The following is a 144,179-nucleotide window of genomic DNA, read 5'->3' as shown; positions in this document are numbered from 1 at the left end:
GCGGAAAGGGGGTGAAAGAAGTCGAAAATATAGAATAAAAATTTTTTTCTTAATTTTTCCATCGAGACAACGATCTACAGTGAGATCCGTTATAACGAGATAAGATTCAAAGTTGATTTTCTCGAAAACAAAGCCTCGAACGAAAGATTTCTATTCTATATTTTCTTTTTTCGCGTAGAATCACCCCCTTTCCGCTTGTACCACCAGTTACCAACCACCCTGTATATTCGTACGTGAAGCTAGTCTAAAGTCTATTATTATAAATACTAAATGTACAGAAAATCGGTTAGGTGTTCGAACTGTAAGACATATCCAAGTAAAATCATATATCTAAAAAGACGAGATTCTATGTTTTTTGTTTCGAGGAAATAGGAATAATTTCTGAATTTCGCCACTGGTAATTAGTGGTACACAAAGTTGGTAAAAACAAATCAAACAGATGTTATATTCAAATACGATTGCTCACGTGCAGCGGATGCCTGGCAGCCGCAGTAGAGCGTGCCTGTCTATGGTCAGACGCGTGCAAACAGGCGGAAACACAAATTAACAGTAACAGCTTAATCTTAAATCTTCCTACACCTTAACACATTGTTACAATTCCACGTATTTGCCCTTTCGAGTTCTCATTTATTCTATTAAAAAGTTTCTTTAAAATTCTGATCACTGAATTAATTGATTATACATAATCTATAAAATTTAATTTTTTTTTTTTTGTAACCATCAAAAAACACGATGTCTATGTTAAAATACCGTTAGGCAAAAAACAGTTTCTGCGACCATTATCATCGTTATCATGCGAACGCAGTCTCATGGTAATATACCTCTCGCATTTGCATAAAAAGGCATTTTTAATATTTATCTAATATTATAAATATTTATGATGAATTTCTTTTTTTTGCAGTAATCTGCTTCAGAAAACCTTACGTTACTTATTTATCAAAAATTCCTGATTTAAAGACGTGGTACTCCGTTACGAATATTCTTCGTTCACTCGACGAAATCCTTACACTTCCAAAATTATAAATCAGAGAATAAAAATATTTCATCTGTCGGAGATGAAAGAACACCGGAGCCTTTGGAACTTTGGATAACCCCGCAACATTGTAACCTAGAGTCTACTATAGCAGTAATTAAACAATTGTAGTTATTTAATCGGATTGTAATTGTTCGAGATTGGTGATAGTGAGCTCTGGCTCGAGGCGACAGTCTGTCGCCCAACGTAGCCGCGACCAAGGGATGAACGCTTTGTTTAACAAAGGTATGGAGTAATCCTATAGCTCAAAAGCTTAAAATCCTATAGCTTAAAAGAAATATTCGTGGCGACACGTGACAGTAAATATTCCAACGGTTTTTGTCCCGTGGCTCGCCACGCGCAGACCCTATTCCTGGAGTAAGATAATTGCCAGATGTCGATGCGTCTCCACAGTACATGTTCAGCTAGCTCGAGGGCTCGTTATAAATCTTAAGATTTAGTCAACTAAAGTCCATCAAACAGACAAACAATCTTTGTCCCCACTACGGGAAAATAGGGGAGACCAATTTTTCAACGAGCGGCGTCTCCCACTAGCAACTTCCCCTCGAAAACAGCCAGCATCTTTTTCTAACCACCGGTATAGAGATTGACCAATTAGCGGCAACGACAATTTCCCTTACTTTCTGAACGGAGGCTTTTCTCGACGAATCCGATCTCGTGTCCTTAGACACGCCCCAATATAGTTTTCCTCCGTGGTATCATCGGGACGGGAAAGTCATTCTCGCTCGCGATCTCATCGACTAAAGAGTAACATCTTCGCGATCAGTGGTTATTTCACGTTTTAACCAGACTTAGACTTTGTGAGTACGTCCTTTTGTCATCCCGTTGGCCGCGGCTACGTTGGGCGACAGACTGTCGCCTCGAGCCAGAGCTCACTATCACCTATCTCGAACAATTACAATCGGATTGAATAACTACAATTGTTTAATTACTGTTTTAGTAGACTCTAGGTTACAATGTTGCGGGGTTATCCAAAGTTCCAAAGGCTCCGGTGTTCTTTTATCTCCGACAGGTGTTCTTTCATCTCCGACACATCGATTTCCAATCTGTCTTGAATAGATCGATAAAATCGCGAAGGTGAATATTTTTATGGCCCACGAATATAATTCCAATCGAATTGCCATGAATATTTGATCCGTCAATCGCGTGAAGGTACTTGTAACTCACGCTGGGATGATCCGCGTGAGCGAATTCATCATCACGCGAGATTCCCTCGCAACGCGTTTTCATGTAACGCTATATCCATCGCGTAAACGTGGCCACGTGAACAGGGGAAGGCGGCGAGTGTACGTTAAATATTATGCCGTAGTTGGGTTGGTTAATTGGTCAGAGCAAGCCAGTTAGTTTCATTACGTTATCTCCATCTTCGTGGGTTTCGCACAATGGAGGCCTCTTCCAGTATCGGGGCCACTAGGCCTGCGTACGTTCTAGAGCCTCTTTATCCGAACGAGACCGATTCCTCGATCGAATTCTATCGTTCTCCATAGTTTCCTGCTTTCTTTTTCGTATTTTTCATATTTCGATGAGACATGGATTTTACTAAATGATTTTTTTGACGTATTAGTATGACGTATTATGTAAATAATTTGGAATTTCTTATGTAAACTATAACTGGTGCATAAACACGTTGCGTAAACTTGGCTTAATTCCTGGTTTGTGATAATTCATATGTTCTAATTTTACCGATGAAAATTATATCATCCAGAAAATATGACATTCAAACGCTGATTTCAATGACTGCATCTTCCGAGATGACAGACAACCGTCTGTGTAACTTAAGAACATTTTTTTAGATATAGCGCGAGTTTGAGCTAATTCTGACTGCGAACTGAAGCAATTAGTTATACATATCGTAGCAAATATTTATTGTTTAATATCCACTATTACACTACACACTGTACGATGCGAACAATCGGATGAATTTCCAACTCAATAGCAGTATTGTTTAATCTTAAAGCTGATACAAACGTATTACACATATCGCTGACGTAGTCGACTGCATATGTGCATAGATGAAGTATTATGACAGAATTACCGATACGTATTATGCGAGGATAGGGAACACCATTGGAAATGTCATTGCATGTTAAGAATAACATTATATTGCGACAAAGAAAAGGCATCTATAAGAAATGAGCAGAATTACACAAGCAAAAGCTACATAAATCTCAGATGTATCAAATAAATTCCTTAAAACATGTACGATGAATATATTACGAACACTCTTAAAAAAAGTTCTTTTCAATAAGCTTGAACGCATAATTTTTCGATTCTATTTCCCAGTCCCTCTCATATAACCTCTTTTCCAACATACAACTAAACTACTCAATCTTCCATTTCCTAGCCCGACTTGTAAACTGTTTCCCAGCTTCTCTGCAAGCCTCTCTTCCATCGTATAACCCTCTTCAGTCCTCTTTTTCGATCAGACTTTACTCGAATACAAAAATGCTTATCGTGACAACACATCGTTATACTATTCGCGTGAGAATCAAATTTGATCAAGGATATTTATGTAAATTTACACCTTCGTGTATCAAAGACATTATTTAGATGAGAGAAAAAAAGAAAAAATATGTCAAAAGGCAAAGTTTATACTTTAATGAATGATCAACGAAATAGATTGTAAGCAGAAATTTGTTTATTTACCAAATATTCTGGAACATTATAAAGAATACATTTTTGTATATTAGGAGCGTCTTACGGATTTTCTCGTTTCTAAATTTCCTATAGATGGATAAAACTCCACACTAATGTTCTATCTATGCACATTAATGTCTCAATGAAAATTAATATTTTTACATTGGGTAGGTATTAGGAGAGTATTAATTAAAGAAATGTTGAGATTAACAAGAATAAATTATGCAAAAGATCGCTATGAAGAACGACATCTTTTTATGTAGCACCGAATCTATCGAAAAATAGAATATTTTTATGATGCAGTAGTGATTTTTATTCAAAGCTTCTCTAGTTTCTCAAAAATGCATAGAATGTACGTTGCATAACCATCTATCAACCACGCGTAATAAGTATATGGTAGATAGTAGCAACGACAATATGGAACAAGTTTACTATAGAAAATTAGATCTCCTCGTAGAGGATCGTGCGTTTTAAAAATCACAATGCTTTCGACATTCGTTGAATGTTCTCATCGAAAGCCTTTTCAACTGCCCGCGAACGTTTAAAAATCCACACAGTCTAATAATCGACTCGAGTTAGCGAATAACGAAGATCATAACTTTATCTTGCATTTTTCGATCGAAAAAAGAAAAGAAGCAAAGAAGGTGAACGTAACGAAAAAGAATAAAGAGGATAAGAAGCGCGTGCACGAGAATTACGCGAGCTTCGAAAGATCGTGGAGGGCATCGTTAATGACCCACTCTAAGTGGCGAAGAATTACACGCTGGCACGCTCTCCACGTACCCTGATCGAATACAGGGCCTCTAAAATGCTGAACTACGTCCGCAAGTTTTGTTATCGTTGCCAGAGCGAGGTGACAGAGCTTTAGTGCAAGGTTAGTCGGCGATGAGTGAAGTGGCAATCCTCTGCACGGCCATTATTCTTCGGTAGCGGCTAGGACCAGAAAGGATTTCGTTCGAATTCCTGTCGTGAGTACATTGCTTCATCGGTACATTGGATGGAATATTTCTAAAAACCGACGTTCCTACGCGTCGATTTCGGTTCCTTTCTCTCTGATGTGTCTACATCATTTACTCACGTAGCGAGTCTTCTGGATTTACAGTTTGTCCAAACTATTTCTCATTAAGAATCTCTAAGAAAGTGAATATGATATGGTGTCTTTCTCTCAAGACTATCGGTTTTCTTTATCCTCGATCGAGTCGTTAAAAGTTTGTCTTAGATATTTTATGCAAAGATTGTCAAGAGAAATGTTATCACATTTACTTGTAGGATTTTAGTATTCGAATTATGAAGGTTTAATATGTGTAAAAATATATGTACACATTTTAAAAACCTGTTAAGCTATAGCTACATCGAATTACTCCTAGTAATTTTTGTTTTGAAACGATAAATTTGTCAGTGGTAATTTTCTTCAGTTCGATAGAATTCTGATGTAAAAGTTTTCTAACAGAATACAAAGTCCTGAACTGACTTTCTCTTAAATTCTTGAATTTTATTACAAATGTTTGATCAATAGCGTAAATAATTATGATTGAAGCGATATAACGAAAACCGTAACAATTTTGCCAATTGTAATGTACAAACGAAAAATCGGTCTGTGTCATTTTAACAGATTTAGCAATCTTAGTGTTGAGAGGGTGGTTTTTCATTTCTTTGTTTTAGCGGGGTAAATATAAGAGAACTGTAAGTCGTTAGCTTAGTGGAAGCGCGTTTCGCAGAAATAATTAATGCATCTTTCATTCCATTGTATCAAACTGTGATTAATCGCGACGAACGTGCAATTAAGATGTGTACCGGAGAAAAATCTGCTGCATTTAGTTGCGTGAATTCGAGTTAATCCGAGACAGTGGAGAAATAATCTTATCGATAAATAACACGTAATTTTGTCGTATATTTCATGCCAGGAAACCTTGTCGACTGAAAAATTGTGATTTTCGTAAGTGATAACAAATTTACCAAACAATTTGTTTGTTTCTGATTAGAAAACCGATCGACTTTAAATTCTGAGAGAACGTGTTTCACAAATGATGAAGAATTTTCGAAACAATAGTGGCAAAATCTTTAATTTGATTTCTCAATAAAAAAAATCTGTACTCTCATTATGTTCTTAACTTCGATCGGTTCACACGAATTTAATCTAACAAATCGTTACTTGGTACTGAAATAAACCAAATTTAACATGCAATCTTATGATACAATATTTCAATTATTAATTTTTCATAGAGAGTTTTTCAACGTTTCTTAATTTGAAAACCTAAAGGAACAGTGAAGAGATATCTTCAGTCCTATGTAATTCAAATAAAACACTACAAAATACATTGTTATGGACGCTTGGAAAATTCAAAACAAAGTCCTCCGCGTGAATAGAGATATAGCATACATAGGATTAATCTTTCAATAATTTTCTAATAATATTTACGTATATTCAAAAATATTTCTAACAAATATAATATTAGTAAAATTGTCTACAATTCCAAGAATACATATTTCGCTGAAGATGGTCTCGCGTGAAAGAATTACCTGAATTTAAGTACAAAACAGAAACGAAAGAAAAATCCGCGACGGATCAAGTCTATTGTCCCAGCGAATGGAACTTGAAATCGAATTTGGATTGTTCGCCACGGACACGATTTCCAGGTAAATCGATACATTCTAAAAAGCAAGGAAGCCCGTGGGACGGGACAACAAAAATAAATTGAGAAGATTAATTGCAATTACCACATAGGTCGGGTTACACCATTGTTTGACCGACGTCCCTCCTGAACTTCGAAACTGGGTTGCATAATGCGGTCGAGGCACGAGCTTAACCCTGCATTGGGCTAAAATTTCATACATGCTCGTCAAAGAAAGCCTAGACGATGATAATTACCATTTTCAACTATGAAAATTATCACGGAAACTTAGAATTGCACAGCATTTCTGTCCATCTATTAACACGACGTAACATTTCTTCTTCTAGAAAGAAATTCAGAAGAAAAGATGATTGTGTCTAAAAAAAAAAAAAAAAAATGAAAAATGAAAAACACGATATTCAAGTTTACGATCATAGAGAGTTTTCACCGTAACGTTGCGTTTACACAATTTTTATGTATTATTTTGCTACTTGGTTCTTAATAAGTTAATCGATGCCGTGACCAAGGGCACTCGAGAAGCAGAGTCGCGAGAATTCGAGACGTAGAGATCGTGCGAGTCAACGAATTTCTCGAGAGAAAAGTTTATTCGCTCGAGAGGAGATAAACTCTTAAACAACATGTAATTTCTTTTCTCTTGTATTTTCCCAGCGTTTCGTTTACTTTCTCTCCCCTTTGATAAAAAGTTACGATAGTTGACATGGTTCAGCATTTTGAAACATCTGATTTTTAATTGACAAGTTTCTCGATCGAAGAATATTAAATGGAGAACCTTTTAATTGAAAAGACGTTGGGTTTTTAAAATCACTGAGGAGCTTGTTTCAACTTCTGAAACTTTTCGGTCGGGATAGATTTTTGGAAAGTAATTTTAATTGATACGCTTGTACTTCGCTTAGTATACTACACCACCTGGAATATTTTCAATTGGATTTTTTATTGCAAAAATTTATTAATATTGAGAAAACTTTATTCTGCAACTGCATTCTCTTATACAAATATTTCTTCTTCATTTGCTACCCACCTCATTCTACAAATATTTCTCCACGATAATTTTGTAGCTCACTCTCTCTTATAAATTTGTTCAAATAATTAATATACGCGGGCAGTAGTCAAACGAATTTCCATTTAATATTAAGGGGACAAATATTTAATTCGTTATTTTCACGATTTATGCTAAGGATCGCGCTACATCAAAACTTTCAGTTCGTAATGTACGTCAATTTTAATGTCATCTGAAGGTTGGAATTATTCTGTATTCCTATCTCATTTAAAATTTAAACTCCACTCTGTAGCATTAATTTGCAGCAGAGACAGCGAATGTATGTAGTAGTCATCTTATCCGTATGCTACAGCGTTCAACGAATTTGCAACTCGTTAATCTAAGCGACACGCAACAAGTATTTTGTTTTAGCAGCATTGCCATTCGTTTCAACTTCATCTGAGCGAATGGAAAATCCACGTTCGATCAAAGGAAATATGGTGCGCGAGTTATTCAATTAATTGTCGTATTTATTGATAGTTTAATTAGTTTGCACATTTTCTTTATTTTCACCACAAATTCTGACCAGTTACAGCCTCCTGTTCTAATGTATTTGAAAAAATTAGTGGTTTTATATACAATTTATATACAATGATAAAATGAGAATATTTTAACGTTAATCGAACAAGCTTTCCTTTTAATCAGTAAAAATTATATCCTCGCGAAAAGTTATGACCATCGATATATTCTACCAATTCACGATATATTACGAGTCGTTAACGAATTAAAGAGCTCGTTTTCAAACATAAATCGTACAAAAATTGTTCATTAACCGAATTTGACGAATCGCCAGGCAATTTCTTTTAATTGAAAAAAAGAAACGTGAAGTCTTTTAATCCACCGAGAAGATTATTCGTACAGTTGTAAAATGTCGAATAGATAAAGATTGTACGCGTCTTGTCTTAAGCTCTCATTAGCGTAGGTTGATTCGTGCAGTAAAAAAAAAAGGAGGGGAAAATAACTTTACTAAATTCAACCAGGCAGCTTTCGTCGTATTAAAAGTTTTAGGATTGTTTTATAATTATGAGCCGAGGTTTGCGACAACGCGACGCAGTTTACAATAGTTCGTCGCAGTTGACAGTACTTCAGCAACGCGTAGAATAACAGACGATGAAGAATAGTGGTGCAAAAAAACGAATGATATATTATAACGCATGTTGTCATTGATCTGGAAACTCATTAAACGATAGGATTACGGCCATATTCGCGGATTGTATCCGCGACGGATATAAAACGACAAATTCCGTGGATAGGTTCGTTGTAACAACGTCGACCACTTGGACACAATACTCCTTGATTATCCGTGTGATTTTATTCGCGGGCGTGGAATTTCCACGAAAATTCGAAACTGTATGCCACGGTTTCGTAAACCGGTGTTCCATCGCGAAAGTGCTGGATGAAACTGAGTATACAACGTTCAATTCGCGCAATTCTCTTCAATTGACATCATTCCGCCCTATGTTGCATGACGTTTACGTCATGTTTCGAAGAATTTGACATAGGACGGCGCGAACACCATAAATCAATTGTTCGACAGGCGATCGATCGATTTTAAAGTAAGCTTAAACGCCGTTAGATGAACGACGTCAAGTGAGTTGGCCGTCGTGTCGTCTGCCGGAAATCGAGCTGGCGACACCAGTTTCGCGCTTGTCACGCGCAAGTGTTAGATTGTTTTAAATGGCGTGACGCGGATGACACTTCTGTAATTGTTAAAATTGTTGATTCTTGTCTTTGAGATAACTGGCAAAGAATTGTAAAAGATAGCCTATTGTCAAGAGGAATTTCTTAGGAGTTCGATGGTTCGTTAAGAGGTTCAAGTTGTGCGATTTAGTATTGTTAAACACTGTATTGTGCAACTATTTGCACGTTCATAATGTATATCGATAAATCTAAATGGCGTGACGCGAACTATACTAAATGGGGTAATTGCTAAAATTGTTGGTTTTTGCCTTCGCGATAACTTTGAAAGCTTCCGTGAAAGATAGCGTATCGTCGAGGTCCGAAGTTTTTTCAGAAGTTCGCCGGTTTTTTTCAACTCGTATACTTTAGGATTTTTACGCGGCTTTATGCAACTATTTGGACTTTTATAATGTGTATTGATAAATTTAAACGTTGTGACGCGAATGGTATTAAATATTATGATTGTTAAACTTGTTGATTCTTTCCTTTAACATAGCTTTAAAAAGCTTCTATAAAAGCTAGCGTATTGTCAAGGTTTCTCAAAAAATCGGAGTTTTGTTGAAGATTCAAACTGGTTTAGGATTCTAAAACATTGGATATTTCTATTTTGAAACATTTTATAGCCGCGTTTTACGTTTAAGATATACTGAATCTTCATTTATATTACAGATTGTATCATTATGCCGTTATACCTTTAAATTATAAGACCGTATCTTCAAGACTAATTATTAATCATCTTAGAATCTCAGGATTCGATCCTTCGACTTTTAAATTACGTTACGGTATTAAATCATATTACATGGTAATAAATTTTACCAACTTGTTGAAATAGCTTGTACTCTGCGCAAATCAAAATCGTATTATCACTAGATTGATATACAATTAAGTTACTGTATGTCATAGCAACTTTTCAAATCGATCGAAAATCAAAAAAGATGCGGTTCGTATCGCGGCAAATAGTATGCCGTGTGTCACAAACATGAAGATCTTGTAGTAGACATTGAAAACTGTGATAAAATATATATTACGATATTTATATATTATTAATATTATAACATTACGAAGATATTCGTTGTTGCAATTTAATTACATTAGGGTTGAGTAAATTAAGCTCATTAAATGTCAGTATAAGAAGAGACAAAATTACATTTTAAATTAAGAACATCGATTTCAAAAATCTCTCGATATTTTTTATTTCTTTTTTTTTTTTCCTCTTAAACATTATAGATCTTTAACTACAGCGCGTTGCAATGTAATATACTCGCGTTTAATAATTTTGCAGAACGATATCCTACGAATATTAAACCTTAATCGTTTCCTAGAATTAATTCAAATAAATCCAGGAAATCCCTCAGAGCCATTGATAATTGTCTTACCTGGTAGTAAGTACTTTAATTACGAAACATTACATTACATCGACGACTGTTAATGCGTTAACTGAATTATCGTTTATAGACTAGTAAATTAAGTCACCCTACATAGAAATACAAAATTAGATTTTACGTTGAAAGCATTGATTTTGGAATCTGTACTGGTCGATCTTATAATTCTACGCCTGTACGAAATTCTGGCAACACTATATCGGAGAACGGAATGGCATACTCATGGGAATAAGGAAAAATACAGTTTAAATTATTAATATAAGATCTACTTCAAGTAAATTCAGATTTGCTTCTGAATAATCATGGTTTTCCCATGCTGAAAAATGATCGAGCAATATGAATAATAAAGAACCATTTCTTAGAATTAAATGAGTTTCTATATTTCATTTTCCTAATATAAAATTTTACCAAATACCGAAATTAATACACTTGGACCTAATTAACTAGTATGATATAATAAATACAATGTTATACTAAATAAATATATTAATAATTACAATGCTAAGTGTATTTCGAAATTATTTCTTATTCCCTTTAACAAAATCCTTGCACCTATCATGTTTTTGCAACAGCCTGTATATACAAGGTGTCTCGTCTTGATCGAGCCAGGCAAATATCTCTTAAACCGTATATTATTCGAAAGAAGTGTTTCTTCGAAAAATACATAGCTTCGAGATCTCAAGGTGACCTTCGTTTATTCAAATGGATTTCTACATACATTTCTTTCATACGCTATTTGATGGATTTTTTAATTCCCTACAAACCAGTATTAGAGTACTTCAATGGAAAAATGATTAGTTCAAAAGGTATTCCAGCTTCAACCTTGTAAAACTTATCGCATGAAAGACAAGGAAAGATAACACAGCGCACTTACGTTTATATGTTTCTTGTCCTCCACACGCTCAATTTTAATGAAATTAACAATGAGATATCTTTTAAGCTAAGAATTTTCAGATACAACTACCTTGATACTTTTCCGTAGAGAACTAAAAAGTGCATCGGATGGTGTATGAAAGATAAAACGTATAATTCAATTGGAAGAAACAACGGTTATCTTAGAATCTCGTAAACGCTTCCACTTAGACAAATCCAATTGAACGTCGTAAGATGGGCCAATTGAAACCGTACAATTTTATTGTACGCTCTTTCTCGAATTACGTATAGTTTAGGATATATGTTTGCGTGGAACGATCAAAATGAGACACCATGTACATTAATACATTCCACATTCATTATCGCGAAATTGCGTTTCCCTTTGACTTTTTCGAGTTTCCGGGACGCGACAGCACGTTCCATTCAACCGCAATTCGCGTACTCGCTTACAATTAGTCAGGGTCGCGATACTCGCGAGTTCCACTCGCGCGATTAGTCATAATGGCTATTATTTTATTGTGTAACAGCTTTTTCCCTCGTTGCTTGCCAATCGAATTGCCTGTTACCGAGAGGCACTACTCGACACGCCCGCGTCTTTAAACGTTAAATACCTTGAATATTAATGTCAGCGACGTCTGATATAGTGTATTTTACCGATGATGAAATCCACTCGATCACTAGGGAAAAACACGGCGTAACGAGGGCGTGTGTACACGAAACGTGGATCATTTGCTCCGCACGATCGATCATGCTAATGTAACGAATATAACAAATCGTTACGATAGCTTCTACTCTTGGAAGAAAGAATAGAAATACCAGCAGACACTGGGAAAATGACAAATGTACAATCAGTTCCAAGTAATCCGCATGTCTTGAAAACATTGACATTCTTTGTTTAAATAAAGCATGTAGGAGTCAATCTTACAAGCTGAACCGATCGATTTCGATGTTTGAAAAGTTTTTAATTTTACGTATCAAAATACGTAGATAGGGTTCATTTCGCAGAAACGGAACGATTAAATAACCTCGATAGAATTGGTCAGTTTTATTTCTATATCGCAGTTACTTTTTGTTTTATTACGCAAGAATAAAACAGTTATGTTAATCGTTTTGTTACGAAATACGTTAACTCTACGCTGAAATTTTATAAGATTTTACTCGAGTATAAATAGCCTTTCTATTACGAAGACTTTTGTATGGGAATGTAGATGCCGAAAAATGTCAGCTCGAAAATACAGAGGAAAGATTTATATATAAAATTCAGCATAAACCGGAAACGTCACTTCAAGACGCGTAAATGTGGCAATGTATCTTTCATCAAGATAGAAAAAGAGACGTCGAAATTATTAATAGACTAAATTAAGATAAATCTGTTGAATGGTTTAATCGAGACACAATGGAATACACAATAAAATTCTTACAGAAATACATAATAACAGAGTAGTGATACATCAACAGCTGTCATCAATCTCAGGTGTGCCTTATTACGTTGACCCTGGCCACGGATTAGCTAACACCTTGATGGTGACGTTATTAATCGATGTGGTTTTTACTTTCTGAATGATATACAGCATTATGTGACGTTTCCTATTTCAGCAGATTGACTTTAGAAAGAAAGAAACTGTAGAAAGAGAAAGGGAGAAAATGGGGAGTCATAAATTCTCGTATCATTAATAGAAGTCTAAATATCACGTGATAAGTTTTATATTAATTTCACATTTTATATCTCGGAAATATAAATGTCACAAAATCACACAAAACAAAAATGTTGTCAACGCAGACCCAAAACGTAAAATATTCGGCTTACCTTTTCAATTTAGTTTCCATCAAAGATAGATTACGGATTTTTATGCAAATTCATATCTTTACGAATATAACTGAAGGAATGGGACCTCGATGGATAATCATTTTTTCGATAGATATTATAACGAGTACTATAGTTCGAATTTATTCATATATTTTTGCTTATGTTTCGCGTTTAAGTCTCCCATAAGTGCGTAAAAAATTGAAATACTAGTCAAAAATTGAATGGTCACACATTTTGGTCAAACTTGAGTTAAAAGTAAAATATGGTTCTACAGTGTTTGTAAATTATTGCAGATATTGCGATCAAAAGACGATTTAATGTTAAACACAAGAAGCACATTAGGTGCTCGAAACTTGTGGCACAGCGTAGCTTAAAAACCCCTTTATCTCGACATGCGCTAAATGTGTTTCAGATCTTTACTCTCGGTTTCCATTCGATTAAAAACGTAGAATGAGAAACAAAACTCCAGAGAGTACAAACGTCCCTTCCATAGGATTCCACAGGAATCACCCCCATTCAACATACATAACATCCGTACGTACATCGATAAAAGTCCAGTATTTCTTTCCGATCGGAGAAAGCAAGCCATTCTCATGAGACTTAAAATTCGACATACTAAACTGACACACTCTCATAACTTTATCCTATTTGTAGATGATAATCTTCTTAATCGTAGCAACGTTAATGCATGAAAAGTAAATTAAATTAAGAAATAAATTCGCTCTGCCAAACGAGATGCAGCATGTCTAAATCAGAAGCATTGAAGATCTTCTTTATCTTCTCAAAGATATTAATCTGTATCAGCAATTATGATATCGTAAGCTACCTGCTTAATTCTAACATACGCTGTATCGTAGTATAGATACCGTTGTTTCAGTTTCTAACTTGCCTTATTGCATTCTACGCTTTGCTCTTTGTTACGTATTTTATTAATCGCGGTAGCTGCCTAATCCCGGACCATAAAAATCATGAAAACGATAAAGAAATAAATAAATAAGGAAGAACAGAGCATCGACTATTAGTAAAACCTACTCGACGATAGAAGTACGTTTTCTTCGTTTCGCGGTGCCGCGAAAACGAAAGAAAAACCGCGGTCAACAGAGCGAAGGTAAAGAATCGGAAGCCGGCGGCAGAATTAAGAGGAACGCCATTGGCTCTTTACAGTGAATACCGGTCGCGATAAATCCAGCCTCCGGTACACTCGAAATTGCTTTTCGAGGGTCGCCTTGTAGCGGATGCAATTAAACAGGATCACTGTACGCTCGTAATAAAATCTCCAAGTTCCAGTGCGCTTCCGGGATGAAAGAATCGGCTGCCTCCGCGGTGGGACGCTATTCCCGGCCGTGCAAAAAGTTCCCTTGAAAGCGCGCACTCCTCGTAACGAGCTTTTGCTAATTTTTTTAATTAATTCAAGATCGAATAGGTATCGATTAGAATCGCGATCCACATTTCCGCGTTTCGATGAAACACGAATTATTAACACGAAAACACTTTCGTATTGGGTTTGAATAACATATAACGAGGTTTGAAACGAGCAGAATGTTTAATTGAAAAATTTAACTTACATTTTTACGAAGCGTCAAGACATTGTGAGATATATTTCGAAGGATTATATTTTGCTCAAATGTTTGCATTGATTTGCACAAATTATGCAGCTATATTGTTACAATATGGAACGTACTATAATGAAACGTATATTGTTACAATAATGTAAGGTAAAACCAATCCATAAATTACAGTAATGAAATTTCATATTGAATATGTACGATATTGTAACTATACAAATTAATGAACAGTTTAACAGTTTAATTAATGAACATGATAAACAATTTAATAAATCACAACTGAAGACCTTAGTAAAATAGACGTGTAAGTGCAGTTATTCAAGAAGATGATAAAAACGCTCATACAATTCCAGTTTTAATAGCATGAAAGTATAACTGCACTTACACATTTCAGAAATATTAATTATCCTAGTACTATTGCTCTTTTAATATAACGTTTTTGAACACGTAACATTAAAATCACGAAATCTATCATGATGGATCTGCCACATTATGTTCAGTTATGTTTCCTGTACTTCTCACGGAAATTACTTAACGAAATAAGGTTCGACTACGTCTAAATTTAATCTTAATTCTTTTATTTTTTTAAATTTGCTAAAAATCTCGTGTTATTTTTAGCTCATTAAAAAGGTTTCGTATTATATTCATATATTTATACAAATTGGTGGGAGGATTTTAATTAACGATAGCCTGCGTCCATCGAGGCAAGTGGAATTAAATTTGATCTTGTAATGAAAGTTTGCCAGTTGCACTCTGTGTTTAAACGGTTCGAAGGTATTTAGTGTTTTTTGTAGAAAATCGAGAGCCGCAATGTTATACAGATTGTGAAGCTGTTCGCAAGAGATACGAAAAGTTATGAAGATGGCTACTCGAAAGTTCCCATTAGCCTACTTAAACCAAGTGCATCGCCCTCAACGACAACGACACTTATACTCACCAGTCTCCACCAAAATATGCAAACTACCCCTATGAGAGGTATTTTTCTTTTCTTTTGATAAAAACAAAACTGTATAATAAGCGATACAGAACTTTGCAAGTATAATCACATAAAATCAAGCGGCGTTAGGTAAAACTTTGGTAAACTTGTTATGAATATCGTAACTTTGATCTTCAAAATATAGTAAATTATACCATCAACCCTTAACGCATACCAAGATAGGACAAGCGATGTCTTCTTATCAAGAAGGCTATTAACATTCTCGAAAAACTGTACGATCTTTTTAATAGTTCCATCGATTAGCATTAATATATTCTTTTTTAGAAAAATATTATACAATATCGCGGAACATTTCACTCGAAGGATTTTATTAAAGTAAAAAGTACGTCAAAATAAAATTACGCTCTGACCAGAAATTATTAACAGTCACTGTGTACGCTATCATTTCGTAAAAGCGCGTTATAATTAAATTTTATTAAAAGGATAATACCGTTAAACAGCTTCGAGGCAAATACTAAAAGTATCGGATAAGCGTTTTTTCATCCAGCAAAAATTCAACAAGAACGTACTGTAAAATGGTAAGAAACTTCTAAAATCCTTTAATACGTCAAGAAGTTGGCGTTCGAGTCTAAAGTGGAGATAAAAAAATGCTTGTTTTCACCGAAAAGGCGAAAGCTCAAGAGATCGTTTTAAGCGTCTTAAGAAAATTATAGCCCGTAAGCATGGAACGTTGAAAAAGTAAATTCGAAGAACAGAATATTATTTGGAGATTGTTTTATTGGGCATGCGCATAAAGGAGCGCAACCACCTCTCTATGAACGCTTTCTACATACGAAACGGTTGTGTGCTGAACAAACATCGGACCAATCTCGGTTCACTTCTTCCCTCGCGGCCTGCTTTCACGAATCTCCATCCCTGAAACCATCCTTTCATCCCTCGTGGTCGTGGGTTTTTCGACGCTTCTCTCGTGCGATTGAAAGTAAAGGGAGAGAAAAGAATTAGAGCGATGTTCATCGATTAGGGACGAAGGGTGAGAAAGCATACAACAGTGAAATAGCAAACAGAGAACTTTTTAGGCCTTTAGGCTTTTAATCATTTTTGATAACGTTAGAATCCCAAGGAGAAGTGTAACTGGAAGTCCGCTTTACTGCGGAAGGCAGAATTATGAAATGTAAATAAATAAATAAAGTAACTTTAGAATCTTCAATTTTTAATGATTTAAAAATCTCTGATTTTTAATAATTTTAGGATCTTTAAGAGAAGATTAATCTTAATAATTTTGGAATCTCTGGACAATTTTCATAATTTCATTGATCGATTAAAATGATTTTTGATTCCAAAAATTAAAGTTAAAGCGTGAAATTTATTTTTATCAATATCCATAGTTTTTAACAACAAAACACGAGATTCAGTATAAAATAATTTTTGTACCATCGCGCCGGTGTGAAATTTTAAGCATGGACACTGTGTACCTGGAAAATAAGTCGAATACAGAACGTAAAAACGCGTAAAATAGGTTTGAAGTAGAGAAAATGAGGTTTGTAGAATTGTAAAGTGCTGTACCGAGCAGGATTTTTTATTCAAACGAAGTACTTTGTGGTCGAAAGTTTTACGGATTCTAAAGCGATGAGAGCAACAGGTCCCCTACTAAATGTTTCATATTTTTAACTAATTGTTAAGAATTTCAAACGGATGAGATAACCTCGTTAAAGACCGTAGAGAATTTTAAAGTTTGTCGTTTTGTATATAAAATCTGATTATAGACGGTCTCTACTGATACCATCTTTCGGTTTAAATCTTCTTCTTTGCAAATCAATTAAAAATTCTTTCAAATAAAAACTATTTATACTTATGTAAATTATTATGAATTTATAAATATATTTAAATTTGTTGTGGTCAGACACGAAGGCCTAATGTAAAATAAACTGCCTTGCATAACTTACGTGTAATAACAGCTGGACAAATCTTTAATTCTGTGGTTGACGAGGAAAAAAACAAAAAATGTTTATCACGGAAAACGTATAAATATAAACTCGTTGATTCGATAAACGCAACAACGATGAGCCTTTGCGTCATTCTTATGCCAATACTATTGATCGAACTGAAAGAAGCTTTCAACACGTTGAATGCTAGCTTTACAGGGATTACCCGTGGCGCCATAATGAATTTTTTATTATGCGATAAATGTAACGGTGAAATATTATAGGTCTATATTTCATGTATAAATAAATTTATTTTTATATGTTTTATACTGTATTAATTTCGTCACGCCGTTGTAGTAACGATGGCGATAATGAACAATCGACATTTGTTCAAATTTTTTGATTTTATTTTTACCAATCTTGGCACTCCGGTTACCGGTGACCTCCATGGCGGCACCGACAAGTTGAGTGTCGGTGACCGATGACCCCCGTGGCATGTGACATGCTAAAATGAACGCGGTTCCGATCAGTCCTTGAAAAATTGCGTGATTCTCGTTTACAATAACATCACGACAGAAAAGTAATTTCAGATATAAAATATCTCAAGTTTTACAGTTTAGGTGTTAGATGCTGTGAAAAATTGAAATAGAATAAAATTGTCTAAAATATAATAACATAAGTCCAAACGAAACGTTTATGAGTCATTCGCGATTCGATGACGTTAACTAAGCATTACATGCTATTTCCAATGAAATTAAGACAAAGTACTGTATAATTAATTTTATCGTAAATTATGTATCCCATGAAACAATGGAACGAACTGTGAAACGCGAAAACTGGAAAATTTCAATCTTCTCCTTCCATCGTTTTTGAAAGCAGGAAAATCGTAATTCAGAATGGAAACATTGTAAACACGATATTATGTTCATAGAATTATCAATTCGAGTAGGTACATGATTTATTGTAACGTAAAACCGGACACTAACGATGATCGAGCATAATTCCCTTTCGCATAATTACTCGAGTTCTCTAATAAACGTTCACTAAATCAACCAAGGTTGCTCGTTCGATTGAAACGAAAAACCATTCGAATAAATAGTCTGAACGTTTAAAAAGCGGACCGAGAGGCAAGTTATATCAAGGTTTCCACGAAAAGAACCTACAAACGTCGCTAATAATCGCTGAGAACGAATCACCAACCAAAGCTAACGCGTTTGCCGATCGTGTTACGATAATGACGCGCTACGTCAAACCATTTCGATCTTAGATTTAAGCGAAGTTTTTTCTTCCTCATCTTATATTCATCTATCGGTATATTGATTCTGGATAATGGAAAAAGTCACGGAACTGCGACCAATAGAAACTTGTTAACACGTTGCGAGAATTCTTTTTGTTCTTTCGTCCTATTAGAAGTGGATCAGCGAGTATTGATCGATGAAATAAAGTAATAGATGCAGATGGAGTTTCACTGAAAGATCGTATAACACTGTCGTCTAGTTGATACTTCCATGGACCCAGTTTCGATGGATATACTTTGACGTAAAACGCGACTCATTACTTCCATCGAACCACGTTTACCGTATCGTGCAACTATTTCCCTGGAACTGTTCCATTTATCGCCGGTACTCGTTAAGGAAACACTTCCTGTCCTTGGCTAACCCGATCGTAGAATGCCTCCTGAATGCTCCGTGATATTTTCAGAAATTCTAGGGAATTTGAGGTCACTTGTAATCGTTGTTCGTGACGTTACACGTCTAATACGTGATTCTTGTTTAGACACGGATTGATATAATGCAGCGATTTTCAATTTTTGTTCAACCTACCGCGCGCCTAAACTAATTATCCAGCAAAATTCTGCTAAAATTCTATTGAAATTCTGGTACGTTAAAAAATACATTATATTTGATTTAACATATGCCATATGCTGTATAGCTATCGTTATGTTTATTTTCTTGAACGCGTTCAATTTTTATATATTTTGCTTTAAAAGATGGATTGAGATGTACGAGGTAATGTTTATTCTTTGTAATGTGTTATTTTGTATTGGCACTGTTGGAGGAAAACACTCCACTCTTCCAGGAAAATTCTACGTCTGCTCTACTGTTTAGTTTTCCTGATTTTCGAACCTATTAAGCATTATCTATTACTAAATTAATTTGAAGGGCCTTCCAGACCAATAGCCTTTTCTGGAATATGCCTTGTGTAGATGGTGCAGCGAGATGTAAACAAACTGGATTTTTGGAATTATAAATACCATAGGCCCATGGCTTCGGGGCTCTATTGTAATGTCACGCTGCCAGCGTGCAGATCTGGATTAGCATACACTGAACTTATACCGTTATACTCGAATATATTTCTGTTACACATTAACAGAATACAGATAACCCCAACAGGTACAATTTTTCTCCAACGATGTTATTTAAATGGTTCATGTTGTTGACAATTTTTTAATCCGTGAAATTCCTGTTTTAACCATTTTAAAAGATTCAATTTATTTTACCTAGTTGGTCACCGATAACCACCGTGGCAACTAACGTGTTAACGGCGTGAAAAATTAAATTAAAGCAGAATCGTGAAAACACTGTAAATTCCCACCGATAAAAATTCAAAAATAAATGTACCAAACAAATATCGGTCTTTTAAAATCAACGTCTAAAATACATGTACAAATCTCAAAAAGTAGTTTCCACGATTTTCTCCAGGAACTAATAGAAACAGCATCACTACTTCCCTTCCAAAATCCAATGGATTCGAAACTCGTCAACTTTCAAAATCCACCTTAGATTCCCTTGGAAAACAAAAGCAAAAAAAAAAAAATCATTTGTTTGAAGCAATTCAGCAAGGTTAGCCCGCGAAGGGAAACTCAAGATAAAGTGTTTCTCCCTAGTGGGAAGGTAAATTGTGACGACGGGCCTCCGGCCGCGTTAACGATGACACGTTCACATTTCCGGCACGCAACGTTTGCCTCTCACCTGATTACAACAGTTCATCGTTCATCTTTGTTGATGTCTCCAGAAAAAGTTTTAATCGATTAATATTATTGTTATTATTGTTGTTATTATTATTATTGTTGTTATTATTATTGTTGTTGTTATTATTATTGTTGTTGTTATTATTATTATTGTTGTCGTTGTTGTTGTCGTTGTTGTCGTTGTTGTCGTTGTTGTCGTTGTTGCCGTTGTTGCCGTTGTTGCCGTTGTTGCCGTTGTTGCCGTTGTTGCCGTTGTTGCCGTTGTTGCCGTTGTTGCCGTTGTTGCCGTTGTTGCCGTTGTTGCCGTTGTTGCCGTTGTTGTCGTTGTTGCCGTTGTTGTCGTTGTTACTAGTATTGATATAATTTTGTAACGTCTCATGGAGAATCTTTTCGAGTGCCATGAAACATTACAGACGATGCACAGGACCCGAGCCTAAGATTTGTAGCCTTGATAACCGGCCTCATGAATTATTGATGAGACATTTGAATTCATTTGAATGGCACGGCACGAAATCGCGAAGAAATCTCCGAGTATCGACGAGAGGATATCATCGCCTGACCTATCGTCATCCTCGTGCGATTCGTGAACCTGCATCTCATTTTTCTCTGCTTCTTTATGCCAGTTAATGCCACTAAAACTGCCGCGTGATCGATTCTCTGCTAATTTTGGGGAAGAGTTTGCTTTTTCTTTGACTTTGGTCTTCGCTGAACTTGTTAGCGAATCTGTTTCGCTTTTAGTGGGCGTAAGAAATAATTTAAGTATGGAATTATTTGAATAATCCTTCAGTTGGGTATTATTTTAATAATTCTTCAGATAAGATTATTTTAATGATTTTTTCAAGGGTTGGAATAATTTCAATAGTTTCGCAAAAGACATTTTTCTATTTTAAGATCGTTGAACGTTATATAGAATATTTTATACGATCGCTGGCGATTCCTGAACTTGTCAATAGAATGTAATGTCAATAGAATTCTTGTATGAGAGATACCAATACATCCTGTTATTAGACTTTCATTATTTAGAAGAATGAAAAAAGAAAAAATAATGTTAACTCAGAAAGAAGATATATCGATGTCTCAAGTCGTGTCATGTGCGATGATTCGAGAAATGAACAAATGTTATATAAATTACTTGAGCTAAGGAGGGCTGTATAATTCCAAAGATATTAAAAATCGTAATTTTCCTCAAACCGCCCTGCAATTATTATTTCACTTAAAAGCTAATTAAATTATACACGATAGTTATTACTAATACACGCGATCGCCCATGGCAATTATATCTTTCAAGTTACGACGAGATAAAAAATTGCTTCAACCTGATAGACTCTATTTAACCAATCGCAAGTTGATTAAAATATTTCCGCCAGGACTTGTTTACAATATCGATTGCAATAATTCCCCATGATCATGAAAAGGAAAAATCGCGTCTCTGTCTCTCCTCCTGTTCCACGTGCGCGATCGTTTTCTTCACGACGTACCTGGAAAAAATCGTCGATACTACAAATAACTGATTTGTTTCCTCTTTCGTGTAATATCAATCCATGAGCCAGCTGAGCGTGTCCAACTCGATATTTCCAAGGATACCTGGCTGAAAACGCATAGCAGTAGGGAATAAATGGAATTACAGTTATCGAAAATCGTAGAAAACAAGCCCGAAGAGCTATCTGACGTCCATCGATGGGACCCACCGAGGAACGGTCGACAAACTTCGGAAATGTGGTCAGTCGAAGCTTGCTTGATCAACAATAAGGGACAGGGCATGTCCTGAAAATTGATCATGGACGAAGGGGAAATAATTAATGTACAATATATCCAGTCCATATACAATGTATTAAAATTACATACGTCATGATTAACGTCTAACTGTTAAAAATGTGATGGCAATATGGGGGAATATTTTTCGTAATTGACAGAAAAGCTTTAACCATTTAATCATCGTTTATATAGATTTCATAAAAAATTCAAATGTTCTATAATTAAGTAAATAAATTGCGATTAATACACGTTTAACATGATATCAACGTACATTTCGATCGAATAAAAGCAAACTTAATTTTACTAGCTAAAAATGTGCTTAAGGTAAAGTTAGTCACAGATTAAGATCATCGAATTTTATTGCATTCTAAATCAACTTATTTTGACGATTCGATATGCGTACGAAGAAACATGAATATAAACATACATACAAAGAGACATATGCTTATGTGCATGCATGTATGTACGTGTAAGTACCGTACATGTATGCACGTGTACCGTTCAACGGTACAGTCACCTGTTTTTATGCCGCAGATACAAGTAATTAACACCGTATGAGTTGTTATTCGCCTTCAAGACAGATTAATTACAATGCAACTTGTTCAGAACAATTTGAAGCAGTTATAGAATGTTGACATTTCGACCACACATGCACGCTGCTGTACAAGGAATTGCTTCATACGCGAGGAATTGCACTGTCCTCCTCGCGCGCACGGCTTCTCCGAATCTCTTTCATCCACAATAAATTATTTCCTTTTACAAACAAACCATCCATTTTAAAATCGTATTTAGCGTCGATGAAATTTTAATTACTCGCCGTGAAAACGTCGCGATTGTTTTCGACACCCCTCTTTGCCGGGACAAGAAACGATACAATCAAGAATTCCTTCGTATACGGAAAAGAGGGTCATACGCGCACGCCATAGCTGTACATTTCTACGTCTTCCCTTTTTTACCGACGACTCACGTAATTGTTGCGTTCTAACGTTCTAAAATTGGACCAATCAACGATCCTTTAATTACTCGTCACGGAGACTTGGCAATTGTCTTCGACACGTGCCTTTGCCAGGACAAAAATGATTCCATCAGAAATTCCAGATTCTACGGATAAGAAGGACACGCGTAAGAACGTCGTTTCCGTCATCCTGGTAACTAATTACTGATTCTACCTTGTTCGTTAATTGCACGATTTCTCGAGATTCTCGAGAAAAAAAGAAGAAGAAAAAAAGGAACAAGAAGTAAAGGAAAACGATTCATACGCATACTACATAAAACTGATCGAATCATTTGAAAAATCCAAGCTGGCTCGAGGGGATTTTTTATCGAGAACGCCGGTGTAGTATCAACGTAGCGTCGCAGTAACGCAACGTTCAGCCATGCGACAGAAAAATGTATCACCATGAACACGAGCTTCTTTGCGTTTATCGACGAGATTCGTCTGACTGGCATTGAAGATGATCGATGCAACTCAATTACGGACCGAAGATACCTTCGCTTATTATTACTACTCTTGCTTGTTATTACTTCTTACTTCGTAGCAAACGTTTCCTGAATTTGTTTCGCAATTATCAAGTTACCATCGCAGTATGGTGTGCGATGGACAAAGATAGAAATAGTCGCTGTTCGATTTTGATCTCATTACGCCGATATGATATCGTCAGCGCGTAAGTAAGTAATATTATAATTGTAAACAATAATCGTCCGCGGAAGCAATAGAGGATTGGTAAAATGGGAGGATTAGTAAAATCGTTAGCACATCAAAGTCTAATCACTTGAAAATTAGCTCGTTCACTGTACGTTCTTGTTTGTTAGCTCTTGTTAAATAGCGTTTGTTACGACTTAAATATGAAGAATTTGAGCAAAGATACGTGCAATTTTAATTTCTAATTAGAAAATTTCTTCCCCCCTTCAAAGAGCAATTTGAAAAATATCGTTCAAACCACCTTACATTAATTTTGATCGTTCTGTGTCAAGAAGGTATCGTATCACAAAGTTACATGCTATGTAACTTTCGTTACAAACTGCTACATTCGATGTTCATTATTTTTTTAGTTGGATCTTTAGTTAAAATTAAAGTTACACGAAAAGTCTGTTCTTCGCCGAATGTCAGCGCAATATCTGAAGACACGGAAGGGAAGATAAATGATTTCTGCATGACGCTCGCGATAAAGTGGTAGGATTTATTTACTTAAGCAACACTTCTCACACTGATGTGTGGTGATAAACAAAAAAGCAAATATTCAAAATGTTTCGAGTCAGGGAGATACCAACAAAAATTTTATAAACAGGCTTTTACTCGACAGATCTCCTGATATCAAGCTGCAGAGAGACTGCACGTTATATGCGTCTTTTATCTTCGTCGCGAGTGCTCGCCCAAATGCCGTACTGCGATGACATGGCGAATTTTTTTCTCGTTTAACATGTTCAAGTCGGGAGGATTTCTACGATTCCTGCTTTCCGCTCAGGAGAAAAAAGAAAAAGGTGAAAACAATTTCCTCGCTTGATTTTTATTTCACAAATATTAATTCGTTATTGTTGAGAAGTATTGAAAAAAAATTAAATAAATGATGTTGATACGTGCATCGATTTCGCACTGAAACGTGTTGATTTGTCAGTACATATATATTTACTGCTGAAGTTTATTTGTTTTTATATCTTCATAAATATAATTGAAAAACAATATCACAAATTATTTACAAATGTCAATGATCGCGTGGGAAAAACAGAACGTTCGTGATAAAATTGTCACCTGGTAGACCAAATGTATATTCTAGAATTATGGACATTTTTATGAATATGGAATATTTAGCAAAGCGCGAAGATAAATGTTTATCAATGGCAGATAACGCGAGAATAATCCGGGAATAATATGTTAAGAGAGAACACAATACAATTATTGTTAGAGTGGAGTATTTCATTTTATAGTTTCCAGAAGATTGATTTTCTCGGATAGGTGTTCGCGTTCGAATAAAAAATCCAGCAAATGGAGATCGAAAATAGTATTTCTTACGCCATGGTGGTTGCTAACGATGTTCTGGTGTTCTATCGTTCATATCTTTAATTCATGTTTATAACGCTATAAACACTGATCGTTTATATGATAATATCCTAGAAACTGAAACGGAATTATCTTTCTAAGAGACGTAGTTCCTTCCGTCGATTTTATTTATAAATTAGTAATACTGACTAATCAAGATTATGGGAAATATTGCGATTGATTTAAGAACAATATAAGAGAATTGTAGTTTGTATAACATAGGCCATGAAAAGCAACAGGAGATTATGAAACTTGTCTTTAAGGGAGGAAAGTTTCACTTTGTTAAAATGCCATTCTTCAAAGTATGATTTTACTCGACGAATGAAAGAATAATGGTAAATTAGATAATATAGATTTAGAATAATTGAATAAAAGCTGTGTGGCATTTTATATTCTCCAAATAAACGAGAACAGAATTATAAAATAGAAAGGACTAAAAAGAATAGAGAGTCGGGTCCAGGAAAAGTACTACAAATAAAATTAGGGTAGAGAAGTATCAAAATTAATGCAAGAGTGTATTAAAATTTTATCAAAGTAGGATATATTTTCCCCAACGGGAAGCAACATACCTCCGAGCGATTTGATTAAGAAGCCACTAACCAAAGTTCCCTCAACGAAAAGGTGGTGAACATCAAAGGAAAAGTTGGCAAAAACATGATGGCAGTTTCCGGTAAAGCACAATCTCGCAAGATCATTTTTTCGTCACGCACTAGCCCTTTCGTCGAACCCATTAGACTCCCTGTGGCCATGGAGCTAAATGGAAGGTCGAATTATAGAAAAAAAGGTCTCGGTTCCTTGTCGGAAATCGAAGAAAAATATACTGTAACTCGATCGAAAAAAAAAGGAATGTACTTGCTAGAAAATACAAGAGACATGTTTAAAAGAAAATTGCAATTTTCAAATATTTTCCTTTATAAACTGTTGGTACTTTTTTACAGGATTGAAACGATCGATAGGGAAACTGTGTCAATTTGGTGCATAATTTATAAACGATAAAACGGAAGTATCAAGGATATATCGATTCAAGAACTCTGTCTCTTCCTATTATTTCTCTGACGTAGAGAGATGTCCTTAATTAAAATATTCCAAGTCGAACGATTCTGCGCATTGCTTCGTAAATGGACAATATTTATCATTTTTAACGTGCACGCTGCAATGACTTGAAAGGGGAGTTCTGAGCTCTGTTTGCTCTTAACGGTGTATTAATATTCGATTGAAATGAGAATCTAGAAACAAAGGGAGAGAATATTTTTATCGCAATAAATGTAACGATAAACGAAAGGACACGCGTGCATGTGAGAGGAAAGAAAATGGATGAAAGCGTGCTTCAAAGAAACGATAAATCCCCTTGAAAACAAAGCCGATACGGATAAACTAAAAAGTTTTTTGAAAAATTCTATTAATGAAAAGGTCATAATGAATATATAAATATACATAAGTGGCAAGTGTATTCTCCAGTCAAATAATTATTAAAATTGTTAAAATTGTTAGAAATTGAAACAAAGTTCTTTAAAGCCCATTATAATTACCAACTTACACGTAATTTATATTTAAAAAATTAAAACTTCCAATATAATTAACTTGTTTCGACCTTTTGCCTTACACGATTTTTTTCTTTTTTCTAAAAACATTCCACGGTCGGCGCATCAAACATAAAAAGAAGATTAAAAAGGAAACACCAAACAGATTTCACAAAGGACGTAACCTAACATACAAACACTCACCACCCTAAAGAAATAAATCAATCAAATTCGAAGATGGTATCCCACTGGTGGTAGCCATTCACATGCTATATTGCTATATCACTAAACTATAATATTTTACCAAATGTCCTACTGGACAAATTGTAAGATATAAATAAATAAATAATAGAAAAAAAAACATTCCGATTGTTCCCTATTTAGATGATTGAACTATTTAACCATAAGCTATACACGCAATACTGTATAGTTACTAAACAGTATAACTAAAGTGTAATTAAAGGAAGCATAGCTAGCAAAATGACGTTAAATGAAAGTGGCCGTTAAAAAGCAAAAGATACAGAGCGCGAGATAAGTAAAACAACCTAAGGTTTATTACACATCTCGAAATGGAAAAAGTCTGTTGAAAAAATTGTTTAATCAGCTAGTTAAGTAAGAGTTAAGTAAGGAAGTTACTTAAGAAAATGATATACCTGCCAAGTAGGACCGAAGCGAAATTGAAGGACGATTAGATAACATTTAACCGTGTCTTTTCGTCGAACTCGTTCAAGATCGTTTACGCCGGTGAACTTGAACTTAAATGTGTATTCGTAAAAAGCGAATGGAACCAGGCAGCCAGGATGGCCTTGCTTGCGGTCGTTTCATCCATTCATGGGAGTCACTTCTCTCGTCTTTGTATAAAGAAACGATCGTACAAATTGCTTTTCGGCTCTTACCTTGATATACAGTTAACCGTCTCGCATCTAAACCTTCGAGATTGCACGTTTCTTCGCTCCATCCTGGAGAACACGACGTTGAAATAATTCTATGAAAATTTGTCAATATTTTTCGAGTCAAGGAAATCGCTAATATCTTGAAATTTAACAATTCAGAAAGACGAACAAAGAGAAGAAAATTATAAAGTTACTTCGAAAGAGGGAAAGTTACCATTTTTCTATTAATTTACAATTTCTCTCAAGTCACAGTTTTTAGCGTGAGCTCGCGAACCAAAGAGAAATTGTAAATTATCGATTTACGAAAGTCAAGATATTTTATATTTCCCAAATAAGCAAACTCGATATCGTAAAATACTACGAACAAGGAAGATTGAAAAGAATGGAAAGATGTCGTAGAACCGATCGAATAATACTACGTGTAAATGAAGAACGAATGACCAAAAAACAGGAGAAAATATAGAAGCGGCAGGAGAAATCAGATGGATACGAAACTCGAAGGAAGAAGGACACGCTGAGAGGCAAATATTACGCGCAGCTGTAAGAGCTGACACATATTATGCAAGCCAATCGGAATATCTGTTTCGTAGTGACGGTCATGTCTGTTTCAAAAGCGAACAATTCGATAACGACCAGCATAAACATTATCTCTAACATTAACGACAGATTACGAAACCGCAACATAGGAACTGAACGGTGTCCCTCGTATATTTCCTTCTTTTCTGGCCATTCTAAAGGCTGCTACAGCTTCCAGTTTACTAATATGGTATTCTTCTGCTTACGTCTATGCGTTTCTTTAAATATAGAAATCGAGCCTATCATCGTGTAGAGAAGGACATCAGGAAGTAGAACGAATGATCTATCGCGCTGATAATCACCGTCATCGTTACATTTTTGCTTGCTGTCTTTCTTTCTGATTTTTATTTTATTAGCAATCATGCGTAATACCACGATTTGCGTCACAAGAGAAGGGCGAATGACGCGATACAGAAATTTCTCAACCGATAAGCAAAGTAATTGCATTGTGCTTGATTTCCTGCAGATAATCCGAGATCTTGTTTGAAATTGGAACTCCAGACAATTTTAATACCGTTCTTTTATTCGTGCTTCGGGATAATATTAACGCTGTATCGTTTGATCTTCTCCGATGCATTCTACTTCTCATTGATCTTTTAATTCTTCTGATTTTACACGTCGTTCGTTTTTAATTTCTCCAACATTGTTCTCTCGTTAATCTTCAAGCATGAAATTACCCTTTTTTTAATAGATGTCTGTATAGTCTCATCCTCTTCGTTGATGCTGCATCTATTAATTCTTCGTTAGTTGGTCATATTATTCGTATAACTATATAGTTAGTTATTCGCGTTTAACTTTCTCAACATTGTTCTTTCAGCCATGTTCATAGCCACTAATTTTTCTATTTTTAGGCGTTAACCGGTTGAAATTTTGTTTTTTTCAAATTACAGTCAATTCTATTTACGCGCTGTTTCAAATTACTCCAGAAATAACATTTCAGTTCTTATAGCTGACTTATCTAAAATTCCTTAATTGCCGAGAAATGTAACGGAAAAGGTCTTACGTATTTTCGTTGGGTTATTCCAAGGCGTAACAAAAAATTGGAATTTTAAGTAGAAAACATTATCCATACCATTTATCCGTTTATAGAAGAGTGTAAATGGCAGGTAATAACATTATTTTCCTCTAAAGTCAACTGGGAAAGAATGGTCGCTATTTAGGCTATAATTTATTAATAACATACTTTACGCTTACATACGTAAAGCAAATATCTTATTTTTCCTAGAAAGTTCAATTTTCCTTGTCATTAGCCAGAACTCTCTTGTAGTTTACACATGTTTATGTATGTAGTTTACACATGTGTGTTTATTTCTTTGCATGATGTCTGCATTAAGATTCTGATCTATGGAAACATCTATCCACGGAAGATTACCGAATGATGTCCATGTTTCGAAAATTTGTCGCAGATTTTTACACGTGAGTAATGTTTTATGAAATTAAATAATTTTAAATAATTTTTTTTAGTAAGCTTTATCTAGAATGTATTATTATCTACAAAAAAAAAAAACAAATCAAGGAATTTGTCAGGATATCGTTTATATTAGGACTTTCTAATAATCTGCAACAAAAATTGGTCGGCGATATTATCGTGCGATATTACAGCGTGTCGCGTAACACGACGACGAAAAGAAGGATTTATGTTCAGAAATAACGGAAATGCGATAAAAAAAGAGATGAAGTATTTCGAAAATGTAAAGAGACTGCAATTTTTGTAGACATAAAAGATAGATAAATAACAGTGTTGCCTGAAGACATAAAGAAAATGGATAGATAATGGTGTTGCCAGAAAAATCGCTGAAAACTGAACATACCTAAAACTGACAATGAGTAAGTTCTGTGTGTTCAAGTTGAAACATCGAATTATTGAGAACACCTTTAATTTATACACGAACGAATGTTAATTTAATGTTGCTTTTTAAACCTAAAGTCAAGTCGATTCTGCTTTTCCAATAAAATAATGTCTCATATCACGCAATGAGAAAGCATAGCTTCATAGCTATCGGTAATTCGTGGTAATTGTAAAAAATTAATCTGAGAGTTCTAAATATTTAAATAATTTTATAATTGATATGTAAAATGATAGCTATTTCCTTTTAAAATTCTGATTCAACTAATAGTCAAAATTTCATTTTTCGTATTTACCGTGTTGATTATCGAACCCTCGACGCTATATGGTTGCTCTCACAAAACGTTAACACCTAAATTCGCTAACTCAGATGTCAAATAAAACGATTCGCTTTTATTAAACGCAAGTGCCTTAAAAATCTCAAGGTCCTCCGAATTGAACTCCACAATAGATCCAACCTTTCTACTCATTTCGACATTAATGGGCCTTGGTAAATAAAAATTCTGCCACAACTTGGGACGAAAGTTGGACTTTGAAACATTGGTTTGATAGTGGTGCAAGGTTTAGGAAGTTCCGCGTAACATCGATCATTGTAATTGACACTTATTGGACAAGAGAAAAATAGATATTTTCGTAAATAAACTAGATTCATAAAATGAGACACGCAAAGTAAAATCGAGTTCTCAAACACAAGGAATTCGTAGAAATATAAAACATTTTACAAAGTTATTATCTTTCTAATTGCTCATGAAAATGGACAATTAACAACTTCTAATCTATAGATAAAATATAACGATGCTAATAGAGCAACAATTTTCAAAATGCAACGATATCAATAAAATACAAATTTCCAAAATACGACTATGCAAGGATAAACGATATTTACTAGAGTCTAGAAATAGTAAAGAATATAAATTTGAAGAATTTGATTTAAGAATTACAAATAAAATAAAATAAAATGAAATGACATAACAGGAAGAACGTAAAAATGACAAATAAATCGATAATTCGGCAAGGGAAAGTTCGTATCAAGGATAGTTGCGGTTTGTCAATGAAATTTTACCTGAATTTCTTTCATCGGTCGTACACACGGCTTATCTAGTCTCATGTTTTCGCCACTCTTCCATCTTCATTCGTTCTTCCATGAACCGGTTTCAAACTCGTCTTCGTGGCTTCTGGTAATCACTTGGCCGACCTTCTTCGGTCGCTGCTTGCCTGCGAGTTGCTCTTCGATTCGCTGGGAACCACGGACTTTCCCTGGGCGTCCATTGCTTTCAAGGTCATCAGCTTTCCGATGAATAAAACCGAATGTGACAGCACGCAAAAATCGTTTCGGCTCGTTGTGTCTAATCATGATCGATGGTTCGCATGTAACGAAATTCCAGTTACAGGGATGGGAAAACCGAATCTTTCAAGTCGTATCGAGTTTCAAGACAAAAGAATAGGAGTTTACTATGGGCGAGCTTCTATTACAAAATTCACAGCTTCTCGAATTTCGATCAAGCTCACTACTAGATCCAGAACTAGGACACCAGCTCTGGAATTTTGTTACGGAGCTTAGAACGTGAATTCATTGATTATTCGTCTCAGTTTGTTCGTAAATTCATGTTAGGTGTTTTCCATTGAAAATAGAAAAATTTAAAGCTACATGGAGAGAATGATTTATATCTAGCTTTAAAATTTCCTCGATTCCTTGGATTTCTTTGTTTACTTCTTCAATTCTTATTTACTTCTTCAATTCTTATTTTACTTCTTCAATTCTTATTTACTTCTTCAATTCTTATTTTACTTCTTCAATTCTTATTTACTTCTTCAATTCTTATTTACTTCTTTAATTTCTTTCTTGTTTAAAACAGATCTACCAAACTGGATTTTTTGTTCTTGCTTAGCTAAATATTTAGAGCTAAACTTCTCAAAGAAAAAAAAAAAAAAAAAAAAAGAAGAAACGTGTATTTATCGTAAAAAGAAGAAGCTGCAAGTTCCAAGATAGATTACAGAAAATGTTACAATATCGTCACTCGCGTTTCTCTGCTTTTCGATGTACGGAGTTGATCAACGTATATCCAGAAATTCGTGTAATTTTTCGATCTTTTTCTTTTATATTCGTGACTTGTCGATCTTTTGAATTTTTTACTTTTATTTAATTCCTCGACTTTTCATTAACTTTTATGTAACGTCGACACATTTGCATACTTCCAACAGACATTTTTATTATCCAAAATGAAAGAACAATATGCAAAGGTACGTCACGACTTTACAATCGAAGAAATAAATTCGAATGAGCTTCGCTTATGGTATCGCCTTTTCCATTATACGATTGTTTGATTTTCTACTCTTTAAAAACGAACGCCGAATGGTATTTAAACATACGGAATACAAACACGTGTTACAAGCATGTTGCATTCATCCGTGGGAATGTAGTAACGCTTTACGCACTTCCAGATATCTTGCTTCCTTTATTCATAAATTAATTCACGTGGCCGAAGGCCGCCGCGTTTCAGAAGAAATCGATTCAAAATTGCAAAACTTATGTGCACGTGCTATCTTTCGCTCTTTTTCCACAGACGCATGCTGCTGTAGCTTCATCGTAGTCCTTTATTGTGTAGCGCTTAAGCTGTTACCACACATTATTCTCTCATTAATCTCAATGATATTGCTATCCCAAATTTGTGTCTTGCAATTCAATCTCGTCTTCGTATTCGTCTTTGCTTCGATCGATATTGATATTTGAGAAATGATCTCCAACACGTTAGAGGCGAAACTACAATAAAATATATCACACATAGAGAATTATAATTAATTTGAAATTTTAATCTAAATTATAAACGAATAGGCCTACACACAAAAACAGACTTACAAAAAAGTATTCGAATTTTTTTTACGAATATATTATCTGTACTATTGAAGATATTTTGAAATTTCATTAAATTATATCGCTAATGTTTGTGACGTATCTGGAAATGTATCTAAGAGCTGACAGAGAGAGAACAATATTAAATATTGAATATTGAATTATGAAAATTGTTAATATTAGACTATACTGTTGATAACGTTGATATAAGCTGTTTTTTTTTTTTTTTTTTCTTAAAAATCATCGAGTTTCGCTCTTGCATTTATAAAAATCTTCGAAGAAAGAGATCCCGAAATAGAAATTAATACACATGATGAAATAATTTGCAGGAATGGCAAATTGTGCAATCGTCTACACGAAATAGTAATTTCGTGTTTTGCAGGCATAATTGCTTTCCAAACAGCTATTAGACAATAAAACTTTATCTTCCGCAATCAACATCAAACATACATTTTAACGTAGGAAAATTCGCCTAAACTATATTTTATTTACTCGAAGATCATTAAACATTAATCGAATTTAATCTAATTTTAAATATTATCGCTTTTCCTCGAGGTGCTCCTCCTAGCTGGCAAGCAACATGTTCTCTTAATAACTTCTCTATCTAAAATCAATCTTTCATATCATGGATCGTTAATTTATGCATCATCGCGATGTCTAACCAGTTTCTGATTTCCACGAATATTACCTATAAAAATTATAGGGAAAAAGCAGGATAAATTACGTTTTATATTTTTTACGGAGCAGTTTTAAAATTGAATACTGCACAGCAAGACTGTAATAAGCCACAATTTTTGTTTCTTTTTTTTTTTCATTATACACGATAGAAATTATTTGATTTTGGAATTGAATACGTGTTCTTGCCATACTTTTGGATATTTTGAAAATATTAATACGCTTATATTATATAAAATCCATAAAACTAATCTTATCTTTATACCCGCGGTGTTCGATTTAATAACATCACACCAAAGTTGTTGTTTTATTTGATTTTAGGAATCTTTTCGTATATTATTGTAACTTCAAAAATATCAAAGTATTATTCATTTTAACAGATATGCACATTTTACTTCGACAAAATTTCCTCAGTTACACGTATCTTCGTATTTAACAGAATTCTTTCCACTTTTAACTGAAGCGTTTATTTTAAAAGTGATGTAAGTATATTTTTCGACAAAAATTGATAAAACGAGAGACTTACGTGTACTTTAACGTAAAACTTTTATTTATAAACGAATTATAATTTCACTCTTAGAATATTCGTTCGTTTGAATCAATTGAAACATCGTTAATAAATGGAATAGCATAATCGCGTAATCATAATTATTTTGGAAGCGGTATAAGTCTATTTCTTAATGATCTGTAGCTTGTCCAAATAGTCGAGGCAGCAATAATTAAAAAGAAATGATATCGAAATTAAACAGCAGTATTTTACGTGTTTCAATTCTTCAACGACAAGCTTCCGACTTAAACTTTATATTTATCGTGAATCATCAAATCTTCTCTTCGATTTTATTCAGAGGAGCTGATAAGGAAGTTTGCGATATGTGTGAAGCACCGTTTATAGCTGCGATTACGAATGCAAATGTTGTCGTCCTATGTGTGGACGTATGACATGTAGACGAATCCCCGGGCATGTTGCGTTGTCATGTCGCAACGTTATCGGTGCTATCATGCACGCAAATTTTATAAGAACGATCAACGACGATGTATCTTTCCATGATCTTGGCGTGTGCACCTTTTGGATTTTGTTAAATAACAAAACGCACTAGAGTTGCTGAAATAATTTATTCATCGTGCAGCATCAGAACAGAATATTTTTCTTCCGAGTTGGATTAAAATATTTACAAAATAATTATTTATTTACAAAATAATAAATATTTACAAAATTAAATAAAGAATGACTGTACTTCGATAAAAATTTGAAATCAATATCAAGCAATTACAGACGATAATCTGTAGATATGCATAGTAATTATAAACAAACTGTACATAACGAGGAAATAATGAAACGAAAATTGGATACAAATCATAACGAATATAACGAGTAATTGATATCAGAAATACCTATATATTCGCAACGTAGAATTGACGACCCTGAATAACAACATGCTAATAATCACCTTGTCGATCGAGTAATTAAAGGAACGTTATTGTCTTCTGTGAGAATCACAGTGCGTACTTTCATAACGTCTTTATAAAGTCAGGCAAAAGCTATTGTATGCATAAAAATGGATTTATTAAAAGTATTAATTATGCACTATCCTGCAACAGAAAAGAGAAATCTCCTTCCTAAAAAAAAAAAGAAAAAGAAAAAAAAGGCGAAAGAAAAAAGATACTATATGCCTTCTAACGTTAATTTATGATACAGACGAACAAAAATGACAAGATCAATCAGCGCGATATACCGATTGTTCCAATTTTCTATGCTCTACAAGATGACGTAATTTTGAAAAAATGTCAGCAAAAATCGTTATCTGTTTATGGTAATAATAACATCTCGCGACACACGTTGAACAGACCTATCAAACGGAATGATACAGGTATATTACTTATAAGTAATCCCGATGATTTAGCGCTTTTATCGACAAATCTTAGAAACAACATATACTTAGAAGCAACCGAGACAATCTTCGAATTTGCAGAAGATCGTTGTAACCAACGAAAAAGAACGTTTTATGAACGTTGTTCAAACCGCTCGTAGGAAGATACCTCTGTTTTAGATTTCCTCTTAGATCAACGCAAGACGATGACTTATAATTCTTATAAATATCGATAAAACGTCTTTCTTCACGCGTCTATTACGAAATCTATCCTCCACTGCGATAAAATATAATTAATATTTATCAACGAATTCTTTTGGCGAATTTTCAAGGAGGAACCCTTTACTGGAATACGCGCGAAATTCAAACTTCGTTTTCAAACTGTTCCGTTGCGTAAGAAAGATCGTAAGAGCGATCTTGCATCTCGCGTATATAACATGTAATTCTCTTCTTTTTTTTCTTTTTCAAGGGTATCGGGTTTCTGAAGCAAATATCTTTGACGGTTAAGTCCCTGCGTCTCCGTGTTTCGCGAGTAGATTTCATTACTCAGCGAATTTGCCTGAAGCTATCAATGGGGCTATTTTGTTTCGGGAATCAGAAAAACTACCGTGTTCTTTCGTGACAATTGATTTAATTAACTGCGGCTCGAGGAAGATAAAAACGGAAAATATCGCGCTCATTTATTTTCGGTGTCGAAGGTCGCACGAATAGAAAATTTGTAATCCTCGATTGGCATAATCGACACTATCCGATCATAATTTTTTTATCTCTCGGGTAAACATAGAAGGTCAAAAAATTAGAACTCCGGCGATATCGAAGTTTGGAAATTTGGAACTTGAACGATTTGAAGATATTTCAAAATTAGGATATTTGGAACTTGGACGATTTGAAACTTCGAGCGCATCCAAACTGGAATATTTGGAAATTCGGAAATTTAGAAGTTCGACAATTTGAAAATTTGAAAGTTATTATTAGAAAGTTAAAATTGAGTGTTAAAAAATTTGAAAATGTCGATGCGATTAACCTCGATATTCTTCTATATATCTGTTGATTTTTTCGTTCACAATGTAACAAACCGAAGAACCGTAGAATTTCAATTTGAAAATGATATCAAAAAACATTTACCATGTGAAGAAACATAGTGAAACAAAGTATGGTTCACTGAACGGTTGATTCGCTTTTACTCGAGTGCTATGCGAGAAAATGATGGATAAAAAAGAGAATTGCGTAAAACACAGAGAATTGTACAAGTCGAAGATAAGTAAGTGATGTGATGTTGGAACAATAAAATTGCCGATTGAATGATCATTGCGAGTACCGTGTGAATTACGATGAAACTAACTTTATCATGATTCACACACGGTATACGATATACTTTTCAATTAATCCTATTAAATTTAATCACGCAAGACAAGCTGTTAATCAATTCACGTGTCAAGTATCATCGAGAACTAAAGTTTGTCTCTGTTTCTTTGTTTCTAAAGTCCTTTAAATTTAAATTCGTTAAGTCGTTAGTATATTTCCATATAGCTTTTACCCCATCAAATTTATTTTTTCTTAAATAGTAACATTTATTTTGTAAAATCTGTAAAACTAAAGCTACATATTACTCATTTTCCAACGTCTCTTTTCTACCATCGATTAATTAATGGTAAATCAATTTATATCAAATTTGTTAAATCAATTTCTATAACAATTAGTAATTAATATTAAAAGTCGAATAAATTAACGAGCCCCATTAGATAAATTCGTTCATTTCGTCGATAATGGAACGATTATTTCAAATTGTTTCATCGTTCGACTTTGAAAACCACTCAAGGAACTATCAGTTACACGATATCTGACTAACGCTTCGACGGATGGATAATCAACGTTTGATTCACATGATCATTGTTTTTCCAGTTCACATATCATTAGCCGAATTCAATACCACGGTAAACCTGCGATACTAAAAATTACGTAATAATTTCTATTTTATAATCATTCTTTCCTACCTGAAAGAAATCGATCTTTCGTATATCATAAATCCCAATGTACGCAGCAAAGCAACTTAGAATTATACTTTTTTCTTTTCCTTGCTAAACAATTCATACTCAATTAATATTCCTGATCAATTAACCAGCCTAGCTGTCTGCTTATTATTGTATCTCTTCCAATCTGTACTATACTATACAAACAACACTGTAAATTACCATGCGTAACATGGTGAAACACAGGAAATTCACAAATTCTCACTCCAAATACTCCGCAACTTCACCTCGTAATATCACTCAAATTTCCATGAGTCACCAACAGGCGAATTAAGTTAGTTAACCAAACACAGTTTGAGGAAACATATCAAACCATGCAACAACGTCGCAACGTTCTCGGCAGGTACACTCACCTGCGCGTCACCAGTTTCTGTTTCTCGCTTTCCGGTCGCGTATACGTGTCGCGACAAAGCGACGAGGGAGAAGGAAGATTGCGATGGTAGTGAGAAGAGCGAGAAGGGAAAAAAGCGTGCAAACGAGTCACGAGAAAACCCAACGGTCGCGGTGAAGCAGGAGGAGCGGCTCTTTGGAATCGTAAAATCCCCGCAGTTCTCCAGTGACGTCTTCGACTTCGGCGTTGCTGTCGACGGGACGATCCACGGGGACCAAAGTCATCGTCCAATAGCCGCACACACGACGCTGGTGGGGCTCCGCTTTCGTTTGCACACGCTATAAAGCCCCGCTAATTGTCCACGCGGCGAACAGTCGGTGCGTGCCCCCTTTTAAACGACGATGTAGCGCGGCGTCCGAAAAATCGAGGATCCGTGCACCCAAGATCATTGTGACGATCGAGATCGAGCACGTGTCCTGGACTTGGATCACAGGGTCATGAGAGTCGTTGCGATCCGCGATTTTTTTTTGTTATTTTTCCCATTTCCGTTTTATCCTGTTGAAACAGTGAAAAGACATCCGGAAGAAGAAGAAGAAGAAGAAGAAAAGAGTAAAGTTTGTTCGAAATCGACTTATCGAGTCGGACAAAAGTGAAGAAGCTAGATTTCATTTTATTTCTGTGACTTCTGCAGAGAGTTTCTCGTTTTAGAAACAAAACCACGACGAGATTTGTGATACGCCTAGTGAAGTTTCGCGTTGCTCTCGGACGATCGTGGAAAAGGTAAACGTTTGTTTGCACCGATCATTCGTATCGATGTGTCGCGTGAGACTTGAATTTTGGTACAGTGGTTCGTCGTGAAAGTATTTGAACGCTGGTCGTAAAAGGCTTTGGTGTATAATGTATGTTATCTGTTACACGGAACATTATGAAGTATATCGGGAAAAACTTGTTCGATATAACCGTACCTGTGTTATCTTAGCCGTGTCTCATTACGGTGATAATTAAACTTCAAAATGTTTCGCCTAACACACATATTATAATATCTACTATATCCATAAAGGACTTCTATAAGTATTTCAGCATTTAGCATAGATAACTTACGTATCTTTATTGTATGCGTTACATAAAATATTTAAAAATTTCTTTAGTATCGGAATGAGACATGACTATTGTAGGTCAGTCAAATTTTTAGTCAATCTGAAAACTCATATAGGAGCTACTGCGATATTCATTGATCGCGAACATAATACACATGATATATTTACAAAATGTTTGCACAAATATTCAGATATTTTCACGTGAGCTACTGTATATTTGCTATTTTGCGAAGAAGGAAAAAGAATGAAGTTCTTTCATTGCTCCAATCGTGTTTTATCTTTCATTAACACTTGCGTCGATAACCTACTTAGATGACCAAATTTCCCTCGTTGAAGATAACAACTAAAAGTTTGGTATTTGCTTCGATCAAGTTACATACATACCATTTCTTCGTGATTACTCGGTCTCTTTACTTCTTCTCACTTTCACGACGAATTTAATTAAAATCCGAGCCAATGACTGCTATAACACTGCTATAATATAATAATATATGGCTCTTAAGATTGGAAGTTTCGTTAAATATCACGATATAATGGTGGTCCGTTAATTGATCGATATTTTGACTTGTTAAATAAACAATTTTGTCCTTATTAGTTCTTTAAAATGTCTTCGTGATGTGACAGTCAGTGTATTTGTGTTGACCCTTAATATACTGATGTGCAGTGACTTTCACGTCTACATTTATTTAGTTCAGATATTTTACTAATTATTAGAAACATACTGCAGACAATGTAGTAGAGCCTCTCTTTTCTGAAATAATAGGAAGACGAAATTTCATTTATCCAAATACAGTTTAAGAGTAATCGACAGATTCTTTAAATATTTATGAATCCATAATCAGATAATTTTTTCAACGTAAATAACTACACAGAGTTACGTTCTTTATCGTACTTCGAATCATCGGAGTTCTTCTACGAGTGCCACGAGTGCTTCGGCATGAGAAGATATCTTTTTATTAGAGTTTTCGTCTGCTGTTTTCATTTATATAAAATCGCCATTATTATCGTCTACGTGAAACATTTCATTACATCGGAATACTTGCGGCTTTTCTACCGTTGCCAACATCCGAGGAATCTACGTGCTTTGAAGAATTTTCAATTATGTTTTTCTTCCTTTAATGTCTGTGACTCTGGCTTCTCCAATATCGTGTATTTTTGCTAATTTTGTTGCGCTTACATCACTTTCCAGTTTTCTCGTTTACATCGTATTTTCCTGCGATAGTTAGACCGCTTCCTAGTTTCATACCAAATTCGTATAATCACAATTCAATGAATCAAATCAAGGAAAGAGTACATTGTGTATGAACACTGACGACATACGTATGTACATATTTGAAACGGAAAAGGGCATTCGTTACGAAGAAATATTGTGTTTGGATAATAGAACGTTCGGATATTAGGCTATTTGGATAATACCGTGATATACATTTGCTACATCCATTTCGGTGTACCAATTAGGAATAAAAACATTAAAAAAACAAGTTGAAATTATTTGCACAAGAAATAGAAAAATTACCACGGTATCTTAGAATGTTTTAGTATATTACGTACATCATTTTGCTTCTTTTGTTTATTTTTTCAGTAAGTGAAACACAGCGTCTGTGCCAGAATAACTAAGAGTAAGTTAGACGTTTCTGAGAAACTGTGACTAACTCCGGGTACAACATACGATAGAATGGTAATAATAGTGAAACTTATATACTAGGTAAACATTTCTAGTAGGCACTATTATGACAAAAATATAACAGTACAAAGTAACTTAGGAGTAACAGAATCATAAAGTTCTTTAAGGACCCTTTGTGAAGAAACGTCGATGATGGCATAAACATTGGTATGCTGAGAGTTGAAGGATAGACGTCTATAGAATTTTGATAGTATCTGTCAGATATCTGTATCTCGTTGAAGATCAACAGCATCGGAGATTTCCTAGAACTCTGGCTCATTTAACAGCTAATTATTTTAAAGAAGGTTAGACAGAAGAAATATGATAAATCCATTTATGTTGATTTTCTAATTATAGCGTTACTTGATGATTAAGTATAAGGTTGAAGAGGAATAAACTTACTAGATCAAAGTCCTTTAAAGCTTGCTTATTCTTTCGAAGATAACTAACAAATCCGCAAAACTTTGTAGAAAGCTGTTTAATCACAAAGTTAAATAGATCTTTGAAATAGAAAATTTGCCAGCTGTGTATTCAATCTTAACGCTAGAAACTAGCAAATCAGACAAAATCACTGACATCGGATTTGTTGTTTTTGGAATTTCTAAAAATATACGAGTGTTTTCGATAGCATCAGTGTTCACTTTTATTGGAACAGAAACGCGACTATATATACTTATCCATTATCGTGATATTTATCGTGACTATGTATAACATATTTAGATGGGTATCAAAAGGTCGGACGTTTTAATGATAAAATTATGTTTTTCTAAAGAAAGTAAACTTAGAAAACTGCCTTCTTCTCTATGAACTTGGTATGTTTAAATGCCACGATCGACTAACAAAGCACTGTACTACAAAATACCAATCGATGCCGATCAGTGAGAGGTAAACTCACTATTCTAGAACAGGTGGTCAAACACTGCAATTAAGCAACAAGAATAGGACAACCGTGACTCATATAGTCTTTCAGAAGCCAAAATGATTAACTCTTTGTACACTAGTTCTTGCACATTATTCTGGCACACGGCGTTAGCGTTCAATTTTTCTAGAAGAGAAATTACTTCCATAAGCTCAATTTGTCGCAAAAAAGAACGCCGTAAACAATCATAAATTCCAAGATGAATAAGAAAAAAATAATTCCAATGTTGTCGCTGAACCATGGACTTTTATCATATAAAGCGATAATTAATCTAACTTACTCATTGTGTATTACAACAAATTTTTATTTCATTCGTTGCTTATTATGCAAAAGCTTATTCGCGTTAAATATGGTAGAACTCGATTAATTAATCGAACTTTTACCGATTTGAAGCACTCACTTGAACGTGAGCTCGTATCACGCGAACGAAAAATGACGAGTAGCGAAGAAAATTGGTGAACTCTTGTTATATGAATTCCAATCGATCCATATAAATTGTCCGTCAGGAAAATCAGATAATTGGGATTGCAATCTTAAATAAAATTTCTGTTTCTATCGACTACAATAAGTGTTTTAATGTATCATATTAAGAAACAATTAACTCGATAACGCCATTATAAATAAATAAATAGAACGATAATTCCTCGAAAACGATGGTATTCCAATATTAATAACAGATTTCTTTCCTTTCTTTTCTTCGTTTTCCCTTACGACCAAGAAGAACACCAATCAATAGGAAGACTTACGGTTGGAAGTGAAACCAAACGATCGTTCCACTTTGTATTGTTACGAGTCTGTAACAATACAAAGATCGCTCGATCGCGATCACGATCGCTTTCCCTGATCGATTCGAAGGCGAGAAAACTGGCCCCGCAGGGAAAAATCACGTATGCAAACTATATGTATCCATGCTAGCCATGATCGCTCTTATTAATTAGTTCTGGGATGTAATAGTTGTTCAAGGTGCGCACTTTTGTGTAACCGGTTACCGAGAACGTTTGACACACGCTTGTCCTCGTTGTTAAACGTCCAGGCCGGAACGGAAGCGATCGGTCGATAACGATCGTCCTGAGATCGTTAAGTCACTCGAGTTATGACGATCGTTACGAGCCTCCATTTTCATTGGTGCGTCGGTGGACGAGTTATTGCTACTCTGCTATGCGTTTTCAATCGGAAAAGGTCGGTTTTGAAGCTGTGTTCAATACTCACGCGTAGCTTTTGCTGGAGCATACGTTTCTCATTAATTTCACGGATCGATTACTTTGGGGAGGTTTCTTACATTTTTTAATCGTAAAATTATTGGTAATGATATTTTTTTGGTATACCATATTCTAAGGGATCTCGCTTTTCTAATGTTGTAACAATTTTCTAGAAATTGCAATGTAATTATCTTATTCGAATTTTTGAACCAGAATTATTTAAAATCATTATATCTAGCAATGTACGAGAAATATCGCAATACTTGTTTCATATAAGTTATTATATATACACACAGACAAATTATTTACATGCACAAATATCGCTTGCATTTTTTTTGTCAGAATAAGGACGGTACCTGATGGGAAAATTCGTATTAATTTAGGTGGTCCTGGTTTAACGTTAGGGATAAACACGTGTTCGTTTTATTGCACGCTTTACGCACAATCCGGAAATCAATGCTAACTTAGTCGATCGTTGTTCAAAGCGAACAATTTATCACAGCTGACTAGTTGCTACGTAGGAATGTGTTTATTCAGTATTTTTGTTAAGGAAAATGTATTTTTAGTGTTGTATACTTCATGTATATACAGATGCAGCTACGACTCGGATAATTACTGATTAATGATAGCAATCTGCTATAATTGACTAATACTTACTATAATACGTTTACCTATTTTGCATACAATTTCTTTTATCTTTTTTTTTTTTTTTTTTTTTTTTTACTATGAGCAAATGGTGTTGGATCGAACGCATTATGTATCTTTTTCAAATTTTCTTATTTTATATTTTATATTTTTATTTTATAGCTTCCTTGAAAATTCTATGAAAATTAGGATTTTTAATGATTCGAAGATTAGAAAATTCGAAGATCGTGAGATTAGAAGATTCGAAAATTCAGACTGAACAATTTGGAGATTTGCAACCTTGTGAATTAAAAGATCCAGAATTTGTTAGACTTATTAAAAAATGGTGTATTCAAAAATAGCATATTCTCTTTCGAAGACATTTTTCTCAATTTATCCTATTGGAAAGTACAAACTTCATATATCACTTGAATCTTGATTAGAATCTCAATTAAAGTAGTCATCATTCCACACAATCATTATCGCCAAAAATGCCATTCAATTTGTGGCAGAAAAATTCTTTTCTCGTGTCCATCGACATACCGTTGTAACGTAAAGTGCGTTACAGTATACGCGAAATAATTTATGCAAATGTTACCAAGCCCCTAGAAAATAACAGTTATGTCACGGACTGGTCACTTCCGGTTCTCTCGTCATTAATACTCTTTTTTTTATCTAAGTTCGTGGTAATCGCAACGAACATTAATTACACAGAACCGTAATAAATAACCATCTACACTTATGAAACATCTATGTATGGACTGTTTTAAATGTTTTACATATGCGCTACATCGGTGATTAATCGAACGCGATCATCTCGTAGATTTCGTGAAAGATCAAATCTAACCGCAATTATCTTACAAAAAATGTCATTAAATTAATAATATTTTAAACGAACTTAATTCTACGAGAAATTTCATTGAACGCCAGTAAATTAACGATATTTAAATAATAAATAATATTTCATCAAATAAAAAAATAATTAATCAATTAAAACTTGCAGGGACGATTTTATAATCGATTTAATCATCGATCTATTTTCGAAATGATTTGCAAGATTGAGATCTGAATCGTGTAAATTGCACGGTGTAAATATCATATCGTGTTGTACGATGGTTGAAAAAAAGCGAGTTTGTGCAAAAGGGGATTTCTCTTTAGGGTATGAAAGGTTTCTTAGAAGACGAAGGTGGTTGGGAAAGAGTTTAATTGGCGGCAAATTAAAGATTCAATTATCAAAGGGAGCAAAAGCTTTCGCGCGTATATTTTATATTGAAAATGATTGCTCTTGATTCAACGTTTATAACGTTGGCCTTCGTGAAGTAAAAGTAAAATGGCGTTCGCTAACGGTGTCGAATTTTTTCTTAACGATTCTAGTTGAATAATATCACGAATTTGTCGAGATTATTGTAACAATAATTTTACTTACTTGTTTTAATTATCCAGTAATTAACTGTAGTAATCGTTCACTGATAGAATCAAATTTTTATCGAAAATTTTATTTAAACAAGATTCAAAGATTCATACAAATTACTATGGCGCTACAATAATTTCGTTTACTTCTTTCATAAGCACACAATCTTTACGATAAATATCTTCCTTGATAATTTTATTTATGTAATACCTACTTGGATTTTTTAATAATTAACTATAATTGCTTTTTTATTGGTGCTTGTTTCTTAACTAAATAATCTTTAAAAAAAAAAAGGCAACAATCGTGTGACATTCTGCACAGTGTCAAAATAAGCAGGAACCGGAGGTATGGTGCTCTATTATTTAAAAGTTTCATTAATTGTCTTTGGAATTAATTATTATTTACACATTACGCATGATACATTTTGTGTATTTCATGATCATTTCTTCTAAACAAACTCTTCTATTCCAATGACAATTTACATCTGATTACATTACATTTTTATTTAACAATTCTCACGTCCCAAAAATATTATCTTCCTATTTGCAAAAAGGATCTAATAAGAAGCAAATTATTTAAAGGACACTCCAGTTAGAACGTACAAGTGACAGCAATAAGCCTTCGATAGTATCCTCCATTTTGCAATAACCTTGCAAAAATGTTCAAGGATCTTTCCTTTTCTCTTCCTCTCTAGCAAATTCAAATCACTTTTTCCAGTACACTCTGTATCACCTTGAATTAGCTTTTACCTAAGATTATATCGTGTCCAAAAGTAGCATGGCAATATATCTAGACAATACAAACATCTACTTCCTTTCATCTCGACTTTAGATTTCATCTTCTTCATCTTGATTTCAACAATGTGGTTCACCTCACCTTGAACCCGTTTAAGAAAATTTAGCGAAGAAGAGATTTCTCCGCTTAATAAGAGAAACATCATAACACGTTGATAAACATGAGAAATTATCCGGCTAAATGTAACGAAGAGATAGACATAAGAGAACTTGCTACTAAAACAACAGTCGCTCACGTGAAAGTACTCGGGCACTTAAACAAACCTTTGGTGATTTTTATACGAGACACTTTGAGATTTCATTGACACTGAAGTGAGACACGATCTTCGTAATTACATTGAGAAAATTTGAAACAGGTCTAAACGTGTATATAAAAATTTCATATATTTATTGGAAACATATATTATTGTTATTTTATATATAAAAATTACCAGAGTATTTGAGCAGTCAATTACTCGCTAAATTAATAAGAATAATAAGCCACGATGTACGTAGTAAAATCATCATCATGTGTTATATACATATTAATTTTTCATTTAACATATATATTTGCGAAATATATATACATTGTCTCATGTATATATATCTTCAATATACAATCTCAGATTGATTCCAAATTTTACTATTATAATCTCAATAATCGTATCTCGTTAGAGTGCTAACGAAATTATAGAACGTTTCGTGATATGAAAGTGTTCGAGTACTTCCGTGAGCCACTGTATATCATAAGATCGATCACCTTGATCGTTTATCGATCTGTATTCGTAAAACACATAAAAAGGTATGAACGCATTGCAACACGAATTTATTCGACGACCTAATAATACCCCATTCACCTTAAACTTAGTTTCCTCGTAACGTGTAATTCGAGTTAAGTAGGTGATCGAGGATCATTGATTCGCAGATATCGAGATAATGACAGTCATGGTGGAGTCCGTAAAAGCCGAGGAGGGCGAACGTCCGAAGATCGAAACCTTCGACGACATACTACCGTACGTTGGCGAGGCCAGCCGCTACCAATGGTTCCTTTTCATCATGCTCCTGCCCTTCACCTTCGTCTACGCGTTCCTCTACTTCACGCAGTTCTTCATCACGCTATTGCCAGCTGAACACTGGTGTACCGTTCCGGAACTCGAACGATGGAACCTCACAGACAAACAAAAGTAAGTGACACTTTATGTGCAATTTGTCTTATTTGAATTATTGAGTTATACGTAACGAACGATCCTACATAGTTTCTTTATGTTCGAATTTACCCTGTTACGCGATAGACATTTTCAGCTCGGGCAGATCGAAATGGTCAACAATCATGTTGATCGTATAACAAATCAATACATGTTTTCATTAAAGACGTTCCTTTCGATGTCTAGAATTAACCACCTTCTATAGGAGACAATTTATATGCATATGTACATATCTGTTCAAGTCACGTGCACGTAGTTTAAACCAGGCTTCTCGAAAGCCTGTTTGTTTTCCATGCAGGTCGCAATAAATATTCTCGACGACAGAATCTTCCACTTGCACGGAGATTTCCATTTTCTCAGCTGTGATAACGTATCGCATCGCGACAATTTGTTTCTTTAAAACCACAATATAATATCTGATAACTTGCACGAAACAACTGTGTTTATTGAATCAAGAAAACCCAGGTATCGCGTTGTATATGTAAATGCATATGTAAATATCGTGTCGTACGGGAGTGGGGGAGATACCTGTAACCAGTTTGCGACGAGATAAAAATAGTTGGAAATCGCGATTCCATAGTTATACTATTATCAACGTCTTTTTCACGTGTTCTATTTCAAGAACGTAAGGAATTACCGGTGAAAGGATAGCAAGTCTGAATGGCACGATTCCAACGAATCGTGTTACCATTCTTGACGACGCACGCGAGATCTGGTTTTCTACGATGCGTCAACGAGGAAAATCGTTCGTTACGCTTGTTTTCCATTGAATCACCCTGGCCAAGGCGAAACTATCGCTTTGTAGATCGACGATTTCTTAGCGTTCCGGAGGCCCGCCGGAAACCAGTTTGGTCGACGACCTCCGGCAGATTCTAGACGTTCACGTGTTCCGCGAACTGATCGGCTAGGAAATTCTTTTTCGTTTCGCAGAATTTCTCGAATCTCCCCGCGTACCGTTTATTTGTCTGGAAATAGACTCACCGATACGTGCAGCGATCGGTAATTAAATCCCAACACAATTCGAGTGCCTCGGAGTGCAACAGATACGGGACGATCGTCCTTCCAGCTCTTGCCTTTGTTCCTATTTTTACGGTCATTGTCTCTTTTCCTCTTTTGTGCTTTTGTTTTCCTGTTGTTTTATTCTTTCACCTTTCCCATTTTTGATTTTTTTTTTTTTTTTGAAACAGCAAATTTATAAATAATAAGTAGGCCGCGGATTTTTATGCGAACTTTATTTTTACAGAAAATTTTAAAATGCAAAAATGTAAACACTATTAAAGATAATGTGTTATTACTGTTACTGATATCGTCGTTATTCTTTATTAGAGAAATTATTATAGATTTTTATATTGTTATGTATATTACTTTTGTCACTTTTTTTATTTAAACAGGATTCGAATTAAGTTTCAAGGAATTGGACTAATTTAAGATTAGGATTAAAAACTATGCACTTTTGAGTAGAATTTTCATCTTATTTTTCCAATTTCTCTCCCTCTCTCTACCATTTGCTGTCATTTTTCCTTGGTTATTTAAAAAAAGATAAGAAAATCAAACGAAAATTAGTATTCTTAAAAATACTTTTTGCAAATTTCATCACCGTTAATGTAACGTATTCTTGTTTTATGTAGGATTGCACTATCGATCCCTCCAGCGTCGAGTGAGGAATTGCTGGCGGAAGGTGCGACTTCGTTTTCGCGATGTAACATGTACAATGTGAACTATACCGACATATTGGAGAGTGGTATCAGAGAGGCAGACCCATCCTGGCCAATAAAACCATGCCAATATGGATGGACCTTTAATCACACGATGATACCATACAAATCTATAGCTGTCGAGGTAAAATCACAAGAGAAAATTATATTCTTTATATAAAGTAACTTCAAACTTTCGACACCGATTAACAAATTTTTATTTAAATTAAAACTGTTGGAACCGTCGTTCTATAAATATTTACGGTCTTTCGTAAAGCTGCTGACGATAGCATACAATGCAGTCATTATAAAAGAAGCCCTTGTTGGTTGCACGAACTTAGACGTAGGTGTAATTACTTGTTATGCTGTTTGCATCTTAACAGAGCTCGTTTATAGCGGAACATAAAATTAACCTTGTCATCCTTAATTATTTGTACGTCTCGGCGTATTAAATCACGAACATGAATCCGTTTATATAATATCGCATAAATCGGAAAGTGAAAGTTACAACTGTACAATAGACAGATATTTCGAATTGAACGTATAAATACGCATTTGGTAACTTCTTACGACTCAAGAAATTTTTATCGAATATTTATTGTTATTATTATTATTTCTAATTTCTATTTCTGCTATTTTATTACTAAAAAAGTCCTACTTAAATCGGGAGATACTATCTTCTACTTAACAAATTTATATTCCTTCCACTATGACAAATTCTCTAATCATATCCAAGAATTATGCAAACTACCTCTACTATTTTATTACTAAAAATATTACCAAAAGACTACAATTAACTAACCTACGACTCAGGTTCTCAATTCTGATGATATTAAAAAACTACGGAATTTATTACTCGTCCTTTCGTCGTCTTCCTTATTCTCTTCACCTTCTATCGATTTTCCAACCACGCGGTGTTTTTTCATAACTAGCCGCAATCATAAAGCATCCCCCTTTTCTGTTTCAGCTGGAATGGGTATGCGACCACGCATTCCTCGGCTCAGCAGCACAATCGGCCTTCTTCGTCGGCAGCATTCTTGGAGGCTTAATATTCGGTTACATAGCCGACCATTGTGGCAGAATTCCGGCGTTGGTTGCGTGTAACGCGGTTGGTTTCATCGCGTCTGTCGGCACTGCGTTTTGCAACAGCTTCTGGAGCTTCTGTCTGGCGAGATTAGTCGTCGGTACCTCGTTCGATAACTGCTTCAACGTGCTTTTCATTATCGGTGAGTCATCGAGAAAATTATAAGAGAGAAAAAGCTGTTGAGAATAGGAAAACTATAATTTATGACTTAATAATGAGGCACCGGTATCGGTCCCGTTTTACGTAACGATTAACTATTTATGACGTGTTTGAATAAATGTTTATTGCCCTATGTCGGTTTGTTTTTTCTTAAGTCAAATTTTTATTCGAATTTTACGATATCAATTTTAAGATATTTAATGGTAAATGATTTTACTGAAACTTTATATTTTGGAATTATATCTCGTAATTTGAAATTTGTTGTGTAATTGTATATCTAATTTGGTATTAAAATTACATGTGTCTAGGGATACTTTAAGATATTTTATTTTAAACGACAGGATACTTAATTCTGTATACTTTTCTGGTATGAAATTGTATCTTTCGAGTGACCTACTTCCCTATGGAGAATAATCTTCGGTTATACCACGATTACTGAGGCACTCTCCGTTCGATATTGAGATGAAAGCAGTGTTCCTTTTAAAATTCTTTTTAATTCAAAACGATCTTACATTGTCGATGTTAATGATTTATAAAATCTACAAATAAGTCCGAATATTTGAAATTAGATTGGTAAAAAACGAAGGAAGGACAAACCTAAAGGAAATAAGGAAACAATATTATTATATCAAATGAAGAAACGAAATTGACGAAACATTTGGGAAGATTTCTATAACGATGTAATACAATAACGATATCACGAATTATTCTTTCAGTGATCGAATATGTCGGTCCGAAATATCGAACTCTGGTAGCGAACATGTCGTTTGGACTTTATTTCGCGGCAGCCTCGAGTCTTCTGCCTTGGATCGCATATTGGATCTCAAATTGGAGGATCCTCAGCATGGTCACCGCGTGTCCTATGGTGGTTGCGTTTGTAGGACCATGGATTGTTCCTGAAAGTGCACGGTAGTTTAATTCCAATTTCTTTTTCATTATAAAAATATAATACAAAGAAATTTCGTAAGTAAATTAGTATACGATAGTATAGTAGACATTTAATCTTACCTCGTCCTTTGGATTATTTTTGTATCTTCGTATCATCGGAAAATTCTTTAAAAATAATCCTCAAAGAAATATAAGAAATTTCTTTTACGTTAAAGTTTCTCTTAAAAGATCAAAAGTCCTTTGAGACCGGACCATAAAAATTCCAAAATTATAGCTGAATTAAATTGGGTAATATTTTATCCAGCAATACATACTATCTTGGGATCGGTTATTACATCGATTCCTCTGTCTCGTAAATAAAACATAATAAAACATCTCAAGGTCAACATCTTTCTCTCGATAAGCCATCACATTTTTAGCTGTGCAAAATAAATGATTGATGCGTAACTAGACAGCTCTATTCAAATTTGCACAAAAAGTTTGTCGATACAAAAGGTTGGTGAAAGTGATGATTTTGAAAATTTCTTACAGGCTTTTATAACGTTTGCGTATTTCATATACTTCCGTAGTTGGTACATAACCAGTGGCAGGGTGGACAAAGCGATCGAGATGCTGAAAAACTTCGCTAAAGTGAACGGTAAAGAGGTGAAGCAAGAAATATTCGACGAATTTGAGAAAAGTTGCAAGGCGATGAATGAGAAGGATCAATCGCATAATCAATACACTGTCCTACATCTCTTCAAGCTGCCACGACTTGGTCGTATCACTATCATGCTCATCATTTATTGGTAAGTTAACCTTTCCAACATCAATCGAACAAACTACACAGCTAGAACTTTTTACTTGTAAATTCTCAGCAATGATTACAATATTATTTTAGAAAAAACTAAGACACCAGAGAAATTTATAATCATATACGAAAAGATATACAGGGTGGTTGGTAACTGATGGTACAAGCGGAAAGGGGGTGATTCTACGCGAAAAAAGAAGTCGAAGATATAGAATAAAAATTTTTCGTTTGAGGTTTTGTTTTCGAGAAAATCGACTTTGAATTTTCGCTCGGAAAAATTAAAAAAAAATTCTATTCTATATGTCGGGCCTAGCCACGTGTGATGTTGCCTCGGAGGTGTCGATACAATGGGACATGCATTGTATTAATAATCAAACTTCAGGCAGAAACTGCCTAGCAACGGCGTTTGAAACCTTCTCGATGCTTTCAAACGGGTATAGAAAACAAATGCAATCGTACAGCGAGAAAAATTCCACGAGGCTGGCATTCGTGTGATTGCTTTGGAGAGTGATACATCGAGCATTTTCAACAATCGTATTTTGCGCCTAAGATTAGTTTACGTTTAGTGAAGAGTTATCCCGTTGACTGTAGATTCGTTTGAACTCAAAGACATTGTTAATAGTGTTCATTAAACTTATTATTCATACAATTTATTATTCTCTAACATTAGACTTATTATTTGTTAAACTTTGTGATAGTCCTGTATATACGTGTAAATATAATCTCGGCTTTGTGAAACAATGGCTAATTCACGTGAAGAGTTGTTACAAAATTCTAACCATAACCCGACATATATTTTCGACTTCTTTTTTCGCGTACAACACCCGCTTTCCGCTTGTATCACCAGTTACCAACCACCCTGTAGATAGGAAAGGTATTCAATTTTATACTTCCTTTACGTTTCTTATATTTTCTTTGTTTTTAATACTACGATAATTCTGAATCTTCCTGCATTTCCTAAAATAAAATTAACTAAGAATATGTTCTTAACTCTCAGCCTCACGATATTCCAGTTATATTATACCGTTAATTCAACCAAGTTACCAATCAGCCTCGACGCTACTTCCCTGTCTTTATAAAACCAGTATTAAAATAGACACAAATTACCATAAACTACATACAAACTACTCGAATGAACATTAAGAGAGTATATGGGGCATTTTATGTGGGTCATTAAGAACCTGCTTAAGTATATAATTAGCATCGATAAACGTCAAACGCGAGGGAACGAGTATGCGAAGGATTAATAAACGATCTTGAAGTCCAGCGTGATTTATGTATGACTCGGCTGATTTTTTTCTAGGTTGCTGATGGTGTGGGTGTTCGACGGCCACGTTTGGAACATGAAACTTCTGGACCCCGACGTTTTCACGTCGTTCTCTTTAGCGTCCCTCACGGAACTTCCGGCCGCTGTTCTACTCGCCCTTTTCCTCGACAGATGGGGCAGACGATGGATGGGTTTCGCATCGATGTTCCTCTGTGGCATTTTCTCCTTCGTTGCTATCGCTACCCCCTCTGGTAACATTTTTTCTTTTTTTTTCTTTTATTTCTTGATAAATGACTTGTCAATCGATATTATTCAATAAAATAGCAGGAACGTGTGAATAGCAGTGAGAAAGCGGGGTTGAATTTTATAGAAAAAATCCGGTTTTATCGATCGACGGTCGTTTTGAAAAGCGCTTTTCTGAAGCTTCTCCAGCGAAAGCTTTGGGAGATTGAGAAATGAAAGCTCGTGCTTGATGCAAGAATAATGTTTTTGTTAGATAGTAAGGAGATAAGCGGTAGCGTTAGGGGATATCCGCGTTTTCAAGGATATTAAGGAGTGGAAAATAGACACTTTTTAATCCGTATTTAGAATAGAACGTTGTAGTTATAAAACAATTTACTATTTTTATTTCCTCATCTTGCAACAAAACTTTCCTTCGAATTCTCTTTTATCGTTTATAGACAACAGACTTGAACGACATAATAATATAGACCCGTATTATTTAAAATCGTATTATAGAGAATTTACAATTATACAATCCGGTCATTTTACTTAGTATTAATAATAATCAAATCTTATAAAATCTTTTTATACAAATATTCCTCTTCTCTTCTTTTCTTTTTCTTTTTCGCCTTTAAATCCTATTCCATTAACGATTGACATTTATTTCTCAACGTCACATACTCGACAGGGATGACATTTAATTTTTAATTGGACCATGCGCGCATCGGGCGTATGTATCGTGCGTGGAATGCGGCGATCGTGGCATTTACATATTTCTCAACTTATTCAAGGTTCGACAACGGTTGCCATGGCGATTATAGCGCGTCTTGGGGTGAATATCGCCGCGAATATTGGTTTCCAATATGCAGCGGAAATGCTGCCGACTGTGGTGAGAGCTCAGGGCGTGTCTTTGATCCATATCATCGGTTATATCGCCCACATTTTGGGACCTTACATTATTTATCTGGTAAGTGAATCGAAATTTCTGTTAACGACATCGTATTTCTACGATCCGAAAATTACTCAACCTCTTTTTTAATTTACGACTAATATTATCTGTTATTGAAATACGTCTTTTTAAGTTGGTTTAATTTGTAGAAAAATTATGTTCCTTGTCGGCCATGGATTCTTCTTGTGATCTTACGAATCACTGAAACAAGATAGATTTTCGATATATTTTCCTCCGTTTCGTTTTTTTGTGAAGGAAATGTAACTTTTCTATTGTCCGTAATTATTTACAGGTTTGCGATACTGCACTATAGCTTCGTTTTTCTAAATGAAACGAATGTTTACAAAATCTCGTTACACAGGTAACACCAATGATCCTTTGTATATTGACAACTTCTTTAAATTCTGTCTTTAACCAATATTCTTTATTAATATTTAAAAAAATATTAAGTAGACAGAAAATACGAAGAGGAATATTTGCGAGGACACTCTCGATTATTGTGTGAGTTATTCTGTTCTGAATTATAAATTTACCTCAAAGTATACTATTATTTGTGTAATGTTATTACCGAAAATGAACTTATGGAAGTATCCATTTATTTCCCGAAAATCGAAGGGAAATTAAGGAATTAGCGGAAAACAGAATTAATCGCTATTACTTCTAAAAGAGGTATAGAGAGAGACGTATAGAGAGAGACGTATAGAGGGAGACATATAGAGGGAGACGTATAGAGGGAGATGTATAGAGGGAGAAGGGGAAGCATATAAAAGGGAGAATATTTTTCATTTAATTTAGGCTGACATTGATCCATCTTTACCACTGGTTGCCCTCGGTTTGCTGTCTTTTGGACACGCCTTCCTGACCCTTGGCTTGCCAGAAACGTTGAACCAGGAATTACCAGAAACCCTACAGGAGGGTAACGACTTCGGCAAGGAACAAAGTTTCTGGTGGGTTCCGTGTATATCCTCGTAAGTATAGATTCTATAATATTCTTCCTCCGCCTTATGTCAATATAAATTTACTAATAATCGTTTATTTCAATTTGACAGGAGCAAAATGCTGAAAAAATCTTATAGAAAGAAGAAAGGCCTTTCAAATCCAGCATTTACCGGCAGTGTTCAAAAAATCGATTGTACTAGGTTATAGCGGTTAGATTTGGCGACGGCGCGAAATTTGCCAGTGGCGTAGAACTTGCCAGTAGGGTGAAATTTACCAGTGGCATGAAACTTGTCAATGGCGTGAAACTTGTCAGTGACATGAAATTGCCAGTGGCGTGAAACTTGCCAAATTCGTTGTAAATATAGTTATTAAACGTGCGCGTGTGATGTTAGATGTTAAGATATTACGAACGTATTGAGATTGGAGAGCTATTGAGAGAAACTAGGAGGAGAAGAGACAAGAATCGTCAAATTACACAAAGTATACGTTTAAGCAATTAATTGACGCTTCATCGACGAAGCAGCTTTGTTGCACACAAGATAATTTTCTTTAAAGTGTATCTTTTTTTAATTGGAATGACTGTATAAAAATGTGAAGAAATTTAAAGAATTAAGAACGCGGCATTTAAAGTACGTTGCGTTCACATATTGCGATGTAATTATTTCGCGTACTATAACGTCGGTAAAGTGTTGGAAATGAGAAACGATTCAAGTATTTTATGTAAATGTACAATTAAATTCGTATTAAACGTATTAAAGGAAACGATATATAAGGAAATAATATACCATAGTATTTATGCATCTTCCGCTTTAAAAATCGAAAACAAAGATCTATATCTTTTTCTTCTTGCTCTTTTTTTTCTTTTCTCGTTGAAGGAATACTCTAGTTGAATTGATTTAACTATGAAATACCGTGAATAACAAAGGATTGCCACGAGACTCGAAACACAAAAAGAGAGCTGTCTTCGCGCATTGTCAAGCTTTCAACTTGTCTCCTTTATTACGAATCGCCTTTGTATCAATATAGGTGATTCATAAATCGCCGACACTTGAAATGAGAGTTTCGATCGACTTTTAAACCGAAGTGTATTTTGTATAACATCTAATGAAACAACATTTTTTATGATCTTTCAGTATTAATACGAGAAATATCTCTATTTGATATATTTAGATATAATAAGAATATTACTTCTAATAAGTATCCTTGAATCCGTAATTACTGATCATTCATAAAATGGAATGCATTAAAACAATTAATTGCTAAGCGTTCATTAGCTACCATCATACCCAATTGAGATTATAAAATGAAAGTTGTAGGATCTTTTTAAGCAGGAATTTTTTTTAATACAAAGGATATTAACATAATGTTCGACATTCTTCCGAAATTGTTCTGTTTAAATCCAATGGAAAAAGCAGTAAATAATTTATAGAATTATATACAAATTTTAGAAGAAAAATTGATAGATAATGAGTTAATTTTGAAAATGCTCAGGTTTAAATGTTACTTGAAACAGATCGAAACTCCGTCACGTGTTCAATTAGAAATAGTAAAATTCTGATTCGTGAAGAGACGCGAATATTTCCAATCTCGTTCCTTTCGATCCTCCGACCTGTTCGTCTTAAGCGCACAATCTCCGTTATACCATCTTTAAACAATGATTCTAGCAACTAGAATCATTCGATCGTTAGAATCATTCGCGTACTTATGAGACTAGCCCCTGCTTTCAGTTACCGATTAAAAAGACATACTATTGTTCGTTGCAAATATCAGCTATCGTTCCTCAAAACCTGAGATTCTTTGAAATATTCCTACGCTAGGGATTCAACTGTACATAATTGTTCAAGGCTACAAGTTAGTTCGATCCTCGTGATGCAATGGATAATAATTCGATCGTCTGGAAAATAATTCTGGACGAGAGAATTCTCATTTAACCCTTGACGGTCGATGATTTTGTAAATCACGTACGATATCGTAATCAGGAATGAATTCTTTTATATTTTTAATCTTGAAATTACACATTACAATTTAATATTGAAATACATATTAAGCTGAATCGCAAATAAATATTAAGGGAGTCTTAAGGAGTTATAATATCGACATTTCTTATCAATACGATAGTGATATAATAATGTGATATAGTACAGAGTGTTTCGTAACTGATGATTCTTCGTATTTTCGAGAAAATAAATTTTGAATATGTTTCGTGAATGTCGTGTGAACACGAGTTGACAAAGCTTCAGAATTTCATTCTCTCGAACGTCGTACGAAAATCTCTCGTTCTATATTTTCAACAGATCCTTTCACATAGTATTATCCTGTACCACTGGTTATTAACCACATTAACTAACCACTGGTTATCACAGTATCAATTACCAGACACCCTGTATAATACAGAATATTACTTCAAATATCCGTATAATGAAGCATTTCATTTTCTATAATTAATTATAATTAAGTTCGGCTGTTAAGGGTTAATACATTGTAACATAAGTGATCGTTATCGTAGAACTCCTAATTATAGGATGGAGTTAGATTAGACGTATAATGATGAACGAGGATCATCGAGCATTAATGTATTTAATTATAGAGATATTTAGCAGTTTATTTTTGTTCGGGGGATTCGTCGATGTGTGTGCAAATAAAAAGTAGAATTGTTTCTTATATTAAGGTTTATGGAAGTTTTATTCGGTGAATCAATCTTATGGACGTGAGTGTATACGCGTATGTATACGTGAGTGATGATTATGAATACTATGAATAGGTTTCTTCAGATTGATTGCGTTGTTATTGGCACAACGACGAACACTGATTGTCATACGATGGCACGATTTGCTTACAATATTCTTTCCTTTCTTTTTTTCTTCTTCCTAAACCATAGAAACAGTCAATTAGAGTTATTTTTTTTTTTAAATGTACGCACAACTCGTTTTAGATAGATAAAAGTCCAGCAGTTGGTGCTGAAGAAATTATAACAATAATTTAAAAAGTCTTCAAGCTTGGATTTTATTAATATTGTACGTTATTTAAAATCGTACAAAAAATATAACGAATAGATAAATAATCGTTAAAAATACGTGGATAATCGTTCAAAAGATATAAAACTGTTTCTTTTCACAAAGACAAATTATCTAAACGTACTATTTTTTTAAATAAGATTTTGTCCAATATATTCCAGTGAAAAATGTTAAAAACATTAAAGGAATCAAAAATTTAAATCTCCCTAATTTATTATTTACGTAATTAATAAATTACGTAATTATTAATTTACGTAACATTTTCGATATTATTCTACGTAATATCTTTGAATATCAAATTAGCACCAACCGCTGAACGATTCGAACGTGCGTAACGCAAGTGAAAATTAGCATTAAAATTATAAAAGCTCTTAAAAGATAATAATAAAAATTATATAGGAACACGATTTCTAAGCTCGCTCTTTTTAGAATTAAGGCTTACAAATTCTTAAACGTAAACGATAAAAATAAAAATTAATGTAGGAGAATAGAAAAATAATATGTTCCGATTTTTTCTCGTACAAAAATCGTCAGACTGATCCGCTTGTAATATTGTTACTTCTAAAAAAACACGAATCCTCCTTCGTGTTTTTTAATTGAATTATTATTAAAAATCAGATAATTATCGTTCACAGGAGTGATAGTGTTGATGTCCATTGAAGTGTGTCTTATGATAGCAAGGCAACGACCAGAAATGTTGGTCCCTTCCGAATTCTTCGCCTTGCTTGATAGTCTGAGGAAGATTCTGGCCGACAGTTTCCGGCAGGAACAAAACCAGTGCAGCGCCAAAAAAGGACACCGTGCTGATAATGAGCATTGGAAATCCCTCCCAAATTCTAGCCTAATGAACAAATATTAATTTATATGAGCAAAGGTTAAATACCATCAAAATCTGGTCAAAGTATTTCTCATTTAAAAAGTTTCATTAGAAAGTTTCAACCAATATAGTTTCATATCTTAAGTTATTCCATCATTTTTTATTTTAAATTTCAATTTTTTGATTAAAGATCAGTTAAAGAAAAGCGTTGGTTGCAACTTCCAAAACGGGCTTTCTAGAAAGTGAGAAATATTTTGATCAGATTTTTATAATATTTAACTTCTTCAGGAAACAACTTGTTTTAAGATAAGAAAAAAAGTATTTTACATTTTCATGAGAAAATTTACATGAGAACTTTTTCATAATTTCTAATAGCGCTTATTGTATCTTTTGGAATAAATTAAAGAGAAGTTGAACGTGGATGTGCTTAGCGGTGTTTCAAAAATGTTGTAACAACAATAGTAGTATAAATATTTATTTACCGAGTCAGTGATATATGGCGCCAAAGAGTGTGCAACTATTCCGAAAATATGAATGAACGATACGCCCTGCGATCTGACTGGCGTGGGCAGAAGTTCTGCTGCATACTGAAGACCAACATTGGCTGCCATGTTCAGACAGAATCGCGACAATATTGACATTACTAATTTCGCGAGCACTGGGGAATAAATTAAAAAATACAAAATTAATCCTGGGTACACAATACTTGATTGTAAGTTTAATTAAAAATATAGTCCGATCGAAGCTTAATCAAAATCAAATTAAAATTTCACACAAACTTTAAACTTCTATAAATCTCCAAATTCTAGAAAACCAACATATAGAAAATTATTGCTTCTAAAATGTGCACACCTCTTTCAATTTCGCCACTAAATTAATTCCTAATAATTCCTAAATTCTAGTTCCATCAAAATAATTATTTTCCAAGATTAATACCTTCGAAGTTGCCAAAATTCTTTTACATTCATCATCAACTTAATTTCAGATTTTTCTCAATAATACGTCATTATAATCGTTTTAATTTTACTTTAATAAACAGATCGATATATTTACTGGAATGCAGCATAAGTTCAGCGATACTGAGTACACAGGTCATTGCCATCGTGAGAAATCCGCAGAGTCTACGACCCCATCGGTCGAGCAACAGGGCGAGTAATAACCCAGCTGGAAGTTCTGTGGCACAGGCGATCGAGAACGACACGAACACCGAGCTCTGGATAAGTTTTAATGAATACACGTGACCGTCGAACGAGATCAGGGTGAAACACCTACAAGATTGTATCGGTTATTTATGAAGGTTTTCTCGCAACATGAACTCGTATCTTATACTTGCCAGAATGCAACTAGAAGAATAGTGTTTCTCGCCAACCGTGGCGTTTTGAACAGATCGAGCAGCGTCGCTGATTCTTGAATTTTGTCCGGTGCCTCCATGTTACTCTGCAAGAATTTATTTCGAGAATAATTAACGAAAGATATAATACGAGTCGTGCCTTTAGCCCTTACACAGTTCAAAATTCATAACACACTGAAAAGAAATTTTATTTTCATTTTATTCGTCATTAATAGATAGCACGAACAGTGGCACTTTGCATTCTGTTTTATGGAATTAGTCGGCATGGCTTTTGATATCGAGATTTATTAATATAATGGGTGGTTGGTTGATTAAATACTTTTCTGATCCGAAATACAGTCGGGAACAAAACTAAGTGGATTAGTGGAGAAAATGTAAAAATTCGTATTTTATATTTTCGACTTCTTTCCGCTTGTACCACCAATTACCAACCACCTTGTATAACTCGATTTAAGAATATCAAGATATAACTATCCTCGACGACATGAAAATCGATGAAACGATCTTTAACAATAACAAAATCAATATATTCATCTCTGGTGGTTGCAAAAGCTCTTGAATCAAGAACTCGAACCGTATAGTTCAATCGAGTACAGCAACGTCAAAATTATCTTCGAGGAACAATTCATCAAAAATTTCTCACGCAACATCATCTTTCACGTAATAGAAACATTGACTTCATACTAACGTTATCTCTCGCGTGACTGAAACATTGGCTTATCGGTCGAACCTCTCGCACTTTCTACTTCGTAGAAGGCTTACCGATAATCAGAGGAATGTTGATACAGTTATCGAACGCCAGTCCAGTGAGAAACCTACAGACGGCGAATGACCAAAAACTATTTGCGCTGGCAGTGAAAATGGAGGCAAAAAGGGCGATACCATTGCAGAACATTAAAGCTGGGATACGACCCTTGTGATCGGCGATCCAACCGACTAGGAAACCACCGATGATGGATCCGCAGAAGAAGATGGCCTGCGCCGTTGATACGAGGTATTCTCGGTCGCATACCCAATCTAGCTAATCACCAAGGTTAAGAGTTAGTCAGCGAAAAACCAGATTCATATTTTTCAGAATATAATTTTAATCCTGCTGCGGTCTTCGAATTTTTATATCTCGATTCTGCTCGCAGTTCGATGAATGAAAGAGTTCTTTATGCTCTGAAAAAAACGTTCGCGTAAAATCGGAACGAGGAATCATCCGTACTAACAATTATCGTCTTATACTTTCTTTAAACTTAAGAAATTTACTATAACAAGGTTAGATTAGATCGGAAATGACCCAAAGAACGCAGCAGAAGTGTAAGAATTTCGAAGCATGCGATTCAGACAACGATGTGAATACTTCACCTCAGTTCCTATACTAGGATATGGAATCTGCGTAAAATTATACTCCCATTGAGTACATTTTATCGTTTTGTTTGTTTGGAAGCCCGATGAGCTCAGGCTCTTATCGCTCTTCAACAGCTCTGTGAAGTTTACGTCCTTCCGTTGACATTGTTCGTAATAAGGATAAACGTTCGTCACTGGAATCGCTATCTTAATCCTAAACACCCCATACGATAGATGATTGATCATTTTAATTATTAAAATAAGAACCAAAGTCCAGACAGAGTAATCCAAAAATATCTTGTATCTTATCGTGAAATTTTTCTACAATATTTTCTAATAATTTTCGAAATGTTCGAAAATTCGAGAAATTCCAGAAATCGCGATATCTCGCATATTTTTCACAATATTTTAAAGTCACTTTCTACGAACAATCAAAAATATCGTTCAAAGTTTAAAGGAGCTTTCGTTGCTACGTATATCTCCTTTTCTTTCTTTCCTTCATTATACATACTTACCTCTCTTCTTCGGTGAAATTCGAGTTTACTAATTCGTCTATCCTGCACCAGTGTTCCGTGGGAATAATCGTAATGAAAAATTGCGAGAAATAAAGAAACGCGTACGTCGCGCCATAAGGTAGTAACGACAATAACAACAGCCATTGATATCTCCCGTAGTCACCGACATACGGCAGAACATCATCGAAACTTTCCAATCTTGGTCTCAATCGAGTCGCTTCAGTGGGCAATATAGAGTTACTCTTCTCGTCCTTCATTTCGCTGAAACAGAATCCATCCTTGATTTCCAGGCGTAGCAGTATAAAAGTCGTATAACAAAGTTTTCAGTCTTCTAGTCTTTGAAATAAATGTCATTCGGCAGTTCCTTTGATGTTTCACATTCTGTAATTCCAATTACAATGCTCCTTTCCTCTCCCACAAACAGGAAATTATTTTCTGACAGAACGCAGGAACAATCTTACCCGTCATTCACGTTTTCCCCTTCCATAGTTCGAGCAGCAAAGTCTCAATTATGATTTTAGATTTTGAAAGGCAACGGAGATGAAAGAGGAGACCCGATATGCTGATCGAAAGACGTTCGGAAATGAACTGAAAGAACGAGCGAAGTCCGGCAACTGTTCGCTTTGTTTTCGATTCGGTTAAACGTTAAATTAAGTGTAAGTATTTGCTCGAGTGCCGGCCAATTACTGTGCCGGGAGTCAAGTGAATCGTGACACGCGACTCGTTCAAATTGAATTGCATACGAACCACGCTCGCGAGATCATCTTTAAAAAGGGCTGATTCGGTATACGCGGCGATGTCAACGTGATATCTACATGTCTGAGGAAAGTTTCGACGAAAGAAATAGCCTCGAGTGCTGGTTAATGGTGTTCGAGTTATCGTTTGGATATCGATATTATAGATTTGCAAATGAGATAGAAGAACCGAAGGAAAGTTTGTCGACTCTGTCATATTTAATTAAATGCAGGAGAAAAATTGAATGGAATAATTTTCTGATTAATATTGTTTCTTTATTACTCGTAATCCTCTTACCCGGCGACTTAAGGGTGACTTCCGGTTACAGTGCTTAACTAAACTAAGTTTTCGATCAATATATTGAACTCTATTGGAAAATAACCGAGAAAATTTTAAGCCATCGAAGGCTAAGAATAAATGAAATAATTGAAGGTTTTTCAAACCTGTTTTAACACTAATATCAGGGATATAAGAAGATAGTACTTCTGATGTATCAACGCAATTATTTGATTATTTACCATTCGTTAAAACAGACGGTCTTAGGGACTGAGGTGGTTAATTAGATATTGAAAAATTAAAAGAACGATTTCCAAGTTAAAAGTAAAATAATATATCGATCTTTCGCAAAATTTTTATATCAAATTGTTCATTTTCGTATCAGATAGAGCAAAAGGTTAAACTGATATGTTTACTTGAAAATGGATTCAGGGAAATTAATCATTTGCCAATTAAATTTAAGCGAATACGTGAAACAATATTATCATATGGAATAAACACGGAAACGAAATAGCTGACAGAAGAACCATCGATTTCGAGACATCGATTAGAATGACTAATGTCATTGTCAGGAGCGAGAAAGTGGTCGAGTGCTCGAAATAACTGACCTGTTTGGAAAATACGACAACGAGAAACGTTCGTGTCTACGAGCCATCGTGTCTACATAATAAATACTTGCGTGTGTACGTCTACACAAATGGCGGCATTTTTAAAATCAAAAATAGAGTATATTACCCTTGATCGTCCAAACGAAACAATTGCTTATAATTACAAGACATTTGATACAGGACTTTGAGAAATCACTATGCTACAATTTGTTGGAAACATTTAGCTTGCACATAAATCACATATGAGCCAAACTCACGCGACTGATAACGTTACATTGCACTGAAACTGAGGACTCGATCGATTCTCAAAATTCCAAATACAATCTTTTAAATTAATTTTCACTCATTATCAAGAATCCAATTAAAATTTCTTTTTCCTAATTTATTAGTAACATTCTTAGGTAGAACTAATAATTATCGCTTCTCTTTTATAAACGATTATCAAAGCGAAAAATTAAATTCAGTCTATAGAAGAAAATGAATACAGAAGTTGAAACCCTTACCTGTCACCAAACGATTCTTCTATGTCTAATTAACGATAGTCTCACGACGTCAAAGTGAAACTCCAAACTGATCGTTTCTCGTTGCTCTTTGTTCAAAATATCGATCACGATTAATCAGGCACTACCAACCACATCCACTAATATCACTGTCAGATCGATTAACAGCAAGTTATGAAATTAGTAATTAAGGGCACCCTCGATCAAACCATTTTTCTCTCTCAACGTCACACTAAATCATGTCAAATGTATCTTTCCGTTCCAAATGTCGTCGACTAACTTCCAACGAACAAAATGTCTCAATACACTAAGTTCGATACCTTCGTGTTCTTTGTGCAGATAACCGAAGAATTTTTCCGTTATTGTAGCATTTTCGTTGCTGCTTCTTAATTTAAAAGTAAAGAAATAAAATTAGTTTGAAAAAGCAATTAAAGTAATTCACGTGGGTTTCTTTGAAGACGGCGGAAAATCGATGATAAAACGAAATAGAAATAGAAATAAAATAAAATAAAATCTGCGATTAAACGAATAATTAATACATGTTATTTTGAAAAGGAAATTGGCGATAAAATAGGCGAAAAACAGTTTCTATTAAAAAGGTTATACGAATAATCAACGCAGTTTGCTTCGAAGCAAAATTAGAATTGGCAATCGAGCGTATGATTGACGATTTATTTGGAAAAGTTAGCGGAATCAATGACTAAACAAGCGAGATTTCGTTAAACACACGATTTCCTTCGTAAAGAAAGAAAAAGTAGATTTGTCGATTACACGAATAATCGCTACAGTTTATCTCAAAGAAGAAATAGCGCGGATGGTCAAACAGGCGAGAAACAAGGTTTCTCCGGGAAAAGAAAATAAAATAGCTGATCGAGTAAATAGTAAATACAATTTACCTTGAGAAAGAAGCAGACTCGAGCGATCAACACTGTTTCCCTCGAAGAAACGCTAAAATTAATGGTCAAACAATCAAAGTAAGTAATTTTTCTCGAGGATAAAGTAGGATCAGTAGTTAAATCAACAAGATTGGTACAGCTTCCCTTCAAGAGACACTGTGATCAATATTTATACAGGCAGTCACGGAATCTCCCTTTCGACTGATCCAATCATTGGGTGAAACGATTGTATTCGATGAAATTTTCCTCGAAAATGAAGCAGAGTCGCAGATCCTTACGTAAACGACCGATCAAGTTTCCACGGCAATAAACCTAAAGTCCCTGGCTAATTGAAAATATAAAGGAGACACGACCACATTTCCATTTAAAGAAATGCAATTGTTAGTTAAACAACGATAGGATTTTCTTATTCGAAAAGAGAGGAGAAAAACGTCCGATGTTCACGAAGTCGTGTACAAATATGAAGGGGAAACCGGCTCGCGTATCGCTGATATAGAAGCTTGCTTAGCGAAGACGAACACGATACTCGGTGACACGTGTTTGCCAATAAAAAAGGAGAGAATCGAAGAGAAACGGAACCAAAGGAAAAAACGTTGATTGACAGTGGAACCGGCGAAACTAGAAATAGTTTGGAAAACACGATTTTCCGATCGCGAACATCGAGGACCACGTGCTCGCGTTGCCATTGATCGAACTCCATTTAGGTTTGCGGCAAATCGTCGCAACAGCGACGTTGGTAGAACAGAGACACAGAGTTCTTCTGTCTCACAAAAAGCAAGGTGCATACATATGTATTTCCTTGTTTCTCCAAAGCATAGTGGCGCCACGCCGGAAACCGGTTGTCCGAAGTCAGCCATACTTTTCAATGGTGTTGAAATGAATTTGTTACGCCATGCGGCTTGCCATAGATCATATTCTTAACTGTCGGTCGCGGCACTATAATGTCGCAGACGGATCGTCGCGGCTGCCCGGCAAAACAAACATTGTAGTGGCAAGCGCATGGTTCATTAAGCAGGGCGACCTCCAGAAACGTCGATTCGTGGCCGTTATTTTATCTGGCGTAAAAGAATGTGGCGTGATCCGAACGTAGTGGGACTGAAAACACAACTGATTTTTGCAATTTAAATAACGGATGTATTGAAACGAATTCAGTGCATTTTTCAGGTAAATTTGTCGTTTGTTTTACCGGGTTTGATCTTGGATCGACTCTAGTATATTTTTCATATTTAATTGAAATGGGGAATTGCGTTATGTTATTTGTTGATACTCTGTAGGTTAGAAATGTTAGCATCGTTATTTTAGAATTAATATTTACAAAAGGCATAAATGTAATTGAATTCTAAAGAGGATTAATTAAGAATGCTCAAGCTTTTTGTGAGATTGGTTTTTTCTTGCAAGCTACCTCTATAAATTAGACCTCTCCTGAAGGGACACGTAGTTTCGTCAACCGGTTTCTTCTAACAAGATTCGTAGAATTAGCTTTTTGCGAAGGGACTGATTTATGAATATTGTTTCTTCTGAAAAGACTGCTTTGTTACCATAAAAAATCAAGGACAGGTTTTCGTAGTTTATATTCACCGAAATATTCACACACACAATAATTTCGAACAGTACGATTAACAAATTACTAGATATGTCTGTACAAATTTCACCTTACGCTCGAAGATACAAGCAAAGCGAAAATTAAATTTCCAAAATCAAATATCAAGAACAGTAAATAACTATATGCAGAATATTCTTCTAGCGAAAGACAGACAGTCTCTACTCACTATGTACATACGAAGAGAAAGATACACACTACATTCCAAACACATGTCCAAACACAGGAATGACCTCGTAACTTACATAACACCACAACTGAAGAAATTACACCATATAACATTGAATGTGACGGATGTAATATGGCACATCAATTATCGAACAAAAAGTTTCATAAAATTCAAATTAAAAGAAATATGGGATCGCGAAACACACAACGGGTGTGCATAAGTTATGTACGTAACTTCCAACTTACACACATGCAATAGGTTTAACCGTTACTGGCGTTGATAATAACAGAAGCACAGTCATGGATCCGTTACCATGTCTAGTGTCACGTAAAATAACAAAATAAAAAAAGGAATTTGAGGTAAAAAATAAAAAAAGAAAACTTTATTTTTTTTTCTAACATCAATACACTTTACAATTTACTTCCGAACTCTAGGCGTGACTTTCTAAGACTGACTCTTATGATTTTACTTTCGATCGGATCCGATTACTTTCTTTTGTCATCCCTCAACATCCCCACCGTCCATGCATTTGCTAGGCGTCCGCGATCGTTGCCACGTGCTCTTTCTTCTAGAACCTTCGGTGGAAGGACCGTTGGGATGTTGATGGTTCATTAGGCACTTCAGCGATATACATTGTCGCCGAGTGCCGCCACATCTTTATCTCTATCGTCAGTCCGTCGGATTTGAAGTATGCCGGTCGTGACACTAGCGTTGTTTCAACGAGTTTCATTCCCACTTGATTTAGTGTCGCTCCTAACCGCTGGTTCACGCAACAGAGAAGGATAAAATGAACCACGACAGATATACAATTACATACTTACGTACTATATGGTTCAAAGTCTATAAATAATATTGTAGACGGTATAATTAGAGGCCTTCTGTACTATTTCCGCACGCAGTAACGTCCTAAACGTATACACGGAAAACTTTAAATCGTAGCACAATTGAAGCCAGAAGAAATTTTAAAGTGAGCTAAAAAATGAAAAACAAGCCGAAGATTCAAGAATAACAGAATTACACTGGAAACTCTATTTGGGTGGGGGGAGGGAGGGGGTTGCGTTTGAAAATCGATCGCGTATTACGCGGTAGGTAGTAGTTGACTGATATGATTGGAGTAATAAATGTCATTACGGATTATTTGATATCACTGTAACTTTTTGAATAAAATTCAATGTCAAGATTTATTCATTATCGATACTTATCTTGTTTGCAGTAGATTGTAGAATCGAGATATTCTGTTCGTAATTTTTTATGAAAATGTTCTTCGCTTTGATGAAGAATTTTTATTTTTAAAATGATATAAATGTGATATCTCGACGATATAAACGACGCTTTTCTTTATCTGTATATAAACTAAGCAACTTCTAGTTTTATAGATTTTTACACAAAGTTCGTCAAAATCATACGTAAGAAATATTTTCTTTAGATCTTGTACCGATTTACTGAATTACATATAGTAAATCATGCTAATATTTAATAACTAAATATAACTAGATATAAGTAATTATATTAAATAACAAACGGGATCACAATATTGTTTATGGGTACAGAGACCTTAGAAAAATTATGATCGTAGTCACGTAATTACATTGGTTCCTCAAGAATCCTGTCTACCTTGATAGATCATTAAGCAACGTGACTGGAATCGCATTGCGTCGTCGAAGGAAAATTTTTTATCTTTACTTTGTTGTATGAAAATGCTTTCACTGACTGTGTAGAGGTCGGACTGAGGGAAATCTGTGTTCGCTTCTGGTTTCCATAACAGTAGAACGATGGATCTTGAATAATAGATACATTTCTGTTATGTATTATAAACACGTAACTAAAGAGAATTCCATAATATTACCCAAAAACAGTTCATTCAATTTTAATGTCTGACTAGAAGAGACGAGAAATTTGCTAATGGAAAATTTTCATTTTTAAAATGCTTTACATTTATTAATACTCTTTTTTCGAAAACGATACTTATCGTACCATCTAATACTCAAAGATCAAAGCCTATCACAGTTTTCTGTTCCATCTTTTTTAAATGCTTAAAATATTAAACCTAAATTTAATATTTTTTATCATTTTATTAACACGAAATCTGTTATTAATTATTTACTGTAATATTGTACAAATATTTCAGTCTTCATTTTGCCATACTAATACATAATGATCGTGATCTATCTTGATCATCTATCTTTTCCAAACTGATAATGTATTCCTTCATGGAATTTACCAGTTTCACTTCCTTATTGTTCATTTATCACCTAGTATCGGTAACAGATTATGTTATACGTGTTTCGTCGGCAAAACAAACAGAACTAAAGGATCTAAGAATCGCTCAGTAAATAACAATGCGATTATGGCTGATTTCAGACAATCTGCGGCATTAAATTTTCTCACGTTGTCTCGTAACGATCGTGATTTTCCTTCTGATCCTTCAGATTAAACGTCCTTGAACATCGTTAACTAAATCATGAATTTATAACGAACCCCATTTTTCATTATTTTTTAACAAGATTCCAAAAGATATGAAAAGTAGACAAAACGGAGAGTTTATCTGAACATAATATTTATCGAATAAATCGAAATTTTATTACACGTATTTAAATATTTAAATAATCTATCATTCGAGTGTGTAATTTGTAATTATAAAATTTTATAATTCGTAAACTCGTAGAAGGCAATTAAAAACTCATGAATACACAAGTGTGTGTCACTTCATGTATGTACTTGTTGTATCGGGTATTTATGACATTCAAATAATAATATCTACATTTAGCTTTCGAAAATTAACTTGCTAATACGAAGCGTATTTACCTTCATATTTTATAATAAACTTAATTATTTCGTTAGCAATGAAACATGTGCGTCTCGCAGAAATGTAAAAAATCGTAGACAAATATAATGTTCCTAGTTTTACTTAACTTCTTAATTTTATTTACAATGATTATTGTAACGAAGTGTCTTGAAGTGGCAATAACTCAAATTTAATCCAATTTTTACGAACGCATAATCAAACTCGAATTTTATTCTTTAAGATATAGTTCATTCGAGTAACTCTGAAACGTAATTAATTAAAGCTTAGAAACGAAAGATTAAAAACATTTAATCCCCAATGGTGTATCTATTCCACTCTATATTAATATTAAAAAAACATACAAATCGGCGTCAAAAGATGTCAATATTTACAATCATAAAAATCGCCACGTTAAATCATCTTTTCATCTACTAATCCCACTCATAACAGCACACTCACCAAACAAACTATCAATGATCGCAAACGAGTCACAATGCCTTTCACATTTTACGTAAGAAAAAAAAGAATACAACGATCGTGATAGAAACTTTACAAGTGTCCCATTTACATATGTGCGTGTCTGTGTCAAGACTGCAATCAGTAAGATTAATCTCGTCTGTCGTCGACAACATGCTTCTCCGCAACCTTACTAGTTGGCACCGAATAATGGTACAATCGTCTCGTAACATGTATGATTGATAACTCGTCACGCTAGAGGGGCATATTCATTACTCGTCGCTTCAGATTGCATCACGTTAATATTAATTAGCGACAGAAACTACGATAAAGGTCGCGAACTCTCGTATGTTGAACCTTAACATTGGGGCAGTGAACGATATTTATGGAGTAGAGATGATATAGCACTGCACGTACGTAGCTGTGCGCATAGCATCGGATTCCATTGACTGTTAAGGGAATTAAAATGAGAAGAGAGAAGAATTTTCCATAACGATGCTACTAAACGGTATCGAGAAGAATCATTTCGTCGATGGTCTACAATAAAAGATTATAATACGTACTTGAGGCGGATAAGTCTCCTACGTGAAAATTACATTGAAGAAGAAGAAGAGAAAGAGAGCGATATAGAACCATGCGTTCCTTCAAGAAAAAAGAAGAAAAAAACCGACTAGATGAAGTAAGTAGTTCGCAAAAGTATAACGTATCGTACCTTCGTGACTTTCCATACGAAAGTCGTATTCAGCTCTCCGCGGCTCATCGAATTAAAAAAAAAAAAAAAAATCGTGTTTGTAAGTGTGCTTTAGATACCGAAAAAAACAAGTTTTAAAAATCATGTGACAAGCGTATTTTTAAATCTGAGACGTTATCCTCTTTTGTTCTCCCGCCCCTGCCTTTTCTACGCCCGTCGAGATCGAATTCTCGCGATATTTTGCAATTCGTAGCTGCCTCTTTGGCACGAACAATTAATGTCACGTTTTTAGAGGATTAGACGCTGAAACTATTAAGAGCTGCTCGTCAGAATATTCCTTTTAATCTTTCACACGATGTAAACTTCCGTGGTAATCGACTTTGAAGTTTATTATCTCGTAATCTTTTCATCGAATTTTAATCCTTTTAGGCTTAAATCTGCCGAGTTTCTGAGCACTGCGTACACATGCAAGCAAAATTTCTCTGAGAAGCGGAAAACTTCGAAATTTTTGTATTTATCTATAACGGCATTGTTTTGCATTTGTATTTGTATTTATCTAAATTTCAAGAATGTCTGAAAGTTGCGAAAATTAAGACATCGATATTTTCTTGGTTGCTTGTGGTAGCTGGTATGGCAAAGTAAGTGTACGAAATTTCTGGGATCTATGGGAAAATTCTCGTTTAGCAGTTACGCGTAGGAAAACTTTCAGAAGCAATCGTAATTAATAAATTGACAGTGGAAAAAGTAATTGGCCGATCGCGAATGGTTTTTCCACGCTTATTATAGCTTTAAATCGCGTTACATCTACAATTAGTCTTGAATTGTACCTCCGTAAAAACAAAAACATGTTTCTCCACTGTAACAGCACGAACGACTCCCACGCATACGTCGAATACTCGCTGCGATTCGAATTCCAGGTATTTGTAGCTCGACGATATTTCTCGAAACACTCTGAAATTGGAATATTCTTCGCGCATTTCTAAGATTCTCCAAGAAGAGATTTCAAACACTTCTAGGGAGAAATTTCTTGGAATATTATCTCTGTACTCTTTATGAACATAACGTGAACTTGGCATTATAATATACAGCATGTTGAATGCTGGAATTACCGATTTTATATACAGATTGTTACGACCGTTCGCGGAGAGACGTTGTTGGAATAAACTGTGATTTATAACTTGTTATATCGGTGTCTTATTCAATTCAATAACGCACACAAATACAAAGGAAGGGTATTGCAGATTTATGGAGATTATGGAGAAAGATATTAAATTTGTCAATAAATGCTTTGTTACAGTTGGTACGACCGTTCGCGGAGAGATGCGGTCGCGAGGACGCGTCAGCGAGAGGCGTAAATTCTCGCTACGATTATGTTAATCGACGAATTATGTTAATCGCGAAATAGTCGTTCCCCTGTTTCGGTTAAGACAACAGAGGTGGTTTAATGAATGTAACACTGTATTAACAGGTTAACATAGAATGATATATTTTACAATAATATGATGAATATGTTACAGAAATTTGACTCGACTTTACGATATCTCTAGATAAATTCGTTTGCTCGTCAGATTTGTCGAAGTGTCACGTTTGACTCGTCAGAAGGAACTGATCCCCTTCGATTATTCCTTTGTCTCATTTGGAAGATGACCCCCACTATGCTCGGGTCACGCCACCGCTCGCGCCTATGATCACGTATGCCTCTTCTTGTGTGAAAAACGTAACGGTCAAAAATCGACGTTTCTAGAGCTCGCTGCTTGGCAACAACTATGCTCTCGTCGATACGTTGTATATGATCCGACGGGCAGATAGGGCGGTCTGCCTGCGACACTGTAGGGCCGCGAGCGACGGTTAGAAAATACAGCCTGTGGTAAGCCTCGTGGCGTAACACAGATTTTACGTTAATTTTATTCGAAAGATTTAGGTCAAATTTTTCCTTCGAAGAAGATTTTTCTGTCTTCAAAAGCGATTTTCCATCATTAATCGAAATATCATTTTTGCAATGGCTTGCTAGTGGGATTACGTGTTAAAACGTTCAGCTTTAAAGAGGATTATCTCCATCTCGGCGAGACTAGGCTCTCTAAAAATTGATGAATCCTGTACAGACAATATCTATAGTAAGCAACGCGTCGTCAAAACTTCAAAATATTATTACCCCGCTTTTACGTCGCAGATGTCGACAAAAATATTAATGAGATTTCCTAAGATAATCTCATACTTATTTGTATCGTTAATTCAATCGACTAAGGAACAAGTGGTGAAGAACTATTAGCAGAATCCAGCGAAGGTTTTACTGGCAAGTTTTATTACAAAACATCTAAGAACGATTTACATCATAATAAAAATAATCGCGCTATCTCGTCGCGTGACATGCGCACGAGGTCTCTGCGATTGCTAATCGATCTACAAATACTTACACGTACATATGTACAAAACTCGTGGCCATATACCACGTTGTCCATATTATTTTCATCTCGTTAATATATTTTGTATATTTATGATGTTATTATTTTACTAGTATAACGATTATTGCACTATATTCTATAAGATGGAGCTTTTGTACGAACAATTTCAGGAACTTTTATAACAAAGGAAAGTACTAATTTTTAACATTAACTACCAATTTACGACAATTTACGACAATTATTTTAACCTACGTTCTTACTCTAATTTCTATTCGCTCGCCTAATGATTGTGAATTTTTAATCAATCATTGTTGATGAAAAATTGCGATGATAATTGCATTGCGGATCTTTATTCAAATGCATATTTTCGTGGATACAATAATACAATTGAAAGATTTGATACAATCGAAAGGACTTGGGCAAAAGTATGTTTCTATCCATTAAATATCATCGATAGTGCTGTACTTTTGGATATTTTACAAAATTTTGCGTCATACGCATTCTATAAATTTTCGTATCTTCGAATCACCCATAATTGCATAAAAATCCGCTGTTTTGTGATAATGAATATTAATGACGGTGGAATTTAAGATTCCTGGATTCAGTGACTTGTCTTACTCTAATACATGTATTGCACGTTTTTGGAAGACTAAAGATTCTTTGCTCGAGATCAACGCGACAAATATTGTACTTCGTGGTGAACGTTTCGCTACAGCCTTTCGACCTCTGTGATCGAGTTTTCGCTTTTCCTCGATTTTATACTCGATCTCCGTAGCATGCTACTCCTTAAAGGTTCACCGCGAAGCGACGCTCTCATCGAATTCCTCGCACTGCATCTAGAAAATGATCGGAACATGGCGACCGGTGGTGTCTCCTCGTCCTCGCGTTTCCTGTCAAAACATTGCGTTTAAAAATATTGAATCCAATCGCTTAAAGATTTGAATAACTTCCCAACTCGATCCTTCTCTTCTGTTCAAAAGATTTAAAAAGCATTTGAAGAAAGAAGATAGTCCAGTTTTCTTTTGAGAGATTTAACAGATTTTAAGAAGAAAGTAATACGAAAGCATACGAAGATGTAGATCTAACAGAATGCTTGAGAATCTTGAACTTCGAGCTTGAAGATCTGTGAATATCTTTGAAAAAAGGAGACCGAAAGTTCCTTTATGTGATTTTACCTTCCGATACAAGGTACATCCCACATCTTCTGATCTTTTCCAAAATCCTCGCCGTCCTGCAGCGTCTGCGGAAGATCCTTATTCAATGTTTCCGGCAAAAAGAGAGTCAGAAGACCGCCCATAATTCCGAGTGTGCCCAGCACAAGAAGAGGTAGGAACGAGGACACAACATTGAGATAGACTACGAAGGGTGCGAGGATACTAGCAACGTATCCCATTATATGTATCAAAGCTACACCCTGAGCTCTAACCACAGTTGGTAATACTTCAGCCGCATATTGGAGACCGATATTGTATGAAATGTTTATCCAAAATCTACCGAGAATTGCCAGAGAAGCTGTATATATACCTGAAAAAAAAATTTTAGCATTAGTTTTTAATTCTAATTTTTCATGAAATAATTTTAGAAAATTTTAAGGAATAAAAAGGGAAGAAATTATTTTATCTGTCTGTAATTTGTCTGGTTGTCTGCAATAGTTGATACAAGCATTTGCTAAGCTTAATATAAGCGTGCTTAGCTCCAGGCTAAGCACAAGCAATAAGCTTCTTATCTATAAAACGTTAATCTAGCCAATTTGAATCTAAGGGATTGTATTATGGATTACGGCTACTGAAAGCCATATAGCACTGTTGGAGCGCTGAAGCCCATCATTTTGAGGACTATTGCCAACGCCCTTTGATATATGCGGAAATACGAAGCGATCTTATGATCAAAGCAGTAGAAGGGGAAATAAAATATCTATACAACGGATACATGATAGGGCTTGGAAACTATTCTAGCAATGTAGCAAATAATCTACAAGCATTTGCATGTTATAAATATTCCAAAATATACATTTTCTTCCTTTCAAAAAGCACAATGTTATACGAATGAAAAATATTCGTCTGATTAAGTCAAAATTATCGACTTAGGTTATTTAGAAGATTGATCAGTAATATAGAAGGGTGAATATATAAAAACGAAATGTACGAACTATTGGAAACGGCAGAAGCCCAGATGCTGAAGATACCAGAAATGACGAGGGAACCACACGCCAGCCATCTTCTGCCCCATCGATCAAGAACGAGCGTGAGGAACGTGTCAGCAGGCAGCTCGGTTGCTGCAGCAATCGTGAACGTAACAAACACGTCCAGGCCTAAATTATCGACGTTTCGTACGTGACCATCGAACACCAAAGAAATCGCCATCCTATATTTCGTAAAACAATTTCATATGATAAAGAAAAGCACGCTATCATATTTCATGTGAGAAGCAAATTCCTTGCTTCAGAAATGAAGTATTTTTAGACAAAAGATATAAAACTGTTCGTGAGATTTTTACAAGATACAATTCCGATTTTACGTCAATCTATTTGATATCTGTTTAATAGCGATACGAACCAAATAACAATAAATAGAATCGTGATATTCCGTAGTCGTGGCGTTCTAAATAGATCCAACACGGAGTACGTTTTGTCTGCTTCCTCCTCTTTGCAGATTCTGGCACAGGTTTCCTGTTATTAGCAAATTTTTAACTAGTTAATGTCGTTTGTCTGTTTTTCTTACAAATTTATGTGAATCTGTTATGTGTACAAAGATTACGATAAAATCCGGAAGAAAGTTTATGTTATATTTGTATGAGACGATCCTTTCGAAATAGTTTACTTGGACGTTCGCAAATTTTTTCATTTTACTTTATAAAACATCAAACCTCTGAAAGTCGATTATCTCCTTATATCGTACATTAATGTTAATATTGCCATGATCTATTCATAGACTGAGCAGTTTCCAAATGTTTAATCTATTTGTATAAAAATTTTCAAAGATAAAAACAATATACAAATTCAATAAATAACATTACAGAAATAGACAATAACAGACAATAACAGAAATTGACAGCAATTTATCGCTGGCAATTTAGGTGATGAATAAGATATAAAATTACTAGGTTGTAAACAAATTTTCATTACGTAAAAGACCCAATTAGACTTCTATTCAAAGAAAATGATTATATGATATGCTTAAAGGCATATAAATTGGTATTTATAGAACGCACATAAAGCAGGAAAGATCGTAAAAGTAGAAAATACGGAAAAGATTGCGGTAATCGGTTTATTTACCCGGAATCGTCTATAGATGTCATCGGGCACCTTGGTGCCGTTGATTCGCTCGAATTTACCAAGGATTTTAATGGCCCTGTCTATCTGACCTTGGCTGACCAGCCATCGAGCGCTTTCCGGTATCAACCATGGCGTACCTACGGCTAGAACAAGAGGAACCGAGGTGACAATACAGGTCATCCTCCAGTCGGCCAAATAATAGGCGATCCAGGGTAGAATGCAAGTTGCAAATGTGAAGAATATTGCGATCGACATATTCGCCACGAATGTCCTCCACTTTGGTCCAACGTATTCTAATACTGGAATAAAAAACATAATATTTAGAAGAATCATCTGTGAAAGAAATATTCTGTGAATAAAGAATGGAACAATATATTAGGTTGTCGCAGAAATTTCTTTCGTCTCGTAAGGAGATAATAGACGCATACTATTTTTTGTTTTATATTATTTTATTGAATTATATTCATTGGGACAAAATGGATCATACGTAATTCAATAAAATAATATAAAACGAAAGAAACTTTTGGGGCAACTTAACGCAATATGAAGAAGAAAAATTTGAGTTACAAATATATAAAAAGTAGATATACAGTATATAGATTAATTTAACAAACGTGTTTAGTTCTACGATTAAATCGTGTTTAGATCTAATAACAAGGACTTTAATAATTTCCCGATGATTGTTCAAGCCCATTTAAATTTCCGTAAGTGTTTCGATACTTATCGACAAGAATACGTTTCTATTTACGAATTATACGGGATGGTTGGTAACTGGTGGTACACGCGGAAAGGGGATGATTCTACGTGAAAAAAGAAGTCGAAAATATAGAATAAAAATTTTTCGTTTGAGGCTTTGTTTTCGAGAAAATCGACTTTGAATTTTCGCTCGGTACGCGTGCACTTTATCACGTCTCGTTATAACGGATCTCACTGTAGATCGTTGTCTCAATTGACGTTATTTTTAAAATTTTTAAAATTTTAAAATTTTTAAATTTTTAAATTTTTAAATTTTTAAATTTTTAAATTTTTAAATTTTTATTCTATATTTTCGACTTCTTTTTTCGCGTAGAATCACCCCCTTTCCGCTTGTACCACCAATTACCAATCACCCTGTATTTCTTAAAGATACAAAAGGTAGAATCACGCGTAACTAGCAATATCATAAATTAACTGTGAATAAACGAATCGTTAGAGTCAAAGGATCATTTACATAATTCAAACACGAGCGTGTGTTACCTTGTTAAGCTATTTATGGTAGATATTGAAAGATCGATAAGCCTGAGATACATATTTATGTCGAAACGAACATTCTCTACGGAAAGTCGAGTCTAATTCGATGAAAACAATTGACTTCCTGAACGAACATATCGATATATATCCACAGTGCAATGACAAGTAAATATTACTCTATTTTCGTACAAGAAAACAGATTAAAACGATGAGATTTTTTTGCTTTATTATAATTGCGATGCTCGAACCATGTTTACCATGGAACTCGCTTCCTTATTTAAAATCACTTTGTACCATTGAATTTTACTTTTCATGCTTCATAATGAACCAATTTATAATTCATAATAAACCAAAATGATGAACGTTCGTTTAAATCACGAGTTTCAGATATTTCTATTCTCTAAAATTACCTGAATTAATTTTTATTAAATAAAATAGCTATAGGATAATTCCACAAATCAGATATTTTGAGCAAATATCTCGCAATTTCCTGTTTAATTCGCCGTAAATTTTCCCAATACGCTCTGGACCTCCTACATATATATAACGTGTCTATACATAACTGTTAATTCATCATTTTCTCGTAATCCTAACAAACAATGCTTAAAAACTTTAACTACATTTTGGATTATTATCTCGCACGAATAAATTTTAAGCTATTAATCGCTTTCCTGAAAATCTGGGTTGGTTATCAGCTTCGGTACGAGACCATCGAGTAACTCCGGTACGCATGAACGGAAATAATCTCCCAGTTATATCCAAATGTTTAATAATTTTCTACATAGAAATTTAATGAAAAATAAGAATAGAAGAACCTCGCATTACAAAAATCAACTTCCATGAAATCTAAATATTATTTATGCTGTCTGTAATTTTCAACATCTTTCGCAAATCATCATCACCATCATCATCATCACCATTGCGACAGCCATTCTAAAATATATGTATCATTAATTTAATAGAAAATAAGAGTAGAAGAACCTCACGTTATAAAAATCAATATTCATAAAACCAACAAAATATCGTTTTTTAAATATATGTATCATTCGGTTTGTATTGCCTTTACAACGCGTAGATAGGGCGAGGAGATCTCTTCTGAAGACGAGATATTATTCTCATAGAAAGGATACAGAAAGGAGAAGAAGACGTAAAGAAGCTTCTCTGAGACCACTCGTTTCATCACTTCGCCTCTCAAGGTTTACTGCCTTTAACATTACATTATTCGCGCAGAAAAAGTATTCGCTTTTCTCCCAGCTGTTTCCGTCACCCTGTAATTTCATATCGTGTTACCGTTCGATCAAAAGCGACAACTCATTTATTGTAAACGAAGATTCCGTGCGGCACAGTTAGCAAAGATAAATTACAGACGATCGTATTAATAATAATAATCTGACCGATATCTCGCAATGCGACCGATCGATAAACGCGAGCACCGTCCAACGCAAGGACGTTGTTAACGTTTCGAAACTGATTAACGTTCGTTCTCTTCTTTCGTTTCTTTCGTTTCTTCCTTCTCGCCTGTTGGCTCGTAAAAGTATCTTAGCATTTATAGACATCTTTTATTTATTTATATTTATTATATATGATGGTATCATAATTAGTACAACAAAGTATTATTACGTTTCTGTTATATATTCATGAATATATTGGAATTTCATTAGGATCGTAATAAAGTCATATAATAATTATATCGAATATGACGTCAGAATTATAAATACGGTTATTATAATGCAGAGTTTCAATTAAGTAAATTTAAAAATCTATATACAAGATACAAAATTATTTAGCGTAATTATATATTTCACAGTAATTACAAAAATATTTAATTATAAAAATAGTCAAACATTTATTATATTAATAAATCCCGATATTTGATAACCATTTATTACATGTTTAAGATAACTATTTATGCTGTATATTTGTACTAAATAAATGTTTGCATTAAATATCTCGTAACTTCTATGTGCATCTTCAGAAATGCTTCAAACTTTACCAATATAATCATTACAATGCTAATGAAATTTCAGAATGTTTTATATAACACATATTCTACATACATATAATTTTTCTGTGGTAAATATGTAAATGCTTTTATAAACTACTAGGTTTATACGCTTTGCAGTCTCATATTTTCCTCCCACTGTTAGCATTATCTGCAATTTGTATGTGAGTTGTATGAAGTTGATCGAATTCTACGCTTTCAACGAGCTGGTCGAGTGAGGTTCTGCTTGAATAAGTTATAAATCCTGGCAGGAAGTGCAGGAAGGCACGTGTTATTGATATCGACTGGTTAGCTGGAATGTTGAATAGGAATTTAAAGAACCAACTCAAACTTTATCGATAATAAAATATGGAAAATATGACTGCAAATAATACGTGAAAAATAATGGAAATATTCTATAGGATATTTGAATGTTTATTAGAGAATTTTAATAATAATATGGAACATAAAGAAGAAAGAAATTCGATGATACTAAATAATGATGATACTGAAAATTTCAGTGATTTTTATTGATATAAAATTAACATTAATATAAATAAAAACAAAATCTATTATAAATGATATAGACGAACTTTTTAACTAAATATCGTTAGAAAGTGACACAAGTATACATACGAAACAATACAAAAAATCCGCATCTATCTAGAGAAATTTGTTATGAATTTCAAAGTCTGTATAAATACGTATACTAATACATAAAGCTTCTAAAGCTCTAAAGTTTTAATGTTTAAAAAAAAGTGCAAAAATATTTCTATTAAAATATATATGATATTTTCCACGGTATTTTCTACGCAGTTTCTACAATTAAGGATTTCCTCGTTCCCATCGATTTTCCTCTAGTTGTGAGACCCTCGGATAATCACGTCCCTTTCATTTTATCTTCGCTACGCTCGATTATAAATACGGAACTGAATATAGAATTATTTGCAAATCAATGAATCCGATGATGTAATTTGTTACGCGCTCGAAACGAATTAGTATCACTTATCTTAGTTTCAATCAATACCTCACTTTCTCAAGTCATTGATTAAAATACGATTTACACTCGTACAGATCGAGCCTTCTTTCTCAATATTTCCGTCGAATATTCGTGATCAATCGTTTAATCGACCTTGATAATTAGAATAGAAATAAGAAAATTCGAACGCCAAATCATTAACGAACCAGCCACTTGCTCACGAATCTCGTCAACTTGGCCTTGTTTTGTCGAACAAATTGTAAATTTTTCCAACCTCGGCTTGAGTCATCGATTCAGGGTTAATGCACGTCACCTGAGTTTCTTTGGTCTCGATTTTCACAATTGGAATGCTGTCTGCAGGACAAACTTGCTATTCGATCAAGAAAACTCGTTTCAATGACTCGTCTGATGAACTTTCAATCAGCATTCTTACGTTTCAACAGAGTCTCTTCAAAAGTTTCAATCAGGGTCTTAACGCTGTACTTTCAGGGTATAAAATATCTTTCAAGACAGAGACTAGTCTAGATTTTCTCTTCAGTATATTGATATTAGAACAATAACTGGAAAATATATTTCTACAGTATTATAAGTGAAATTTTTTCATGTAGAATTATAATAAAATTTTGTATTATAAATTGCCTGTATTATGGATATCAGACAATGAATTCAGCATGAATTATATCGATCTTATATTAAACAATTTATTAGAATTTTCAATGGAATATTTAAAATGTTACTTGATTGTTTTAGATTATTATGTAATATTTTTACGAATTTTAAATAAGTTTGCTAGAAGAAGATGTTCATTTTAATTAAAACCATATACATGTATGTATGTATATATATACATAGATTTATAGTTGTGGAAGCGTTCGTTGTAGAACCATTCATTCGTTACCTTCGCTTTCCGTTGGGAAGTGAAAATTTATGAAAACCCTGGTATGCTATAGTTGTCCAGAAATGAAAAGCAATTTTGAACAACTAATCCTTTGTAATCAGAATATTGTCTCGTTAAAAGAGAAAACAAAATTATAATTGATCGCGAGTATAGAGGGAAAATATTAGTATAGAAAATGATTGCGAACTAACTACCTTTAAATATTATAAATATTCAATGGTATATATAAATCCAAATATCTTAAAGTTTCATATTTTTATCTTGCATGAAATTCTTATAAAACAGGAAAATTAATTTTTCTCTGTCTCTCTCCCTCTCTTTGATATAAACGCCGCAGTTAAAAAATAAATATGTATGACCTCATGTATATTCATATGTATTTAAGTATCTTTCTTCGTAACTTTGAATGGTTTTCAATTTCATTTAAATTGTTGCATGGCAACGTGAGTTCTGTTGCAAAATTCATATACTTGTAGAAACGTCAGTCGTAAATCAAGCATAACAACAGTTTTACAGTATGTTGTAGAGATTACTTTGTTATTTAAACTTAGAGATCTTCCTGCTTACAGTAATTACAAAAAGTAACTGTACACCATCGTATTTAGAACAGCATTTATATATATACCAATTAATTAAGACTAAGTCTTAAGATAAGACTGATTAAAATATTAGCTTTCGTATCATTTGTAATACTTTCATACATGCTTATAAATAATTAATGCTATCAAAATGAAACGTAAAAACTGATTTAAAAAAAAGGAAGAGAGACGCTTCATTGGGAAATAAGGATACATACGTACAAGTACTTTTTGTAGCCACTGTGTGGCTTTCAAACTCAATTCCAGGGCAAAAAAGAAATTATTGAAAAACGGTTACCTAATATGTACATCATAGTGAAGCAATTATCAAAGGCGAATCCAACGAAAAAACGACACAAAGTGAACTGCCAGAAGCTACCCGTGAACGCAGTAGCCACCCCAGCGAGAAATCCCATTAAATTAGCTCCGAGCAAAGCTGGTATTCTTCCATATTGATCAGCAACCCATCCAAAAATTAATCCTCCGAAGATAGCGCCGATGAAGAAGATACTTTGAGCTATGGTTGGCAATGCATCATACTGACAAACCCATCCCAGCTGCAACAGAAAACTACAGTCGAATGATTTACTTCTGATCACGATCAGCATCACAGAAATCTTATAGCAATTTCAACGCCTCGATTAAACGAATTTTCGATCAAAGTTTCGAAATTCCTAATGAAGCGCGCCTCTGTCCTTTTTTCTTTCCCTTTGAGGAAAAAAGAAGGAGAAGCTTAAGACCCTTGGATGCTTCCTACCCCTCGATGAATAATTCTCCTCCTGACGAGCGACGCAAAGTTCATGGAAATCCACTGGAGCAAAAAGTCTTGCAATTTATGTCGAACAAATCTGCGTGTTCGCGCTGTTGCTCGTTATAACGTTTTATTAAAGTTTCTTTTCAATCCGGTATTTTCATTTTCAGTTTTATCGCAACCTAGTTTTATCAGCTTTCATAATTCGAAATTTTTTATCCTTTTTTTTTTCTTTAAGTATTTTTATAAATATTTATTCGATTGTATTTTATATGGCAATGTAACGCTTGAATTTAGAATGTACTCTGTAATTTCACTACATGCACTAATTATTACTGCAATATGTACTAGTAATTCTGTTACGTACTATAATTTTCCTCTGTGGAAATCGACATTGTTAATTTTCCCACTTCTGAACTATCGATCTTTCCACAAACGTTTATTCGACCCTTTCCATCGTTCTTCTTTCCTTCCAAAAATTGTACACTACGCTTATTTTTTATCGAAATAGATCATGCAAATAATCGAATACGACATACACAGTATAAAGGGATTGATTGATAGGAACAGATAAAATATTCAAAAAGCAGGAAATTACAAGTCGAACATTTTCTGTCACCTCGGATGCCACAGACGCATAAGGGACGGTGGTATAATTAAATTCCCATCCTTGTTGGCAATCTTTCGTTGGCCACGATGGGTCCGGTACGTGGCTTCCATTTAGCAAAATTTCCGTGTAATTTACATCGTACATGCTGCATCTCGAGTAACCTTCGCGGTTGACTGGTATCGCCAGCGACAGCCTGAAACGAAGGAGAAGATAACGTAGATTGGTTCACGGTCTTCGATGCCGATGGACGTTCCGACAAGCGAGTAATTAACGTTCTATTTGAAACTCGACAAAAAACATTGGGAATCTCGAGTATTTGTTGAGCTAATAATATTGATTGTTAGTCGAGTCTGATAAAACGTATTTGATTGGAATTTCATTTAAAGCGAAGAAAGTTATTTTCAATTGTAGCTGGATGTACGTTAATTGCTGTTTTCCTGTCTTTACAAATTACTCATTCCTTTGTTTCATCAGCCTTTTCGATTATTATTGTCTCGTACTATTATTGTCGAGTATTGTCTCGTGGTTATTATCTCAACGCTTTTATCGTGTCAATTTATTGCGTTGTGTTCATACGGGTTTGTAGAATATATAATAAACAATGCAATGAGAAATGAAAATGAGAAAATTTTGAAGAATTATTAAATTAGGTAAATTGAAGGGAAAGAAGTTCTGTGAGGGAACTGGATTGGATCTAAACAGATAATAAAGAAAGATGATCCAAGATTTGCGACCTCCGACGTATGTCGAAAACACTTACTCATTAATAACGAATGTCATTAAGATAATTCAGTGACGGTAATTGCGTCTGTTATTCTGATGAATGTTACATAACGAGATAGGAAGTCGATGTCATGATGACTGGCGCTGTCTAAATCAAATCAACCCTATTCACAACCAGATAATACCGTCAAACGATGTTTACATTATTATAATATGAAATCCAATTTGAAGGCTTCGTGAATTTCTATTATCCTTCAATGAAATTATGAAATAATGGCGCAATTTAATGATAAAGATTATTATTATTTCATTAGGCTTGCTGTATAATTTGCTAGATTGTCTTCAACCAGATAAATATATCAATAATTTTGGCAATGGCTATCATCACATACTTTATCGAAAGAGAGAACATTGGTTCTCTTTGATTTTCGATCGTTGAATCGTCGAAAGAAAACTTCGCGGCTCAGAGAAAGTTCTCCTACAAACACGTACATAGCATAAAAATCGGTAACACGCGGAAGTTCTACAGGAAAAAAATCAAAAAGACTTGCTGAGCAAGGCAAGAACTTTCCAATAGAAGGTGAGCATAATAATAAATAACACTTGCACGGATGCTTGCGGAGGAGTCGTTGACTATATTAAACTAATACTAATTATGAAACAATGTAACAGTAACGGTACTAGTCGTAATTAACATACTATCGTTAACATTATCGTGATATCGAAATTTCTTCCCACAAGATCACCGATTAATTGCATCGATTTGCGAAATTCTTAGTGTTCGATGATTATCATAGTCGAGGAAAGGTATTTACAAGATATTAACATCCGCATCTAATCACATCTCGTAGCATCGCGACTTATCACGCGTATCGCCTAACCTTTACATGAATATTGAACGAACGAACACTTCGAACGCATTATGCAAGTGTACGTTACGTTTTTCATTCGCCGGTAAAAGCTTTCAAAAACGAGTTAATGAGCGATGGCATGATGATACGTGGCATGCGCGAAAGAAACGAATGCTTGCCCATAGAATAGCTGAAAATGATTCGAAAAGTATACTAGCAAAATAACAATAGATTCAGATGATAACTGACCAGTCGACCAGGATTAGTCACAGCCTTTTAACAATTCTATCGATTTTTTGCTACTATTATACTTATTTACTCCAAAGCTAAGATCCTACCTAGGCTAAACTAAACGTTAACTATGACTCACAGTTGGAAAATGCACTTATCTTATACGTAATCATTTATCAATTACTGAGTTCGTTAAGTTCTATTTTTGTTTGCTGAAAGGAAAAAATCTTCCATTAATTAATCATCGCTATATCGTTGTTTGCTATTGTCTTTCGTCTGATCGACAATCATTTACCCATTCCATCGTTGTAGAACTCTTCATTTCTGGTTCCTATAATCTGGTATTTAATATCATCGAATTTATTTTGAAGCACGTGCACGTGCCAAAAAATTAGGTCACGGAAGTTTTATGCATTTCTGTGAAATCTGAAAGGGCAAAATTGCAAAGTACACGTGTGACACGTGGAAATATATAAAACATCGGAAAGTAGCACGCTTTGTAACGTTTAATCGAGGTAAAACAATTTTTTATCCAGCTTCTAGTTTTTTCTTTCGCTTCCTTTATATTCTGAAAAATATGCGTAAAAATCCGCAGGCTACGTATTATGACGTAAACGGAATGGAACGAATCAATAATAGAATAAATTAAATAATATTAATATTAAAATATTAAATAATATTAATATTAAAATATTAAATAATATTAATATTAATATAAAAATTATAATAATAATAATCGATAATAAAAGAAATTAAGGACAATGGAACACATATTCGATTTATACTAAATATCCGCGGCTGTCCTGATATTTATTGCCAGTCGCGTACATACGTTCAAGTTATAATTTCTAATACCATTAGAAAGTTAGGAGAATTTTAATCGAGAACGAGCTCTATACCCTTTGAACGTAATTTGTTCGTCACTTAATCGCTGCACGCGGTAAACACTAACGAGCAGCTCTTAAACAAAAGTATTTGTACGTTATGGTCAACAACGGGGTGACTAGTTATTAGCGCGTTCTCCTGTTTCATTGAAATTTTAATTGCATCAACGTAGTACGTTCTATGGTCGACGTCTTGACATAATTGTACGGATCGAATGTCTTTACGTAAAACTGTCCCGTGCACGTTGACGATTCGCGGCCAATCAACGATATCAGGCCGAATGTTACGTGCTCAACGCTATTTTTTCGCGTTCACGCTCTCATTGTTTGCGCGAAGGTTCAACGCGTTCGCGCGGCGTACGCGATAATACGCGCTCCGGGAATTTTATCCAAGGAGCATTGTGCGAGCGCAACACGTTGCGACACCACATCCTTTGCCTCTCTCGAAACGTCTTAATAACGAATTATGGTGCAATCGAACCATGCGCGTATAGCAAAAAGCAATCGTTTCTAGCCGTTCACTTTGAACACCGCGAAGGTTAATTTGGCAACTACATATATATCCATGTATTGTGTTTCTAACGATTGCCAAATGCTATTTTCATGCATATAGTGATGCCATCCTTTTGTTACGAAGGATTAGCATCAGAGAAATTTTCGGCTTATTACGCATATTGAAAATGTAACGTAAGATTCATCTTTTTTTTCAGCAAATATGCAGAGATACGCACAGGTGCGTTTGAGTATTAGAGCACCTACTGGTTACATTTATTGGAACGCTCTAGCGGATTTTACGCTGTAAAACATACGACGTGAATGAAAGTTCGGATTTATAATAAAATAAGCAGAAGATACAATCGGAAAAAGGATCTCAGCAAGACGATAGTATTAGGACAGCGTTAGGAAACGGTAGGCCAAGAAAAGCCGGTCGAAAGATGATTCGTAGAACTAAAGGAAAGTGTTGAGATATTGATCCGTTTCATAGCGCCGATGCGAGCGAAAAGCGAACTAAAAATTGCGCGTTTAAGCACTAAAATGTCTATATACTATCACGAAACTACGAAATATTACTAATCTTCTATTTACAACGAAGCTCGTAAGTCTCGTGACCAATTTACACGAAAAAAGATCGAGTTAGAGATACGATAACGCGTTAATGAAAATTCTAATCTCTAAATCTCTAGAGAGAAATCCTTAAAAGCTGTAGATCCTTAATAAACAATTTACCGATTACGACGATAAGTCCCCTGATGCTCGTAACCAATTTTACACAGAAAACGGATCACCAAAGTTGCAAGACTTTCGAGTTGGAGGGAATGACGCGTTAACGAGAGCGTCGCGACGTATAATGTTTACAAAGTTTGCGTGGAAATTAACACGATCAGGAATAAGCTGGATCGTTGTCACCGTTTACGATCGTGTTTCCGAGATGAAAGAAACAGCTACTATTATGCAATCGATCGTTTCGAACTAGTAAACGGCGTAGCGAAATAAAACTCGGTGTAAGTCTTAACATACGTTCACTAGCAGGAACGTGTTTTATTGAAACTTTTACGACTCGCTACCGGCTGCTCCAGCCGTTGCATTATTTGAATAACATCGAAGGTTGTTGACCTAGCAACCGAACGAAGGTGCGATCCAATTGGATGTGGATGTAATTACACCTTGAAATACCTTTCGTCATCGAGCATTTCCAATTCCCCGCCGAGTGTCCTCCATTTTTGCGCTTAGTCTTTACGCTCGATATCGTCGCGATTTGCAAGCACTCGCTAGCAACAGAATGTGCGATCGTCGCGCGTCGCCGTTTCGACAGAATTAATGTCGTTGGAATCTCACAACGATTGAGAAACCGCATATTTACTTCGCGCGAAAACCACGATGAACGAATTATGTCTCGTTCGGGCTAATTTCTTTGAAGTAGTCAATGTGTCGATTTTTAATTTATGCTTCAAATATGTAATATCGGAAAATAAGGATAGAAATTTTTTTCCGATTACTTACAATTTATTAATATTAAATTGAATATACAAATATAAATTGGACAGAGAACGATATTTATTTAACGGAAACTAAATGCAATACTCGTATCTATATCAAATAACTTTACAGTTATTTGATCGCTCTCGTCACAACGAATCTAACACACACACTCTCTCTCTCTCTCTAACAACTCTATCAATTCTCACGACTCTACTCTTCGACGACTCGAAACCTCTAACGACTCTACTCTTCGACGACTCAATTAGCTCTGATCTTCGCCAATACACTCCTGCTCGGTCGTGCTCGCTCTTGCTCTCGTCCTCTCACACACACACACACACACAAACACACTTTTCGGCTCACATACTCTGGCCTCTCGATTGCCACTCCTTGAAATGTGGAACCGTACTTCTGTTTTGACGCTGCTTATCTTTTCTCGCGTCACTGTTACTGGGCGCTCTTGGATGTAAACAAACCACGAAAGACGACGTACACGGTGTTTTCTAATTTCAGCCGATCTCCAATCAAAACTATTCTACGATATTACAAATATTAAGAATCGAAGATCCAGTGTGGAGAATTTGAAGGGTTGACTCTGAGATTTGAGAGTAATTTCAGAGAATAGAAGCTTAATTCCTGCGATTACTTCCTTCACATACTTCCCCTTTTCGGATCTTGACACTACGCAAGTCTCTTTCGGTCGTGCCGTACACCTCGCTGCAATATGTCCAAATCCGCTGCACTCGAAACACCTAACACCTTCTCCCCTCTCCGGACACTTAACACTTAGATGATCCTCACTACCGCAAGCATCTTCTTTTCTTCATTGCGTCTACAGATTGACTGGGCTTCCCGTTCTTCTGGGTTTTAGTCGGCTTCACAATCGACTTTGCTCTGCGACTCTTCTGCTCTTCGTACATCACTAACCTCTTCCTCAACTCTTTGATTGACGTAGCGCCGTACAATATAGCCTTATTGTTCTCGTCGTCTATTATTCCATCCACTATGTATTCCACCTTTGCTTCCTCCTCCATGTCCACATGGCTGGCTATTTCGAGCATGCGGTACATGTAAGCCAAACATGCTTCATCACTCTCCTTTTTTGTTTCTTCAAGTTTCTGATGTACTTGCCTACTGTTGACTTTCCTCGAAAATTCTTTCACTAGCCCCCTCTTCAACAATCACGCTCAGCTCTCTGTACGTTTCCTAAATCTCGTTGACCGGTTAGCTCTTCACCACCCGTCGAACCCTTAGGATACGATTGTCCAGCCCTACACGCCCGATTCAGCCTTGCAATCAGCACTGACCTCGCACCCGATATAGGGAGGTTCATTCGCGCGAGCTTACTCCTCAGCTCCTCCAGCGTCGAACTCTCTTCACCCGACAATCGTTCGTCCCCAACGTTTGCCATTTTTCACACTACACAAACTTAAACAGTCAACAATATCGTCTTTTACCGCACCGCGTACCGGTAAATTCACAACTAGCTCGAATAGCTCTGTTAAACCGTTTCGTTTCCTGTCTTGTCCAATCCCGGACGAGCCCCCAAAAATATGTAATATCGTGATATAATGTATTTACAAGGAGTGGACAATAGAGATGTTAATCAGACAGAAAAAGACGATTGTTGTTCAACCTGAACTATTCACGCCAAACGTACAGAAAACAGCGCAACTAAATAACTAGATAGCGACTCGACTTTTACCAAAACGCAATCAACACTCTCTCGGCAACGCCACTCGCAAACTCTGTCTCCGCTCAACTCGCACTCGGCTCCTCGACTCACACTCTGTTTCTCGACTCACACTCTGGCCGTTGTCGCATTCTATTGCCATTTTCCTAGGCCCACCGCACACGTGTTCTGCAGACTCTGGTAGCCAGGGTCACGTAGGTCTTTTCCACGAAACTATGCACTTGAAAAGACCGATGACACATTGATGGGCCCGACGGCGCCTCGGCTCTCCCGACATTGTTCATAGTTCGCCCGATATTTCTTAGGCCTTTCGTCCACGATACTACATATATGTAGTGGTGTACTGGTCATCTTTTTTCCACACGTTTTTAGCTTTTTAGCTGTTTGTGAATGGGCGCCTAATCAGCCAATCAGAAATGGCCGGTATTCTATGAATCCTATTCTTCAATGTTTGAAGAGCTGGATATTGGTCGAAAGCAGCTGCCCCAAATATATACTCAAAATTTTCAAGGGCCGCTGCAAAGACGAAGTCCGCCCATGTCGTCTGAAAAAAGGTTTGTATACATTTATTTTGTACCTCCTCTATTAAACAATTTTTTTAATTTACCTTCAAAAATGTGAAAAATCGAACTCTTAACTAAAGATCACTAGCTTTTTAGGAAGAATTTGGATTTTTATTTTATTGTCAGAATTTAATGGATAATTTTAGAAACTTCAACCTTTGGAGGTATTTGTTAATTAAAAATGACAAAACTGGTATTATGTAAAAAAGAGTAATGTGTATCCTGAATCAATGTCGAATGGAAATTAGACAGTTCTATAAAAATAATCCTTCTCACGATTCCACAACTTCATAGCTTAATTAAATACAATTCTTCGGCGATATAATTACAAATACATTTACAGGAATTGTGTAATATGATAAATATCTCGTTAAAGAAATTGAAATCGTAAATTCCGCGGATAACCAGCGTTTATCATATAGAGACTGGGATTTGCAAAGAATAAAAGTTGTAGAACGTTGAAAGGCGTTGAGAGAAACGTGATGTTATCCCGTTATTCGTTAACGCAACGCAGTTAAAAAAAATCCCGTAAGAAGATTACGATAATAGATAACCTGAGTCGAGTGTTTGTCGGGGGATCTAAAAGATTCTTTCGAGATGAGCGTCTGAGATTGCAGAGAAGAAAATTTGGAAGCCATCGAATTCGTGATGTCGATAGAAATCTTCAGTTGGAATCGTTGTATCATAACGTAGTCTGCTTATTGTCGATAAGACTTTACTAAACTAAAAGTGACTACTAAAAGTTTCTATCCTCTAAATTCTATCTACGATTCTATAATCTAAAAACTGACTTTTGCAAACAAACTGTAACATTCGCTTAACGGAAAGACATACGTATCTTGTTTGTACTCGTCTTTTCACAATGAATTCTTGAACGTCTGTCTCTGTGGTGAGACAAATGCAAAGTCATCTCATCAGTTACTCACCTTGCTCCAAATCTTCAAGAGTATCGACGAGCACTTCGCATATCAGCGCATCCCCTTTGCAGTTTCCCATTAGATCGTACTTCCTCGCCAAGTAAGGCGCCACAGCGTTACCCTGCGCTACCGGTTTCCCGTCTACCTCCAGCACAGGCAGCTTTTTATAAGGCATTGCTAAGAACAAACATGGCTCATATGAACACTGTGTAGAGGGAAACGATCGATAGGAAATCACAACACAGCTTCCGAGGCCGTTGCGTTCTTGTGAATAGATGAATCGAAATCATTTCGGTTTTAATCAATATGGCCTAGTAAAGAAATACAGAAATGTCTTCTTTCTCCTTTTTTTCTTTTCTTACGATTACGATGGACAGGGTATCGCGTGTTTTTGACTGTTGGGAAGAACCCAAAGTTTTTAAAATCAAGGATAAAAGATAATACCAGACACGGAAAAAATATTAGAAAATGTACACGGTTCTTGTAATGAAAATTGAAATGCAAGGAATATAAATCGAATGTCTCTTGCGAACGTAATTTTGTGTTTTACACCGACAGGATTGATTTACAGACTTACGTTGATTTTTTGTTTCTCTATCTGCAAGCGACATATAAGATTATATCGAAGACTATGCTACGTAAAACTTTTATTATACTATTTACGATAGAAATGTCGCAACGGAAGATCGAATTTTATGTCTGCTTTGTTCTTTCGACTTTTTAGCTATGTTCTTGTTCATTTCCGAACTGATTTCAATTTTTTATCCTTTTTTTCCGACAAGTCCTAAAAAGTTTTTAAATTAACGAGAAACGTAGAAGTATTTTTGTATTCCTATTTTAAGTCACCTATTTACGGTTTTCTCAAAATATTCGAAATGCTTCGATTCATTGAAAACAATAAAGATTGCAACACAAAAATTCGAGAATCGTAAGTGAATTAAGTTGGTATTCGATAAACACGATATTACGGAAGCAAAACTTAATGAACAGTTCGACTTTATTCCGTATGAAATTTTACTTTAAGTAAGTTTAGCCTGCACGTGAAACGAAAGTTTTATATACAGAAAAGTTTGAGTAAATGATAGATACCTGAGAGTTGAACGATGAAGGTAAAAATCGATCCTTCACGCTTACAATCCTTGTATTCAGGCCAGAGTTCTTCGGGGATCCTCTCGTCGGTATACTCGATGCCAGTATATGCAAATATGTACCGTATATGTTCGGCACGACCACGGGTATTGAAGTAGATTAGTTTGTAGGTATGTTCGTCGCTCATTTTCCTTGCTCTGTCAACTTATCGAGAAAAATGATACAATTAACTCGTGTAATTAACAGACTGTGTGCGTGTTTGTGTGTATAGAGAACAATTTATTTATTGATGGAATAATTCGTATAATACGCAAAATAAATCATTTAGAAGGCTGGAATATGTGCTTTTGAAACAATTAATTATGTCGAAAAATATTTCAAACGAGATATAATTATGAAAAAAATAATAATTAAATCTATGTAAATGTATGTAATAATAGTTAAATGTATGTAAATGTAATAATTAAATGTAACTAGCTGTAAAAAAAATAATAATAAAAAATAAATAAATGTAAAAAAAGAATTAAATGTAATTAGTTTCTTTTTACACACGCGATATTATTGGCGATATATGAAGGTCAACTTTATTTTTTTAAATAGATATATTTATACTTATATTTATAGATATAAATACATATATGATATAGATATAATAGTATATATAATATATATAATAATATATATGTCGAGACTGAATCTCCGAGTCCGAGCTCGAGGCGCCCTCCCGGGGAGGGCTCGCGGGAGGTAGCGGTTCTGCGTTGAAGTTCTCCATCGTCCGGTCGCGCGTGGGGTACCTTTATTGTCGATAGTTACACTAGTGACGAGGGCCTCAGGCTTGATAACGAATCCGTGACCAACGGGAGGACAGGTTCCCTTGCTCTAACTCACACGTGCACCACTCCCTGCTCGTAAGGCACTCGACTTCCATCACCGATCAGCTCTCTAGCAAGACTGCTCGTCATCCCAACGACGCCACCGAAACAAGACTCCGGTCGAGTGTCTCAGTACACACGATCCTCCGATCGACGTACGATTGCTATCGGTTTGGATACTTGCGATTGTTTCGTTATGGCTATATTAGGCTCTAGGTTGCAAGGTTAGGGTGTTGTCCTGAAGTTCCAGAGGGGCCCCGGCGTTCTTTCGTCTCCGACTCGGCCATCCTGACACTTACACGTCCTCGTGTGTGGCCTGCTGGCTTAGTCTACCCGTCGGGGCTTCCACCACGCAGGCATCGACCCGGCGCTCGTCCTCGGGGCAATGTTTTTCTTCTCGCCGCGATGGACAGCGAGACGCGATGTGTCCCGGCATGTGGCAGTGAAAGCACAACGCTTTTGGTGGTGCAGCCGGTCGGCTTTCCTCCGGGCGTCGGGGGTCCATCTTCGGTTCCCACTTCGCCCTCTTGCGGCATTCGAATGTCGGATGTCCGTAAATATCGCAGTGGCCACACCTGGTCCAGGGGGCGGGTGACCTGCCTCGTTTGTTTCCGGAGCTCGCTAATGATCTCCACGGCGGGGGCGGAGCCACTCCGTGTATAGGAAGGGCTTCATTTCTCTTTGGAATTGTGTCACCGACGTGATGTCACTCGTGAGCGCTAGTAACGACTAATTTTAAACGTAAAACGTTCATCGCGCGAGCCCAGCAGATGGAGGGCGGTGGCGGCGAGTACTTCCTTGGTTGAATTTCGCCACTTCGACTCCAGGAGGGTGATGATACGATTTCCGTACGCTCCTGGTGTTTCGCCGTCCCGCGGTAGTTCCTCGGCTACCTTGATTAGCGACGCGGCTGCTACTTCTTGGCCACCGAAGTGCGCGGCAAATTGTTCCTTAAAATCTGGCCAGGTGAGCTCGTCGCCGTTCATTATCTGCGTAAGCCAATACGCTGCCGGACCCTCTAGGGCACGGTTTAGGGCAAAATACAGTGCGCTGTTTTTCAGGGGGTGGTCCCTCATGAGCAGGCCGACGGCTGTGCACCAGGCGGCTGGATCTGCGTCCGCGGCTTCGGGGTTGAAGCGCGGTAGCGATACCCAGGTTGCCCGGTGTCCTTTCTTCTTCTTCTTCCTCTTCTTCTTCCCTAGCGACCGCTTTAGTGCGCGCACGATACTCTTACGATCCCGTGCCGACAACGTGTGTTCGGATGCCACTTCTGATGTCGAGTCTGAATCCGAATCCGAGCTCGAGTCACATTCCGAGTCCGAGCTCGAGGCGCCCTCCCGGGGAAGGCTCGCGGGAGGTAGCGGTTCTGCGTTGAAGTTCTCCATCGCCCGGTCGCGCGTGGGGTACCTTTATTGTCGATAGTTACACTAGTGACGAGGGCCTCAGGCTTGATAACGAATCCGTTACCAACGGGAGGACTATCATATAAAAAGCAACAGGATATACGAAATAATATAATTCTGACTAGGACAACATAAACGCAAGAAGTGTTGATATTGAAAAAAATATTTAATTTTGTATATAAATATTTTCATATCTAAAAAAGTTTCCGGAAGCAGGAAGATTTACAAACAAATAATATCATAAACCGAATGTTTCATGATCCTTTTCTAATTAGAGTATGTGACAGCATGTGAGAACGTTTCTTAAAAATATGACTTATTGCAATTACTTAATCGCAATTATAAACGATTAAGACCTTCTCACAACGAGGCAATCTATCCAAAGTATAAAACTCGTTATACTTGATGAGAAAACAAATCTCTACTTAGGTTTCATTTCGTTTCATCGCGTTCATAAAAAGTGAATTTGTATGAACACATCGTGCAATTTAGTAATTAGGACCGTTGATCTCGCTGCAACATAGATGGATAGAAAAAAGCCATTTAAAATGATACAACGTCGGGAAGACAATTATGAAAATTATAAATGGAACACAAGATAAAATTGTTTAAGATTAATTCTTCTTTTTTTTTTTTAATCGCGAGTGTTTGCAAACGAAGTTTCAATCTGTTTACAATGATAGCAATGAGAGGGGGATGTCTATGAAAGTTATAAATGCGATATTGAATAACATTTCTGCGAGTGGGTTTGTTTTTCGTTACAAATGTTTTTTAAACGAATCTGCAATCTGTTGGAAACTACGGAACAGTAACGGGACGACTGATAGGGAAATAAAAAAGATCGCGTTTTATTTGAACAGACAAATCTTTGAAATCTATTCGAAAGTCTATTTGAAATGGTACGAGCTCGAAAAGAACGGTGAATACTATAGAAGAAGGATTAATTAAAATTCTTATTAATCTGTACGCTTTGTATATTAAATACCTTGATCGATGCCAAGATAACAAATTATTATACAAAACAGTGAAGTATCCACGTCTGACATTAATATCGAGTATTACCATTACTGTAATTTAATTTTTAACCGATCCTGAAAATTCCTTAGAACGTAAAAAGTATAAAATGTTACTGTGCATTTCAAGATTAAATGCGCTGTAATTTAGAAACAGTTATGAAGCGGAAACAAATAATTTATTCAGAATAAGAATTCTACGTAATCATGTTAAAAAAAAAACGTACTTGTAACGCGTTTAAACTCCAAATATGTAAAGACAATAAGGGAAAAAAATTAAACGAAGAATCGTATTTTTTGTAAATTCACACAAGATTTTATCCAAAAAAAAATTGGCCTGTACCAATATTTTTATTTGTCGTTACAAGTTACGAGGGTATTAAAAAATTGGCCACGAATGGACCAGAGATAAGAATTTATCAGACTTGCTCTCGTAAATTTCAAGACGTTTCGGATATTCTTGAAAATCTTTGGACAATGGCCTCGATATTTCGCAGCTTCTATCCTCGAAGCGGAAGAACTCGGCGTTAAAAGCGACAGAACTGGAGAAACCCGGTGACCGCGAGCCTTTCACGCTCTCGACAGATTTCTCATCCCTCGTAATCCTCCCGGTGTCACCCAATTTCCACCCTCGTATTACGATTTGTTGCTTCCAACGAGGCGACACCTTGTCTTGTGATTTCCTTTTTCGTCGCGTGAAACACGACCGAACACTTGTTCAAACACACAATTCATATTTATCTAACTCGACAAAACGCCGTGTCATTGAAACAATAGCATTCTTTGGCTTTTATGTAAATTCCAATAAATTATGATAATGTTCGTGGAGACATTATTGCTACCTATTTTATCTGTCGTGATCCAAATTGATTGATCGATAATTCTGCTTCTCCTGACCTTTCCACAAATGGTTGTTTATATCTCGACATTCTTGGTACTTTTAATCAAATTTTAATAACAGTACTTTACTCGTCAGAAGTAAATAAAAAAGCTCTAAGTAGAAGCAAGGATTTACTTACCTTTCCTTTCTCGAATCTCAGTTAGCAATGTTGTTCCTCTTGAAAGATTTTCCAAGTTTCCAAGACAATTTCCACGCTGGTAACATTGTATATATTTTAAGTATCGTGAACCACAGGAACTTGTTGAGACAATATTGAAGAAAGCAAAGAGAATGAAGAAATTGTAGGAACTATGAGAGGCTACTCCTTCTTTCACAACTTATTTTCTCTTCGTTTGGGGGGAAAAACACAAATGAACGTAACGGTTGGTTTCATATACGTTTCAGATATCTGCTACTATCGCATGGAGGAGGATCCTGAAAAGAAGGAAGCGAGGAAGAATCAACTTTTGAACGAAACAATACCATTTTACTTGACTAAATTCGACCAGATTATTGGCGAAAATGAAGGATATATCATTCCTTCTACCGTAAGATTTTTTAGCCAAATTTAATGTTAAAATTTTTAGTCTTTGTGCAAACTGGGCCATGTTGTCCATAAAAAATTATTGAAACTTTGTTGCGACAAGACAGCTTTAATTGTTGAGAGCAGAGTGTATCTTTAAAATTCACTCCTGTTAGTTTATGTACAAATGAATTTGCCAAGATTTTCAGCTTTTAGATAATTATTCATGTATCTTCCTCATCAAGTTTGATAGAAATTATTACTATCGTAATCAAAGCAAAGATTAAGATATGTAAAATCATTTCTCTGGATATGACACTCTTGTTTAATGAGTGATAAATGATACCATTCGAAATATCATATTTATATAATATATAATGATACTTATAAGTGTAATCACTTAAGTACAGATATCTGAATTTTTCTCACTGTCACTGACATAGATACGTATTATCGTTCCTTAGATTACTTGACCAGTTTATTTCTTTCATCACTGTGTTATTATATAATAATAATAAATAGTCACATTAAATTAATTTAGTATGATTATGTTGTTTAATAATACGTGTTTCATTGCAAAATATTTAGCGATTGAAGGGCTCATAGGAAACATGAAAGTGAAAGAATACTAGAATCTAGAGTTTACGATTTCAATTTCTTTAACGAGATATTTATCATATTACACAATTCCTGTAAATGTATTTGTAATTATATCGCCGAAGAATTGTATTTAATTAAGCTATGAAGTTGTGGAATCGTGAGAAGGATTATTTTTATAGAACTGTCTAATTTCCATTCGACATTGATTCAGGATACACATTACTCTTTTTTACATAATACCAGTTTTGTCATTTTTAATTAACAAATACCTCCAAAGGTTGAAGTTTCTAAAATTATCCATTAAATTCTGACAATAAAATAAAAATCCAAATTCTTCCTAAAAAGCTAGTGATCTTTAGTTAAGAGTTCGATTTTTCACATTTTTCAAGGTAAATTAAAAAAATTGTTTAATAGAGGAAGTACAAAATAAATGTATACAAACCTTTTTTCAGACGACATGGGCGGACTTCGTCTTTGCAGCAGCCCTTGAGAATTTTGAGTATATATTTGGGGCAGCTGCTTTCGATCAATATCCAGCTCTTCAAACATTGAAGAATAGGATTCATAGTATACCGGCCATTTCTGATTGGCTGATTAGGCGCCCATTAACAAACAGCTAAAAAGCTAAAAACGTGTGGAAAAAAGATGACCAGTACACCACTACATATATATGTACGCTGGCATCGCTACGTTGGCAAATGTTCGATGTTATACGTGTCGTAAAATGTAACAGTTCTATCTGAGCTGTGTTCCTTTATGTGAAGGTATTATTGTGTGTAATATTGTGAATTACGACTTTTCCTCTCCGATATTCGTGAATTGAATCACGGTCAACTCAGCTTGAACTAAAATCCTAACTAAAATCGTCACCAACAAATCCGATGGTCCCGTGCGCTAGACACACCCATCCTTAGCTTTCCTCCGAGACAGCATCGTCTCCCAAGACAGTTCTGATTTTACATCCTTCGAACGGTCAATATCCTTCCACCGGGTAGGACACACCCACAGATCAGTCACTCATTCATCTCGTACATACGCACCAGCGTAACTGCCTTCGTTATAAGTTGTTGGAATAAACGGTGAAATATAACTTACTATACTGTGTCATATTCATTTAACCACCTCTTATCTTAACCGAAACTGGGGAACGACTACTTCGCGGCGTCGATTCACCGAATCGTAGCGAGAATTTACGCCTCTCGTTACTGCGACTGCGTCTCTCCGCGAACGGTCGTAACACATTGATCGACAGAAGTACTAAACTCTAATAACATAAATTTATATATTTTCTATTTCCCAGCCACCAGTTTTATAGATTTTTCTATCTTCTGTACTACTTTTATCCCTTTTATTTTTTCTTACATGAGATTATTGTAAATTTAATATCATTTGTTCGCAATATTTGTTATTTATCTTTCCTTGAATTTGAAATTTCGCGCTTCAATGTTGTGTGTTGTTCGACGTTTTATCGAACGATGTTTATCGAACTAGTTTATGAATACATACATAATCATTAAAGAATCTATAAACCTTACTAGTTTGTTTTTACTAAGTTTTGTTACAGAAAACATGTTCTCATAAATTTTCAACTTTAATTTATGGAAATTTATTAACCTTAAACTATAAAATCATTCAATGAGTCTTTCCGGATGTTTTTATGTAGTCATAATTTCACATATCAGCACAGCTCCACCAATAGGATAAGAGTTACGTGGAAGCAACAGGGGGGAAGAAGAACATATATTGATCTAATGGTTATTTTTGTCTCATTCGAGTTTCTGTTAACCGGCTTGGTAATTTCATGTGCTTGTTTCGACTTTGAAGTCTTAAAAAAAAAATTGTAAGTAAGTAGTATATATATAGTATATATATCCTGAGTCAAAGTTTCTCTTTATAAATAATAAACCGTTTTAAAACTATATTTTGTATGTTTTTTCCTTATTCATAATTAAATAATAAATATGAAATACTTCTACAGAAAGCCGACATCCTTCAATTAACCGAACAGCAGATGATTTAAAAATTAGTAGTTGAAAGAAATAAATGTTATTACATGTTCATAATTGATCGATAAATTTAAGTATACAATTAGAAAATGTTTCTTCTTTATTGATAACTAAATAATACAGATAAGATACAAGATACTTGTACGAAAAGTCGGCGCGTCGTTCAATTAACGGAACAGCAGAGGATTTGAAAATTAGTAGTTGAAAGAAATAAATGTTATCATATGTTCATAATTGATCGATAAATTTAAGTATGCAATTAGAAAATGTTTCTTAAGTTTGGAAGAATATATAATCATGCTGAATGTTTTGTAGTTACGAAAGTTGTATACAAACATACATTGTACATACGACTAGTAATGGTACTAAATTACTGTTAGAGGGTCTTGGGTGTATAGAACCATATGGTTAAATTAATACTAGAGATAACGAATCGTGCGAATGTAATTAATATTTTGAAATGCGTTGTTTGCATTAATTGATAGTTTTCTTATAAACTTTTTTATAAACAATTTCATTGCTATAGAAAAAAGATAAATGCCGGTAATATGTCTATCCTACTTAAATAGAAAGTGCAATATTTTGTTATAATATTTGGCGCAAGTTTATACATTATTACATCCAAAAATAATATTCTTTTTATATCTAAGCTATATTAAAATATAAAGATACAAATAGCTATGCGAGTAGTTAGTAGTTGATGCTTTTTACTTAAATTGTCTTATACTTCATAATTTGTAATAATATAATTCTTGTCATCAATGATTCTTTGTTTTTACTTTGTATATATTATACTTCCAGGAAGATGCCGCTCTATAAATTGACTTACTTCCCAGTTACGGCATTGGCAGAACCAATCCGTTTTATCTTCAGCTATGCTAGTATTCCATTTGAAGATGAACGTATCAAAAAGGACGTCTGGCCAGAAATAAAGCCCTGTCAGCTTAAAATTTAAAGAAATTCTGTTTCTTAAATCTCATCTTTCCTAATTTAACTAAAGTAGCTAAATAAAGTAGAACACAATTATGCAGAGTATAACAGACATTATTGTTTACTCTCCATTGCTCTATAAGATATGTGGGAGAACAATAGGTATTGTTAAGGAGACAATGCCCTTTGTTTGCTGATAAATTATCAATAAATTAAATTATATCTTTCCAAAACAGATAACAGGAAGCTAGATATTTAAGAAGCATCATAATCTGTTTGTTCGATAGAATCTTTGATTCTATTAGTTGTATGTTTTTAGTGACTCCTTATGGCCAGCTTCCTATGCTCGTAGCTGATAGAAGGAAGGTTGCTCAGTCTACAGCTATTTGCCGTTACTTAGCCAAACAATATGACTTAGCTGGAAAGACTGACTGGGCAAATCTTCATATTGATGCCACTGTTGATACTATTCATGATATTCGTCATAGTGAGTATCCAGTGCTGTTTTGTATAAATCTTATGAGAATCTTGATAACAGATAGTACGTATCTGTTCAGGTATTTATTAGTTGAAATCCGATTTAATATTTGATTTAATCGAACGATACACGTATGTCAACAATACAAGACAAAGGATTAAAAAGGATTGTAATTCTATCTTCAGTATCATTTAAATTTCGCACAACACTGTATTCAAATTAGTATAACATTAGCGAATAGTATTTAACTGAAAACAAATTTTCAGAAATTGCCGCCTTCCACTATGAGGAGGACGAGAAGGTCAAAGCTGCAAAACGCAAGGCTGCTGAAGAGACGCTGCCGTTCATTTTAGAACGTTTGGACCAGCAAGTGAAGGAAAATGACGGCTACTTCTACGATGGTACTCTCTCTTGGGCTGATTTAACATTCGTTGCTCTGCTCGATTATTTGAACTTTATGTACAAGTCTGATTTGATCGAGAATTACGAGAATCTGAAGCTGCTGGAGAAAAAGGTCCTCCTTCTGCCCAAGATCAAAAACTGGATTGAGAGACGCCCAGTTAGCGAATTCTAAACTTCACGATTGCTTATGGTTTTATAAGCGTTTAAAGATTGCGGTCTTAGTGTGTTGAGAGAATGAAGAACGAATCGTGTTGATGGAAGTTTGTATGGAATATACTGATTGCTTTTAACATTCATTAGTTCCAGTTATTACCGATATTTTTGTCATTTAGTTAGGGTTTTCCCTTTAGATTACGTTGTGATAGAGAACTATTATTTGTGTATTCCTACAGAAACATACGAACTATATAAACTGTTGACACGATGTTGTGCTTTTGTATTATAGAGATAATAATAAAACCATCAAACAATCATTAATTATGTTTTTTATTATATTCATTAAGAATTGAAGATTACCTCCTTGGTGATCTTGATAATATCGTATTTTACAAATGTCGAACAAAAAAAAATGTATGATTATTTTATTCAATACGTTATGAGGGTTGCTTTAAAAAAAATACGAGTTACATATTTCTTTGAAAAAAGCATGATTTTTATCGATACAATAATGTTCTTCTGTTATCGCTTTAAAGTTGAGTACTTCGTTGATTACACGAGAGAACTCGCCTACAGCAAACAAGATACGACCGTGTGTAAAGTATTTAATCTGTTTGCTCGTTGCTAGCTACACATAAGGCTTGCGTAAAAAAAAATATGCATTTCAGTTCAGGCGGAGAATTATGTAGGAAGTCATTTTGTCGATCAATAACTTAGTTAATAAAAGATCAAATTTTCATGTACATAAATGTAAGTAACGTTCAAGTATTAATCATTACATACAATTTTTGTATAATTCGATATCTTGGTCACTTACATCTTACAAATGATATATAGATAATATTTATGAGATACATTGGAGCTATCTTTTAGTTAACGCCATTTTTTCTTGTTTTCTCTGTACTTTTACTATTCTTCCAAAAATATCAAAGGATCGATGACTTCAAATTAAACTAGAATTGCTTCGGTATATTGTCAATCAATGGCTATTTGTATTCACATCTATATCAAAGGAAAACCGATTGCAAAATTAATTACCCTTGCAACTCCGCAATCTGAAACTATGTGTGATCGACCTTGAAGATGACAAATCTCAATGTTTGAAGTAGTACAAAAAGATGATAATTTAATTTCGCTTTATCAAACTGTACAAAATTTGTATACACATACAGAAAAAAAACGGAGTTCAAACATTAATCAACATGAATTATCGGTTATTATTGCTGAGTAATTATTAGGATTAGAGTTTTGGAGTATCGATCGTATCGAGTTTTAACTATCGGTTTCCGCAATTTATTATTTTTCTAAATTATCTCTAAATGGTATCAGTTTTTGAATATTTTATAGTTTACACTCCAACATACTGACGTAAGCTATCGAAAATAATTGTAAATTATGCAATATCATTTTTTTTATATTTCATAATCTAAATTTCAATCTATTTTTTGTATTTAACATCCCTTTTTTATTGTTCGTATTCCGTCTTGTACGTTCTTCAAAAAATCTTAAGCTATTAATTCATGAATGTTATGCTCTATTTCAAAATATAAAACGAGAGAAAGAAGTTAGTAAAATATTCTTAATATTTTATTTTCACCCTACATTGATTTGCATAGGATTGCGCAATCGATATCTGGTAATTTCTTATATTTCACTGCTTACTTAAAGAATCGGTCGATATTACCTTATTTGGATACATATAAATAAATTGATAACATTATCTTTAAATATTATTACACCAGTGATAAAGTTAAAATCATCTTACGAAAGAATGACTGTACAAGATTCTTATTGACATTATTAATTCTAAAAATTTGGCCCGTACCGACAATTTTATTTAGAAAGTTATCTCATTTCAACACGTTTCTCAACATATCAATGTTGTTGATCATTCTAGCAAAACTTCTTGATCAAAATAAACGATTACGAGGACAATTATCTTGTTTTCTATCTCTTGTTTTTTTAAAGATTTATAATCTTTCGTAGCCTGATTTTTAATGACTTATAATCATATTAGTTATTAATTATTAAATTGTTATAATTATATAGCTTTAACTCCGAAATTTCTGTAAAAATAAAGCTGAAGAATTTCAACCCGTTCAATAAACTTAATTTTTTTATAATATGAAAAGTATCATAAAATATCGAGATATGGTAAACGCGAAATCATTTTTCGTGAAGGACTCTAAAAGTTACTCTATGGGGTGTAACATTGGGTTATTGATTTTTTGCTATCTCCATGATTTGCAAAATTTTGCCGCTCCAGAAACCCGACAATCTGACATTATGAAATAGGCCTAACCTAACCTCAATCTAGAAAGTGGCTGGTTAGATTATTGCAATTCGTCCAATTTTATTATTTACTATTTTCAATTAAAAAGAGGGCATTGACTTTTCATCAAATTATAATCAAAACATATTTCCTATCATCAACAATTTGTTAACTTTGAAATTAACCATCTTTCACATAACTTATCGTTGTGTGCGTAATAAATAAATAATTTGCAATCTACTAGAAAATTTAGCCTTGCCGATGAAACCGAGTATAGAAAAGTGGAATCTTATCTCCCTTTTCAAACAATGACAGTCTTTTTAGCGGGCTAAACAATATAATTACAATAAATATTGCTCGTAACCGTAACGGACGTCATTCAACGCCCCAGTAGATCGTTTAGTTCATAGACTTTTTTTATGATACCCATTACGAAGTGATTTACTTATTAACAAAGCTGTGCCACGAAGGATGTTACTCTATCAAGGAATTCTAGTTGATTCTGCCATGTACGCTATCGCTATTTATCACACGAATATCATTCAGCATGGTGGGGAGAACGATATTCTCGGAGAATTACAAGAACTATTTATATGAAGCTCATGGTCGGTAATTCAAAGCAGTATTCTACGAGAGATCAACGTGTCTAGTTCACGTTCCAGTCTAAAACATCGTAAGTCTTTTATGTCTCAATACCATTTTTCACATAATAAAGGTTCTGCAAAAGTTTGTACTTTGATATATTCGCATCGTGGCAATGTAACATCAGGCTTTATTTTCGAAATTTATTAATAGGTTATATTCTATTAATTAATTTAATTAATTATTAAATTAATTAATTTGAAATTTCATTTAAATGCTGCTATTGCGTGATAAATAATTTTCTTCCCAAACTTCAAATAATAATCTTATTTTCAAAGGAAGCTTTATAATTTGTACTCTCTCGATATTGACAGAAACCGAAGGTAATTAACTTCGCGAACGATGTTTGATTTTATATCATCAGTTGGAAGTTCAGAGTATTTCATTGAATATATTGATCCATATTCGTTTAGCTGGAGAGAAGCGACAGGTTTCATTCAGAGTCACTCTGAAGTTTCGCACAACTCTCTTGCGCAATATTGCGCAATACGCTATTATGCCCTTAGAAAAGTAGGAAATTTGAAAATTTGATAAGTGTTCTCCAGTCTTTGCAAATTTCGTCAATTGTTTTTCTGTGATTTCTAAATATCAGAGATAAAAAATAGACAGTTACATATATTTTATAAACTTTAAACAGACATTTTAATAAAATTAATAAATTAATAAATGAATTAAAATATCAATCGATAGCATGTGTTCTTTATCGCTTAGCTTTTATGTCCTTTCTGTTTATTGACATTATAACTATAGTAATGTATGCGTCAGCGTAAAAAAATGAATTTTATTAGCCGGCTAGTTGTTATACTCGTATCATTAACGGAACTAATGTTAGAAACCGCGAACCTTCACTTCATTTATCATGTTCAATGTCACGGATCATAAACATGAATTTCAACGTAATAGTGAGTTACAAACTACTAAGTACAAGGTTTCTTTTAGAAGATATTAATGAACGTTGCGCTAATTTGAAGTACTTGAACAATTAGAATCTTCTACTGTTAGACAGCTACACTTTTTCAGTTTGACGGGCAAGAGTTTATTTAAACTAACATTAACAATTAAAAATTTCATTCAATGGCTGAATTTCGATTCTTTTTTATGCGAGGGCGTTGCAATTATATATATTTACAATCGAATTTTCCTTGTTCAAAGAGATCAACTTTGAATCTTCAACTTCTAAACCTGAGAATATTCAGTGCTTCAAATTTCCAATTTTACGAATATTACAACTTCTAAATATTTAAATTGTCAAGCACCACGAATTTCAAATATTACAATTTTTCGATTTCCTCAATCGTTATCTTTTTTAACTCTCTAACTTTTTAATTTTTATTTCAAAAATACTCGAAGTAGCGTTTCAGTGAAGTGCAGAGTATTATTCATAGATACCTTACATAAGACTTCATACAATTTATAACATACGTTAGGTGTTTACCTTGCGAAGGTAACAATAGATAATCAGTGACGAGACTTAGATGGCAACATTATTGTGCCATCGGCGATTGCGTGTTTCATATAACGTGAATCACGACAAAGATATATCGGACGTACGAGCAATACTGCAACTCATGATATTATTAAAATAAAACTGTTCAGTTACCTACGTACAAAGTTATATAAATAAATTTTAGAAAATTATATATATATATATATATATATATTTGGAAATATTATTACAAAATTTTCAAACTGATTTCTATTATAATGCGTACGATCTTAGATTAATCTCCCTCGTGAGAATATAAACGAAGGATAACTCTAGAAGAACATTACTCTAGACATTACTCTAGACATCTCATCTAGAACATTACTCTAGAAGCAAACCAATACAAAATAATATTAGAAAATTTGAGTACATCAAATTATGTTTGTTTAATACAGGAAATGCCCAGCTACAGATTGACTTACTTCAACATCACTGGCCTTGCTGAACCAATTAGGCTGGTTTTGCACCAAAGTGGAATTAAATTCGAAGACAGGAGGCTCACTCAGGATGAATGGCCGGAAGTTAAAAAAGGTAAAAATTCAAAATTCTAATATATTAATTTCATACTTATGTAATATCGTGATATAATGTATTTACAAGGAGTGGACAATAGAGATGTTAATCAGACAGAAAAAGACGATTGTTGTTCAACCTGAACTATTCACGCCAAACGTACAGAAAACAGCGCAACTAAATAACTAGATAGCGACTCGACTTTTACCAAAACGCAATCAACACTCTCTCGGCAACGCCACTCGCAAACTCTGTCTCCGCTCAACTCGCACTCGGCTCCTCGACTCACACTCTGTTTCTCGACTCACACTCTGGCCGTTGTCGCATTCTATTGCCATTTTCCTAGGCCCACCGCACACGTGTTCTGCAGACTCTGGTAGCCAGGGTCACGTAGGTCTTTTCCACGAAACTATGCACTTGAAAAGACCGATGACACATTGATGGGCCCGACGGCGCCTCGGCTCTCCCGACATTGTTCATAGTTCGCCCGATATTTCTTAGGCCTTTCGTCCACGATACTACACTTATATGAAGTTTACGCTTTTCAACAGTTTATGTTACAAAAGAACTTTTAAGATACAAGTTCAGATTACATAAAAAATGTAATTTGACGAATACTTGATTCAAAATTAATAAATGTCCAATGGGGTCTCGATGGAAGTGTATAAACTTTTTTAAGACTTCCGTATAAACTGTATAAATAACGATATTATATTTGACTCCTGTCGAAGATACGTAATCTCTACGCTATGTTTCCCAAAGAGCAAATCAAGAGCCTTGATTTTGATAAATGTTTGAATTTCTCTGTTCACATGTAATATTAATTAATGACTTGTTGATTATTGATGATCGCGAATATTTCAGGTATGCCACTTGGTCAAGTACCCGTCTTGGAAGTTGACGGCAAGGCTTACTATCAATCGAAAGCAATCCTTCGCCTGCTCGCCAGGAAAAACAATCTCTATGGTTCCAACGATGAAGAAGCTTTCCTAATCGATGCCACCGTTGACACCATCGATGACGTGAGAGCAGGTAGACGTCTATTAACTCACTTGCGTTAACTCACTTTAACAGTACTTGGTCTGTCATTCTTTGATTCATGATTATTGTTTCTTGCAAACGAAGAACAGTCCACACAAAAACATACGTATACTTGAAGAGAATATTTCGAATTTATGTTTTAATTTTTATATATCGATTTTGTATTTATAATTTATAGCATACTCTCAATACCACTTTGAACAAGACCCTGGATACAAGGCCAAGCTGAAGGCCAACGCTGAGAAGAAGCTTCCCATGCTCCATAAGTTGGATGAGCAGGTGAAGAAAAACGGAGGACACTTTGTCAATGGAAAGGTAATTGTTTATTTGTTTTGCAAAGTCTAGAAATCAGCTGCTCAGAAGCTGTTTCTTCAGTAATCGACCACAAATTGAATAGTCGAAAAGAGTGATATTACTAAAGATTTTCTTTGTAATTTTGTAATTTTTTTGCAATTATTACTCTAAATTTGTAATCTTCATCTTTATCTGAGTCTATTTTTCAGATATCAATAATGAAAAGTAAAGTAAAAGTAAAAGAATTTACAAAAAATGGGGTCGATTAATTTTTTATTTTCTTAATACCAGTTAAAGTAATTTTAAACTTATTTCTAAGCCACATTTTCAATTGTCGTTGTAGTTGACATGGGCTGACCTTTTCTATGCCGCACAATCGGAGACCTTGTCCAACATGCTGCAAACCGACATCAACAAAGACCACCCTGAACTGAAGAAATTGGTAGAGAAAGTCAGGTCGCTACCCAACATCAAAGCTTATCTCGACAGCCGACCCCAAAGCATGTTTTAAGTTTAGAGACTTTCTACGTGCGTTAGAGTTCAACAGGACCGTCGATTGGTTTATTTCCTTGCAAGTATACTTGCAGATTCTTTTACATTTTATGTTTTATACAAATTTTACGTCACGTTTATAAAAACATAGATGAGATAGATGAATGGTTTTTACAAATTGTTATGTATGATACGAGTAGAAAAATAAATATCGCTTATATTTATTCAAGAGCTTTCCTTTTGTAATTGCGAAGCAGTGAACTTGTATTTTCAGTGAAATGAAGTACAAGAATGTACAAAGCAAATTTCATAATTAATTACATAATCAATTCGCACTGTATTACTTATGAACGATGTTTCCTTAAAATATTACACGATCTCTATGACTTTCTGTAATTTCCAAACGACCTTGCTCTATGTTTAGTATCGCTATAATAACATTTACCCTTAATTAAGTTTGAAATCGTCTGAGATCATGTTTTCACGGTATTATTCAATTTCTTCCTGTATCTATTCTTAGAAAATTTGTTTAAGCGCTGCTGTTTACGCAAAATGAACCATGGAATCGTTTTCTTACAGTTTTCACCGTTTCAGTGATTTATAATGATGTTTGCGGATCAATGAACACGCGGAAAGGGCGTATACAACACAGTAGTGTTAATTGGTAATATTAAATTTCGATGATCTTGGATCTTTTCAATGTGGGCGTTTTCGCAATACACTGGGGAAGCATTTATGTCAGACTAATAATATGATTTACATTAGCTTGTTCGAAGATCTCCTGCTGTTCGGTTACAATGTAAGATTTACAAATATGCTTCCTCTTAAAAGACATACATATTCAGTATTTTTGTTTAAATTTCAAGTCTTAAGTTCTTCTTTCTCAGATTCTTCTGACTGTTGCCTATAGAAGTTCGCATACACGTATTCCTACTTCAAAGCCTCAATTTCTCAACTTTTTTCTTTAATTCGTTAAGTACTTATGCTTCACTCGTTCGACGAAGGGACGCTTTTCCTTAAACGAACGTTAAGTGATTAAGTCACAGTTCAGTTCACCCATGTATCGTGCCAATTCCATACCAGTAAACTCTGTCTCGTCATGGTCCTTTAAACTAGAGTTACTGATAGTGTTTGCACTCTCTATACTCGGATGACTTTGGAATCGCGGTGCCAACACTGTCCTCGTTTCCGGTTTCGGCGCTGAACTAGTTACGATCTTCTGTTGAGGCGAAAATAGCTCTTTGGTTCCCAATCTCAATCTGCCGGCAAGTATACCTGTTTAAAGAAGATTAAGAAAATTATAGCTTAGAAACTCGTAACTCGAAACAAATTAATCGTCAAAGAGTGAAAATATTTGATTTTCTCGGTCGACAATTAAATATTATACTGTCTCGTTGACGTGGAAATAATTACGTTGATTGATGCTTAAAATTGTTACTTTCCTCACCAATTCTTATATTATTAACCTTTATTGCGCGTTAACGTGACTATTACACGCTGATTGCTATGGTCGTTAGCCGAAGGCCATGAACTTTGAATAGATTCATCGATCTCCAACATTTATAAATTATCGCTCATTTAGACGTAATCAATATTCGATAAACGATCCAGGACTTCACCTGAACGACTTGAAGAATATTTCTATCAAGAAAAATTAAAAGTAACAAATAAAATCTCACTTACCGAGCGTGACAACTCTCGATGCTCTTTGAATGTTCACGTAAGTCGCAGTCAAGCTATTGTTGCCTTCGTTAAAACTTTTACTAACGGACGACATCAGGGTAAGCTGACTGGAGTTCGATCCTCTGGATACGCTCCTGCTGTATTCTCGATGATTGATCTTATTCGCCATAGAGTCGGACTGGTTTCGTCCATTGTTCTTTCGATCGTTTAATCCAATAAGTTCGGTGGTATTGGTCGTTCTCAGCTTTTGGTTGTCGTCGCTGATGGAGATCGACGGCGAATTCTGACGATCATCCGTCTGCCTGAACGTGGACCTCGCGTACCTCGAGAGGCTACTGTACGTCAGCTGTCGTGGTACTGACTTGCGGGAGGATCCGCAGTGATTCGACAGCATCGACTGAAAGTTAACTTCAGTTTGTTTAACGCACTTTGTCAGACTCCATCTCAATCTTTTGGGGAGGGAGGGTGGGGGTTCGATTTTTTCTTAATTTTCAGATTTCTTTTGTAATTTTTACGTTTGTAATAGTATCTATTGTAATACTGTCATTTTTTCTTTTTTTTCTTTTTTTTTCACTTATTATTTCCACAGTTTTGGTGAAAAGTCGTTAATAGCAAGTTCCAGTTCTTTATATCTCTTCTTCTTATATTTTACAACGTTATTATCATTCGTTAATTATTATCCTCGTCGGTAGATTACTCGTACCATCGATCGGTACACGTAGCTTGTCGGAAAGAAAATTAACTTCGCACAGATTTTCTACTTGTTTGTAGTATCTTAGATTTTTCAGGATCGTTGTAAAGCTCTGTAGTTTTCTACTTTAGGGTGCAAAGAAGAAAACATAGAGAATATAAAGAAAAACCACGGAAATATTCATTTGTAAAGTTAAAAACACAGTTAAAATGTAACACGAATATACAAAGATACGTTCATTATTCGTTACTCTGGGGGATGATTGATAATTGAAACAGGATCGTTGACAGGTAGATTTCGATTCAAAATTCTCAAGTGATAACTTACCTTGAAAGCCTCCCTAAATTTGTTGGACATGATGTTGTAGAGCAGTGGATTCACTGTCGTGGAAAGGTAATAAAACACCCCAGACGTGTACGTGAGGATAGTGTAGACTATTACTAACGCGTCTTTCGGTTCAGTCGTATTCTTTGCGTGCACAGCCAACAGCCTTTGAGCGTGGAACGGTGCCCAACAGATGAAGAACGCCACTACTACTGCAACTGCAACGATCAAATCGTTTCTGTTTCATTTTTTTTTCCTATAAATGCGTTTGTTATTGGTATTTACAGTAGATAATTTTACAATCGGACGTATTAACCTATTAACCGGATCGTCTTTAAACGAAAAATTACAATTTTAAAGATAAAAATTAATAAAGATAAATTTTATTTTCATTGATGTTAATTTTAGTTCTTGCAGACGTACATATGGCAGAATTTATTTTTAACGAAAACAAAGCCACGCGTGAAAGAATAAAGGAACTTCAAAAATGAAGAAATTACGATGTCCACGAAAATTATTTGTTACGTCCAAAGAAATTATCAACCAAAATGACGAGTTAACTCGTCTGTATTTTAGATCTGTATGAATTATCATTATTTAATTATTTGAGGATGTAATGCAATTATGAAAAATTCAAAATAAACATACAAAAACGATCTATAAAATAATCACACCTTTATCTTTGAGATCTCCTACGTTGTTGGTATCGAATACAATAAGTATATATACTTCTAACATTTTGTAAATAAATATTAATAATTCTGTTACGTATGATAACATTTACAATTATGGATCTTTTTTGGAATTAAAATCAAATATAAAAGTAGGTATTTGTATAGCATAATTGAGATCATCTATAAACTCAAGATTTTGGAAATAACTAAATTCCTATATTTACCTATAATTTTAGACCCCTGAAAATAATTAGTATCGTGATTAGTAACTCGCCACAAGCAATTTGTGTGGGTATTAAACTTCCCTTTAATTAAAGTATCTATTCCATAGGCTTTAAGGCAGATTTGCTTCGATAAATCCTTCAATTTTCGGAACTGTAATATTTTATGCAAATTTCGAAAGAATTTATGACAAACGATCGAACATTCATAATAGTATACAGGGTGCCCCAGTTATTTGGGGCCAAACGTTGTTAGCACAGCCTCTTAAGTCAAGATAAGGAGAAAACATCACATAAATATATGTTATTAGAAACATCGTTAAAAGAGTTGCCGCAACGAGTAATAAACGAGAACTTCAAAGAACAATAAATCCAATTTTATTGATTTTTTATATCATTTCGTGATTCATACTTTTTATCCCAATAACGAACGTTCGTTACCGCTTATTTCGTATATCGATCTTTCTAGTCATAACTTTAGTTATCTATAACTAACTATCTATAACTTCTAGTGACATACGTTTATTAACATGTTTTTTCTTATTTTGACCTACAGAACGTACTTTAGCCGGGAGCAATTGGATCACTCTGTGTATAAATGTAAAATTAAAAATAAAATACAGAATGCAAAATTATAATAAAAGGATAGTAATAAAGAGGCAAAACAAAGTTCGCTTTTTGACTGTTTGGTAGATAAATCGATGGGCTTATAAGGTGACGTTAATAAACAGCACGATAGAAAAGCTCGTAAATTTTGTCAAATCGCGCCGGGGCCATTTACCTTCATTTCCGACTTTTTAACGTTTCGATCTTCTCTATCTTCTCTGCTTACAGTCGACATATTTTTCATGAAAAAGGTAGACTCAAATAATTAATCATTAATTCTCGTGATTTATTAATTATCTGTGAAATCTTTTATTCAACAAATAATTCGAAGGAAGTAACAACATACTGCTAATTTAATTGCTTGCTCTGTTAAAGAGTGGATTCTCCCACGACCATTTTATTTGAAAGAAAATCTACAAGTATCTTAGTTTCATTCACTTTTTTATTATTTGCGCCGGTAAATCACTAGCTCTTCGTTCACCGGAAGTTCCTTTTCAAATAAAGAGAGTTCTATGGCGAGCAGACAGAAGTAAATGTCTAGATTCCTTGAATAACTGAATATATATTAGATTCACGTCTGTGCACTTCTACCTTTTCGAAAGTGATCGATTCAGTCCGATTCAATGGACTGTTAAGCGTTCGAAAGATCCTGTCTAATTCAAATACTTGAATACTAATGAACCATAAAGATGTTCAGAATTGTTTGTAATTAGATAAGCGTTGTACTGAATTAACGCATAATATGAAATATCGTTTTCCTAAATTAAAACGTTAATGTCATCTAACAGGTACATTAGAGAACGTAACATATTTAATCTGATATTGACTTCGTAAGTAAATGATAAGATAAATAATATGATTTTATAAATGAACCTAATCTAAATACATATATTTGATCGTATATTTCTCATATAATTTTACGATTGTTTCTTTAATAATAAACAACATTCATTGCTCCAGATTTCGTAGAAACATCTGTTCTAGAATGAAAAAGTTATTAAAAAATATTGTTTCGATAATTTGGTTACTTCGAAAGAATTTATTTGTTCAAAAATTGTTTAAGTTTTCAAACAAGAGAATCAGGAAGGATTGGAAGAATATTTTAATAAAGATTCCGATGTTTTAATCTTCGGAATTGTGTAGCCATTTTGAGACACAAAATACAACTTGGTTGCTTCCCTAATGAAAAGTCGCCAACCTTGAATTTCATGAACCTAACCTGAATTATTCTAATATTTACATAAACACACTTACGTAAAGTTGAGAATGTACGTATGCTTTCAATATGTTTTACAATATTTTCACCAAGCTTAAACTCATATTTATAAATCACGCGAATATTCTGATTATTCATAACTGTTAATAACGAGGTTCTAACATTTTTATGATGAATTTCGTTGATATAAACCGTGTATTATAGCTCGTTTCTCGTTCCTTAATACGAACGACGTTCAAATAAAACAATCGACAGCGAAATAAAGTTTAGTTAATGGTATTGGCACAAATTCAAATGTTCGAATTGAAATTCACATTGAAATTCGAGAACGACATTTTTCATGCATATATGCAGCAATTTAATATTTTTATAATGATAATGCACCGTATCTACATCTAAACTGCATTGTATAAGAAAACATATTCTTCCAGATAAGATCTCTTCGGATAGGAAACAGTATACAGTTTATGACAAGATGTTTCGAATCGGTGATCCGTAAAATAACAGATTTTGGTAAAAAAGGAAATCGCCTCCACGTGTAAATTATTTATGGGAGATCAGAGGTTAGAATACGATATTGTTTTTAACCAAAAAACAATATATAGAACATACGGGTTGTATAATTACGAGATACACAATTCATACAATTACGAAAGAGGATTTAAGTTTTTGTTTATAAGTTGATTCTATTGTATACTCTACCCAAGTGTGTAATATTAAATAAATTAAAAAATAATTTAAATTACCTCAAAATAGCTACGATTTTGAAAGAATAAATGATGAGAAATAAAATGAACGTTTTGAATCAAATTGTTTAAAATCTGAACTAATATCCAGTTACTCGAAATCTTAGACGATTATACTTCTACTCTATGCGTTCTTTCACTCATTGTCGAGTTAATCGTCCATTTTTTAAAAATATTTTAAGTTTAAAGAAAATATTAAGTGATTGATAAACATCTTTTATTTTAATTTTACGTTGAAGTTGTTCGAAAAAGATCATTAAAGATCCTTCTGCTTATTGAAATAGCGATAGAATTTGGATATGAAATTAAGGTCATTAAATCATTTGAAAGATCACCTACGCTTCGGCATTAGGCGAAAGTTGCCGGTTTCGAGGCAACGACCTCGCTAACAAATATTCGTATTTCACAAAAAAATGTGGGCGCCCACATAATCGCCAGTCAACTCGTTTATCAAACAAGTAATCGGATCTCGTTCGTGAATTAAAGAAAATCAGTGAACACGATGATTCAAACGTTGTTTGCTTTCGAGTATTTTCGCATCCGTTTCGATGTAATTTATATAATACGTTCCATAATTTTGATTTTTCGTGAAAGATAATGCTGGTGTTGACATTTCGTTATTGCGTTTATAAACGACAACAATGTCTCTTTGAATATTTTATAATTAGTATGAGATTTTCTACGAACATTTTATTACACTCATAGACCATTTCTTGCGTTCGGTTCATTGTGTTTTATAAAAAAAAATTGGTCATAAAGAATAAAATGTACAAAATATATTTTTGCATTCATACTTTTGTAACGGATATTTCATTGAATTATGTGAATTTTATTCTTTATCCTTTTATAGCACTATTGCTATCATTATGGAGTTATTAATAAATTTATCATTTAATCGATGTAGCTGAATTTGTGTGATCAGTGATAATTCTAAAATAAAGGAAACGTTCATCATCTTTAATTTACTAAATAAATGTGATAATTCAGCACAATATAATAACCAACACGAATTTTGTAACTCGTAATAAATTACAATCATTTCCCAAAAGCGATCTCGAACTCTTGATTCGTCAAAAACAGACATTAACTTTCATTTCCTTATAAAACACATCTTTCGTTGCCATTGATGGTGAGGCAACAAAAAAAAAAAAAAAATGTAAATTTTAGAAGAGGGAGGTTTTTCAAAATTTGCGAGGAAATCTTCGTGAGTCGTCTCAACGACATTACAAGGTTGACTTAACACAAGATATGCCACCATTCGCGGAAACAACACAACCTTCCACTTGCAGCGTCACGAAACAACCGAAGCTGAACCGAATGTTGTTGTAAAACTAAACCCAGGTTGTATAAATAATAATTCTCCCCTCTGACGCAAAAACTGATGGAATTATAAATATACCTTTCTACATGATGAAAATAAAAAGACAATGCAGATCATCTATTCGATAAAAGCAAATTTGAAGTTTTTCAAGTTCTCCTACTATCAATAATCAAAGCAATAATCAAAATCTCGGATCAATGTAGATTCAATAATCCACGGCACTCCACAAATTCGATAATGTATAAATCACTTCACGGAAGCCACAAACTCTCTGAACTGCATCGTCCACTTTTCGATTCACCAGACATACAGATTACATTAGCTTATTTATCCCTCGAACGCTCGAAAGTCGCGTGGAAAGACATCAAAGACGTTTTGCTTCTGAAATGAAATTCCGATCGATTTTATCGACCTCGAAAGCTTTCTTCGCGTTCCAGTCCATCCTTCACTATCGTCTTTCGTCGTGGTTTCGCCAGTCGGTTACTTTGCATAAAAAAATGCCGCTTATCCATCATTCCCTGATCTTCGTGAACAGAATAAGATTGTACAGGCCATGGAAAACGCTGAGAAACAGGCGTTTCCGCAATAAATATCCAACAATCGTGTACGCACACGCATTTCCTCTGATACGTATTTATAGGCTGTGCTGGTCAAGAGATTGGAATGGTTTTTTTAATTGTATTTTACTGATTTTTTGGTCAATTTTATATTTATTTTGGTATTGACGTAATAATCGTATTAGTAGAAAAATGTTTTTTATCTTCGTTTTAATATAGAGAAGAAGAGGAACTAGGTAGGAGAAGAAGAACTTTCGTGGAAGAATCTTGTGCGAGCTATTTTTACAAATTTTCTGATTCTATGGAACATACCGCGATTTTAATGTTTTCTAAAAATATATTAGCGGGACATTTTCTTCGTATTCTGATAGATCGTCGTCCAAAGATTTTTCTAAATGAAGAGAATTCCATGCATGCGGACTACTTTCACAAAATTTTCGATTTTATTAAACACCTAACAATGTGAACTTCTCGCCGGTAGCGTGTGCTCGTTTCTCGATACTCTATGGCATTGGAAGAATTGTAGCGAAAACTAGAAGAAGGTTTTGTATTACATTTAAGGGTATCGGTAAAGGCAAGACTCGAATTTTACGATCGATAGTAGGATGCTCGACGAAGCTGTTGTGCAGCATGGAGAAATGAATTTCAGTGGGTTATTTTGAAGGTTTATTGGATTCGTTTAAATTTTAAGAGCGTTTTCCGCTGTTCGTTTCTGCCTTCTTCTCCGATTTATTTTCTTTCAATTTAGATTACCTTTTATCTCTATCACTATGAAACCTTCGATTTTTAATTCCGAACGTTCAAATATAGGAACAACGACAATGTAATAGAAATACAATTGAGATATCGGTGTGTAAAGAATTATGATACGATAATAAATTATAAAACGACCAAACTAAAAATAAACTTCGAATCAAAGACGGAAAATCGTCATCGTAGGAACATCTATCGTTTAAGTGGACGTATCATGCGATGCGATATATTACCAACTCGAACGACACATTGTTGCTCGTCCATTTTCATGAACGATTTATCGTTTTCATTTGAATTTCAGTCTCTTCTATAAATAGACAATCGAGACAATATCTGGATTCATTCAACTTTCAAGTAATATTCCCGCAACTACTTTTACGCAATTTCTCAGTCTCCTAATTAACGTTGGTTGTTCCGTGACAGGATGTTTAGAGCGAGTCATTTAAAAAATACAGGCTGACACTTAAGGCGTTGTAAACTGCGCCAAGTGCAATAACGCTGTATATGAATTAAAAGAGAACGTGAGTTTGCAGTCGAGCATTAGGAGAATTTAAATGGACATAGAATTTTTATGTCTCTTAATAAAGGTACATCGTTCTACACGTTGGAGATTTTTCTTTTCCAGTTGAAGTAAAGAACGTGAAAGATAAGCTAGTAAGAAAAGTATATAATTTTTGTCAACGATCCGAGTATAAGAACTATGAGAATTCATATATCCGCAGAAAACATAATTTTTACCCGTTGACGAAGATATCTTGTTTTACGAGTTAAACATTTTGTACATCGAGTTAACGCAGAAGATAAATAACAAAAGATAAATAACCGACGTTGCAATGGAAAAGATGGAACAATGGGAATTTGACACAACAAGTTTCGTAAGTTTTTTCAAACAAAAATAGCAACTGAAGAATATTTTTCGTCTTCGATGAAGATACATCGTTTAATATGTTAGAGATTTGATTAAACTCAAAGTGGAATTAGAATTATGAGAATTGAATAAAAGTTCAGTAAATTTTTTGGCAATACAAGGATACAAGACATTTATTTCCACGAAGAATTTCTTCCTTAGAAGATTTTCTGTAACAACGTCTAGATTTTTATAGTTATAAATATGCTCACGAATTCTTTAATTAAATTTTCTCAATTACAACGAACAGAAAGCCAATTGCAAAATGGTTTTGAACCAATAACTATTCCAGAATCATAAATCTTTCACAGTCGTATAAATTTCCAAGCTTAATGCCCACTGTTCGCCTGAAAACATCTGCTCTTTGTTTAACTTGATTTTTCCACTATCAAATGAAAGGAACAACGCGCTAGAGTGACTCGATTATTTCAATTGCGAGTTTCAAACGAGCTTGTCTTCCTCCGGCGGACTTTTCGCGAACACACGCCCAACTGTGCTTGTTTGCACGGCAAATATTTGACAGAGAATGATTTATACAGTCACGGGGAATAGCGAGCAACTGGACGTTGACCGTATTCGATTCTACGTCGCGTGAATCCAATCTACTAAACTGCAAGAATCGATATCGAGCAAATATATATACAGAAACTTTTCAATGTTAGTCTTTTGGTCCCTACTGGTGTTACCTTCGCGACACCGATGACGTGCGAATTATTTCATTTTTCTGTTGACGTAAAAAACAGAGAGTAAGGATAAATGAAACAGAGAGTAAGGATGAATGAATTCGATTTTCGAAAGAATAATTCAGTGGCGAGCATCCAAGCTTTGATGAAAAATATTCCTTCTAAGAAACAGTTTACGTTGAGCAAAGTAAAAATAAAAATAAAATCATCGCATACTTAAATTGTTATTCGACAGTAATTTTAAAAAATTAGAATCGCGTGACAATTTGCAAAAATTGCAATTACGCTTAAGTCTATTTTCGTAAGCCACTTTGAATCGAGAAACTTTTATCCTGGGCATATCAAACAATCCTTGCATCGGGAATTTCAATTGAAATAGAAATTAATCGGACGCCAATCGATTTGAAAAAAAAAAAAAAAAGAAGAAAAAGAGAAACAAATTACGACAAGAGACGAGATCTAAATTGCCTTGTTCTTCCATATTGGATAGTTACTGAATGGAAAAATGATCGATATTCGATAGTTGATGCTTCCGCGTCAAGGGACCTTTATTTCGTGACAATATTTCACCTTTTCATCCGCGTGACAGGTGAAAATCTATCGTACGGTCCGGTTTCACATTTGATGGCCGGAATTTTTGTCGTGGTTATCTCTTCACTGGCGAATACATAGTGGATGAAGATAAGTAGTCCCCTAGAGCACTCGTAAATTTGGAAAGCCAACTTATCTGAGATTTCTCTGCCTTTTCGCTCATTTTTCATGAACTTTGTATTAAGCCAGCCATTTTGTAGCAACGACAAAATTTGATGAATGTTAAACGTCACCAATGGTGTATAAATAAATTTATTATATGTAAATGAATTTATTCGTTAGAGACTAACGTAGTTACGTTGAAACAAAGATGTATTTATAGAATAGCTAGAACAGATTTATAGTCGAATGAATTATTCTTAATAAGTTAACCGTGAATTTTCTCAAACGAATCACTGCAATTTATTATCATTTCATTATCAGTTCATCGCTTGCGAGTTCAATTATTTTTCCATCGCCTATTCCAAAAAACGAAACGAATCATGGTCTTTGCAAATTCACGCGTTTCCAATAATCAAATTTTCGATAGACTCGTCATTTTTGTATCTCAGACCATTTAGATATCGCACGTGTATTTCGAAAGTGATACAGCTCTAACAAGCATTGTAGGATAAGCAGAAGAACCGTTTAGAAGAGTCCAAAGTTATTCGCTAGACGCATAATATCGGCAAAAGAATAATCTGTAAGAGACAACGGTCGAATATTATTTTTATAATTTTTCGTTCTTAGTTTCTTCTTCTGACAATCGTTTTCATCGAATTATTTTACATCGCGATACTTTCAAACTACACGCGCAATATGTCGAATACACGTTTCAAAAGCTTTTAAAAATCATTTAGAAAAATTGTTAGTTCCGCAAAGTATTTCTTATGGTTACACTTTATTACATTCTCTATAAGTATGAGATTATCATTAGACTCTGATGAAGACTGGCTGCAACGCTAGCGAAATATTGGATCTTTCAAAAAGGGACACGGCTTAGGTTGCTTCACACGCTATTAGATTTTTTCCATGTTCGTAGAAAGAACTAGTTCTCGTCTGGTCACCAAATTCGTGCAACCTCAGGTATTCTGCTGGTGTGTTAGTCTTTACATGAATGAAGAAAGTTACAGTGACGTGAAAAAGTATTCGACTCGATAGATTTTTCTATCGAAAAACCTGCTAACCGTGTAACGAATTTGTTCACGTAAATGTTTTTTTAAATAAACGTGGATTTGATGCCATTGGAAAAATAGCTTTGTCAAATGTGTTCACGTTGGATGTTCGTTTTTAAATCGTATTGAAGCAATTTCGTGAATTTTAACTTTTTACATTATTAAGTCATCGTTGATGTAACAATACTATTTTTCTCTCGAACTCACGGCATCTCATGGTATCATCGACGTGATGCAGAGTGCAACATTTGGACGAGGATTCGGAGCAAAGATAAAAAATGCATGTAATATGCGGTTTTCCCGAAACTAGGTACGAGTGGATCTGAAACGAGTAAAAGTCTGTTTAACGAACCTTCGTTAGTATTTTCCCTGCTCTCTGATTCGGTTGAAATATCTTGAATATTTATTTTTTGTCTGACCACACACAGTGACGTTCGAATAAGCATTTTATAAAACAAACATTTTATGAAACAGACGTTTAAATAAACACTGCCAATGCCAGAAACAATCTTCCCATTTTTTGGCAAACACCAATCCTATTTCACTAAATTTCACTAGAACGATTAAAAACATTCAGTGTAGCAGTTCGCAGGAGGAGAGAATAATATAGCAATCTAATAAAATGTCTTCTTGATACGGAACAATCAAGATTACAGGATGTAATCTTTTTAAAATGTTATTAATTGTCCTTTAAAGAAAGAAAGATTTTTTTAATTGGAAATTAATGTTACACGTATCTTTGCTCTCCATGTTGAAGATGTAGCAGATACTAGTTGACAAGAATCAACAAACAGAAATGTGATAGGTTGTCCGAAAAGTGTCTTTCTTTTACAGACACGTCTTTTACAACGACGCATCTTTATACAAACATGAAACCTAATCTGTCGAACGTTGTGATCTTTATTTTGATAGAAGAAAATGGATCATACGTACTTTGACAAAATGTTATGAAAATGTTGTGCATCCATTATTTTCTTATAAAACGAAATAAACTTTTCGGACGACCTAATATAACGAATGAGATTCGATTAGATTTTGATGTACAATTTTTACTAATCATCTATCGATTTTTGGGAGAACAAGGAGAATAATAAGATCAAAGTCTGATAATGATCAGAGTCTAACAAAGAAGAAACCTGTCCATTGCATGTCGCACTGTACGACGCTTTATTTATCATAGTTGATAAAATAAATCAGTGAAAAACAATCTTATATATTCGAAACTTACACTGAAAGGATATATGTACATGCACATTGTATATACAGAGACCTCGTGTTCGCATTTCTCAATATAAAGCGCACAGTATCTCTCTCATAAACCTCTTTCCAACGTCAGTGTGTATCTATTCTAAGTATAATGTGCAGCTCTAGCATCGGCAACGATCAAAACCCACCAAAAACTGGTGAATTCCTGTTGACCAAGTTACACAAACAGAAACGAAAAAGAAAAAGAGAGAGGAGAACCTTGGACGAAGCTAGTTTCTCCGTGTGAAGAGCAAATCTGTTCTTGGTGGGAAGGAAAAGTCACCCTCCTAAGTTAACAGTGAGATAAAACAAGCATTCGCAACTTCTTATATATCCTTTAAATTTGTTATTTTACAATTATTGCAAATCTATGTTAAAGATAGAGCTATTTATTTGTACGAACAGGTGGAGAATAATAAAGAAGAGATTACAAAATGGCTAGAGAGAATAATAAATATTGTGCAGCTTGCAACGTTTCAACGAAACATTTCTTTTTGCTCAACCTCGTGAAAAGGATTGTTCCAATATCTAAAAACTCGTCGTAATACTAAAAATTATTTTAATAATGCTAAACATTTAATTATGGATAATAGAAACACATTTCTTCGTCTGATTTAATAAAGAAGAGATAATACACTAAAGCTGGAAGTTTGCTTCATCGAAAACAGATATATTTATCGTTTGGTTGATTTAGTTAGTTTATTAAAATATAAGGTAGCGTATACATCGAGCGTGAAAGGATAAAGTCTGACGAAGCAAAGAAGCATCGCCATCGTTATGTCAACGGACAATTTCTCGAACGCGTTCCGTAACAAGCAGCAACATACCATCTCGAGGCATCTATTTACAGCTGTATTTTGGCAGAGCCGGTTTGTATAAGATTCCACGAGGTCATGCTAGAATACGATCTATTTCCTGACCGATCTGCTTACACTAGCCGTGTGCGAACTCTCTGTGTTTCACGAACTCATATTCCTGTTTCTTAATCCCGTTCTCACTGTTGTAAATCGAACAAACCGAATGGAATTCCTAGTTCCGAAGATACGATCGGAGGTAGAAATAAATTTTCCTACAATAAAATTAAACGATCTTAGCGTGACATATCGTTCCAGCAGGGTATGAATCCTTTTCGAAGATTTCAAGGTCCCATCTTTCTAAATGAGACGTAAAGAATGCTTTTTTTTTTTAGACACGCTTTTTGGCAGGCGTTCGTAATAAATAATTCCCACTTCCTGTTTTAATCAAATACAACGTGGTAACCTTCCCACGAATTTGCTACGAGGAAACGGATGATAATTATTTTTTAGCTGTATTTGTTTAAAACGTACATATGCCGATAAACGATGTTCGTCGCATCGAATTTAAACTGAACGTTGAAGGGAGGGGAAATTATGGATACTTCGTTAATCGCCATAAAAGGAAACATTCGGGGATGTTTATTGACACGTGGAAGTGCAAATGAGATATTGCATTAACGCGAGATTAAACAAATAAATTCGGGAATATCTAGGTGAAATAAAAAAATATTACAAATTAGACATAGTTAAGAATCCTCAAATATCTATGTTACCTAAGAAAAAAAATATTGCAAATTAGATATTGCATCAATGATTCAGAAATATCTGAATATACATGAGAAATTCCAAATTGCATTAAAAATTCCAAAGTAAATGCTGTGTTAATACGAAATTAAATAAAAGGAATTCGCAAATGTCTCTACGTTGACCGAAGAAAAAAGCCCAACGAAATATCGAATTGACGCAACATTGTTCATCGGTGGGTTAATTATAAATCACTTAGTATCGCAAATTAAATGCAATCTATTCGTGGTGTATCGACGATAAGTGGTCGTTTATCGATTGCACGCGCCACACCTCGTAAATCCACGAACGAGTATAAAAGTATAGACAAGGCGATTTTCACTTAACACGAGTATAAAAAGGCAGCGGGTTGCGACTGAAATCTTCGGAAAAGAACGAGTACATGACTTGGTCGTTTAACGGTAAAAAGCTAAAAGAACAGTTGGCAAGGGATTAAAGGAGATAAAGGGTGAATGGGTCGCACTAAGGTGGCGTTTAATGGTCTGTTTGCGGTGTTTTCGGACTCTGACTACAAATGTCTCGTAAATCACGAGTTGAAATAATGTTTGAGCGATTTCCGTGGTGCTAGTTCATTCAGGAAGTTAGAAACTAGGAATACACGAGACTTCCGGTTTGCGTTTATAGATTACTGGCGGGAAGGCATTATATTCGAAGAGAGAGGTTTCAAGTGGAGAAATTAATTTTCATTTGACGAAAATGCTGCGAGGGATTATTTAGAATATATGGAGAATTAAAATGAATCGTAACAGGAACTTTTCGTGTCGCAATTTAAATTCGAATTAATGTTACGGACTTTGAAATATTTTAGGATTTCGGTAAGCTGACAATTTTTCACGACGACGTGACACAAGTCCTCCATTAAATTTGGTCGAGTCATTTTATAGTTTAAAGATTGGTATGTCGTCAAAAGGGCTTCGACAATAGAAACTTAGGTTTACAAGCCTTATCATTGAGTGTCGAGATTCATATCAGAGTTATCTGTTGAACGTTACACTGATAAACGAAGATCAAAATGTTTTTAAATAATTGTTTTCACTATCGAATAAATTTCTCTGCAAAGTCGAATTCAAATCATGCTGAACGACGCACGATCGATTAGCTAAAATTCAAGGCTTTTTATTCAAATATTCTGATGAAACACAAAACATTATAAATAGAAATGCAGGTTTGATACGAGAATAGTTACGAGGGATTCCAGCCAAAGTTTCCTACAGCTATAATTCAACGTTTATGAGAGGATAAAGCTACTTTATTATTTCATGCGATGCTTAACCATTCCTATCATTGCAATGAAAATATCATAACGATTATCATAAATTTTGTTCGCTCCTAAACGAGTCGAATCCTTCAAACGTGCTACTTTTATGGAAAGATGTCACGAGTTTGAGCCGAGTTTTAACACAAGATGGAACTTCGACTTATTCATCCGTTGTCCTGGAAGCAAGTAATCGTATTTCCAATGCATATTGAAAACGAAGTTGCGAGTTGCAAGATCCTGATTAAAAAGTGTCTTACTACAAGGAAACGAATTTCAAGTCAATCTAAAGAGAATGGAGAAGAAAGAGAGTCCTATCAATTTTATTACAAAGTTTTCAAATATAAATCCTCAAACGTAATTCCCCAATTAATTTTACAATTTCACGGTAGGAAATTCTTCAAAATTCTATTAAAAGATGTTTTCCTTCAAAACAAATTACTATCTAGCTCGAAAATTTCATCCCTCTTGAAAAGTATTGCCAATTACGATATACGTGGGGCTCTATAATGTGGAAGAAATTTGCAAACTTGAAATCAATATCGGGCCATTCTGACGGGAATAACAAACGACATCGTTAAGAAGCTGCATTCTCATTGAAGTAGAATCTTCCGCGATCTACAAGTGGAATATAATAAGCGACGAAAAATCAAATATAGCGGAAGTATGTCGACCGACAGAAACGTAGTCGGATCTCTTTAAAAGTCGTTCAATGATCATTTTAATATAAATCGTAGGACTTTTCCTGTAATATTATCTACGACACTCTTGACCAACAAAACTTTTTAACTACCATTTTAAATATCGAAGATGATCTTGAAATTCCAAGAAATACGAGTGATAGGAAAAAATCAAATAATATGTAGTAAAAAATGTGGAATCATATAATATTCATTTGAATCAACAATTTTCATTAAAATTATTATTTATGCAGTTAGCAAATTGATTCCACTTACACTTTTACTTTGCATATCGTACAATTATCAATAATATCGTATATAGTATATAGCATTGATTGTGATTTTCAAAATTAGGCATTTTTTTTGTTCCAATCAAATATACACCACTAACAACAAATTTCAAATTACAACAACAAATTAGACCTCGGTATCGTTTCAAAATTAGTGTTATAGACAACAATAGCAACTTTCTTTGCTTCGACAGACCATCGACGAAGGAATTTCTTAATGCAGCACGGAATTTTGAGTCGAACTTTTTAAATTTCATTGGATCTTGCGGATCTTAAAATCCGATGTCAAATATAAAGACAGTAAACATATTTGATTTCAGCAAAGGGACTCCTATTTGAAAATTACGACCAATTCCATGGAATAGAAAGAAATATTTTTATATTACGATACATCAACTCTTTATTTTACAAACTCTTTCGTTCGGTAATTTCGATATGAATATTGCAGTGCGTGACCAAGTGGAATTGCAATATTTATAAGAGAAACATGAAACCTCCATGTAAAATGGACGCAATGCACACAGCCGGTGACTTCACGTGCTCGAAATACATATTTTATATGTCGGAGATGAAAGAACACCGGAGTCTTTGGAATTTTGATTAATCCCGCAACATTGTAACCTAGAGTCTACTATAGCTGTAATTAAACAATTGTAGTTATTCAATCCGATTGTAATTGTTCGAGAATTGTGATAATGAGCTTGGGCTCGAGGCGACAGCCAGTCGCCGAACGTAGCCGCGGTCACGGGATGAACGCTTTGTCTAGCAAAGGTATGGAGTAATTCTATAGCTCTCCTTAAAAGAAATATTCGTGGCAACACGCGATAGTAAACATTCCAACGGTTTCTGTCCCGTGGCTCGCCACACGCAGACCCTATTCTTCGAGTAAGATGATTGCCAGATGTCGATGCGCCTCCGCAGTACATGTTCGGCTAGCTCGTGGGCCCGTTATAAATCTTAAGATTTAGTCAACTAAAGTCCTTCAAACAGACAAACAGTCTTTGTCCCAACTACGGGAAGATAGGGGAGACCTATTTTTCAACGAGCGGCGTCTCCCACTAGCAACTTTCCCTCGAGGGCGGCTAGCATCTTTTTCTAACCATCGGTATGGAGATTGACCAATTAGCAGCAACGTCAATTTCCCCTACTTTCTGAACGAAGGCTTTTCTCGACGAATCCGATGATCTCGTGTCCTTAGACACACCCCAATATAGTTTTCCTCTGTGGCATCATCGGGACGGGAAAGTCATTCTCGCTCGCGATCTCATCTCAAAGGAGTAACCCTTTACGATCAGTGAATATTACGCGTCCGACTTAGATTTTGTGAGTACGTTCATCTATCATCCCGTCGACCGCGGATTCGTTATTGAACCTAGGATCATTGTCATTAGTTTCTCGAGTACCTAACTACCACGGTTACTTGTCCGGTTCTATAATAATCGTATTTGCACTAGTCAATGTCTTCTCTATTGCATAACGACAACGTGTAACCCAAACGAAGATTCGTTTCACGCCCCTAACCCTAATTCTACTGTAAACCGATGCAATTTCATTTCGCATTATTTTTCTGGTAACACGTGCCTTGTAAAATATTTGATTCCCATAGCGTGTAAATCTTGTCTTTTTTCTATGGTTTGGTAATAACGTTAATCGTGCTACTTGACTTTTGATATTTAATCGGTGCTCGAAATTAACTTCATTAAAAAGATGGCACGGGTTCAAGTTTGAATCTGGACTGACGTAAGGAATTTCGTGCTAGTTTCGGTTAAAGTGTTTCTACTTCAGCGAATTGTTATTGGATCGTTAAGAAAGTCGAAAGTGGGAAAGAGGTGCAGTTACATTAAGAAAGAAATGTGGTAGTAGCAGGTTGGTAAGCAGACGCTACCAGCAGGAAAGTGGTAGAGAAATAATTATCTTCTATCCGTGTGTCCAGCCGAAAGTTTGAAGATATCGAGTTAAATCGTGCAACGTTTCTAGAAAATTCACCAAAAGAGATAACCCCGATCCACTGTGTCGTATTGTTCGTCATAATAGGACAAATGATTAAGAACATTAATTTGAAGCGGAATAATAAAAATGCTAATATGAATTTCGGAAACTATGTTGCACCGAAGAATCTGATTTAGAAAAATTGAACGAGGTATTGTACATCGTCAAATACAAATGTAAATTTGATATAAGTTCTATTATTTAAGATTATTCGAAGGATCAGATTTTGAAAAATGACACGGTATATTATATTATTTTTCATTCGATGATTCGAGCGATCATAGTAACAACCGATAATAAACATAGTTTGGAAAAAGGTAATTATTAATTTAGAAGAGAAATAATTTCTTTATATCTCGCGAACGTTCCAATTGAATAACTGACTAATCAAAAGATTGAAAGAGACATAACGAACTCGATCTTTATGTGGTCTTGTACATTTAAGGGATTATGAATCCATTCATTCATCTCCATATGGATAAACCAGACTACGAGGGTTGTGGTTGACACATTCCCATAAACTAACCGAAATCACGAGGTCGTACGATTTTACGAGGCTACCTTTTCGGCATCTTGATGGGAGCGTGCACGCGCGACCGAAAAGGTTTCGAGGAATAGTTATCCGGAGCCTGCGTCGATCGAATTTACGGCCGTCGATTCAATCGCCGGACATGTTGCTGGTTACTAGTTGGACAGGTGATATTTTCCCGCTTCGTTTTTTCGCAAATGAGAATTTCTAGAAAGCGATCACGATGGAAGAATTCGTTTCACGATGAGAATTCGACAAGGAAACCTGATAAGAACCATACGATCGCGAAACCTGTTGAGAATCTAATCGGAATAAAAGGAGAATTCGATGAGAGTACAAGAAAGCTCGATAAAAAGTGAAACTTTAGAACGTTGGAAATTTTTGTTCAAATCCGAACGATAGATCGTTAGGAGTTTAATCAGAATCTTGAGAGGAGATTCTATAGCAACTCAACGAAAATGCTACGGTAGTTTTAATAGAAATCTAAACGTATTCTACGGAAACTCGATAGGAATTTTCAGAGAGTTTTAGAAGAATTGAAGAAACTCTACTGGAACTTGGTGAAAACTCCACAGCAACTCTACGCACATTTCAGAAGAATTCTATTAATTATTCTTTAGAAGAACGCGTTACGTTAATTCTGTACGAATTCTGCGAAGATCTGATAGAAAATCTACGAGAGCTTTAAAAAAACATGACTAAAGAATGGAAGCTTCTAAAAAGTCTCTAGTAAAAACTAATAGCTTATAGCTATAAGAACTGTGTAAGAACGCCGTAGGAGTTGTAAGAGAACTGTACATGAATTTTCTAAGAACTCTATTGAAATTTGTTGAGGAATGCGCTATAAAGGAACGCGTGGATGAATGTGTAATAGAAATATATTGAAATAAGTATAAGTATAGTGTATACTGACCCAGATCCTCGTTCTAGCAGTGTTACATTACAGTCGAAGGTGATACGGAGCACGTCGATATATAATATTTATAGCAAAGGACATTACCAAAAAAATTAAACTTGGTGTGTAACTCTAGTTGAAAGTTACAAGAGATAGTCAATAAAAATCTACTTATAGCTCTTTGTTTCTAGACTTTGTAATCCAAACAACATTCATGTTCAAGGGCACAATAATATGAACCTCACTTTTTTTTTTTTATTTTTTTACTTCACTAAATTCTATTTTCTTCGTAATAGCGGTATCCAGGTAGTGGCGATACAAAAGAACGGCGTAGAGTTTTCCTAAAAGTAATTACTTCAATAAAATTTGATGTATATGAAAATTGGAAAGGAATTCTCTTGGGAAATTTGCCGGCTACCTTGCGGCAACTTCGCAAAAAATTCGCAAGATATCAATAAGGATAAATATTGTACAGAAAAATTCCATAAAATACTATCGAAGATCGTATGCGAGTTGAATGACAACAACTATTACGGTAACTCGATAAAGAATCGACAGGAACTCGATTCCGTGAAAATGTGAAAACGCGATACTCTCGCAGAGATACGATTTCACGTCAGTGAAATACATTCTTCCATAAATTTAAACTTTCACGCTACCAATATAAAATGATAGAGGACAAAATGGTCCGTTCTTTCCGTGTGATATTTTGTTCAATGCATTCGTCATTCAAAAATACGTACATCCGCTGGAAAGGAATAGCATGAAGGACGATTTTCGTAGAAAACAAATAAAATTAATGACGGATGAGTATCCTTGTTGAAAGAAGGCGTTGTTTTTTAAATACAGGGTGGTTGGAAACTGGTGGTACAGATGGAAAGGGAGTGATGCTACGCGAAAAAAAGTCGAAAATATAGAATAAAAATTTTAAAAATATTTTTTTTCTTTTTTTAAATTTTTCCATCGAGACAACGATCTACAATGAGATCCGTTATAACGAGACGTGATAAAGTGCACGCGTACCGAGCGAAAGTTCAAAGTCAATTTTCTGGAAAACAAAGCCTCAAACGAAAAATTTTTATTCTATATTTTCGACTTCTTTTTTCGCGTAGAATCATCCCCTTTCCGCTTGTACCACCAGTTACCAACCATCCTGTATTTCTCGTCTATTCTCATCGATACATTTTGCGTATTGCCCTGGTGAAAGTTCGACTACATAAAAAATCGTGTTACGAAACTATGCCACGCGTACAATTGTACAGTGTACGTTCTCTTAAAGAATAGAACATCTCTTGGTTTTATGTAAAACGCGATAATTCAAATAGCAAGGAAACGACTAATCAAACGTGATTTTATCTGTATACGAAATATACAAAAATTTGTGGTGCCTTTTACAACAATTACGAACGAGAAACACGACGAACTAAGAATCGTACGTGTTTAGACTTTACTGTCTCATAATCTAAGTCTCATTAAATTTTATACGAATTACGCGGGATAAATCTGAATCGAAATTTTGATTTAGGTAAGAACAAATACAATAGAAAAATTAATCTGTCTTGCGGAATTAGTTGAAGCAATGACTTCATTTCAAAGAGATCTAATGAATATGAATGAAAAGAGGTTTAGTGTTATCGATGTTATCACGATATACATAAAAATGATATTTTTATTGCAACACTGAATATATATGCCAGAATTCTTTATTTATCTCAAGATCTTATAATCTCTACCAGTCCTATTTATCTTTAAAAGTTCCAAATCAGATAATAAGTTGCTGAAAAGTTTTAAGAATTTCCGAATCATTTCTCAGATTGATCTTCGATAAATGACTTTAATACTCACGACCCTGAATATTTACAGGAAAAGATACAGCTCTAAATAAACCGACGTTAAATCTGTTTATTCTGTTAAAAAAAAAAAACTCCGCTTTGTCTGTTTCTTTATGTTACTTTAATTTCTGATTGAACAGCGACAATCGTGACAATTCGAGACACGGTAAGTGCATCCTGGCAAGATAAATTTTTCGCATCAAACGAAACCGCCTCGACACTCGTAAAAGAATTTATTACAGTAGTAGAAACTATTTTTATAGGACCGTAAACCTACGAATCTCCTCGGCATCGAACGTATTATGCTTTTCCTCCCTCCTGGTGATCGCAGATCGACGAACAATAAGTCGAACAATCACTTCGAAACCATCCAGGCGAATCTCGGCTACGTATGTTTCTTTCTTTTTTTCGTTAATTTAGCAACTGGCCAAATTTACAGCATCTTTCAAACCGGTTTCAAGTCTGTGTGTAACGAGATAGATTTCGATGTTTATTATTGCACATCGTTAATAAAGTTGCAAATGGAATCCTTAATTGATGCAGATGACATTTTTTAGGGGAATTTTGTATTTAATATATGGTCGTATAACCGGTTCTTGGCTTTGACATATTTATATAGTAGTAACTTTGAGTTTGGAAATTTTTAAATACAATACAGATCACTGTAATATGTATTAAATATAAATAAAAAATCTATATCAAGTTTAGAAGAAAAATACGATTATAGCTGGCGTACCGCTTACACAATATTTCCATGCAAATCTACAATATTTTTCATAGAAAACTTTCACAGGTAAAACTTCCATGACATCCTTAAATTCCTAAACATTCCAAACAAAACACCCTCATTTATCTTCCCCTTGAGAATTTCAACAGACCCTCATCCCTATTGTATTAAATCTCAAATAAATAATATTGTGCTACAGATGACTATATCGATTTATATTAGATTACCAACATTTGTTCCGTTCTAGATGTTCCATTCTCCGTGATAGAGATCAATAAACAAAAAAAAAAAAAAAAAAATTAATCACAAACTATAAAATACCAAAAGTCGTGTCATTTAATCTAAAACTATCAGTCGACTCTCGAAACATTACAAACCAGTCGGTCATTTCGACTGCCCTGTCACGTTTCACAATAAAAGAAAAAAAAAAAAAAGGAAAAAGATACAAAATTAAAGAAACGTTTCACTTACCCAGCATTCGAATAACGTTCTTCTGCGCGGAGCTTTTTCCTCTCCCGCTATCGCCGTAAATGGATCCAGCTGACAAATGGTTCCTCTTCGCAGTAGCTGACAACAGTCTGGATTGTCTTAATTTGAGCGCGATCAGTACATAGAGAACGGTGATGATCGTCATCGGCAGGATGAAGAACAGTATGGTGGATATCTCGAAGGCGCGTTCGATCAGATACCACTTGATGGAGCATTGAGCCGAGTCCAGGACCACCGAGCCGTTGCGATAGTCGTAAACGATGCCAAATTGAGCCGCCTGTGGCACGGCCAGGCATAGCGCCAGCAGCCAAATCACTATGACGAACTTCACCGCCCGGGACAACTTCGACATCGTGTGCGAGATAAAAGGATGACAGATCGCGAAGTACCTGAGAGTGGAACACGCGTTATTCGCCATTTTTCCATCAAGTTAAAAAAAAAAGAAAAAAAAAAAAATAGAGGGAAAGAACGGTTTTTGGAAGCCGCTTGTTAGCAGGAACTTTAACGAAGCCGACATTGTGGAAACACGTTAGCGAACTGGAAAATGGAGATAAATGTGCGATGATGGATGGCATGCTGTGTTCACTGAGCAATACCGGATGTAAATATTGTAGTTACTCTCGGATTTATTGTTGCACCTATCGTTGTACCGTGTCGGTCTTGGAACGTTTATTGTGTAATAAAGTGACTACACAAAAGTGCTTTCGCGTATCCTTCTTTTGCAACGAAGCGTCTTCTGGGCTGTATATTTCATTTTCATGGTGCTAACTTTTCGTAGATAGTACAAAATTTCTTAACTAATACGAATTCGTTACGATTGCCTCGAGTTCTCACTACTCTTACCTTTGCTTCTTTGCTTCCGTTTTGTTCGTTTAGATAAACGCGATCGTACATTTCGAATGCATAAAAATGCACAAAGTTAACTCCAAGATACGCTTACTTCTATATTCGTTCGTTTCAGCTAACGACAATCAAATTTGTGCAATTGCGTGGAATAGACGGCGTATTGTAGTCCTTCTTTTAAAGGAAACGGAAGGAAGGTGGGAAACAAAAGGGTAAAATTCTCTTTGTACAATAAAAAAATTTATGTAGAATCTATAATATTATAAGAAATAATTAACAGGGGCAATAGAAGTTGTTATTTTAAGTTTCAAGTTTACTAAGAATTTTCCAATTTCAATGCCAGTAGAAGGAAAGCCGTATTGCGGTAAAACATGTGATACGTATTCAAGGTAAATATTCTGATTTCTAGAAGAAACAGTGCTATCTTCAGTAGACAAGCGACTGTTACTTGCGTTTCCAAGAATATTCCCTCTTCGAAGGGAAGAAGCTTTTCTGTATCCAGAAAGAGATTCTGTCAACTTGTCATGATAGAAATTATTAACGAAGATGAAACGTTTTATATAAGTAAAGCTAGAGCAAACAGAAAAAAAGTAGGGAAAATGCTTCAACCCTCTGGAGTATCGTTTTTCCCTTAAAAAATGAAAAAAGAAAAAAAGAAAAGAAACATCGAAACATCACTATGAACATTAAAAAGTGCAATATTTTTAATAATGTAAGAACATTTCAAAGTAAGACAGAAAAACGATTCTAGCTGAGTTTAACAAGATATTAATCATAATTTGAGGAAGGTGTCGATCTGTTTCTTAACGACCGTTCCAGTGTATCTATCATCCATTTTATCACGATTTCCGCAATCATTCGTCATAGAATAGGGTTACAGCAAGATCAAGAAAGCAAAGATCGTAGCGGTTTACTTAGGCAGAAATAAGAGATAAGAAAAAGAAGGTCTCAGAGAATTGGACACGCTTTATTTGTGTCAACCAGCAAGGGTTACTTTAGACAGTTCTGGGAATTTCCGCGCGACAAGGGGATGACATGTAACTATACACCGTGAAAGCTTGACACTTTCAGGCGAGAACGTTGAAAAGGTCGAAAGCGATTTAATTTACGGCGATATTTATTGAGAACCTCGTAGAAAACTGTTACGTATCTGCGATTTTATAAATCCGTGATTTACTAGAAAGAAGATGAAAAATTTTCTGACGGTGATATTACACAAAAGAAAAAAAAAAAACAAAAGTACATGTAAGACTGGAAAATTAAAAGTAAGTGCTGCGAGAAAATTGAAGATAAAATATTCTTTTAATCCGTTTCTATCCTCCTTTTATCGTAAAGATGATATTAAAGAGAAAAAGGTTAACAAGCCTATGCAAATTTGAGATCGAAGATTCTCTTCATTTCTCATTATGTTAACGTCTTTAATTAAAAATTAATTATCATGCTCGGAGGAAAATTTTATATGCTACGTGGACAAAGTAACGAAAGCCACGTAAAATAGAGCTAAAAGCAGAAGTTTTAAAGTTTTCTTCGATGTTAGCTCATTAGATTCAACTAGAATCAAACATACGATAAACACTTATTATTCGAGTTATAGTACCATGCTAGAATAATTTACTTATAATTCTCAATGAGCATTGATTGTAAAATTCTTCCAAATAAAAAAAAAAAGAAAAACAAAACGATGTTAGCTACGTAAAATGAACTACAAGACTACACCATTTACTGAACTAAACACCTGGCGATTTAGATTGACGTTTTGAGGCGAACGCAACTGGTTCGATCGATCGTTTAATTGGAAGGAATGGTAAACAGTAAAAGAAGACTACAGCCGTTTGACGTGGTTCTTTAACCTATTCAACCCTCTTGATGTCTTCGAAAACCATCGTCCCATGTCAATAATTCGACAGGGTCGGGACTAACGCACAAACCACAAAAGATCTTACGTATCTTCGGAAACTTTAATTCGATCGTAAGTTTCTACGTAATAACAAATGAATGTTATTCAATTATGTTATTTCTTTCTGTCGTACGTACATTATATCGGGTATTTAAAAAAATATTGTTGCTTGAGTGCAAAGGAAAATCCAAGATAAAGGTAAATAATAAAAATAAAAACATGCATTTGTATAAACATTCGCAATCTCAGTTATCATTTTTAGTAGGTGAACAAATATTTCTTTAGATTCTACTTTTTAGTCGCTTCAATAACAAATATCCGAACGTTAACAAATTTAAATGTCTAAATAACAATGAATGGCAGTAAAAGCGTCAACTTGCACAAACATCCACGTCCAAGAATAACAAACAAGAAAGAGTGAAATACTAAATTTAAGAACAACCTACGAGTTCGTCGGTTTGTATTCTCAAGTGGATGATTCAATTCAAATTGGTTACAAACCTTTCGACGGTGAAGGCGGTGATGGTCAGAACGGTGGCGTTCGCGGACGTCTCCGCGGCGAAGCTTTGAATAATGCAGAACGCCTCGCCAAACACGTACGGGAAATGCGACCAGATGTAGCACATCTCTGGAGGCAGGCCGGATATCAGCAGCAGTAAATCAGAAACGGCCAAGCTGAACAGATAGTAGTTGGTGGCCGTGTGCATCGACTTGTTACGCGCGATCACAACACAAGTGGACACGTTGCCGATTAATCCGGTGAGGAAGATCACCGTATAGATCACCGTGATCGGTAAAACGATGTACAACGGATCCCGCCTCACCGTCGAACAATTTTCCTGCTGCAAATATTCGGCGATTGGTCCCGTGTAATTCTCCCATTTACCTTCAGAGGCCAGCGAATCTTCGTGACTTCCGGCCAACCTCATGCTATCTCCGATTATTATCGATCCTTCCGAACCGATCGACTTGTTCGACGAAATCATTTTTCTCCACCAGATTCCGGCTGATTCTGAGAGATTCTGTGCAATCGGGTAACGTTGACTAGCTTTCTGCACGATTGACTAGTATAGAATTAACTTTGACATTAATTAACGACGTTCGCGCTGCGTGCACATTTTAATCAGCGAAAGTTTCAGCGAATTTTTTATTCCATCGTTTCGATCGAATTCGAATCGCCTTCGTCTCTTTCGTTTAATTGTAATCGATGTGGTAGTCGATCGAAAGGATAAATCACCGCGTGTTCTGTTTGTAAATTGAAATCTCATAAGCTTCGGTGTATCACAAAGGTCTGTTTTGATGATCTGTTGACGATGGTACGAAGGATACAACGAGAGATAGGTTCGGTTGCGTCTTTCTTCGACATTTTCGGGTACTTCCAAGGAAAGAGGCGAACCCTTGGTATCCCTCGAGGACGATTAAGTCAATTCCAATCAATTTACCGAGGTCGACGCGAATAGATGGTTCGATCAGACTCGTCGTGGTGTCTTTATTATCAATCCACGCGTCAAGTGGTCTGCGAAGAGAGCTTCTTCTCTCTTGGTCTTCATTTAAACTCGATAAGTTAGCCTCGAAATTTTTATGAAGTCGAAGAATATTGGAAGATAAGTTGTTGAGTGTTATTGGTCGATTTCTGTGGTTGAAAGCGTTCGAATCAATTTGCGGCTTTAAAAATAGGCCGGTCGTTCGATCGAAACACAGCTGATCACTGTATCTTCAGGGACGAATAGAATATGTCGTTGGTCTTCGCTGAGACATATTAATAGAAAATCGTCAACGGGGCAGGATGAGCTTATTATGGTTGCTCTGGTCTGCTAAGCATCCAATCCACGTGTCGTCACTCGGAGATTGTCTTTCCACGATACTTCCGGTCTAAGGTGTCCGCCGCCTCGTTCTTTTTTGTAGTAGGTCTCAGAAATTGGATCGTTCGGTTTGACGCTAGTATTCCGTAAGATGGGTCTTATTAGAAAAAGTGTCTGTTCTCTTCTAACTCTTTTTAACTTATGAAAATGTTCTTTCAATTTTCATTATAAAAGTCCAACATTTTTTCGATGAACTTTACTTCAATTTCTCTTACGAGATTTTAAATTTTCACGACATCATTTTCGATTTTTATCAGGGACTTTTAATTTTCAACGTAATTTCTTTCGGCTTCTGGTATAAACTTTTCAATTTTAATAAATACAAGTCCTTTTTAATCTTACTACGAAATTTAAAATTTCAACGATTTTTATCCAAAACTTTTTCTATATTTTGTTATGAATTTCTTTCTGATTATGTATATGAGAATTTTCATATATCTAACCCTGGAATTTTCTTTCATTCAATTCTGGAATTTTTCAATCGCACAAACTTTACTTCCTCATTTTCTCTTTCGTTCGGATGGAAATGTTCGACGATTTCAATTTTACTTACCGTACCGTAATAGCAGGTGATTTTATTAATTACATATTCCAATTTAAGCGTCTAGTTGTCGATTATGTCATTCATCGATCAAATTAAATCTGAATCGTGTCACTGTAATCAAGTTCGAATCAAATCTAATTGTACACTGATCGTTCGTCTAATCGTTGCCTTCGATATACCTCGCAATAGTTTCGACTACTATTCTGTGTAATAGTAATTCGATTCTTGGTTGTATGTCATTAGTATCTATGACGCGATTAACACGCGACGCCGTACAAATGACTTGAGCGTCGTTTGATTATCCAACCAACTGTAAACATGCCTGAAAATGTTTGCACGTGCGAACAGTTTTGGCCTTTTCTTATTTTTCCTTCTTTGTTTATCAGAATAATCAATCCAACGTTATTAACGTAACTAACGCCAATTAATCGATCGTTATGTTAAATTTGTCCAGCTATCTTGTTTACTATGCGAACCGATTATTTCTGGCCTCGTTTCAATTGATCGCACGATTTCAATTCAAATCATTTTTCTGTCGCTTTGTTCGATTGAAAATCTTACGGAAAATGACTGAAATTGTGAAAAATACGAAATGTTAAAGAAAGTATAAAAATACAAGTTACGTTTCTACAATTTCTTTTCCACGATTGTTACGATACTTCGCCGATAAATTAGTATTAAAATGCTTCTAATCGATATCTATACAATTTTATAATTTATAGCTGTTATGATTGAATCCCATGCGATTTTCATCAATTTGTCTCGTACTACGCGACGGTAAATTATTTGATTTATCGTAACGATACGGTTCTAGCTTAAATTTCATGATGCTTCGTCTAGACGGACACGCACATGTTCATACTCGCAGATCACGATAATCTTTCATTACGTTTCCAATGTGCTTAAAAATAAATTTCATACGTCATTTAACTCATCTTTATGTCTTTTGTTACGATGAATTTAATACTTTCTCCACTATTGTTCGTTCTTCGATCAATTTCGAATCGAATGCTCGCTAAAATAATTTCGTCAATCAAAATATCGGCGATTATTTTCGCTGAAATTTCCTTTTAATTCGCGCCTTCAACGATAAATTAGTTCCAATTAGCTTCTACGTGCTTAGCTCAATTAATCTCAAACATTCTTAAAACTGAATCATTTTCGATCGTTCGTCAAAGTCAATCACCGTAAGATACTTCGCATTCAAGTTTCAACAGTTCCTTCGTACAAGATGATTAATTAATCGTTTCGTCTCGTTCGTCGCGCTTTTGTGTCGTTTCTTCTTTGTGAATTAGGAAAGTTCACTCGTATATGAACGGTTCTCGATTATTGAAAGACAGTGCCGAGTTGTAAATTGTTCGGAACTTGTGTTTGAAACAATTTCTTTGTCTAAGTAATTAGTCATTTGTTTTAATTAGCTTTTCGTTTCTATCGAAAATTGCATATTCTTTATAAAATACGGGATATCTTTTACAATCTTTTATAATATTTTTTTATTGTTTCTATGAATTATTTCTCTTACCTGAAACTTACTTCTGTGAGATCGTTGAAAATTGTTTCTCCTCTTCCAAGACTATCCATCAATTCTTTCTCTTCTTACTTCCTCTTTCAACTCCACTAATCTGTCAAACGCTGTATAACCTTCGTTTAGGTTTCTCTTCCTCTTTGTGATAACTATATGGTATACAATTATCGATTTTTGCACTTCAAATTTATATTTCTTTATTAATCTGTACACTTAGTTCTTCGTAACACGGTTCAGGTTAAATTTTAAGAATGATTATTTAGATTATTCCCAAGCACGATTAAATTGTTCTTCCTTTAAAAACTTATTTCAAATTTCACTTATTTCGAGTAGGATTTTATCAATTTTTAAGTAAACTGTACACAATCATCGTTAAACTGTTCGTTTCTTCTTCAGATTTAGTTATATCTTCTTTTTTCTGAAAACCTACTTGAAATTTAATATTTTTGTATGAAACTTAATTATTTTAATATTAAATTTTACAATTTTTAATTAGATTATTCACGATCATCCTCGAACTGTTCTTGTTTTTTTCTCAAAATGATTTATCTCTACCTTTCACAGATAGATACAGAACATCTCTTCAAATTTTTCATTGTTTCCGTCATAAAACCAATGAGATTTTCTTCAAAGTTACACTTCTCCCTCGAAGAGCTGTTTAATATTTTTCTCGCTTATCGCCAAGCTTCACCAACAGAAATAAATTTTTCTCGTCATCAAATTATTCACCGCATTAAACATCCTTTGAATTCGCGCCTCAATTCCAATGATCGAGCTTCTTACAACCACAACAATCCATTCACTTCCTTATCTGATTGATCTAAAAAAAAAAAAAAAAAATCCTGTTCACGAAATGCCTTACAAGAAAATGCTTTTCATAACATGCACAATTGTTATAATGTTTCCTCGAATAACTTCAAAAGAAATTTCATTCGTTTCTTTCGTTTCCCTCTGACTTGACTATTCCTTTATGTCAAAAAATCAAGTCGCTGATTATTAAAAAATTCCTCCGAACAATCTCAAAGGTATCGTTCAACTCAGCTTCGCGATAATTCTTCGTCTCATAAACCGGTTGACTCTAACGAAAAGAATTATACTCTCCCAGTTTCTCTGTTCGTTCGCGTGGCTCCCTTTCGTGACACGAACGCGATTAGAGCGCGGTTTGCGCGCGACTGAACATTCTTCGACAACGTTCGAATCGTCCACGCTTCTCCTGACCGTCGCTGAAATGGCGAACTGATTCTCCCATCTAACAGATTATTTCGAGCGCAAAATCAATCTAGCACGAGGTATATTATACGATCCACTATGCGTTATCTTCGATCGTCTCGTAAATGGTGTTGTCTCAACGGTGTCAAGAGAAACGCTACGTGACAATATTCCCGCAATAGGAAATAGAGCAAACGTATCTGTTTTATCTGCCTGTCCGTGATAATTGTTGTGTCAGTCTTTAATCGTGTGTCACTTAACGTTAATAGAATACGAGCATCTTCTGTAATTATTGATGTTAAGTTCGTTTCAAACGAAATTGGTTCAAGTCTCGATTTGATGGACGTTTGTTTCTCGATGTCTCTTTGGATTTTCTTTTCTGTTTGAATCGACGTTCTGTTCGAATCTAACGTAAACTTCTCCTCTTTTTAGGAAATAGTGTTGATTCACCTTGTGCGTCTAAGATTAACAATAAAATTTACAGATTAATTATTACGTATAAATTTACAGGAAACAGTACAGAGAAGTACAATTAATTTATTATTGAATAAAGTTGAAATTAAATGTTCAGAAAATAAATTGGCTGACAATCAAATTGGTAAAATTCCAAGACGAATTCATATTCTAATTGATTCAATAATTACCATAAGTTGCACCAAAAAAAAAAAAAAAAAAAAAAAGAAGAAAAATACTGACGAATTCAATGGAACAGAATAAGCTGACGGTGTAATAAAAATGATAGATGATGTCATTAAATTAAGCGAATAATTCTTTTCATTCTTCCCCTATACTTTTGAAACGTTGCTGATGAGCACAAAAAATTGTAGAGTACCTCGATGCTAATTAATCTCTTTCAATATTCACTATAAAAATCCTTTTCCTTTCTCAGACGAAGTAACTTTACGGTTAAAATTGAAGAAAAATCAATATCATTGGTATTTATGACGTTCACGATAAACGACAGAAACTATATGTGTACCCGCACGAACTTTTACAGAGAAGCGATATTTATATGAAATTTCAATATCTCGTGTCATACGTATCGTTGAATCGTACATAGTACAACTTGAGAGTTATAAAATTCTACATCGATGAACAATTTCGATTCACTTGTTCTACAGCATCGGTATGAGATATATAGCTATCCTTTTTTCTTTTATTTTTTTTTAACGCTTCTACACTTTCTACGCTTTCTTTTTTTCGCGACTCTTTTATTCTCGTCTAAAAAGGAAAAACTACCGGTATTTCACACTTTTCATCGTGCATTTTCCCTTCAGTCTTTTTTTATATTTCTTCGAAAGACAGAAAATATTCGCGTATCGCTCGATATAACTACACAGAAAGAAGATTTTTATCCAGAGATCGCGCCGTTTGTTACAGAATTATATAAAATGGCTACTATATTACAGAGCTATTTGTAACTTACAAAGGACACTGTGGTAAATTTTTTTTTAGATATTTGTCGACCACCACGAGAGGACAGAGAAAAAATAGAATTCATTCATCGGTGTAACGTACGAAATTAGCAGATCTATTTGAGAAAGATTCCAAGATACTCGATTCATTCGTGTAATTTGTTTACAACCATCTAAAAAGAATAATCCTCGTGAATCTCATTTTGCTTACATCGTATCAACCATACAATAGCGATATGAAAAATAAAATTTCTGCTTCCTATACTTTGAGCTTCTGATTTACAAACATTCTACTAGGAAAAATAATTCCTTTGTTGGAAATATCAGATATATCGTATCGATACAAAACGCATATGGAATAAAGTGTATGTTGAAAATCGAAGAAAATATCTTCAACACGTATCTTCAACACCGTTGTACTCTATATAATAATATAATAAATATAATAAATATTCTATGTAAGATAACTCTTAGTTTCTAACAATTAGAAACAACAATGTAGATAAGGAAGAGACACTCATTTAAAACAAACTAGAAAGGAAGTTACATTTATGAAGATAATACTGAATTATCGCGAATTGCTCTTTTTTTTTACTTGCTGACAAGGAGTATTATTCTAACTGAAGGAACTCCTTCTCGTTGAGACAGTCCCTAGCAATGACAGTATGATGGGTACTTGGGTGACTTTAAGGGAACTCTGTTTTTTACGACCCTTTCTTTGCACAGTCTTCGGAAGGAGATAGAGGAAGAATACAATAGTCGCTGACGAGCTACTCTATCGCACGTTTATGAAACCCTTAAATTACCTAATTGTTGTTCTGGAACCATTGACGAACGAACATAATCACACCATATTAGAATAACACTGTTCGCCACACTTATTGTCAGATCGAAATCAAACAGTCTGTCCACCGAGTGTGTATTTGATGTTCCACTTGAGAACTTGAGTTTACTGTCACGGGAATGACACATGTGGTTTATGTTAACCAAAGAAGAATTCTTTGTACGAAGCGTTTCGTGTTCTATTCTACAAGATAAATAGAAAATTAGGTTCCATTCACGAAACGAAGAAGTCTGAAACGGAGAATTTGAAGAATTAAGAATCCCCAACTTCCGATCAATTCTTAAATTCTACGAGAAGTTGTGAAGATAGAAAAAATTGCCGAGATCCAATGGAATTCTCGAATCTGAATAAAAAATGCAGAAACTTGCAAAATAAAGACAAGATGAGAAACGAGTGAAATATTTATTTTTCGCAGCTTCCACGAAAATCCTTTAGAGAGCTGAGACGATTTGTTACGTGTCTTATATATGTTGAATAAGAAATTTCCCATACATAGTACCAACTCCACGTTACATTTTACGAGTTAAACTCGTAACAGTTTTGCAGCTGTGATCAAATTTCCAAGGAGGAGGAAAGAAAACCAACAAACTCTCTTATTAAATAGCAACTATTTTAAACAACAGTTGCATTCACAGAAAACACAGGAATCCTACAGTGCTCCAAAATGGTTGGTTACATGTGAAGTTATAAGTTATTGCACGTAGCGTTCTCCTTACTACCATTTTCCAAACTTAAAAACTTCCATTTACGAAACAATTCTCAAGGAATCCCGAGAAATAAGAAAACTCTTTCGCGACGTTCATAGAAATCTTACAGAGTATCAAAATAATTGTTTCTAAATAAAAGCTCCCGGTATATACTTCGTATACTCTGATTTCACGTTTCACGTACATCTTAAATATAAAGTAAACTTCTACTCACGAAGGAATTCCAGAAGAAAGAACAACTGACAAATAGAACGGAAATTCTGAAGAGCGCGAAAACAATTTGTCACGAGTGTTGCAATTTTACCAAAGAGCTCTGTGTTCTACCTTGAGACGTATCGTCTTCGTCTTCGCAAGGAAATTTCAAAAGAAAGAACTAAGAAAAATCAGCAGAAACTGCCGTGTAATGTTAGTATTTAACATTTTCAATAGCATGTAATGAAAACAAAATAAGAGTTTAGCGTTGATACTTGAATAACATATTTGCATAACATTTAGTAACTACGAAATAGTTTAATATTAATATTTAATATTTACGATTTTTCACAACACTCACAGAAAGCACAAAAATCTGAAAAGACACCGAAACCATTAGTCACACGCGTAGCTCACTAAAGATACCTTTCGCGAAACGAATTCGCCAATGAACTTGAGTCTCTTTCCAAACATTGATGTTGTTCGTCAGGAATCGACAAAGAAGAATGTAATGGAATATTTGGAAAGATAAGAGACAGGTTGGCGATTTTCATGGATGTTGGCACAGGCAGCGTGTTTTGGAATCGACCGATGCCCACGAGAACTGAACGCGTTCTGAGCGTGCGGTGGCGGTGCTGAGAATTTGAAAGAAGCGTCGTTAGGCGGTCTTCACAACAAAACGCGCTGCCTTCGCACCTGCGTCTTCCGCCCCCGGCTGACTCGATACGTCGCCACGTGGTTCAGTAAATCGTATTCCAACTAAAGCAACGAAATAACGAGCAACGAAATAATGAATCGTTTCCTCATTGCTTCATTATTCCGTTATTTTATTCAGACGAAGCAGATTTCTTTTGTCTTACGATCAAATAATTTTCTATTTCGGTTAACACTGGCAAATAAATTTCAAATGAAAATTAATTACATTCACGGATACAGAGTAATTTGGATTTTAACATTAAGTGAAGCCTCGAGTAATTGTATTTTGCGAATATTCCACTTACAAACAGTTTAGTCGAATTATTTCACAACGTAACATGCATATAACATTCCCTCGGAATTTTTTTGAATTTTAATTCCAATCAACGTCTGAATTTGTGTGATGACATCGATGTTTCTTCGCACCAAATACCAATTAAAATGGATAATTATTTCATTTGGTAGCTAAATAATAAAACAATTCGAAGAGAAATCACTTGCTTATAATGCAATTCGTCGAATTATTCGCTAATTAATCTATAATTATTTCGAAATAATACCTGGCCAAAGAACTGGATACGTATCATTTTAATAATCATTTTTCCAATATTTCATGTAAATAAAACCGAAGCCTATTCCATAACAGTATTGAAACGCAATTGT

General features: G+C 34.8%; 8 protein-coding genes and 4 long non-coding RNA genes across 27 annotated transcripts; 5 read left to right on the top strand and 7 right to left on the bottom strand.

Annotated features, from left to right (window-relative positions):
* Nucleotides 1-4,471: 4,471 nt before the first annotated feature.
* LOC126867426 (carcinine transporter-like) lies at nucleotides 4,472-55,202 on the top strand. 3 transcript variants are annotated; one of them, XM_050621857.1, is made up of 10 exons: nucleotides 4,472-4,638; nucleotides 46,470-46,728; nucleotides 48,378-48,588; nucleotides 49,411-49,669; nucleotides 50,403-50,595; nucleotides 51,144-51,362; nucleotides 52,668-52,882; nucleotides 53,645-53,820; nucleotides 54,598-54,770; nucleotides 54,852-55,202. In XM_050621857.1, the coding sequence occupies exons 2-10, from the start codon at nucleotides 46,481-46,483 to the stop codon at nucleotides 54,946-54,948; spliced, it is 1,791 nt and encodes a 596-aa protein (XP_050477814.1). In that variant the 5' UTR covers nucleotides 4,472-4,638; nucleotides 46,470-46,480; the 3' UTR covers nucleotides 54,949-55,202. The 3 variants fall into 3 exon arrangements, with proteins under 3 accessions (XP_050477814.1, XP_050477815.1, XP_050477813.1); XM_050621858.1 differs by lacking the exon at nucleotides 4,472-4,638 and adding an exon at nucleotides 38,127-38,638; XM_050621856.1 differs by lacking the exon at nucleotides 4,472-4,638 and adding an exon at nucleotides 38,653-38,852.
* A 1,511-nt stretch (nucleotides 55,203-56,713) lies between these two features.
* Nucleotides 56,714-58,425, bottom strand: LOC126867436 (uncharacterized). Its single transcript, XR_007690301.1, has 2 exons — nucleotides 58,389-58,425; nucleotides 56,714-57,608 (listed from the first exon to the last, which is right to left on the bottom strand). It is a non-coding gene; the product is annotated as an uncharacterized LOC126867436 (long non-coding RNA).
* A 225-nt stretch (nucleotides 58,426-58,650) lies between these two features.
* On the top strand, nucleotides 58,651-59,846 carry LOC126867434 (uncharacterized). Its single transcript, XR_007690298.1, has 3 exons — nucleotides 58,651-58,890; nucleotides 58,979-59,284; nucleotides 59,612-59,846. It is a non-coding gene; the product is annotated as an uncharacterized LOC126867434 (long non-coding RNA).
* Nucleotides 58,898-60,301, bottom strand: LOC126867432 (solute carrier family 22 member 13-like). The gene is made up of 3 exons (XM_050621876.1): nucleotides 59,906-60,301; nucleotides 59,626-59,840; nucleotides 58,898-59,230 (listed from the first exon to the last, which is right to left on the bottom strand). Exons 1-3 carry the CDS (start codon nucleotides 60,001-60,003, stop codon nucleotides 58,941-58,943), a joined length of 603 nt encoding a protein of 200 aa, XP_050477833.1. The 5' UTR covers nucleotides 60,004-60,301; the 3' UTR covers nucleotides 58,898-58,940.
* Nucleotides 60,302-60,322: 21 nt separating this feature from the next.
* On the bottom strand, nucleotides 60,323-66,872 carry LOC126867430 (carcinine transporter-like). 6 transcript variants are annotated; one of them, XM_050621868.1, is made up of 4 exons: nucleotides 66,800-66,872; nucleotides 61,771-62,031; nucleotides 61,274-61,469; nucleotides 60,323-60,944 (listed from the first exon to the last, which is right to left on the bottom strand). In XM_050621868.1, exons 1-4 carry the CDS (start codon nucleotides 66,853-66,855, stop codon nucleotides 60,666-60,668), a joined length of 792 nt encoding a protein of 263 aa, XP_050477825.1. In that variant the 5' UTR covers nucleotides 66,856-66,872; the 3' UTR covers nucleotides 60,323-60,665. The 6 variants fall into 6 exon arrangements, with proteins under 6 accessions (XP_050477825.1, XP_050477831.1, XP_050477830.1 ...); XM_050621874.1 differs by having other exon boundaries at nucleotides 60,323-60,940; XM_050621873.1 differs by lacking the exon at nucleotides 66,800-66,872 and adding an exon at nucleotides 64,786-64,998.
* Nucleotides 66,873-73,235: 6,363 nt separating this feature from the next.
* LOC126867428 (organic cation transporter protein-like) lies at nucleotides 73,236-87,660 on the bottom strand. Its single transcript, XM_050621865.1, has 8 exons — nucleotides 87,106-87,660; nucleotides 83,178-83,382; nucleotides 82,127-82,385; nucleotides 76,163-76,461; nucleotides 75,444-75,556; nucleotides 75,038-75,252; nucleotides 74,064-74,412; nucleotides 73,236-73,778 (listed from the first exon to the last, which is right to left on the bottom strand). Exons 2-8 carry the CDS (start codon nucleotides 83,331-83,333, stop codon nucleotides 73,598-73,600), a joined length of 1,572 nt encoding a protein of 523 aa, XP_050477822.1. The 5' UTR covers nucleotides 83,334-83,382; nucleotides 87,106-87,660; the 3' UTR covers nucleotides 73,236-73,597.
* A 2,282-nt stretch (nucleotides 87,661-89,942) lies between these two features.
* On the bottom strand, nucleotides 89,943-97,916 carry LOC126867433 (hematopoietic prostaglandin D synthase-like). Of its 3 annotated transcripts, XR_007690297.1 has the most exons (4): nucleotides 97,854-97,916; nucleotides 96,428-96,723; nucleotides 92,166-92,324; nucleotides 89,943-91,208 (listed from the first exon to the last, which is right to left on the bottom strand). XR_007690297.1 is itself a non-coding variant. In XM_050621877.1 (2 exons), the coding sequence occupies exons 1-2, from the start codon at nucleotides 92,305-92,307 to the stop codon at nucleotides 91,033-91,035; spliced, it is 318 nt and encodes a 105-aa protein (XP_050477834.1). In that variant the 5' UTR covers nucleotides 92,308-92,540; the 3' UTR covers nucleotides 89,943-91,032. The 3 variants fall into 3 exon arrangements, 1 of the variants encoding a protein (XP_050477834.1); XR_007690296.1 differs by having other exon boundaries at nucleotides 96,428-97,916; XM_050621877.1 differs by lacking the exons at nucleotides 96,428-96,723; nucleotides 97,854-97,916 and having other exon boundaries at nucleotides 92,166-92,540.
* Nucleotides 97,917-99,147: 1,231 nt separating this feature from the next.
* Nucleotides 99,148-101,704, top strand: LOC126867429 (glutathione S-transferase-like). Of its 2 annotated transcripts, none has more exons than XM_050621866.1 (4): nucleotides 99,148-99,251; nucleotides 100,219-100,355; nucleotides 100,667-100,834; nucleotides 101,092-101,704. In XM_050621866.1, the coding sequence occupies exons 1-4, from the start codon at nucleotides 99,163-99,165 to the stop codon at nucleotides 101,397-101,399; spliced, it is 702 nt and encodes a 233-aa protein (XP_050477823.1). In that variant the 5' UTR covers nucleotides 99,148-99,162; the 3' UTR covers nucleotides 101,400-101,704. The 2 variants fall into 2 exon arrangements, with proteins under 2 accessions (XP_050477823.1, XP_050477824.1); XM_050621867.1 differs by lacking the exon at nucleotides 99,148-99,251 and adding an exon at nucleotides 99,810-99,960.
* A 2,457-nt stretch (nucleotides 101,705-104,161) lies between these two features.
* Nucleotides 104,162-108,347, top strand: LOC126867431 (glutathione S-transferase-like). The gene is made up of 5 exons (XM_050621875.1): nucleotides 104,162-104,328; nucleotides 106,179-106,314; nucleotides 107,161-107,328; nucleotides 107,516-107,652; nucleotides 107,975-108,347. Exons 2-5 carry the CDS (start codon nucleotides 106,182-106,184, stop codon nucleotides 108,140-108,142), a joined length of 606 nt encoding a protein of 201 aa, XP_050477832.1. The 5' UTR covers nucleotides 104,162-104,328; nucleotides 106,179-106,181; the 3' UTR covers nucleotides 108,143-108,347.
* On the bottom strand, nucleotides 108,165-138,738 carry LOC126867427 (pyrokinin-1 receptor-like). 5 transcript variants are annotated; one of them, XM_050621860.1, is made up of 7 exons: nucleotides 138,451-138,738; nucleotides 136,938-137,498; nucleotides 135,024-136,851; nucleotides 131,765-132,171; nucleotides 110,825-111,039; nucleotides 109,807-110,203; nucleotides 108,165-109,398 (listed from the first exon to the last, which is right to left on the bottom strand). In XM_050621860.1, exons 3-7 carry the CDS (start codon nucleotides 135,506-135,508, stop codon nucleotides 109,151-109,153), a joined length of 1,752 nt encoding a protein of 583 aa, XP_050477817.1. In that variant the 5' UTR covers nucleotides 135,509-136,851; nucleotides 136,938-137,498; nucleotides 138,451-138,738; the 3' UTR covers nucleotides 108,165-109,150. The 5 variants fall into 5 exon arrangements, with proteins under 5 accessions (XP_050477817.1, XP_050477816.1, XP_050477818.1 ...); XM_050621859.1 differs by having other exon boundaries at nucleotides 135,024-137,498; XM_050621861.1 differs by having other exon boundaries at nucleotides 135,024-137,498; nucleotides 138,462-138,738.
* On the top strand, nucleotides 111,046-115,240 carry LOC126867437 (uncharacterized). The gene is made up of 2 exons (XR_007690302.1): nucleotides 111,046-112,056; nucleotides 112,361-115,240. It is a non-coding gene; the product is annotated as an uncharacterized LOC126867437 (long non-coding RNA).
* Nucleotide 138,739: 1 nt separating the features above from the next.
* LOC126867435 (uncharacterized) lies at nucleotides 138,740-143,444 on the bottom strand. Of its 2 annotated transcripts, none has more exons than XR_007690300.1 (3): nucleotides 143,182-143,444; nucleotides 139,009-139,273; nucleotides 138,740-138,879 (listed from the first exon to the last, which is right to left on the bottom strand). It is a non-coding gene; the product is annotated as an uncharacterized LOC126867435 (long non-coding RNA). The 2 variants fall into 2 exon arrangements; XR_007690299.1 differs by having other exon boundaries at nucleotides 143,247-143,444.
* Between the last annotated feature and the right edge of the window lie 735 nt (nucleotides 143,445-144,179).

The sequence above is a fragment of the Bombus huntii genome, chromosome 7 (assembly GCF_024542735.1).
Source record: "Bombus huntii isolate Logan2020A chromosome 7, iyBomHunt1.1, whole genome shotgun sequence".
NCBI lineage: Eukaryota > Metazoa > Arthropoda > Insecta > Hymenoptera > Apidae > Bombus > Bombus huntii.
The sequence above is the reverse complement of the archived record's forward strand: the minus strand, read 5'-3'. Positions and strand labels throughout refer to the sequence as shown.

Bases quoted from the DNA above. Each gene is read 5' to 3' on its own strand.
- LOC126867426 (XM_050621856.1), top strand. From the start codon at position 38,756: ATGTATGTTATCTGTTACACGGAACATTATGAAGTATATCGGGAAAAA. The intron at 48,589-49,410 runs GTAAAATCACAA...TTTCTGTTTCAG, and splicing joins ACAAATCTATAGCTGTCGAG to CTGGAATGGGTATGCGACCA. The intron at 51,363-52,667 runs GTAAGTTAACCT...ATTTTTTTCTAG, and splicing joins ATCATGCTCATCATTTATTG to GTTGCTGATGGTGTGGGTGT.
- LOC126867432 (XM_050621876.1), bottom strand. From the start codon at position 60,003: ATGGAGGCACCGGACAAAATTCAAGAATCAGCGACGCTGCTCGATCTG. The intron at 59,841-59,905 runs GCAAGTATAAGA...ACAATCTTGTAG, and splicing joins ATTCTTCTAGTTGCATTCTG to GTGTTTCACCCTGATCTCGT. The intron at 59,231-59,625 runs GTAAATATATCG...TTTATTCCCCAG, and splicing joins TGAACTTATGCTGCATTCCA to TGCTCGCGAAATTAGTAATG.
- LOC126867430 (XM_050621868.1), bottom strand. From the start codon at position 66,855: ATGACTGTGCTTCTGTTATTATCAACGCCAGTAACGGTTAAACCTATT. The intron at 62,032-66,799 runs GTAAGTTGGAAG...ATTCTGTTTCAG, and splicing joins GTTAAACCTATTGCATGTGT to CGAAATGAAGGACGAGAAGA. The intron at 60,945-61,273 runs GTGAAGTATTCA...CTTGGTGATTAG, and splicing joins ATCCTAGTATAGGAACTGAG to CTAGATTGGGTATGCGACCG.
- LOC126867428 (XM_050621865.1), bottom strand. From the start codon at position 83,333: ATGTACGATGTAAATTACACGGAAATTTTGCTAAATGGAAGCCACGTA. The intron at 76,462-82,126 runs GTAACCGTTTTT...TTTTTATTCCAG, and splicing joins CACTATGATGTACATATTAG to TATTAGAATACGTTGGACCA. The intron at 75,253-75,443 runs GTTCGTATCGCT...TACGAAATATAG, and splicing joins ATTCTATTTATTGTTATTTG to GATGGCGATTTCTTTGGTGT.
- LOC126867433 (XM_050621877.1), bottom strand. From the start codon at position 92,307: ATGAGCGACGAACATACCTACAAACTAATCTACTTCAATACCCGTGGT. The intron at 91,209-92,165 runs GTAAGCGTGAAG...GTTTGTTCTTAG, and splicing joins CTGGCCTGAATACAAGGATT to CAATGCCTTATAAAAAGCTG.
- LOC126867429 (XM_050621866.1), top strand. From the start codon at position 99,163: ATGGTTATTTTTGTCTCATTCGAGTTTCTGTTAACCGGCTTGGTAATT. The intron at 99,252-100,218 runs GTAAGTAAGTAG...TTATACTTCCAG, and splicing joins GAAGTCTTAAAAAAAAAATT to GAAGATGCCGCTCTATAAAT. The intron at 100,835-101,091 runs GTGAGTATCCAG...ACAAATTTTCAG, and splicing joins TATTCATGATATTCGTCATA to AAATTGCCGCCTTCCACTAT.
- LOC126867431 (XM_050621875.1), top strand. From the start codon at position 106,182: ATGCCCAGCTACAGATTGACTTACTTCAACATCACTGGCCTTGCTGAA. The intron at 106,315-107,160 runs GTAAAAATTCAA...CGAATATTTCAG, and splicing joins ATGGCCGGAAGTTAAAAAAG to GTATGCCACTTGGTCAAGTA. The intron at 107,329-107,515 runs GTAGACGTCTAT...TATAATTTATAG, and splicing joins CATCGATGACGTGAGAGCAG to CATACTCTCAATACCACTTT.
- LOC126867427 (XM_050621859.1), bottom strand. From the start codon at position 135,508: ATGATTTCGTCGAACAAGTCGATCGGTTCGGAAGGATCGATAATAATC. The intron at 111,040-131,764 runs GTAAGTGAAACG...TGATCGTTGCAG, and splicing joins GAACGTTATTCGAATGCTGG to TTGCAGTAGTAGTGGCGTTC. The intron at 110,204-110,824 runs GTAAGTTATCAC...GTTAACTTTCAG, and splicing joins AATTTAGGGAGGCTTTCAAG to TCGATGCTGTCGAATCACTG.